This window comes from Oncorhynchus mykiss, chromosome 25, assembly GCF_057628025.1.
Source record: "Oncorhynchus mykiss isolate SJ-2025 chromosome 25, ASM5762802v1, whole genome shotgun sequence".
In the NCBI taxonomy this organism is placed as follows: domain Eukaryota; kingdom Metazoa; phylum Chordata; class Actinopteri; order Salmoniformes; family Salmonidae; genus Oncorhynchus; species Oncorhynchus mykiss.
In genome coordinates, this window is record NC_143046.1 from 777982 (window position 1) to 906832 (window position 128851).

Sequence of the window (128851 nt, forward strand, 5' to 3'; positions counted from 1 at the left end):
AAATTCTAACCAGGAAGTGGCTTCTATTTTGAAAACTCCATGTTCCATAACCTCCCATTGCTCCTTTTGAAGGGATATCAACCAGATTCCTTTTCCTATCGCTTCCTCAAGGTGTCGACAGTATTTCAGACATAGTTTCAGGCTTTCATTTTCAAAAATGAGCCAGAAAGATAGGTGGTCACATGAGTTTTGCTCTCGCAACAGAGTTCAGACAGCCATTTCCTTTCCCGTTCCTACTGAACAAGACCGTTGCGGTTGATATACAGTGGGGCAAAAAAGTATTTAGTCAGCCACCAATTGTGCAAGTTCTCCCAAGAAGATTGGGAGATGGTCAGATGAAACCAAAATATAACTTTTTGGTAAAAACTCTAACATCGTCGTGTTTGGAGGACAAAGAATGCTGAGTTGCATCCAAAGAACACCATACCTACTGTGAAGCATGGGGGTGGAAACATCATGCTTTGGGGTTGTCTTTCTGCAAAGGGACCAGGACGACTGATCCGAGTAAAGGAAAGAATGAATGGGGCCATGTATCGTGAGATTTTGAGTGAAAACCTCCTTCCATCAGCAAGGCATTGAAGATGAAACGTGGCTGGGTCTTTCAGCATGACATTGATCCCAAACACACCGCCCGGGCAACGAAGGAGTGGCTTCGTAAGAAGCATTTCAAGGTCCTGGAGTGGTCTAGCCAGTCTCCAGATCACAACCCCATAGAAAATCTTTGGAGGGAGTTGAAAGTCCGTGTTTCCCAGCAACAGCCCCAAAACATCACTGCTCTAGAGGAGTGGAGGAATGGGCCAAAATACCAGCAACAGTGTATGAAAACCTTGTGAAGACTTACAGAAAACGTTTGACCTCTGTCATTGCCAACAAAGGGTATATAACAAAGTATTGAGATAAACTTTTGTTATTGACCAAATACTTATTTTCCAACATAATTTGCAAATAAATTGATTTTCTGGATTTTTTTTCCCTCAATTTGTCTGTCATAGTTGAAGTGTACCTGTAATTACAGGCCTCTCTCATATTTTTAAGTGGGAGAACTTGCACAATTGGTGGCTGACTAAATACTTTTTTGCCCCACTGTATTATCGATTATATATTTGAAAAACAACCTGAGGATTGATTATAAAAAAAGGTTTTACATGTTTCTGTGGACATTACAGATATTATCAGTGTTGTCGTGACCGCTCTATCCTGTGGATTTCTAAACATAACGCGTCTAAAAACAGAGGTATTTTGGATATAAAAATAGTCTTTATGGAACAAAAGGAACATTTAATGTGTAACTGGGAGCCTCGTGAGAGAAAACGTCCGAAGATCATCAAAGGTAAACGATTAATTTGATTGCTTTTCTGATTTTCGTGACCAAGCTACCTGATGCTAAGTGTACTTAATGTTTTGTCATGTGATCGATAAATTTACAAACGATTGGATTGCTTTCGCTGTGAAGCATAATTTCAAAATCTGAGACTACAGAAGGATTAACAAAAGGCTAAGCTGTGTTTTGAAATATTGCACTTGTGATTTCATGAATATAAATATTTTTAGTAATATTATTTGACTGTGGCACTATGCTATTCAGCGGTTGCTGATGACAATTATCCCGCTTAAGGGATGGGTAGCGTCAACAAGTTTTAAGAACAGTCCATTAAATTAAGGAATCTCTAAATTAACTTTATTTAAAACTAAACAGCAGTAGACAAATCAGACTTGTCTGTGCTCATGGTTCTCACAGGTGAGGTAATCTGCTATCAACCCACTGAGGTGAGGTGCTCTGCTATCCACCCAGTGAGGTGTTCTGCTATCAACACACTGAGGTGCTCTGCTATCAACCCACTGAGGTGATCTGCTATCAAACCACTGAGGTGAGGTGCTCTGTTATCAACCCACTGAGGTGAGGTGCTCTGCTATCCACCCACTGAGGTGCTCTGCTATCAACCCACTGAGGTGAGGTGCTCTGCTATCAACCCACTGAGGTGCTCTGCTATCAACCCACTCAGGTGAGGTGCTCTGCTATCAACCCACTGAGGTGAGGTGCTCTGCTATCAACCCACTGAGGTGAGGTGCTCTGCTATCAACCCACTGAGGTGGTCTGCTATCAACCCACTGAGGTGGTCTGCTATCAACCCACTGAGGTAAGGTGCTCTGCTATCAACCCACTGAGGTGCTCTGCTATCAACCCACTCAGGTGAGGTGCTCTGCTATCAACCCAATGAGGTGAGGTGCTCTGCTATCAACCCACTGAGGTGAGGTGCTCTGCTATCAACCCACTGAGGTGCTCTGCTATCAACCCACTGAGGTGGTCTGCTATCAACCCACTGAGGTGGTCTGCTATCAACCCACTGAGGTAAGGTGCTCTGCTATCAACCCAGTGAGGTGCTCTGCTATCAACCCACTGAGGTGGGGTGCTCTGCTATCAACCCACTGAGTTGCTCTGCTATCAACCCACTGAGGTTCTCTGCTATGAACCCACTGAGGTGAGGTTCTCTGCTATAAACCCACTGAGGTGAGGTTTTCTGCTATCAACCCGTTGAGGTGAGATTCTCTGCTATCAACTCGCTGAGGTGCTCTGCTATAAACCCACTGAGGTGAGGTTCTCTGATATCAACCCGCTGAGGTGCTCTGCTATAAACCTGCTGAGGTGAGGTGCTCTGCTATCAACCTGCTGGGGTGAGTTGCTCTGCTATCTACCCACTGAGGTGAGGTGCTCTGCTATCAACCTGCTGAGGTGAGGTTCTATGCTATCAACCCACTGAGGTGAGGTTCTCTGCTATCAACCCGCTGAGGTGAGGTGCTCTGCTATCAACCAACTGAGGTGCTCTGCTATCAACCCACTGAGGTGCTCTGCTATCAACCCACTGAGGTGAGGTTCTCTGCTATAAACCTGCTGAGATGAGGTTCTCTGCTATCAACCCACTGAGGTGAGGTTCTCTGCTATCAACCCGCTGAGGTGAGGTGCTCTGCTATCAACCAATTGAGGTGCTCTGCTATCAACCAACTGCGGTGCTCTGCTATCAACCAACTGAGGTGCTCTGCTATCAACCCACTGAGGTGCTCTGCTATCAACCCACTGATGTGAGGTTCTCTGCTATCAACCCGCTGAGATGAGGTTCTCTGCTATCAACCCACTGAGGTGCTCTGCTGTCAACCCACAGTTGAGGTGGTCTGCTTTCAACCCATTGAGCTGAGGTTCTCTGCTATAAACCCACTGAGGTAAGGTGCTCTGCTATCAACCCACTTGAGGTGAGGTGCTCTGCTATCAACCAACTGAGATGAGGAGCTCTGCTGTCAACACACTGAGGTGAGGTGCTTTACTCTCAACCCACTGAGGTGAGGTGCTCTGCTATCAAACCACTGAGGTGATGTGCTCTGCTATCAACCCATTGTGGTGAGGAGCTCTGATATCTCCCCACTGCGGTGAGGTGCTGTCCTATAAACACAGTGAGGTGAGGTGCTCTGCTCTCAACCCACTGAGGTGAGGTGCTCTGCTATCAACCCACTGAGGTGAGGTGCTCTGCTATCTCCCCTCTACGGTGAGGTACTCTGCTATAAACCAACTGAGGTGCTCTGCTATCAACCCACTGAGGTGCACTGCTATCAACCAACTGAGGTGCTCTGCTATCAACCCACTGAAGTTCTCTGCTATCAACAAAATGAGGTGAGGTGCTCTGCTATCAACCCACTGAGGTGCTCTGCTGTCAACCCACTGAGGTGCTCTGCTATCAACCCACTGAGGTGAGGTGCTCTGCTATAAACCTACTGAGGTGCTCTGCTATCAACTCACTGAGGTTAGGTGCTCTGCTATCAACACACTTAGATTAGGTGCTCTGCTATCAACCCACTGAGGTGCTCTGCTATCAACCCACTGAGGTGAGGTGCTCTGCTATCAACCCACTGAGGTGAGGTTCTCTGCTATCAAACCACTGAGGTGAGGTTCTCTGCTATCAAACCACTGAGGTGAGGTTCTCTGCTATCAACCCGCTGAGGTTAGGTTCTCTGCTATCAAACCACAGAGGTGAGGTTCTCTGCTATCAACCCGCTTAGATGCTCTGCTCTCAACCCACTTAGGTGAGGTGGTCTGCTTTCAACCCATTGAGCTGAGTTTCTCTGTTATCAACCCGCTGAGGTGATGTTCTCTGCTGTCAACCCACTAAGGTGAGATGCTCTGCTGTCAACCCACTGAGGTGATGTACTGTCAACCCACTGAGGTGCTCTGCTATCTACCCACTTGAGGTGAGGTGCTCTGTTATCAACCAACTGAGGTGAGGTGCTCTGCTGTCAACCCACTGAGGTGTCCTGCTATCTACCCATTGAGGTGAGGTGCTCTACTATCTACCCACTGAGGTGAGGCGCTCTGCAATCAACCCACTGAGATGAGATTCTCTGCTATCATCCAACTGAGGTGAGGTGCTCTGCTGTCAACCCACTGAGGTGCTCTGCTGTCAACCCCCTGAGGTGCTCTGTTATCAACCAACTGAGGTGAGGTGCTCTGCTGTCAACTCACTGAGGTGCTCTGCTATCAACCAACTGAGGTGTGGTGCTCTGCTGTCAACCCACTGAGGTGCTCTGCTGTCTACCGACTGAGGTGAGGCGCTCTACTATCTACCCACTGAGGTGAGGTGCTCTGCTATCAACCCACTGAGGTGAGGTGCTCTGCTGTCAACCCACTGAGGTGAGATGCTCTGCTATCAACCCACTGAGGTGAGATGCTCCGCTATCAACACACTGAGGTGATGTGCTATCAACCCACTGAGGTGCTCTGCTATCTACCCACTTGAGGTGAGGTGCTCTGCTCTTAACCCACTGAGGTGCTCTGTTATCAACCAACTGAGGTGAGGTGCTCTGCTATCTACCCATTGAGGTGAGGCGCTCTACTATCTACCCACTGAGGTGAGGCGCTCTGCTATCAACCCACTGAGATGAGGTTCTCTGCTATCATCCAACTGAGGTGAGGTGCTCTGCTGTCAACCCACTGAGGTGCTCTGCTGTCAACCCACTGAGGTGCTCTGTTATCAACCAACTGAGGTGAGGTGCTCTGCTGTCAACTCACTGAGGTGCTCTGCTATCAACCAACTGAGGTGAGGTGCTCTGCTGTCAACCCACTGAGGTGCTCTGCTGTCTACCCACTGAGGTGAGGCGCTCTACTATCTACCCACTGAGGTGAGGCGCTCTGCTATCAACCCAGTGAGGTGAGGTTCTCTGCTATCAACCCGCTGAGATGAGGTTCTCTGCTATCAACCCACTGAGGTGAGGTGCTCTGCTGTCAACCCACTGAGGTGCTCTGCTGTCTACCGACTGAGGTGAGGCGCTCTACTATCTACCCACTGAGGTGAGGTGCTCTGCTATCAACCCACTGAGGTGAGGTGCTCTGCTGTCAACCCACTGAGGTGAGATGCTCTGCTATCAACCCACTGAGGTGAGATGCTCCGCTATCAACACACTGAGGTGATGTGCTATCAACCCACTGAGGTGCTCTGCTATCTACCCACTTGAGGTGAGGTGCTCTGCTCTTAACCCACTGAGGTGCTCTGTTATCAACCAACTGAGGTGAGGTGCTCTGCTATCTACCCATTGAGGTGAGGCGCTCTACTATCTACCCACTGAGGTGAGGCGCTCTGCTATCAACCCACTGAGATGAGGTTCTCTGCTATCATCCAACTGAGGTGAGGTGCTCTGCTGTCAACCCACTGAGGTGCTCTGCTGTCAACCCACTGAGGTGCTCTGTTATCAACCAACTGAGGTGAGGTGCTCTGCTGTCAACTCACTGAGGTGCTCTGCTATCAACCAACTGAGGTGAGGTGCTCTGCTGTCAACCCACTGAGGTGCTCTGCTGTCTACCCACTGAGGTGAGGCGCTCTACTATCTACCCACTGAGGTGAGGCGCTCTGCTATCAACCCAGTGAGGTGAGGTTCTCTGCTATCAACCCGCTGAGATGAGGTTCTCTGCTATCAACCCACTGAGGTGAGGTGCTCTGCTGTCAACCCACTGAGGTGCTCTGCTGTCAACCCACTGAGGTGCTCTGTTATCAACCAACTGAGGTGAGGTGCTCTGCTGTCAACTCACTGAGGTGTTCTGCTATCAACCAACTGAGGTGAGGTGCTCTGCTGTCAACCCACTGAGGTGCTCTGCTGTCTACCCACTGAGGTGAGGCGCTCTACTATCTACCCACTGAGGTGAGGCGCCCTGCTATCAACCCAGTGAGGTGAGGTTCTCTGCTATCAACCCGCTGAGATGAGGTTCTCTGCTATCAACCCACTGAGGTGCTCTGTTATCAACCAACTGAGGTGAGGTGCTCTGCTATCAACCCACTGAGGTGAGGTGCTCTGCTATCAACCCACTGAGGTGAGGTGCTCTGCTATCAACCCACTGAGGTGAGGTGCTCTGCTGTCAACCCACTTAGGTGATGTGCTATCAACCCACTGAGGTGCTCTGCTATCTACCCACTTGAGGTGAGGTGCTCTGCTATCAACCAACTGAGGTGAGGTGCTCTGCTATCAACCCACTGAGGTGCTCTGTTATCAACCAACTGAGTTGAGGTGCTCTGCTGTCAACCCACTGAGGTGCTCTGCTATCTACCCATTGAGGTGAGGCGCTCTACTATCTACCCACTGAGGTGAGGCGCTCTGCTATCAACCCACTGAGATGAGGTTCTCTGCTATCATCCAACTGAGGTGAGGTGCTCTGCTGTCAACCCACTGAGGTGCTCTGCTGTCAACCCACTGAGGTGCTCTGTTATCAACCAACTGAGGTGAGGTGCTCTGCTGTCAACTCACTAAGGTGCTCTGCTATCAACCAACTGAGGTGAGGTGCTCTGCTGTCAACCCACTGAGGTGCTCTGCTGTCTACCCACTGAGGTGAGGCGCTCTACTATATACCCACTGAGGTGACGCGCTCTGCTATCAACCCACTGAGGTGAGGTGTTCTGCTATCTACCCACTGAGGTGCTCTGCTATCAACCCACTGAGGTGAGGTGCTCTGCTATCAACCCACTGAGGTGAGGTGCTCTGCTGTCAACCAACTGAGGTGAGATGCTCTGCTATCAACCCACTGAGGTGATGTGCTATCAACCCACTGAGGTGCTCTGCTATCTACCCACTTGAGGTGAGGTGCTCTGCTATCAACCAACTGAGGTGAGGTGCTCTGCTGTCAACTCACTGAGGTGCTCTGCTATCAACCAACTGAGGTGAGGTGCTCTGCTGTCAACCCACTGAGGTGCTCTGCTGTCTACCCACTGAGGTGAGGCGCTCTGCTATCAACCCACTGAGGTGAGGTTCTCTGCTATCAACCCGCTGAGATGAGGTTCTCTGCTATCAACCCACTGAGTTGCTCTGCTGTCAACCCACTTAGGTGAGGTGGTCTGCTTTCAACCCATTGAGCTGAGGTTCTCTGCTATAAACCCACTGAGGTGAGGTGCTCTGCTATCAACCCATTTGAGGTGAGGTGCTCTGCTATCAACCCATTTGAGGTGAGGTGCTCTGCTGTCAACCCACTGAGGTGAGGTGCTCTGCTATCAACCCACTGAGGTGAGGTGCTCTGCTATCAACCCATTGAGGTGAGGTGCTCTGCTATGTCCCCATTGAGGTGAGGAAGTCTGCTATAAACACACTGAGGTGAGGTGCTCTGCTATCAACCCAATGAGGTGAGGTGCTCTGCTATCAACCCACTGATGTGAGGTTCTCTGCTATCAACCCGCTGAGATGAGGTTCTCTGCTATCAACCCACTGAGTTGCTCTGCTGTCAACCCACTTAGGTGAGGTGGTCTGCTTTCAACCCATTGAGCTGAGGTTCTCTGCTATAAACCCACTGAGGTAAGGTGCTCTGCTATCAACCCATTGAGGTGAGGTGCTCTGCTATGTCCCCATTGAGGTGAGGAAATCTGCTGTCAACTCACTGAGGTGTTCTGCTATCAACCAACTGAGGTGAGGTGCTCTGCTGTCAACCCACTGAGGTGCTCTGCTGTCTACTCACTGAGGTGAGGCGCTCTACTATCTACCCACTGAGGTGAGGTGCTCTGCTATCAACCCACTGAGGTGAGGTGTTCTGCTATCTACCCACTGAGGTACTCTGCTATCAACCCACTGATGTGAGGTGCTCTGCTATCAACCCACTGAGGTGAGGTGCTCTGCTGTCAACCAACTGAGGTGAGATGCTCTGCTATCAACCCACTGAGGTGATGTGCTATCAACCCACTGAGGTGCTCTGCTATCTACCCACTTGAGGCGAGGTACTCTGCTATCAACCAACTGAGGTGAGGTGCTCTGCTTTCAACTCACTGAGGTGCTCTGCTATCAACCAACTGAGGTGAGGTGCTCTGCTGTCAACCCACTGAGGTGCTCTGCTGTCTACCCACTGAGGTGAGGCGCTCTGCTATCAACCCACTGAGGTGAGGTTCTCTGCTATCAACCCGCTGAGATGAGGTTCTCTGCTATCAACCCACTGAGTTGCTCTGCTGTCAACCCACTTAGGTGAGGTGGTCTGCTTTCAACCCATTGAGCTGAGGTTCTCTGCTATAAACCCACTGAGGTGAGGTGCTCTGCTATCAACCCATTTGAGGTGAGGTGCTCTGCTGTCAACCCACTGAGGTGAGGTGCTCTGCTATCAACCCACTGAGGTGAGGCGCTCTGCTATCAACCCACTGAGGTGAGGTTCTCTGCTATCAACCCGCTGAGATGAGGTTCTCTGCTATCAACCCACTGAGTTGCTCTGCTGTCAACCCACTTAGGTGAGGTGGTCTGCTTTCAACCCATTGAGCTGAGGTTCTCTGCTATAAACCCACTGAGGTGAGGTACTCTGCTATCAACCCATTGAGGTGAGGTGCTCTGCTATGTTCCCATTGAGGTGAGGAAGTCTGCTATACACCAACTGAGGTGAGGTGCTCTGCTATCAACCCAATGAGGTGAGGTGCTCTGCTATCAACCCACTGATGTGAGGTTCTCTGCTATTAACCCGCTGAGATGAGGTTCTCTGCTATCAACCCACTGAGTTGCTCTGCTGTCAACCCACTTAGGTGAGGTGGTCTGCTTTCAACCCATTGAGCTGAGGTTCTCTGCTATAAACCCACTGAGGTGAGGTGCTCTGCTATCAACCCATTTGAGGTGAGGTGCTCTGCTGTCAACCCACTGAGGTGAGGTGCTCTGCTATCAACCCACTGAGGTGAGGTGCTCTGCTATGTCCCCATTGAGGTGAGGAAGTCTGCTATAAACACACTGAGGTGAGGTGCTCTGCTATCAACCCAATGAGGTGAGGTGCTCTGCTATCAACCCACTGAGGTGAGGTGCTCTGCTGTCTACCCCGTGACGTGAGGTGCTCTGCTGTCAACCCACTGAGGTGCTCTGCTATCAACCCACTGAGTTGAAATGCTCTGCTATCTACCCACTGAGGTGCTCTGCTATCAACCCACTGATATTTAGCTGCTCTGCTATCAACCCACTGAGTTCAGGTGCTCTGCTATCAACCCACTGAGGTGCTCTGCGATCTACCCACTGAGGTGCTCTGCTATCAACCCACTGATGTTAGCTGCTCTGCTGTCAACCCACTGAGGTGCTCTGTTATCAACCAACTGAGGTGAGGTGCTCTGCAATCAATCCACTGAGGTGAGTTGCTCAGCTATCAACCCACTGAGGTGCTCTACTATCAACCCATTGAGGTGAGGTGCTCTGCTGTCTGCCCACTGAGGTGAGGTGCTCTGCAATCAACCCACTGAGGTGAGGTGCTCTGCAATCAACCCACTGAGGTGAGGTGCTCTGCAATCACCCCACTGAGGTGAGGTGCTCTGCTATCAACCACCTGAGGTGAGGTACTCTGCTATCAACCCACTGAGGTGAGGTGTGCTGCTATCAACCCATTGAGGTGAGGTGCTCTGCTATCAAGCCACTGAGGTGAGGTGCTCTGCTGTCAACCCACTGAGGTGCTCTGCTATCAACCCACTGAGGTGAGTTGCTCTGCTATCAACCCACTGAGGTGAGGTACTCTGCTATCAACCCACTGCGATAATCTGCTATCTACCCACTGAATTGCTCTGCTATACACCCACTGAGCTGGTGCTCTGCTATCTACCCACGGAGGTGCTCTGCTATCAACCCACTGAGGATAGGTGTTCTGCTATCTACCCACTGAGGTGAGGTGCTCTGATATCAACCCACTGAGGTGCTCTGCTATCAACCCACTGAGGTGAGGTGCTCTGCAATCAATCCACTGAGGTGAGTTGCTCAGCTATCAACCCACTGAGGTGCTCTACTATCAACCCATTGAGGTGAGGTGCTCTGCTGTCTGCCCACTGAGGTGAGGTGCTCTGCAATCAACCCACTGAGGTGAGGTCCTCTGCAATCAACCCACTGAGGTGAGGTGCTCTGCAATCACCCCACTGAGGTGAGGTGCTCTGCTCTCAACCAACTGAGGTGAGGTACTCTGCTATCAACCCACTGAGGTGAGGTGCGCTGCTATCAACCCATTGAGGTGAGGTGCTCTGCTATCAAGCCACTGAGGTGAGGTGCTCTGCTGTCAACCCACTGAGGTGCTCTGCTATCAACCCACTGAGGTGAGTTGCTCTGCTATCAACCCACTGAGGTGAGGTACTCTGCTATCAACCCACTGCGATAATCTGCTTTCTACCCACTGAAGTGCTCTGCTATACACCCACTGAGCTGGTGCTCTGCTATCTACCCACGGAGGTGCTCTGCTATCAACCCACTGAGGTGAGGTGCTCTGCAATCACCCCACTGAGGTGAGGTGCTCTGCTCTCAACCAACTGAGGTGAGGTACTCTGCTATCAACCCACTGAGGTGAGGTGCGCTGCTTTCAACCCATTGAGGTGAGGTGCTCTGCTATCAAGCCACTGAGGTGAGGTGCTCTGCTGTCAACCCACTGAGGTGCTCTGCTATCAACCCACTGAGGTGAGTTGCTCTGCTATCAACCCACTGAGGTGAGGTACTCTGCTATCAACCCACTGCGATAATCTGCTATCTACCCACTGAAGTGCTCTGCTATACACCCACTGAGCTGGTGCTCTGCTATCTACCCACGGAGGTGCTCTGCTATCAACCCACTGAGGATAGGTGTTCTGCTATCTACCCACTGAGGTGAGGTGCTCTGATATCAACCCACTGAGGTGCTCTGCTATCAACCCACTGAGGTGAGGTGCTCTGCTATCTACCCACTGAGGTGCTCTGCTATCAACCCACTGAGTTGAGGTGCTCTGCTATCAACCCACTGAGGTGAGGTGCTCTCCTGTCAACCCACTGAGGTGAGGTGCTCTGCTATCTACCCACTTAGGTGAGGTGCTCTGCTATCTCCACTCTATATATCTCCAACAACCCTCTGGGCAACATCCTGTTTAATCAATGCCATTTACAAGTCATTGCAAACCAATATTCAAAGCTATGATTTTGAATTTACGTTCAAATCTAATCGGATTGGCAAAAAGTCATCAACATAAGGACATTTCATATTTTTGCACCGAACTTTTAACCTAAATCCAATGACATGGTGAATTTGTCTTTTGATTTCATGTTGATTTCACAGAAGTTGAAAACTCAACCAAATTTAAATCAAAACTATATGTTGAACTTTCGTCTGGTCCCAATGGTACATGAACTAAGTTTGTTTTAGTGACTCAATGGAGATAGACAGGTAGACAGGTAGACCGAGTGGAGATAGACAGGTAGACAGCACTCTGTGGAGTGACAGGTAACAACGCTCTGTGTAGTGACAGGTAAAGATGCTCTGTGGAGTGACAGGTAATAATGCTCTGTGGAGTGACAGGTAATAATGCTCTGTGGAGTGACAAGTAATAATGCTCCTTGGAGTGACAGGTAATAATGCTCTGTGGAGTGACAAGTAATAATGCTCCTTGGAGTGAAAGGTAATAATGCTCTGTGGAGTGACAGGTAATAATGCTCTGTGGAGTGAAAGGTAATGATGCTCTGTGGAGTGACAGGTAATGATGCTCTGTGGAGTGACAGGTAATAATGCGCTGTGGAGTGACAGGTAATAATGCTCTGTGGAGTGATAGGTAATATTGCTCTGTGGAGTGACAGGTAATAATGCTCTGTGGAGTGACAGGTAATAATGCTCTGTGGAGTGACAAGTAATAATGCTCCTTGGAGTGACAGGTAATGATGCTCTGTGGAGTGACAGGTAATAATGCTCTGTGGAGTGACAGTTAATGATGCTCTGTGGAGTGACAGGTACTAATGCTCTGTGGAGTGACAGGTAATGATGCTCTGTGGGGTGACAGGTAATGATGCTCTGTGGAGTGACAGGTAATAATGCTCTGTGGAGTGACAGGTAATAATGCTCTGTGGAGTGACAGGTAATAATGCTCTGTGGAGTGACAGTTAATAATGCTCTGTGGTGTGACAGGTAATAATGCTCTGTGGAGTGACAGGTAACAACGCTCTGTGGAGTGACAGGTAAATATGCTCTGTGGAGTGACAAGTAATAATGCTCTGTGGAGTGACAGGTAACAACGCTCTGTGGAGTGACACGTAACGATGCTCTGTGGAGTGACTGGTAACAACACTCTGTGGAGTGACAGGTAACGATGCTCTGTGAGGTGACAAGTAACAACGGTCTGTGGAGTGACAGGTAATAATGCTCTGTGGAGTGACAGGTAATAATGCTCTGTGGAGTGACAGGTAATAATGCTCTGTGGAGTGACAAGTAATAATGCTCTGTAGAGTGACAGGTAAAGATGCTCTGTGGAGTGACAGGTAAAGATGCTCTGTGGATGACAGGTAATAATGCTCTGCGGAGTGACAAGTAATAATGCTCTGTGGAGTGACAGGTAAAGATGCTCTGTGGAGTGACAAGTAACAATGCTCTGTGGAGTGACTGGCAATGATACTCTGTGACGTGAATGGAAATTATGTTTTGTGGAGTGACAGCTAACAACGCTCTGTGGAGTGGCTGGTAACGATGCTCTGTGGAGTGACAGATACAGATGCTCTGTGAGGTCACAGGTAATAATGCTCTGTGAGGTGACAGGAAACAAAGCTCTGTGGAGTGACAGGTAATAATGCTCCTTGGAGTGACAGGTAATAATGCTCTGTGGGGTGACAAGAAACAAAGCTCTGTGGAGTGACAGGTAATAATGCTCCTTGGAGTGACAGGTAATAATGCTCCTTGGAGTGACAGGTAATAATGGTCTGTGTGGTGACAGGTAAAGACGCTTTGTGGAGTGACAGGTAATAATGCTCTGTGAGGTCACAGGTAACAAAGCTCTGTGGAGTGACAGGTAATGATGCTCCTTGGAGTGACAGGTAATAATGCTCTGTGGAGTGACAGGAAACAAAGCTCTGTGGAGTGACAGGTAATGATGCTCTGTGGAGTGACAGTAACAACGCTCTGTGGATTGACAGGTAACAATGCTATATAGTGACAGGTAATAATGCTCTGTGAGGTGACAGGAAACAAAGCTCTGTGGAGTGACAGGTAATAATGCTCTGTGGAGTGACAGTAACAACGCTCTGTGGATTGACAGGTAACAATGCTAATTAGTGACAGGTAATAATGCTCTGTGAGTTGACAGGAAACAAAGCTCTGTGGAGTGACAGGTAATAATGCTCTGTGGAGTGACAGGTAATGATACTCTGTGGAGTGACAGGTAATAATGCTCTGTGGAGTGACAGTTAATAATGCTCTGTGGTGTGACAGGTAATAATGCTCTGTGGAGTGACAGGTAACAACGCTCTGTGGAGTGACAGGTAAAGATGCTCTGTGGAGTGACAGGTAAAGATGCTCTGTGGAGTGACAAGTAATAATGCTCTGTGGAGTGACAGGTAACAACGCTCTGTGGAGTGACACGTAACGATGCTCTGTGGAGTGACTGGTAACAACACTCTGTGGAGTGACAGGTAACGATGCTCTGTGAGGTGACAAGTAACAACGGTCTGTGGAGTGACAGGTAATAATGCTCTGTGGAGTGACAGGTAATAATGCTCTGTAGAGTGACAGGTAATAATGCTCTGTGGAGTGACAAGTAATAATGCTCTGTGGAGTGACAGGTAATAATGCTCTGTGGAGTGACAAGTAATAATGCTCTGTAGAGTGACAGGTAAAGATGCTCTGTGGAGTGACAGGTAAAGATGCTCTGTGGATGACAGGTAATAATGCTCTGCGGAGTGACAAGTAATAATGCTCTGTGGAGTGACAGGTAAAGATGCTCTGTGGAGTGACAAGTAACAATGCTCTGTGGAGTGACTGGCAATGATACTCTGTGACGTGAATGGAAATTATGTTTTGTGGAGTGACAGCTAACAACACTCTGTGGAGTGGCTGGTAACGATGCTCTGTGGAGTGACAGATACAGATGCTCTGTGAGGTGACAGGTAATAATGCTCTGTGATGTGACAGGAAACAAAGCTCTGTGGAGTGACAGGTAATAATGCTCCTTGGAGTGACAGGTAATAATGCTCTGTGGAGTGACAAGAAACAAAGCTCTGTGGAGTGACAGGTAATAATGCTCCTTGGAGTGACAGGTAATAATGCTCCTTGGAGTGACAGGTAATAATGGTCTGTGTGGTGACAGGTAAAGACGCTTTGTGGAGTGACAGGTAATAATGCTCTGTGAGGTCACAGGTAACATAGCTCTGTGGAGTGACAGGTAATGATGCTCCTTGGAGTGACAGGTAATAATGCTCTGTGGAGTGACAGGAAACAAAGCTCTGTGGAGTGACAGGTAATGATGCTCTGTGGAGTGACAGTAACAACGCTCTGTGGATTGACAGGTAACAATGCTATATAGTGACAGGTAATAATGCTCTGTGAAGTGACAGGAAACAAAGCTCTGTGGAGTGACAGGTAATAATGCTCCTTGGAGTGAAAGGTAATAATGCTCTGTGGAGTGACAGGTAAAGATGCTCTGTGGAGTGACAAGTAACAATGCTCTGTGGAGTGACTGGCAATGATACTCTGTGACGTGAATGGAAATTATGTTTTGTGGAATGACAGCTAACAACGCTCTGTGGAGTGGCTGGTAACGATGCTCTGTGGAGTGACAGATACAGATGCTCTGTGAGGTGACAGGTAATAATGCTCTGTGAGGTGACAGGAAACAAAGCTCTGTGGAGTGACAGGTAATAATGCTCCTTGGAGTGACAGGTAATAATGCTCTGTGGGGTGACAAGAAACAAAGCTCTGTGGAGTGACAGGTAATAATGCTCCTTGGAGTGACAGGTAATAATGCTCCTTGGAGTGACAGGTAATAATGGTCTGTGTGGTGACAGGTAAAGACGCTTTGTGGAGTGACAGGTAATAATGCTCTGTGAGGTCACAGGTAACAAAGCTCTGTGGAGTGACAGGTAATGATGCTCCTTGGAGTGACAGGTAATAATGCTCTGTGGAGTGACAGGAAACAAAGCTCTGTGGAGTGACAGGTAATGATGCTCTGTGGAGAGACAGTAACAACGCTCTGTGGATTGACAGGTAACAATGCTATATAGTGACAGGTAATAATTCTCTGTGAAGTGACAGGAAACAAAGCTCTGTGGAGTGACAGGTAATAATGCTCCTTGGAGTGACAGGTAATAATGCTCTGTGGAGTGACATGTAACAATGTTCTGTGGAGTGACAGGTAATGATACTCTGTGGAGTGATAGGTAACAATGCTATATAGTGACAGGTAATAATGATCTGTAAGGTGACAAGTAACGATGCTCTGTGGAGTGACAGGCAAAAATGCTCTGTGGAGTGACAGTAACAATGCTCTGTGGAGTGACATGTTACAATGTTCTGTGGAGTGACAGGTAATGATACTCTGTGGAGTGATAGGTAACAATGCTCTGTGGAGTGATAGGTAACGATGCTCTGTGGAGTGACATGTAACAATGTTCTGTGGAGTGACAGTTAATGATGCTCTGTGGAGTGACAGGTAATAATGCTCTGTGGAGTGACAGTTAATGATGCTCTGTGGAGTGACAGGTACTAATGCTCTGTGGAGTGACAGGTAATGATGCTCTGTGGGGTGACAGGTAATGATGCTCTGTGGAGTGACAGGTAATAATGCTCTGTGGAGTGACAGGTAATAATGCTCTGTGGAGTGACAGGTAATAATGCTCTGTGGAGTGACAGTTAATAATGCTCTGTGGTGTGACAGGTAATAATGCTCTGTGGAGTGACAGGTAACAACGCTCTGTGGAGTGACAGGTAAAGATGCTCTGTGGAGTGACAAGTAATAATGCTCTGTGGAGTGACAGGTAACAACGCTCTGTGGAGTGACACGTAACGATGCTCTGTGGAGTGACTGGTAACAACACTCTGTGGAGTGACAGGTAACGATGCTCTGTGAGGTGACAAGTAACAACGGTCTGTGGAGTGACAGGTAATAATGCTCTGTGGAGTGACATGTAATAATGCTCTGTGGAGTGACAGGTAATAATGCTCTGTGGAGTGACAAGTAATAATGCTCTGTAGAGTGACAGGTAAAGATGCTCTGTGGAGTGACAGGTAAAGATGCTCTGTGGATGACAGGTAATAATGCTCTGCGGAGTGACAAGTAATAATGCTCTGTGGAGTGACAGGTAAAGATGCTCTGTGGAGTGACAAGTAACAATGCTCTGTGGAGTGACTGGCAATGATACTCTGTGACGTGAATGGAAATTATGTTTTGTGGAGTGACAGCTAACAACGCTCTGTGGAGTGGCTGGTAACGATGCTCTGTGGAGTGACAGATACAGATGCTCTGTGAGGTCACAGGTAATAATGCTCTGTGAGGTGACAGGAAACAAAGCTCTGTGGAGTGACAGGTAATAATGCTCCTTGGAGTGACAGGTAATAATGCTCTGTGGGGTGACAAGAAACAAAGCTCTGTGGAGTGACAGGTAATAATGCTCCTTGGAGTGACAGGTAATAATGCTCCTTGGAGTGACAGGTAATAATGGTCTGTGTGGTGACAGGTAAAGACGCTTTGTGGAGTGACAGGTAATAATGCTCTGTGAGGTCACAGGTAACAAAGCTCTGTGGAGTGACAGGTAATGATGCTCCTTGGAGTGACAGGTAATAATGCTCTGTGGAGTGACAGGAAACAAAGCTCTGTGGAGTGACAGTAACAACGCTCTGTGGATTGACAGGTAACAATGCTATATAGTGACAGGTAATAATGCTCTGTGAGGTGACAGGAAACAAAGCTCTGTGGAGTGACAGGTAATAATGCTCTGTGGAGTGACAGTAACAACGCTCTGTGGATTGACAGGTAACAATGCTAATTAGTGACAGGTAATAATGCTCTGTGAGTTGACAGGAAACAAAGCTCTGTGGAGTGACAGGTAATAATGCTCTGTGGAGTGACAGGTAATGATACTCTGTGGAGTGACAGGTAATAATGCTCTGTGGAGTGACAGTTAATAATGCTCTGTGGTGTGACAGGTAATAATGCTCTGTGGAGTGACAGGTAACAACGCTCTGTGGAGTGACAGGTAAAGATGCTCTGTGGAGTGACAGGTAAAGATGCTCTGTGGAGTGACAAGTAATAATGCTCTGTGGAGTGACAGGTAACAACGCTCTGTGGAGTGACACGTAACGATGCTCTGTGGAGTGACTGGTAACAACACTCTGTGGAGTGACAGGTAACGATGCTCTGTGAGGTGACAAGTAACAACGGTCTGTGGAGTGACAGGTAATAATGCTCTGTGGAGTGACAGGTAATAATGCTCTGTAGAGTGACAGGTAATAATGCTCTGTGGAGTGACAAGTAATAATGCTCTGTGGAGTGACAGGTAATAATGCTCTGTGGAGTGACAAGTAATAATGCTCTGTAGAGTGACAGGTAAAGATGCTCTGTGGAGTGACAGGTAAAGATGCTCTGTGGATGACAGGTAATAATGCTCTGCGGAGTGACAAGTAATAATGCTCTGTGGAGTGACAGGTAAAGATGCTCTGTGGAGTGACAAGTAACAATGCTCTGTGGAGTGACTGGCAATGATACTCTGTGACGTGAATGGAAATTATGTTTTGTGGAGTGACAGCTAACAACACTCTGTGGAGTGGCTGGTAACGATGCTCTGTGGAGTGACAGATACAGATGCTCTGTGAGGTGACAGGTAATAATGCTCTGTGATGTGACAGGAAACAAAGCTCTGTGGAGTGACAGGTAATAATGCTCCTTGGAGTGACAGGTAATAATGCTCTGTGGAGTGACAAGAAACAAAGCTCTGTGGAGTGACAGGTAATAATGCTCCTTGGAGTGACAGGTAATAATGCTCCTTGGAGTGACAGGTAATAATGGTCTGTGTGGTGACAGGTAAAGACGCTTTGTGGAGTGACAGGTAATAATGCTCTGTGAGGTCACAGGTAACATAGCTCTGTGGAGTGACAGGTAATGATGCTCCTTGGAGTGACAGGTAATAATGCTCTGTGGAGTGACAGGAAACAAAGCTCTGTGGAGTGACAGGTAATGATGCTCTGTGGAGTGACAGTAACAACGCTCTGTGGATTGACAGGTAACAATGCTATATAGTGAGAGGTAATAATGCTCTGTGAAGTGACAGGAAACAAAGCTCTGTGGAGTGACAGGTAATAATGCTCCTTGGAGTGAAAGGTAATAATGCTCTGTGGAGTGACAGGTAAAGATGCTCTGTGGAGTGACAAGTAACAATGCTCTGTGGAGTGACTGGCAATGATACTCTGTGACGTGAATGGAAATTATGTTTTGTGGAGTGACAGCTAACAACGCTCTGTGGAGTGGCTGGTAACGATGCTCTGTGGAGTGACAGATACAGATGCTCTGTGAGGTGACAGGTAATAATGCTCTGTGAGGTGACAGGAAACAAAGCTCTGTGGAGTGACAGGTAATAATGCTCCTTGGAGTGACAGGTAATAATGCTCTGTGGGGTGACAAGAAACAAAGCTCTGTGGAGTGACAGGTAATAATGCTCCTTGGAGTGACAGGTAATAATGCTCCTTGGAGTGACAGGTAATAATGGTCTGTGTGGTGACAGGTAAAGACGCTTTGTGGAGTGACAGGTAATAATGCTCTGTGAGGTCACAGGTAACAAAGCTCTGTGGAGTGACAGGTAATGATGCTCCTTGGAGTGACAGGTAATAATGCTCTGTGGAGTGACAGGAAACAAAGCTCTGTGGAGTGACAGGTAATGATGCTCTGTGGAGAGACAGTAACAACGCTCTGTGGATTGACAGATAACAATGCTATATAGTGACAGGTAATAATTCTCTGTGAAGTGACAGGAAACAAAGCTCTGTGGAGTGACAGGTAATAATGCTCCTTGGAGTGACAGGTAATAATGCTCTGTGGAGTGACATGTAACAATGTTCTGTGGAGTGACAGGTAATGATACTCTGTGGAGTGATAGGTAACAATGCTATATAGTGACAGGTAATAATGATCTGTAAGGTGACAAGTAACGATGCTCTGTGGAGTGACAGGCAAAAATGCTCTGTGGAGTGACAGTAACAATGCTCTGTGGAGTGACATGTTACAATGTTCTGTGGAGTGACAGGTAATGATACTCTGTGGAGTGATAGGTAACAATGCTCTGTGGAGTGATAGGTAACGATGCTCTGTGGAGTGACATGTAACAATGTTCTGTGGAGTGACAGTTAATGATGCTCTGTTGAGTGACAAGTAACAATGCTCTGTGGAGTGACTGGCAATGATACTCCGTGACGTGAATGGAAATAATATTTTGTGAAGTGACAGCTAACAACGCTCTGTGGAGTGACAGTAACAACGCTCTGTGGAGTGACATGTTACAATGTTCTGTGGAGTGACAGGTAATGATACTCTGTGGAGTGATAGGTAATAATGCTCCTTGGGGTGACAGGTAATAATGCTCTGTGAGGTGACAGGTAACAACACTCTGTGGAGTGATGGTAACAACGCTCTGTTGAGTGACAAGAAACAATGCTCTGTGGATTGACAGGTAACAATGCTATATAGTGACAGGTAATAATGCTCTGTGGAGTGACAGTAACAACGCTCTGTGGAGTGACATGTAACAATGTTCTGTGGAGTGACAGGTAACAATGCTCTGTGGAGTGACAGGTAATAATGCTCTCTGGAGTGACATGTAACAATGTTCTGTGGAGTGACAGGTAATGATACTCTGTGGAGTGATAGGTAACAATGCTATATAGTGACAGGTAATAATGATCTGTAAGGTGACAAGTAACGATGCTCTGTGGAGTGACAGGCAAAAATGCTCTGTGGAGTGACAGTAACAATGCTCTGTGGAGTGACATGTTACAATGTTCTGTGGAGTGACAGGTAACAATGCTCTGTGGAGTGACAGGAAACAATGCTCTGTGGTGTGACAGGTAACGGTGCTCTGTGGAGTGACAGGTAATAATGCTCTGCAGAGTGATAGGTAACAATGCTCTGTGGAGTGACAGGAAACAATGCTCTGTGGAGTGACAGGTAATGATGCTCTGTGGAGTGATAGGTAACAATGCTTTGTGGAGTGACAGGTAACAAGGCTCTGTGGATTGACAGGCAATAATGCTATATAGTGACAGGTAACGATGCTCTGTGGAGTGATAGGTAACAATGTTCTGTGGAGTGACAGGTAACAATGCTATATAGTGACAGGTAACGATGCTCTGTGGAGTGACAGGTAATAATGCTCTGTAGTGTGATAGGTAACAATGCTCTGTGGAGTGACAGGAAACAATGCTATGTGGAGTGACAGGTAAAAATGCTCTGTAGAGTGATAGGTAACAATGCTCTGTGGAGTGACAGAAAACAATGCTATGTGGAGTGACTGGCAATGATACTCTGTGACGTGAATGGAAATTATGCTTTGTGGAGTGACAGCTAACAACGCTCTATGGAGTGACTGGTAACGATGCTCTGTGGAGTGACAGGTAATAATGCTCTGTGGAGTGACAGGAAACAAAGCTCTGTAGAGTGACAGATAATAATGATCTGTGGAGTGACAGGAAACAAAGCTCTGTAGAGTGACAGGTAATAATGTTCTTTGGAGTGACAGGTAATAAAGTTCTGTGGAGTGACAGGTAATAATGCTCTGTGGAGTGACAGTTACAATGCTCTGTGGAGTGACAGGTACAACGCTCTATGGAGTGAAAGGAAATTATGCTTTGTGGAGTGACAGGTAACAGCGCTCTGTGGAGTGACAGGAAATTATGCTTTGTGGAGTGACAGGTAACAGCGCTCTGTGGAGTGACAGGTAACAGCGCTCTGTGGAGTGATAAGTACGATGCTCTGTGGAGTGACAGGTAACAGCGCTCTGTGGAGTGACAAGTATGATGCTCTGTGAAGTGACAGGTATCTGAGCTCTGTGGAGTGACAGGAAATTATGCTTTGTGGAGTGACAGGTAACAGCGCTCTGTGGAGTGACAAGTACCGATGCTCTGTGGAGTGACAGGTAATAATGCTCTGTGGAGTGACAAGTACGATGCTCTGTGGAGTGACAGGTAATGATGCTCTGTGGAGTTACAAGCAACGATGCTCTGTGGATTGACAGGAAAATAGGCTCTGTGGAGTGACAGGTAATGATGCTCTGTGGAGTGACAGGCAATAATGCTCTGTGGAGTGACAGGTAATGATGCTCTGAGGAGTGACAGGTAATGATGCTCTGTGGAGTGACAGGCAATAATGCTCTGTGGAGTGACAGGTAAGGATATTTCGTGGGTGATTGTTTAGAGGGTCCCTGTCTTGAAAGCATGATGCCCATCAGATCCAGGTACTAGCACTCCAGTAAAATAAAATAGCATGACGCCCATTATATCCAGGTACTAGCACTCCAGTAAAATAAAATAGCATGACGCCCATTATATCCAGGTACTAGCACTCCAGTAAAATAAAATAGCATGATGCCCATTATATCCAGGTACTAGCACTCCAGTAAAATAAAATAGCATGACGCCCATTATATCCAGGTACTAGCACTCCAGTAAAATAAAATAGCATGATGCCCATTATATCCAGGTACTAGCACTCCAGTAAAATAAAATAGCATGATGCCCATTAGATCCAGGTACTAGCACTCCAGTAAAATAAAATAGCATGATGCCCATTATATCCAGGTACTAGCACTCCAGTAAAATAAAATAGCATGATGCCCATTATATCCAGGTACTAGCACTCCAGTAAAATAAAATAGCATGATGCCCATTAGATCCAGGTACTAGCACTCCAGTAAATTAAAATAGCACGACGCCCATTAGATCCAGGTACTAGCACTCCAGTAAAATAAAATAGCATGATGCCCATTAGATCCAGGTACTAGCACTCCAGTAAAATAAAATAGCACGATGCCCATTAGATCCATGTACTAGCACTCCAGTAAAATAAAATAGCACAACGCCCATTAGATCCAGGTACTAGCACTCCAGTAAAATAAAATAGCACGACGCCCATTAGATCCAGGTACTAGCACTCCAGTAAATTAAAATAGCATGATGCCCATTAGGTCCAGGTACTAGCACTCCAGTAAAATAAAATAGCACAACGCCCATTAGATCCAGGTACTAGCACTCCAGTAAATTAAAATAGCACGACGCCCATTAGATCCAGGTACTAGCACTCCAGTAAAATAAAATAGCACGACGCCCATTAGATCCAGGTACTAGCACTCCAGTAAAATAAAATAGCTTGACGCCCATTAGATCCAGGTACTAGCACTCCAGTAAAATAAAATAGCACAACGCCCATTAGATCCAGGTACTAGCACTCCAGTAAAATAAAATAGCACAACGCCCATTAGATCCAGGTACTAGCACTCCAGTAAAATAAAATAGCACGACGCCCATTAGATCCAGGTACTAGCACTCCAGTAAAATAAAATAGCACAACGCCCATTAGATCCAGGTACTAGCACTCCAGTAAAATAAAATAGCACAACGCCCATTAGATCCAGGTACTAGCACTCCAGTAAAATAAAATAGCATGATGCCCATTAGATCCAGGTACTAGCACTCCTGTAAAATAAAATAGCACAACGCCCATTAGATCCAGGTACTAGCACTCCAGTAAAATAAAATAGCACGACGCCCATTAGATCCAGGTACTAGCACTCCAGTAAATTAAAATAGCATGATGCCCATTAGATCCAGGTACTAGCACTCCAGTAAAATAAAATAGCACAACGCCCATTAGATCCAGGTACTAGCACTCCAGTAAATTAAAATAGCACGACGCCCATTAGATCCAGGTACTAGCACTCCAGTAAAATAAAATAGCACGACGCCCATTAGATCCAGGTACTAGCACTCCAGTAAAATAAAATAGCATGACGCCCATTAGATCCAGGTACTAGCACTCCAGTAAAATAAAATAGCACAACGCCCATTAGATCCAGGTACTAGCACTCCAGTAAAATAAAATAGCACAACGCCCATTAGATCCAGGTACTAGCACTCCAGTAAAATAAAATAGCATGATGCCCATTAGATCCAGGTACTAGCACTCCAGTAAAATAAAATAGCATGACGCCCATTAGATCCAGGTACTAGCACGCCAGTAAAATAAAATAGCACAACGCCCATTAGATCCAGGTACTAGCACTCCAGTAAAATAAAATAGCACAACGCCCATTAGATCCAGGTACTAGCACTCCAGTAAATTAAAATAGCATGATGCCCATTAGATCCAGGTACTAGCACTCCAGTAAAATAAAATAGCATGACGCCCATTATATCCAGGTACTAGCACTCCAGTAAAATAAAATAGCACGACGCCCATCAAATGAGAGAATGATTCAGGCATTCAGGCCAACGTGTTCCATCTTGGTTTCATCAGACCAGAGAACCTTGTTTCTCATGGTCTGAGAGTCTTTTAGGTTCCTTTTGTCAAACTCCAAGCGTAGAAGTCCGTCACTGGCCGCTGGCAGCATTTGGTACTTTAATGCACGCACACATTCATCACTCCTCCCTGCTCCTTTATAAGATAACAACGTGGGTCGACATACAAATTAACTCTGTCTTAGTACATACATTTCACACTTATGTCAGTAACCGGTTATGGTATAAAGAAATAAACAGACAAATGTTCATATTTAATATAAGCAATATTTTTTATAGTTATCAATGTTGTGGATGAGCGCGTTGTTTGTTTGTTCTGTTCCTCTCTCTCTCCATCTCTGTAGATTCCGGGTATGCTGGATAAGGACCCAGGCAAAGGGAATTGGGCGGACTTTGTAGTCCCTGTTCAGGAATCACTATGTTAATAAACACCCTGAAGCACAGAAGAACTTTTGCGGCTCCGCCATCTTTTTATTTTGATAGAGGTCAGGTTTTCCAGTACCTTCTGGCCTACTCTACGTGATAGAGGTTAGGTTTTCCAGTTTAGCCTTCTGGCCTACTCTACGTGATAGAGGTCAGGTTTTCCAGTTTAGTCTTCTGGCCTACTCTACGTGATAGAGGTTAGGTTTTCCAGTTTAGTCTTCTGGCCTACTCTACGTGATAGAGGTTAGGTTTTCCAGTATAGCCTTCTGGCCTACTCTACGTGATAGAGGTTATGTTTTCCAGTACCTTCTGGCCTACTCGACGTGATAGAGGTTAGGTTTTCCAGTACCTTCTGGCCTACTCTACGTGATAGATGTTAGGTTTTCCAGTACCTTCTGGCCTACTCTACGTGAAAGAGGTTAGGTTTTCCAGTTTAGTCTTCTGGCCTACTCTACGTGATAGAGGTTAGGTTTTCCAGTATAGCCTTCTGGCCTACTCTACGTGATAGAGGTTAGGTTTTCCAGTCTTGATGGTTCCAAACTTTTTCCATTTAAGAATGATGGAGGCCATTGTGTTCTTGGGGACCTTCAATGCTGCAGACATTCTTTGGTACCCTTCCCCAGATCTGTGCCTCAACGCAATCCTGTCTCGGAGCTCTACTGACAATTTCTTCAACCTCATGGCTCGAATTTTGCTCTGACATGCATTGTCAACTGTGGGACCTTATGTAGACAGGTGTGTCGACTCAAGGGCATGTCGACAGACCAAGGCCAAAAATGGGGACTCAAACCCTTTAAGACCCCCCAACGGTTCTCCAAGAGCTGTCCCTCAACCACCCGAGACCCCTCTCACCCCAAGAAAAAGAGAAAAATATATATAAATTACCCCCCCAGTGCACCAACAACCAAGAAAATGAACTAAAGAGAAAAAAGAAAAAGACAAAGAAAAACAGAAAAACAACAAAGGACATCAAGGATAACTAAAATCATAACAGCAAGGCCAACTGTATATGTTTGAATGCAAGTCTGGCACTATTTACATGTGTGTGTGTGTATGTGCATGTGAATGAGAGTGTGTGTACAGTGGGGCAAAAAAGTATTTAGTCAGCCACCAATTGTGCAAGTTCTCCCACTTAAAAAGGTACACTTCAACTATGACAGACAAAATGAGAAGAAAAAAATCCAGAAAATCACATTGTAGGATTTTTAATGAATTTATTTGCAAATTATGGTGGAAATAAGTATTTGGTCATTTACAAACAAGCAAGAATTCTGGCTCTCACAGACCTTTAACTTCTTCTTTAAGAGGCTCCTCTGTCCTCCACTCGTTTCCTGTATTAATGGCACCTGTTTGAACTTGTTATCAGTATAAAATACACCTGTTCACAACCTCAAACAGTCACACTCCAAACTCCACTATGGCCAAGACCAAAGAGCTGTCAAAGGGCACCAGAAACAAAATTGTAGGCCTGCACCAGGCTGGGAAGACTGAATCTGCAATAGGTAAGCAGCTTGGTTTGAAGAAATCAACTGTGGGAGCAATTATTAGGAAATGGAAGACATACAAGACCACTGATAATTTCCCTCGATCTGGGGCTCCACGCAAGATCTCACCTCGTGGGGTCAAAATGATCACAAGCACGGTGAGCAAAAATCCCAGAACCACACGGGGGGACCTAGTGAATGACCTGCAGAGAACTGGGACCAAAGTAACAAGTACCATCAGTAACACACTACGCCGCCAGGGACTCAAATCCTGCAGTGCCAGACGTGTCCCCTGCTTAAGCCAGTACATGTCCAGGCCCGTCTGAAGTTTGCTAGAGAGCATTTGGATGATCCAGAAGAAGATTGGGAGAATGTCATATGGTCAGATGAAACCAAAATATAACTTTTTGGTAAAAACTCAACTCATCGTGTTTGGAGGACAAAGAATGCTGAGTTGCATCCAAAGAACACCATACCTACTGTGAAGCATGGGGGTGGAAACATCATGCTTTGGGGCTGTTTTTCTGCAAAGGGACCAGGACGACTGATTCATGTAAAGGAAAGAATGAATGGGGCCATGTATCGTGAGATTTTGAGGGAAAACCTCCTTCCATCAGCAAGGGCATTGAAGATGAAACGTGGCTGGGTCTTTCAGCATGACAATGATCCCAAACCCACCGCCCGGGCAACGAAGGAGTGGCTTCGTAAGAAGCATTTCAAGGTCCTGGAGTGGCCTAGCCAGTCTCCAGATCTCAACCCCATAGAAAATCTTTGGAGGGAGTTGAAAGTCCGTGTTTCCCAGCAACAGCCCCAAAACATCACTGCTCTAGAGGAGATCTGCATGGAGGAATGGGCCAAAATACCAGCAACAGTGTGTGAAAACCTTGTGAAGACCTACAGAAAACGTTTGACCTCTATCATTGCCAACAAAGGGTATATAACAAAGTATTGAGATAAACTTTTGTTATTGACCAAATACTTATTTTCCACCATAATTTACAAATAAATTAATTAAAAATCCTACAATGTGATTTTCTGGATTTTTTTTCTCATTTTGTCTGTCATAGTTGAAGTGTACCTATGATGAAAATTACAGGCCTCTCTCATCTTTTTAAGTGGGAGAACTTGCACAATTGGTGGCTGACTAAATACTTTTTTGCCCCACTGTATATGCATGTGTACAAACACCTGCACGGCATCAGCCTCAGACAAACAAGAATTAGCTGTAAAAACACTGCCCCTCAGTGTCATTCAAACTTGCTTTTTATTATGCTTTATTTTGACCTTGTTTTTTTAATACTTTTATCTTTCATCTTTAACCAACCATCCCCGGCCTGCAACTCCACTCCCTCTTGTCTCTAATTCCACATACCAACCCTCAGCCCATCCTATCTATCTCTGCTGGCCACCTCTTCGGATTTCTACACAACATATATCTTTCAACTATGCTGTAATGTTTAACGTACAGTTACAATCTAATCTAATAGAATTCACAGATTGCGAGTTGAAGATAAATACTATTACTAAGAGCATTAGTGTGTATATTAATAATTGGCTGACCCGGTCTCTCCAGATCTCCAATCAATACTATTTCCACTGTCAATTTTAGATCAATGTTATGCATTTTCAGCTATTCCTGAACCTGAGACGAGAAACAGACTCCCTGAGGGCAATACCAAAATAAATGGTCTATTGATTCTGTATCCTCGCAACAAAATCTGCAGAGCTTTGTTGATTTTATGCCCCAAATATTCAACATTTTGTTGGTAACAAGAATTCTATATAATCATTTTAGCTGAAAAGTACAGTCTTGAATCTATATCAACTCATTCACCCTGTACCATGGAATCGGTACATCAAAAATCTCTTCCCAACTATTTTGCAATCTGTATGGCACAGTTATCAACATCCTGGTCCTCAAATGAAACTGCTATACCTTTCTATTTATGCTATATTTAGTTTTGATCCTTTATATTGGGCAGACAGACCAGTTCCCTACCTCCCGCTGCCACCTGCCTCCTCCATTTTGGGGTAATGCTGTAATCAATTGGTTGTACTCTTGGATTGAGCAGACCTTCCCGTATAATTCTGATAACTACATGAAAGACATAACGCTACCATTCCAATTTACAATCTAATTTAAGAACAAAATACCATTTTCAAACATCTTTCCCATAAATTGTGGGTATTTTATCAACCAGCACATTTGAGTCTAGCCATAATATGTGTTGTAATATTTGTTCTATATTTTCAGGGGGATAAAATTGAAATTATAGCTAGCTCTGCAATGCTTGTTTGAAAAAGAGAGATACTTTGAAAAAAGTATAATCTTCAATTCATTGAAAGGCTAAAAGGCCATTTTTAAACAATGGATGAGGTTTTCTTTGTAATCTACTTGAGAACCATTTAGGGTTCAAGTAAAACTTTTGAATAAGTGAAGCTTTTAGAGAGAGGTTTAGTGCTTTTATATTTAATCATCTCAACCCAATTCATTATATAGATAAGCATGCTTTATTTTGTCTGGTGTAGCATCCCAGATAAAGCTAAATATGTTTTGCTCATATGATTTGAAAAACAAATAGGCAGTGCCTTAAGTGAGTAGGCAGTGCCTTAAGTGAGTAAACTGAGATATGACTAAGGAGTTAATCAGGGCAATTTTTCCATAAATATACAGGTATTTACCTCTTTTGCAGGATCTTGTCTATTTTTACAAGTTTCTATTGAAATTCATTGTGGAGAGCTCATTTATATCTTTATGACATGAATACCAAGTATGTCTACTTCACCGTCAGCCCATTTTATAGGTAAACTGCAGGGTAATGTAAAAGTTGTATTTTTTAAAGATCCAATACGTAATATTGTACACTTATCATAATTTGGTTTTAGTCCAGAGTCCAGAAAAGTTATCTAGATCTTTAATGAGACATTGCAGGGATCTAGCTTGCAGACTTAATATAAAACTTGAGTCATACATGAACTCCTTTGTTTTTAAGCCTTGGATTTCTAATCCTATAATGTTGTAACTGGATCTGATTTTAATAGCTAGCATTTCGTTGACCATAACGAATAGCTATGTTGACAGCGGACACCCTTGTTTAACTCCTCTTGACAATTCAAAACTCTGAGAAGTAGCTGCTATTTACTATTTTACACCTGGGGTTGCTATACATTACTTTTATCCATTTTATAAGAGATTCATCGATATAAAAGAAATCCAGGCATTTATAAATACAATCCAGTCTTACTTTATCAAATGCCTTTTCATAATCCACTACACCAGGCCTGGCTTCTTAGATGTTTCATGATGTTCTATTATTTCTAGTAGTTGTCGTATATCATCTCCAATGTATCGTCCATGTAAAAAACCTGTCTGATCAGGATGAACAACAATAGGTAAAACTATTTTAATTCTGAGTGCTATGCATTTCGCTTGTATTTTTGCATCACAACATTGAAGGGGCCTCAGTTTTTTTTACATAGACTTGGTCTTTATATTTGCCATCTGGGTCTTGTTTTAAAACTTGAGTCATCGTCATACATGGACACCTTTGTTTTTAAGCCTTGGATTTCTAATCCTATAATGTTGTAACTGGATCTGATTTTAATAGCTAGCATTTTGTCCTGCTGAGTACCTGACAGACTACCATTTCTTTTTGTATGAGTAGTTAAAACAATCTAACAATGGAGCTTTAAGTATATAAAAAAAGGCTTCATATACCTCTACCGGTATGCCATCACCCCTGGGGGTTTTCCAGACTGAAAGTTCAAGTTCTTTTTGTTTTCCCTGTAACATATTTTGTATCTCTGTAGTATCGTATGTATTGCTATCTACCTGTACTATTAGTTCATGTATTTCCCTTGTCAGTCTTCTTCTCTTTCTCTCTGCTTTTTAATTATTGATTAATATTGAATTGAATGACCTCGGAAGGTACATTTAAAGGTATCCCAAACATTAACAGGATTTGATGAAACTATATTAGACTGGAAAAATAGTTTGGGTCACCTAGCAGGACAAATTCAGACTTAGTATAAGGGGCCAGGAGAGAACTTAGGGCAGGTAGGGTACAGGCCAGTGCTGATGGAGGGTGATAGCACCCAGCAACAGTTAACCTGTCTAGGACAGGTTAGCGGAACCCTTCGCCAACAGCCAATGAAATTGCAGGGCGCCAAATACAAATCAACAGAAATATCATAAATCTAATTTCTCAAACATACAAGTATTATGCCCCATTTTAAAGAAAAAAAGCTCGTTAATCCAGCCACAGTGTCTGATTTAAAAAATGCTTTACAGCAAAAGCTCCACAAACGATTATGTTAGGTCACCACCAACTCACAGAAAAACCCAGCAATTTTTCCAGCCAAAGAGAGGAGTCACAAAAAGCACAAATAGAGATAAAATGAATCACTAACCTTTGATGATCTTCATCAGATGACACTCATAGGACTTCATGTTACACAATACATGTATGTTTTGTTCGGTGAAGTTCATATTTATATCCAAAAATCTTATTTTACATTGGTGTGTTATGTTCAGTAGTTCCAAAACATGCAGAGATATTGCAGAGAGCCACATGAATTCACAGAAATACTAATTATAAATGTTGATGAAAATTCAAGTGTTATGCATGGAACTTTAGATAAACTTCTCCTTAATGCAACCGCTGTCAGATTTCAAAAGAACTTTACGGAAAAAGCATAATCTGAGAACGCTCAGAGCCCAAACCAGCCAAAAGAAATATCTGCCATGTTGCGCAGTCAACATTAGTCATAAATAGCATTCTAAATATTCACTTACCTTTGATGATCTTCATCAGAATGCACTCCCAGGAATCGCAGTTCCACAATAAATGTTTTTTTGTTCGATAATGTCCATCATTTATGTCCATTTATGTCCAAATAGCTTCTTTTGTTAGCGCGTTTGGTAAACAAATCCAAAAGTGTGTTCAGGTCAAGTGAGACGAAAAGTTCAAAACGTTATATTACAGGTCGAAAAAACTTGTCAAACTAAGTATAGAATCAATCTTTAGGATGTTTTTATCATAAATGTTCAATAATGTTCCAACCAGGGAATTCCATTGTCTGTAGAAAAGCAATGGAACGAGAGATACCTCTCATGTGAAATGCGGTTGACTGAGAACGAGGCTGCTGGCTGACCCCTTAGTCAAACAGTTCTCATCCGGCCCCCCTTCACAGCAGAAGCCTGAAACAACATTCTAAAGACAGTTGACATCTAGTGGAAGCCTTAGAAAGTGCAAAATAACACATCCCACTGTGAATTTGATAGGGGCTGAGTTCAAAAACTACAAACCTCAGATTTACCACTTCCTGTTTGGATTTTTTCTCTGGTTTCTGCCTTCCATATGAGTTGTTATACTCACATACATCATTCAAACAGTTTTAAATACTTCAGTGTTTTCTATCCAATACTAATAATAATATGCATATATTAGCATCTGGGACTGAGTAGGGGGCAGTTTACTCTGGGCACCTTATTCATCCAAGCTACTCTATACTGCCCCCAAGCCATAAGAAGTTAACCAAGAGCTGCAGTTAGTTTCGGAATTGGTAGTAAGGAATAAGTTAGTCCTAAATATTTCCTTTTCAGAGTAGCTTTACCAACTCTACCAACTAGTAATTATATGTATATGGTTTCCTCATTCTAACTCACCCGCGTCAGTGTGGGTGCAGTGTGGGTACAACTAATATATTCCTCATTGATGAACATGATTTGATGATTAGTTGAATCAGGTGTCATTGCTTGTTTGGCCTGCTGCCACACTAATTCTTAGCCCTCTGCAGAGAAGACTGGCACTGTTCTCACAGCTAGCTGTTACAGGACAATGCTGACACCTAGTGATCATAAACATAACTACACTCTTCACAAACAAGAGACAAAATGGAGCCTGTTCTTCAAATAATCGTTTACAATGCAATACTTCCTTCAGTTTCTTCTTCCTTCCCTCTTTGTATTTATTTTGTCAAAGGTATCACTTGGTAGATTTATCTCAGAGGTAAAGTATTCATGTTAAAAATGCGTTGAGCCTGCGACCCAGGCTTTTCTGTGTCTATACACTGCCATAGAGCATTTTAACTAACAGAGCAGCTGTGAGGAAAAATGGGGTTAACATTAACACTGTCGGGCCTAGTCCTGGACTAAACAGCATGATCAATGGAGAATCCAAGAGTAGGATTAATGTATTTCCTGCCGGACTGGTCAGGAGCTGAAGCCACAACAGAACTACAATATAACTAAAACATAACTGCAACAGCCTTCACACATAATAAAAACTAGAATTAAGACCCAACTAGACCGGGGGATGTAATAATGACAACAAAGTTTTGAGGAAAATTCACAGGACTTGTTTTATTGGAGAATTCCAGAACATCAGACACGTCAGAGAACCGCTCATCTAAAAAAAAAAACATGTGTTTAAAAAACCAGCAAGATGGAGAGCTGTCACACACTACTGCGGTCGCCTAGGAGGGTCGCCTAGGAGACACATGCATGTCACTGTTACAGGGTCGCCTAGGAGACACACACGTCACTCTGTCCAGAATGTTTCTCATGATCCTCTTCCTCTTTCTTATTGGACAACACACTTTCAACAAGCTTAGAACATGTTTCATGTAAAAACAGGAACATTTAGACAAAGCAAGGGAACGCCAGGGAGAACCGTTAATAAACCAGGACTAAAGGTAGAACCCTAGGAGAACCAACTGTGGAGGAGGGTGGGCACAGGAACACAACTCACTATGGGACGGGACGCGCTTTGCTTCCTACACAATCATGAAATGCTGTTTAATTAAAAAAGATTTTAGTGTGTTCATCTTGCCTGCAGACACTTTGTTGATATGACCACTGCAGATCTGCATTATATTACTCAGCTTTGCTTTGTGCTAAAAATCTGTACGGATAGTAGATAGTATACTTATAAAATCACTGATAAAAATATTCCTCTGTTAACAATATGCCTTGGAGGGGGACCACGAACACTGGGGCAGGCTGGGGGGGGGGGTCGGAGGTCAGGGGTCGGCAGTGTTGCTACTCAGACTTGGCTTCCTCCTTCTCCGCCTCGGGAGCATCCTCCATCTGCAGGGTCAGAGGTTAGAGGTCAGTAGAACAACCTGACATTCCTGTTGGTAGTTTCTCATCCTAAAACAGGAGCTTATCTCTGCCATCAAGCTGACCAATGTCTTCTAATGTCCCTTTATGACCAGCCTCATGTCCTCTACAGTCCATGATGTCTTTATGACCAGCCTCATGTCCTCTACAGTCCATTATGTCTTTATGACCAGCCTCATGTCCTCTACAGTCCATGATATCTTTATGACCAGCCTCATGTCCTCTACAGTCCATGATGTCTTTCTAGTTCCTCCTAGTAGTGTACATAAGCAATAAGGCCCGAGGGGGTGTGATGTACGGCCAATATACCACAGCTAAGGGCTGTTTGTACGCACAAGGCATCGCAGAGTGCCTGGATACTGCCCTTAGCCGTGGTATATTGGCCATATATCACAAACCCCAGAGGTGCCTTATTGCTGTTATAAACTGGTTACCAACATAATTAGAGTATAAATAAATGTTCTCATACCCGTGGTATAGGTCTGATATACCACGGATGTCAGCCAATCAGCATTCAAATGTCAAAACACCCAGTTTATAAAGTAGTGTATAGTAATGTATAGTATAGCAGTGTAAAGATGTGAATAGTACAGCAGAGTATAGCAGCGTGTAGTATAGTAGTGCATATAATAGAAGTGTATAGTAGTGATTAGCATAGAGGTTTGTAGTTTAGTAGTGATTAGCATAGAGGTTTGTAGTTTAGTAGTGTATGGTTTAGTAGTGATTAGCATAGAGATTTATAGTTTAGTAGTGTATAGAAGTGTACAGTATAGAAGTGTATAGTAAATTAGAGCAGTGTATAGTATAGGAGTGTATAGTATACAGTAGCGTATAGTAGTGTGTACTATACAGTAGCGTATAGTATAGTCGCGTATAGTATTGAAGTGTATAGTTTAGTAGTGTATGGTATAGGAGTGTATTGTATCGGTGTCTATAGTATAGTAGTGTATAGTATAGTAGTGTATAGTATAGGAGTGTATTGTATCGGTGTGTATAGTATAGAAGTGTATACTTTGGTAGTGTATAATATAGAAGTGTATAGTATAGTAGTGTATAGTATAGTAGTGTATAGTATAGGAGTGTATAGTATAGTAGTGTATAGTATAGGAGTGTATAGCATACAGTGGCATATAGTATAGTAGTGTATAGCATAGAAGTGTATAGTAGTGTATAGTATAGGAGTGTATAGTATAGAAGTGTATAGTAGTGTATAGTATAGGAGTGTATAATATAGTAGTGTATAGTATAGAAGTGTATAGTAGTGTATAGTATAGGAGTGTATAATATAGAAGTGTATAGCATACAGTGGCATATAGTATAGTAGTGTATAGTATAGAAGTGTATAGTAGTGTATAGTATAGAAGTGTATAGTATAGAAGTGTATAGTATAGAAGTGTATAGTAGTGTATAGTATAGTAGTGTATAGTATAGAAGTGTATAGTAGTGTATAGTATAGAAGTGTATAGTAGTGTATAGTATAGAAGTGTATAGTATAGAAGTGTATAGGAGTGTATAATATAGTGGTGTATAGTATAGAAGTGTATAGTATAGGAGTGTATAATATAGTAATGTATAGTATAGGAGTGTATAGCATACCATGGCATATAGTATAGTAGTGTATAGTATAGAAGTGTATAGTAGAGGAGTGTATAATATAGTAGTGTATAGTATAGAAGTGTATAGTAGTGTATAGTATAGGGGTGTATAATATAGTAGTACGGTATAGTATACCGTAGCATATAGAATAGAAGCGTATATTATAGTAGTGTATAGTATAATAGTGTATAGTATAGGAGTGTATAGTATAGTAATGTATAGTATTGGAGTGTATAATATCGCATAGTATAATAGTGTATAGTATAGTAGTGTATAGTATAGTAGTGTATATTAGTGTACAGTATAATAGTGTACAATATAGTAGTGTATAGTAGTGTACAGTATAGAAGTGTATAGCATAGCAGTGTACATTATAGTAGTGTAAAGTATAGAGGTCGACCGATTAATCGGAATGGCCGATTAATTAGGGCCGATTTCAAGTTTTAATAACAATCGGAAATCTGTATTTTTGGACACCGATCTGGATGTTTTTTTTTTACAACTTTATTTAACTAGGCAAGTCAGTTAAGAATACATTCTTATTTACAATGACGGCCTAGGAACGGTGGGTTAACTGCCTTGTTCAGGGGCAGAACAACAGATTTTTACCTTGTCAGCTCGGGATTCAATCTGGCAACCTTACAGTTAACTAGTCCAACGCTCTAACCACCTGCCTCCCATTGCACTCCACGAGGAGCCTGCCTGTTATGCGAATGCAGTAAGAAGCCAAGGTAAGTTGCTAGCTAGCATTAAACTTATCTTAGAAAAAATCAATCAATCATAATCACTAGTTAACATGGTTGATGATATTACTAGTTTATCCAGCGTGTCCTGCGTTGCATATAATCGATGCAGTGCTCATTCGTGAAAAAGGACTGTCGTTGCTCCAACGTGTACCTAACCATAAACATCAATGCCTTTCTTAAAATCAATACACAAGTATATATTTTAAAACCTGCATATTTAGCTAAAAGAATTCCAGGTTAGCAGGCAATATTAACCAGGTGAAATTGTGTCACCTCTTGCGTTCATTGCACGCAGAGTCAGGGTATATTCAACAGCCTGGCTCGTTGTGAACAAATTTGCCAGAATTGTACGTAATTATGACATAACATTGAAGGTTGTACAATGTAACAGCAATATTTAGACTTATGAATGCCACCCGTTAGATAAAATACGAAACGGTTCCGTATTTCACTGAAAGAATAAATGTTTTGTTTTCGAAATGATAGTTTCCGGATTCGACCATATGAATGACCAAAGGCTCGTATTTCTGTGTGTTATTATGTTATCATTAAGTCTCTGATTTGATAGAGCAGTCTAACTGAGCGATGGTAGGCACCAGCAGGCTTGTAAGCATTCATTCAAACAGCACTTTAGTGCCGGATTGAAGTGGCCCCCATTGCTTTAAGACACGGTCAGTCAATCCAGAAAATTTCAGAAACTTGAAAGTTTCTTCAAATGCAGTCACGAAAACCATCAAGCGCTATGATGAAACTGGCTCTCATGAGGACAGCGACAGGAAAGGAAGACCCAGAGTTACCTCTGCTGCAGAGGATAAGTTCATTAAAGTTACCAGCCAGAAGTTGCAACCCAAATAAATGCTTCACAGAGTTCAAGTAGCAGACACATCTCAACATCGACTGTTCAGAGGAGACGTGAATCAGGCCTTCATGGTTGAATTGCTGAAAATAAGCCACTACTAAAGGACACCAATAAGAAGAAGAGACTTGCTCGGACCAAGACACACGAGCGAAGGACATTAGATCGGTCTAAATCTGTCCTTCGGTCTGATGAGTCCAAATTTGAGATTTTTGGTTCCAGCCGCCGTGTCTTTGTAAGACGCAGAGGTGAACGGATGATCTCCGTGTGTGTGGTTCCCACCATGAAGCATGGAGGTGTGATAGTGCTTTGCTGGTGACACTGTCTGAGATATATTTACAATTCAAGGCACACTTAACCAGCATGGCTACCACAGCATTCTGCAGTGATACGCCATCCCATCTGGTTTGGGCTTAGTGGGACTACAATTAGTTTTTCAACAGGACAATGACCCAACACACCTCCATGCTGTGTAAGGGCAATTTGATCATGAAGGAGAGTGATGGAGTGCTGCATCACATGACCTGGCCTCCACAATCACCCAACCTCAACCCAAATGTGATGGTTTGGGATGAGTTGGACCGCAGGTGGCTACTTAAACAAATCAACATATATTTTAGATTCTTCTAACACTCTTTTGGTTACTACATGATTGCTTATGTGTTATTTAATAGTTTATGTCTTTACTATTATTCTACAATGTAGAAAATAATTAAAAGAAAGAAAAACCCTTGAATGATTAGGTGTCCAAACTTTAGTGTACAGTACAGTATGGCAGTGTACAGTATATAGTACAGTAGTATGCAGTACAGTATGGCAGTGTACAGAATATAGTACAGTAGTGTACAGTATAGTAATGTATATTACCTGGTTGGTCTTGGCATCTCCGTTCTCAGAGTGGTTCTCCTCAGCAGCCTCTGAGTTCTCCTTCGCTGCTGCCTTCTTAGTTTTCTTCTCCTCCTTCTTGTCGTTCACAGCCTTCTCTTTCTGGATGGGGGGATGACAGACATTATCCTTCACATTATCCTCATCTATACTGGGCTCCCGAGTGGCACAGCGGTCTAAGGCACTGTATCTCAGTGCTTGAGGCGTCACTACAGACCCAGGATCGATTCCAGTCTGTATCACAACTGGCCGTGATTGGGAGTCCCATAGGGCGGCGCATAATTGATCCAGTGTCGTCCAGGTTTGGCCGGTGTAGGCCGTCATTGTAAATGAGAAATTGTTCTTAACTGACTTGCCTAGTTAAACAAAGGTTACACTTAAATATATACCATGCCTGCTCTTTCTAGAGAGTGGGCTTATAGTTCTGTTTTTTTGTGATGCTTCTGGGATTTGTAGTTCTGTAATGTGATTGCTCTAGAGTTCTATACTGAACAAAAATATAAACACAACATGTAAAGTGTTGGTCCCATGTTTCATGAGCTGAAATAAAAGATCCCAGAAATGTTCCACACACAAAACGTTTTTTTTTCTCTCAAAACAGCATGATAATTACACAGGTGAGCCTTGTGCTTGTGACAATAAAGGCAACCTTTTTATTTTGGTCACACAACAATGTCACAGATGTCTCAAGTTGAGGGAGCGTGCAAATGGCATGCTGACTCCAGGAATGTCCAACAGAGTTGTTGCCAGAGAATTGAATGAGAATTTCTCTACCATAAGCCGCCTCCAAAGTCACTTTAGAGAATTTGGCAGTACGCCCAACCGGCCTCACAACCACATGTAACCACATCAGCCCAGGACCTCCACATCCGGCTTCGTCACCTGCGGGATCATCTGAGGAGTGGAACGGGGTACTGAGGAGTATTTCTGTCTGTAATAAAGACCTTTTGGGGGAAAAACAAATTCTGATTGGCTGGGCCTGACTCCCGAGTGGGTGGACCTAGCTCCCAAGTGGGTGGGCATATGCTCTCCCAGGCCCACCCACAGCTGCGCCACTGCCCAGTCATGTGAAATCAATAGATTAGGGCATAATGAATTTATTTCAATTGACTGATTTCCTTCTATGAACTAGAACTGTAAAATCTTTGAAATTGTTGCATGTTGTGTTTATATTTTGGTTCAGTACATTATGTACAACCCTGGAGTTTGAAGTTCTGTAATGTGACTGCTCTAGCGTTTGAAGTTCTATTATGCGCAACCCTGGGGTTTGTAGTTCTGTTCTCTTGCCTTTGCTGGTTTCTCCTTCTTGGCCTTGGGTTCAGTCTTGGCTGGGGCTGGTTTCTGGAGACAGAGAGAACAAACATCAGCCTCATGTGTTCTACAACCACTGATCATTCCTAGTTCTACTGCCCAATAGGCGCTAGGGCTTCAGATCTACTGACCAGTAGGAGCTAGGGCTTCAGTGGGGCTTTACTGAGATGTATCAACTGGTTCAGAGTTCTGTAACCTGCTAAATATGTAATACATGTGGAATTAGCAGTCATGTCCAAAAAAAATTGTTCGTCACATGCGCCGAATACAACAGGTGTAGGTAGACCTTACAGTGAAATGCTTACTAACCAACAACGCTTTAAGAAGTTAAGAAAAAATAGAAAATAAAAGTAAGAAATAATTCAACAGCAGCAGTAAAATAACAATAGCGAGCCTATACACAGGGGGTACCGGTACAGAGTCAATGTGGAGGCTATATGCAGGGGGTACACGTTAGTGAGGTTAGTTGAGGTAATATGTACAGTGCCTTCCGAAAGTATTCGGCCCCCTTGAACTTTGCGACCTTTTGCCACATTTCAGGCTTCAAACATAAAGATATAAAACTGTATGTTTTTGTGAAGAATCAACAACAAGTGGGACACAATCATGAAGTGGAACGACATTTATTGGATATTTCAAACTTTTTTAACAAATCAAAAACTGAAAGATTGGGCGTGCAAAATTATTCAGCCCCTTTACTTTCAGTGCAGCAAACTGTCTCCAGAAGTTCAGTGAGGATCTCTGAATGATCCAATGTTGACCTAAATGACTAATGATGATAAATACAATCCACCTGTGTGTAATCAAGTCTCCGTATAAATGCACCTGCACTGTGATAGTCTCAGAGGTCTGTTAAAAGCGCAGAGAGCATCATGAAGAACAAGGAACACACCAGGCAGGTCCGAGATACTGTTGTGAAGAAGTTTAAAGCCGGATTTGGATACAAAAAGATTTCCCAAGCTTTAAACATCCCAAGGAGCACTGTGCAAGCGATAATATTGAAATGGAAGGAGTATCAGACCACTGCAAATCTACCAAGACCTGGCCGTCCCTCTAAACTTTCAGCTCATACAAGGAGAAGACTGATCAGAGATGCAGCCAAGAGGCCCATGGTCACTCTGGATGAACTGCAGAGATCTACAGCTGAGGTGGGAGACTCTGTCCATAGGACAACAATCAGTCGCATATTGCACAAATCTGGCCTTTATGGAAGAGTGGCAAGAAGAAAGCCATTTCTTAAAGATATCCATAAAAAGTGTCGTTTAAAGTTTGCCACAAACCACCTGGGAGACACACCAAACATGTGGAAGAAGGTGCTCTGGTCAGATGAAACCAAAATTGAACTTGGCATCATGGTTTGGGCCTGCTTTTCTTCAGCAGGGACAGGGAAGATGGTTAAAATTGATGGGAAGATGGATGGAGCCAAATACAGGACCATTCTGGAAGAAAACCTAATGGAGTCTGCAAAAGATATGAGACTGGGACGGAGATTTGTCTTCCAACAAGACAATGATCCAAAACATAAAGCAAAATCTACAATGGAATGGTTCAAAAATAAACATATCCAGGTGTTAGAATGGCCAAGTCAAAGTCCAGACCTGAATCCAATCGAGAATCTGTGGAAAGAACTGAAAACTGCTGTTCACAAATGCTCTCCATCCAACCTCACTGAGCTCGAGCTGTTTTGCATGGAGGAATGGGAAAACATTTCAGTCTCTCGATGTGCAAAACTGATAGAGACATACCCCAAGCAACTTACAGCTGTAATCGCAGCAAAAGGTGGCGCTACAAAGTATTAACTTAAAGGGGCTGAATAATTTTGCACACCCAATTTTTCAGTTTTTGATTTGTTAAAAAAGTTTGAAATATCCAATAAATGTCGTTCCACTTCATGATTGTGACCCACTTGTTGTTGATTCTTCACAAAAAAATACAGTTTTATATCTTTATGTTTGAAGCCTGAAATGTGGCAAAAGGTCGCAAAGTTCAAGGGGGCCGAATACTTTCGCAAGGCACTGTACATGTAGGTAGAGTTAAAGTGGCTATGCATAGATAATAAACAGAGAGTAGCAGCAGCGTAAAAGAGGGGTCTGGGTAGCCATTTGATTAGCTGTTCAGGAGTCTTGTAACCTGAAGCTGTTTAGAAACCTCTTGGTCCTAGACTTGGCGCTCCGGTACTGCTTGCCGTGCGTTAGCAGAGAGAACAGTCTATGACTGGGGTGGCTGGAGCCTTTGAAAGTTTTAGGGCTCTGACACCGCCTGGTATAGAGGTCCTGGATGGCAGGAAGCTTGGCCCCAGTGATGTACTGGGCCGTACGCACTACCCTCTGTGCCTTGAGAACGGAGGCCGAGCAGTTGCCATACCAGGCAGCGATGCAACCAGTCAGGATGCTCTTGATGGTGCAGCTGTAGAACCTATTGAGGATCTGAGGACCCATGCCAAATCTTTTCATTCTCCTGAGGGAGAATAGGCTTTGTCGTGCCCTCTTCATGACTGTCTTAGTGTGTTTGGACCATGATAGTTTGTTGGTGATGTGGACACCAAGGAAAATGAAGCTCTCAATCTGCTCCACAGCAGCCACATCGTGGACTCCTTTTCCTGTAGTCCACAATCATCTCCTTTGTATTGCTCACATTGAGGGAGAAGTTGTCCTTGCACTATACGATCAGGTCTCCGACCTCCTCCCTATAGGCTGTCTCATCATTGTCGGTGATCAGGCCTCCACTGTTGTGTCATCGGCAAACTTAATGATGGTGTTGTAGTCGTGTCTGGCCATGCAGTCATGAGTGAACAGGGAGTACAGGAGGGGACTGAGCACACACCTCTGAGGGGCCCCTGTGTTGAGGATCAGCATGGCGGATGTGTTGTTTCTGAGTTTCCCTATATTAAAGTCCCCGGCCACTAGGAGCGCCACCTCTGGATGAGAGTTTCCCTGTATTAAAGTCCCCGGCCACTAGGAGCGCCACCTCTGGATGAGAGTTTCCCTGTATTAAAGTCCCCAGGCACTAGGAGCGCCTTACACAGATCATGAAGCAGGTCTACAGTGGTAGAGGAGGTCTACATTATGTGGTTTAGTGATTGTAGCATAGATTATTACGGTTTAATAAAATGGATATTAGCTGGTTGTAGCTGAATTTGGTTTATATTGATAGATGTTATGAAGTTATACATGTGTAATACCAGGGTGTAGTATAGTATCAGGTTATAAAGGTTATAAGCTAGTACATGGCAAATAGATGCATAATAAGTTATCAGTATATCATAACCCGGGGTATAGTTATTAAACATGTGTAATACCCCGGGGTATAGTTATTAAACATGTGTAATACCCCGGGGTATAGTTATTAAACATGGCTAATACCCCGGGGTATAGTTATTAAACATGTGTAATAATATGGTATAGTTATTAAACATGTGTAATACCCCAGGGTATAGTTATTAAACATGTGTAATACCCCGGGGTATAGTTATTAAACATGGCTAATACCCCGGGGTATAGTTATTAAACATGTGTAATAATATGGTATAGTTATTAAACATGTGTAATACCCCAGGGTATAGTTATTAAACATGTGTAATACCCCGGGGTATAGTTATTAAACATGTCTAATACCCCGGGGTATAGTTATTAAACATGTCTAATACCCCGGGGTATAGTTATTAAACATGTGTAATACCCCGGGGTATAGTTATTAAACATGTGTAATACCCCGGGGTATAGTTATTAAACATGTCTAATACCCCGGGGTATAGTTATTAAACATGTGTAATACCCCGGGGTATAGTTATTAAACATGTGTAATACCCCGGGGTATAGTTATTAAACATGTGTAATACCCCGGGGTATAGTTATTAAACATGTGTAATACCCCGGGGTATAGTTATTAAACATGGCTAATACCCCGGGGTATAGTTATTAAACATGTGTAATAATATGGTATAGTTATTAAACATGTGTAATACCCCAGGGTATAGTTATTAAACATGTGTAATACCCCGGGGTATAGTTATTAAACATGTCTAATACCCCGGGGTATAGTTATTAAACATGTCTAATACCCCGGGGTATAGTTATTAAACATGTGTAATACCCCGGGGTATAGTTATTAAACATGTGTAATACCCCGGGGTATAGTTATTAAACATGTCTAATACCCCGGGGTATAGTTATTAAACATGTGTAATACCCCGGGGTATAGTTATTAAACATGTGTAATACCCCGGGGTATAGTTATTAAACATGTGTAATACCCCGGGGTATAGTTATTAAACATGTGTAATACCCCGGGGTATAGTTATTAAACATGGCTAATACCCCGGGGTATAGTTATTAAACATGTGTAATAATATGGTATAGTTATTAAACATGTGTAATACCCCAGGGTATAGTTATTAAACATGTCTAATACCCTGGGGTATAGTTATTAAACATGTGTAATAATATGGTATAGTTATTAAACATGTGTAATACCCCGGGGTATAGTTATTAAACATGGCTAATACCCCGGGGTATAGTTATTAAACATGTCTAATACCCCGGGGTATAGTTATTAAACATGTGTAATTCCCCGGGGTATAGTTATTAAACATGTGTAATACCCCGGGGTATAGTTATTAAACATGTCTAATACCCCGGGGTATAGTTATTAAACATGTGTAATTCCCCGGGGTATAGTTATTAAACATGTGTAATACCCTGGGGTATAGTTATTAAACATGTGTAATAATATGGTCTAGTTATTAAACATGTGTAATAATATGGTATAGTTATTAAACATGTCTAATACCCTGGGGTATAGTTATTAAACATGTGTAATACCCCGGGGTATAGTTATTAAACATGTGTAATAATATGGTCTAGTTATTAAACATGTGTAATACCCTGGGGTATAGTTATTAAACATGTGTAATACCCCGGGGTAGAGTTATTAAACATGTGTAATACCCTGGGGTATAGTTATTAAACATGTGTAATAATATGGTAGAGTTATTAAACATGTGTAATACCCCAGGGTATAGTTATTAAACATGTGTAATAATATGGTCTAGTTATTAAACATGTATAATAATATGGTCTAGTTATTAAACATGTGTAATACCCTGGGGTATAGTTATTAAACATGTGTAATACCCCGGGGTATAGTTATTAAACATGTGTAATACCCCAGGGTATAGTTATTAAACATGTGTAATAATATGGTCTAGTTATTAAACATGTGTAATACCCCGGGGTATAGTTATTAAACATGTGTAATACCCCGGGGTATAGTTATTAAACATGTGTAATACCCTGGGGTATAGTTATTAAACATGTGTAATACCCCAGGGTATAGTTATTAAACATGTGTAATACCCTGGGGTATAGTTATTAAACATGTGTAATAATATGGTCTAGTTATTAAACATGTATAATACCCTGGGGTATAGTTATTAAACATGTGTAATACCCCGGGGTATAGTTATTAAACATGTGTAATAATATGGTATAGTTATTAAACATGTGTAATAATATGGTCTAGTTATTAAACATGTGTAATAATATGGTCTAGTTATTAAACATGTGTAATAATATGGTCTAGTTATTAAACATGTGTAATACCCCAGGGTATAGTTATTAAACATGTGTAATACCCCGGGGTATAGTTATTAAACATGTGTAATAATATGGTATAGTTATTAAACATGTGTAATACCCTGGGGTATAGTTATTAAACATGTGTAATAATATGGTATAGTTATTAAACATGTGTAATACCCCGGGGTATAGTTATTAAACATGTGTAATACCCCGGGGTATAGTTATTAAACATGTGTAATAATATGGTATAGTTATTAAACATGTGTAATACCCCGGGGTATAGTTATTAAACATGTGTAATACCCCAGGGTATAGTTATTAAACATGTGTAATACCCCAGGGTATAGTTATTAAACATGTGTAATACCCTGGGGTATAGTTATTAAACATGTGTAATAATATGGTATAGTTATTAAACATGTGTAATACCCCGGGGTATAGTTATTAAACATGTGTAATACCCTGGGGTATAGTTATTAAACATGTGTAATAATATGGTATAGTTATTAAACATGTGTAATACCCCGGGGTATAGTTATTAAACATGTGTAATACCCTGGGGTATAGTTATTAAACATGTGTAATAATATGGTATAGTTATTAAACATGTGTAATACCCCGGGGTATAGTTATTAAACATGTGTAATACCCTGGGGTATAGTTATTAAACATGTGTAATAATATGGTATAGTTATTAAACATGTGTAATACCCCGGGGTATAGTTATTAAACATGTGTAATACCCTGGGGTATAGTTATTAAACATGTGTAATAATATGGTATAGTTATTAAACATGTGTAATACCCCGGGGTATAGTTATTAAACATGTGTAATACCCTGGGGTATAGTTATTAAACATGTGTAATAATATGGTATAGTTATTAAACATGTCTAATACCCCGGGGTATAGTTATTAAACATGTGTAATAATATGGTATAGTTATTAAACATGTGTAATACCCCGGGGTATAGTTATTAAACATGTGTAATACCCTGGGGTATAGTTATTAAACATGTGTAATAATATGGTCTAGTTATTAAACATGTGTAATAATATGGTCTAGTTATTAAACATGTGTAATACCCTGGGGTATAGTTATTAAACATGTGTAATAATATGGTATAGTTATTAAACATGTGTAATACCCCGGGGTATAGTTATTAAACATGTGTAATACCCCGGGGTATAGTTATTAAACATGTCTAATACCCCGGGGTATAGTTATTAAACATGTGTAATACCCCGGGGTATAGTTATTAAACATGTGTAATACCCTGGGGTATAGTTATTAAACATGTGTAATAATATGGTCTAGTTATTAAACATGTGTAATAATATGGTCTAGTTATTAAACATGTGTAATACCCTGGGGTATAGTTATTACACATGTGTAATACCCCGGGGTATAGTTATTAAACATGTGTAATACCCTGGGGTATAGTTATTAAACATGTGTAATAATATGGTATAGTTATTAAACATGTCTAATACCCCGGGGTATAGTTATTAAACATGTGTAATACCCCGGGGTATAGTTATTAAACACGTGTAATACCCCGGGGTATAGTTATTAAACATGTGTAATACCCTGGGGTATAGTTATTAAACATGTGTAATACCCTGGGGTATAGTTATTAAACATGTGTAATAATATGGTCTAGTTATTAAACATGTGTAATACCCCGGGGTATAGTTATTAAACATGTGTAATACCCTGGGGTATAGTTATTAAACATGTGTAATAATATGGTCTAGTTATTAAACATGTGTAATACCCCGGGGTATAGTTATTAAACATGTGTAATAATATGGTCTAGTTATTAAACATGTGTAATACCCTGGGGTATAGTTATTAAACATGTCTAATACCCCGGGGTATAGTTATTAAACATGTGTAATACCCTGGGGTATAGTTATTAAACATGTGTAATAATATGGTCTAGTTATTAAACATGTGTAATACCCCGGGGTATAGTTATTAAACATGTGTAATAATATGGTCTAGTTATTAAACATGTGTAATACCCTGGGGTATAGTTATTAAACATGTCTAATACCCCGGGGTATAGTTATTAAACATGTCTAATACCCCGGGGTAGAGTTATTAAACATGTGTAATACCCTGGGGTATAGTTATTAAACATGTGTAATAATATGGTATAGTTATTCAACATGTGTAATACCCCGGGGTATAGTTATTAAACATGTGTAATACCCCAGGGTATAGTTATTAAACATGTGTAATAATATGGTAGAGTTATTAAACATGTGTAATACCCTGGGGTATAGTTATTAAACATGTGTAATACCCTGGGGTATAGTTATTAAACATGTGTAATACCCTGGGGTATAGTTATTAAACATGTGTAATACCCCGGGGTATAGTTATTAAACATGTCTAATACCCTGGGGTATAGTTATTAAACATGTGTAATAATATGGTATAGTTATTAAACATGTGTAATACCCTGGGGTATAGTTATTAAACATGTGTAATACCCTGGGGTATAGTTATTAAACATGTGTAATAATATGGTATAGTTATTAAACATGTGTAATAATATGGTCTAGTTATTAAACATGTGTAATACCCTGGGGTATAGTTATTAAACATGTGTAATACCCTGGGGTATAGTTATTAAACATGTGTAATACCCCGGGGTATAGTTATTAAACATGTCTAATACCCTGGGGTATAGTTATTAAACATGTGTAATAATATGGTATAGTTATTAAACATGTGTAATAATATGGTCTAGTTATTAAACATGTGTAATACCCTGGGGTATAGTTATTAAACATGTCTAATACCCCGGGGTATAGTTATTAAACATGTCTAATACCCTGGGGTATAGTTATTAAACATGTGTAATAATATGGTATAGTTATTAAACATGTGTAATAATATGGTCTAGTTATTAAACATGTGTAATACCCTGGGGTATAGTTATTAAACATGTCTAATACCCCGGGGTATAGTTATTAAACATGTCTAATACCCTGGGGTATAGTTATTAAACATGTCTAATACCCCGGGGTATAGTTATTAAACATGTCTAATACCCTGGGGTATAGTTATTAAACATGTCTAATACCCTGGGGTATAGTTATTAAACATGTGTAATAATATGGTATAGTTATTAAACATGTGTAATACCCTGGGGTATAGTTATTAAACACGTGTAATACCCCGGGGTATAGTTATTAAACATGTGTAATACCCTGGGGTATAGTTATTAAACATGTCTAATACCCCGGGGTATAGTTATTAAACATGTGTAATAATATGGTCTAGTTATTAAACATGTGTAATAATATGGTCTAGTTATTAAACATGTGTAATACCCTGGGGTATAGTTATTAAACATGTGTAATACCCCAGGGTATAGTTATTAAACATGTGTAATAATATGGTCTAGTTATTAAACATGTGTAATACCCTGGGGTATAGTTATTAAACATGTGTAATACCCTGGGGTATAGTTATTAAACATGTGTAATAATATGGTATAGTTATTAAACATGTGTAATACCCCGGGGTATAGTTATTAAACATGTCTAATACCCTGGGGTATAGTTATTAAACATGTGTAATAATATGGTCTAGTTATTAAACATGTCTAATACCCCGGGGTATAGTTATTAAACATGTGTAATAATATGGTCTAGTTATTAAACATGTGTAATAATATGGTCTAGTTATTAAACATGTGTAATAATATGGTATAGTTATTAAACATGTGTAATAATATGGTATAGTTATTAAACATGTCTAATACCCCAGGGTATAGTTATTAAACATGTGTAATAATATGGTATAGTTATTAAACATGTGTAATACCCCGGGGTATAGTTATTAAACATGTGTAATACCCCGGGGTATAGTTATTAAACATGTGTAATACCCTGGGGTATAGTTATTAAACATGTGTAATACCCCAGGGTATAGTTATTAAACATGTGTAATACCCCGGGGTATAGTTATTAAACATGTCTAATACCCCAGGGTATAGTTATTAAACATGTGTAATAATATGGTATAGTTATTAAACATGTGTAATACCCCGGGGTATAGTTATTAAACATGTGTAATAATATGGTATAGTTATTAAACATGTGTAATACCCCAGGGTATAGTTATTAAACATGTGTAATAATATGGAATAGTTATTAAACATGTGTAATACCCCGGGGTATAGTTATTAAACATGTGTAATACCCTGGGGTATAGTTATTAAACATGTGTAATAATATGGTCTAGTTATTAAACATGTGTAATACCCTGGGGTATAGTTATTAAACATGTGTAATACCCCAGGGTAGAGTTATTAAACATGTCTAATACCCTGGGGTATAGTTATTAAACATGTGTAATAATATGGTCTAGTTATTAAACATGTGTAATACCCCGGGGTATAGTTATTAAACATGTGTAATACCCTGGGGTATAGTTATTAAACATGTGTAATACCCCAGGGTAGAGTTATTAAACATGGCTAATACCCCGGGGTATAGTTATTAAACATGTGTAATAATATGGTATAGTTATTAAACATGTGTAATAATATGGTCTAGTTATTAAACATGTGTAATACCCCGGGGTATAGTTATTAAACATGTGTAATACCCCGGGGTATAGTTATTAAACATGTGTAATACCCTGGGGTATAGTTATTAAACATGTATAATACCCCGGGGTATAGTTATTAAACATGTGTAATACCCCGGGGTATAGTTATTAAACATGTGTAATACCCTGGGGTATAGTTATTAAACATGTGTAATACCCCAGGGTATAGTTATTAAACATGTGTAATACCCTGGGGTATAGTTATTAAACATGTGTAATAATATGGTCTAGTTATTAAACATGTGTAATACCCCGGGGTATAGTTATTAAACATGTGTAATACCCTGGGGTATAGTTATTAAACACGTGTAATACCCCGGGGTATAGTTATTAAACATGTGTAATACCCTGGGGTATAGTTATTAAACATGTGTAATACCCCGGGGTCTAGTTATTAAACATGTGTAATAATATGGTCTAGTTATTAAACATGTGTAATACCCCAGGGTATAGTTATTAAACATGTGTAATACCCTGGGGTATAGTTATTAAACATGTGTAATACCCTGGGGTATAGTTATTAAACATGTGTAATACCCTGGGGTATAGTTATTAAACATGTGTAATACCCCAGGGTATAGTTATTAAACATGTGTAATACCCCGGGGTATAGGTATTAAACATGTCTAATAGTATGGTCTAGTTATTGTAGCAGATATTATTCAGGTGTACATGCTGTTGGAGCTGAGTTTAATTTAGCATGTGCAATTACCTGCTATATAGTGGCCTCCAACTGCTCTTAAATGCTAGTAAAACCAAATGCATGCTTTTCAACCGTTCGCTGCCCGCACCCGCCCACCCATCTAGCATCACCACCCTGGACGGTTCCGACCTAGAATATGTGGACTATAAACTATAAATACCAAGGTGTCTGGCTAGACTGTAAACTCTCCTTCCAGACTCATATTAAACATCTCCAATCCAAAATCAAATCTAGAATAGGCTTTTCTATTTCGCAACAAAGCCTCCTTCACTCATGCTGCCAAACATACCCTCGTAAAACTGACTATCCTACCGATCCTCGACTTCGGCGATGTCATCTACAAAATTGCTTCCAACACTCTACTCAGCAAACTGGATGCAGTTTATCACAGTGCCATCCGTTTTGTTACCAAATCACCTTATACCACCCACCACTGCGACCTGTATGCTCTAGTCGGCTGGCCCTCGCTACATATTCGTCGCCAGACCCACTGGCTCCAGGTCATCTATAAGTCTTTGTTAGGTAAAGCTCCGCAATATATCAGTTCACTGGTCACGATAACAACACCCACCCGTAGCACACGCTCCAGCAGGTATATCTCACTGACCATCCCCAAAGCCAACACCTCATTTGGCCGCCTTTCCTTCCAGTTCTCTGCTGCCTGTGACTGGAACGAATTGCAAAAATCGCTGAAGTTGGAGACTTTTATCTCCCTCACCAACTTGAAACATCTGCTATCTGAGCAGCTAACCGATCGCTGCAGCTGTACATAGTCCATCGGTAAATAGCCCACCCAATTTACCTACCTCATCCCCATACTGTTTTTATTTTATTTATTTTCTGCTCTTTTTCACACCAATATTTCTACTTGCACATCATCTGCTCATTTATTACACCAGTGTTAATCTGCTATATTGTAATTATTCGCTCCTATGGCCTATTTATTGCCTACCTCCTCATGCCTTTTGCACACACTGTATATATACTTTATTTTCTCTACTGTGTCATTGACTTGTTTATTGTGTTATTGGCTTGTTTATTGTTTACTCCATGTGTAACTCTGTGTTGTTGTCTGTCACAATGCTTTGCTTTATCTTGGCCAGGTCACAGTTGTAAATGAGAACTTGTTCTCAACTAGCCTACCTGGTTAAATAAAGGTGTTCTCAACTAGCCTACCTGGTTAAATAAAGGTGTTCTCGACTAGCCTACCTGGTTAAATAAAGGTGTTCTCAACTAGCCTACCTGGTTAGATAAAGGTGTTCTCGACTAGCCTACCTGGTTAAATAAAGGTGTTCTCGACTAGCCTACCTGGTTAAATAAAGGTGTTCTCAACTAGCCTACCTGGTTAGATAAAGGTGTTCTCAACTAGCCTACCTGGTTAGATAAAGGTGTTCTCAACTAGCCTACCTGGTTAAATAAAGGTGTTCTCAACTAGCCTACCTGGTTAGATAAAGGTGTTCTCAACTAGCCTACCTGGTTAGATAAAGGTGTTCTCAACTAGCCTACCTGGTTAGATAAAGGTGTTCTCAACTAGCCTACCTGGTTAAATAAAGGTGTTCTCGACTAGCCTACCTGGTTAAATAAAGGTGTTCTCGACTAGCCTACCTGGTTAGATAAAGGTGTTCTCAACTAGCCTACCTGGTTAGATAAAGGTGTTCTCAACTAGCCTACCTGGTTAGATAAAGGTGTTCTCAACTAGCCTACCTGGTTAGATAAAGGTGTTCTCAACTAGCCTACCTGGTTAGATAAAGGTGTTCTCAACTAGCCTACCTGGTTAAATAAAGGTGTTCTCAACTAGCCTACCTGGTTAAATAAAGGTGTTCTTAACTAGCCTACCTGGTTAGATAAAGGTGTTCTCAACTAGCCTACCTGGTTAAATAAAGGTGTTCTCAACTAGCCTACCTGGTTAAATAAAGGTGTTCTCGACTAGCCTACCTGGTTAAATAAAGGTGTTCTCAACTAGCCTACCTGGTTAGATAAAGGTGTTCTCAACTAGCCTACCTGGTTAAATAAAGGTGTTCTCAACTAGCCTACCTGGTTAGATAAAGGTCAATTAATAAAATAAAAAATAGTAATACATGTGTAATTACCCGGTAGAGACCATACATGTGTAATTACCCGGTAGAGACCATACATGTGTAATTACCCGGTAGAGACCATACATGTGTAATTACCCGGTAGAGACCATACATGTGTAATTACCCGGTAGAGACCATACATGTGTAATTACACGGTAGAGACCATACATGTGTAATTACCCGGTAGAGACCATACATGTGTAATTACCCGGTAGAGACCATACATGTGTAATTACCCGGTAGAGACCATACATGTGTAATTACCCGGTAGAGACCATACATGTGTAATTACCCGGTAGAGACCATACATGTGTAATTACCCGGTAGAGACCATACATGTGTAATTACCCGGTAGAGACCATACATGTGTAATTACCCGGTAGAGACCATACATGTGTAATTACCCGGTAGAGACCATACATGTGTAATTACCCGGTAGAGACCATACATGTGTAATTACCCGGTAGAGACCATACATGTGTAATTACCCGGTAGAGACCATACATGTGTAATTACCCGGTAGAGACCATACATGTGTAATTACCCGGTAGAGACCATACATGTGTAATTACCCGGTAGAGACCATACATGTGTAATTACCCGGTAGAGACCATACATGTGTAATTACCCGGTAGAGACCATACATGTGTAATTACCCGGTAGAGACCATACATGTGTAATTACCCGGTAGAGACCATACATGTGTAATTACCCGGTAGAGACCATACATGTGTAATTACCCGGTAGAGACCATACATGTGTAATTACACGGTAGAGACCATACATGTGTAATTACCCGGTAGAGACCATACATGTGTAATTACCCGGTAGAGACCATACATGTGTAATTACCCGGTAGAGACCATACATGTGTAATTACCCGGTAGAGACCATACATGTGTAATTACCCGGTAGAGACCATACATGTGTAATTACCCGGTAGAGACCATACATGTGTAATTACCCGGTAGAGACCATACATGTGTAATTACCCGGTAGAGACCATACATGTGTAATTACCCGGTAGAGACCATACATGTGTAATTACCCGGTAGAGACCATACATGTGTAATTACCCGGTAGAGACCATACATGTGTAATTACCCGGTAGAGACCATACATGTGTAATTACCCGGTAGAGACCATACATGTGTAATTACCCGGTAGAGACCATACATGTGTAATTACCCGGTAGAGACCATACATGTGTAATTACCCGGTAGAGACCATACATGTGTAATTACCCGGTAGAGACCATACATGTGTAATTACCCGGTAGAGACCATACATGTGTAATTACACGGTAGAGACCATACATGTGTAATTACCCGGTAGAGACCATACATGTGTAATTACACGGTAGAGACCATACATGTGTAATTACCTGCTGTATATATACAGACAACACGTGTAATTTTACCTGCTGTATATATACAGACAACACATGTAATTAATTACCTGCTGTACCTGTGTCATAAGGTAGTACAGGTTATATGACGCGTCATAAGGTAGTGTACAGGTTATATGACGCGGCATAAGGTAGTGTACAGGTTATATGACGCGGCATAAGGTAGTGTACAGGTTATATGACGCGTCATAAGGTAGTGTACAGGTTATATGACGCGGCATAAGGTAGTGTACAGGTTATATGACGCGTCATAAGGTAGTGTACAGGTTATATGACGCGTCATAAGGTAGTGTACAGGTTATATGACGCGTCATAAGGTAGTGTACAGGTTATATGACGCGTCATAAGGTAGTGTACAGGTTATATGACGCGTCATAAGGTAGTACAGGTTATATGACGCGTCATAAGGTAGTGTACAGGTTATATGACGCGTCATAAGGTAGTGTACAGGTTATATGACGCGTCATAAGGTAGTGTACAGGTTATATGACGCGTAATAAGGTAGTGTACAGGTTATATGACGCGTCATAAGGTAGTGTAAAGGTTATATGACGCGTCATAAGGTAGTACAGGTTATATGACGCGTCATAAGGTAGTGTACAGGTTATATGACGCGTCATAAGGTAGTGTACAGGTTATATGACGCGTCATAAGGTAGTGTACAGGTTATATGACGCGTCATAAGGTAGTACAGGTTATATGACGTGTCATAAGGTAGTACAGGTTATATGACGTGTCATAAGGTAGTACAGGTTATATGACGTGTCATAAGGTAGTACAGGTTATATGACGTGTCATAAGGTAGTATATAATGTCTGTATCGTAGCTGGTCTCACCGCTGATAACCGGGCGGATCTCCTCTGGGGCTGCAACAGGAAGAGAAAACATGTCACCACAGAAAAACATACACGCTGTCAGAGATCAACTATGATGAAACTGAGCTGACAATATGAGTTCATTTATTGAATATTAATTATAGGGGATGAGTTGTAGTCGAGGATCTCGGTCTTACCTCCTCCTTAGTGTCCCCAGCGGCTCCCTGCTGAGGGCAAACACAAACAACGACAAATAAACAACTTTTATCACAACAACAACACTTTATTGGCCTTTATAAGAGCAGGCAACAGTCTACGGAGGCTCAAATTACATATTTCTTCACTGTCAGGGAAGACCCCAGATAACTTTTCAATTTCAAGAAAAAAGTAAAAATGTCATAGATAATGTAAAAATAAAGGTGTTTTTAGACCCATTAGATGGAAGTGTAATGTAATACTTGAGTTTTGTTAACAGTTTATATGTTTTGGGACCAGTAACACTGAAAGTTGGGGTCCTAAAGTATCTGTCTCTCTTTCTCCACTCTCTCCATCTCTCTCTTCTTTCTATGAGCTCAGGCAGGATTTGAAAACTCGCGCGGGACGGAATAAGCAAGAGGGAGGAGCAGAGTTAAGCCTCCGCAGCGCCGCCCGGCGGTAGAGACACGACACTGCAGCCACCTGGGACCATGAACAAAGACAAAAAATATACATTTTTATCGAAATACGACGACGATTGCATCTTTTAACGATCAGAATTTAAACTAGAGATACGAACGAATATTCTCGGGGTCATTTTGGGCGGATTGAGGGGAAAATGTCTGTAACTGAAGCGTTTCTGTTCGGTAGGTCGAAGAAGAGAGGAAGACTTGGGCTGCAAAGCATGGCTGCTGGTTGTGCTTTAACTACATGGAGACAGACTTCTGGCTTCCCAAAGGACAGCGACTGCCGGGGGGAAAGCAGCCTTTTAAGCCCACAAGCAATCAGAAAAAATATTCATTTAAAACACACAAAAAAATACATATTTTTAGAAAATACCCTCCAAATAAATACCATAAATTCTCAAAAGAAATAGGTTTATAATTAACTAATCGTTGGAGAAGCGATGGCTCTCTACATTCATTTGCACGCTATCAATAGCTACCTGCTTTTCTTATTTCACAATCCTCTCTAAATAGTCACCAAACTACGTACCTTTCTCTTGGGCATGTTGGATTATTGGAGATTCTCTTTCAAATGGAACTATAAAGTGTTTAGCTAGCTAGCTGTTGTGAGTTAGGTGCATGTGAAGCCAAGTGTCTGCTGCTGCCTGGTCCGTGTAGTAAACACACAGGAACAGCCACCAGACTGGCTGAATGGGGGGAGGGGTGCGGCTAAACGCAGGATTGATGTGCTCTCCGCCAATTACGGAGCGCTATTCGCAGCTGCAGAACACGGAGAATTTGGGAACCGGTGATGTTCTTTACGCGCGAAGTGCTTCTAGCAAAGCGAGGGAAGAAAAGCCTTGCTAAAATCAAGAACATCTCCATGAAATAATAGAGAGCGCATGATTAGTACGTGCCCCTGCGAACAGAGAACATGATTTGATAGAGGTTGTGTTTAATTTATGTCTTATTTCAATGGAACTCAAAGAAAATAATCTCCCTCTATTCCAAGCATCATAGAACGACTGTCTTTTAAATATATTTTATTTTTATTTAACCTTTATTTACCTAGGCAAGTCACCATCTACTACACAATTTTAACTTCTGCCCAAAATAAGACGAAAAATACATCAACATTTGGCTTCGTGCTTGTGGCCAACATGGCGCCCTTCTTGCTCGACACATTTTTGTTTGTCGGCTTTTCTAAATGAATCTGAGGAGAGGGAACGTTTACGTCGCATCGTCCGGGCGCCTGTAGGTGGCTTCAGCTACAAAGCCCAGTGTGAATGAATGAGCAGTTCTCCCTGCACCCCTGGCGGCCGAGGACAGACGGCACACCTCACCAAAACATCCTCAGTCTTCCTCTCTTATCTAGTCAGACACACCGAATAGAGATAGAAAGGGCGGAATATGAATGATCACCTTCAAATGTGACCAACTAGTACTTCTATTAGCTATTGTAATTCATAGCCATTAATTTACTGGACTAAAATCCCCCAAAAGGCCGGATGTACCGGTATTGTAGTGGGGATGCAGTGTTTCATGTATGCCACTGGGGGGCGCTCTGAGACGCCCTTTAACCGCAACCTGGTGCGACATTGTAACCAACTGTAACTGGGTTCGATTATGACGTCATTCTAATGGATGCTACTTCTCGATACATTGTTGCATTCAGACACAAAGTGGAGCTAATGAGGGAATTCAATCAGAAGGTGAAAATAGACATAACATTGACTGGACAGACTAGAACTAGAAGGTTATATTTATTCTTGAAAGTTACAGTTCCTTCCTGACTCTTTACGTCCAGGCATTTAGGCTGTTGGCCGAATTTTTGCCACTGATCAAGTCACGGTGACATGATTCAACGAGAAACGGACGGTGTGAAATAATAGAAAGAGAAGAGGGGCGGATCGTTCAGACCAGGACTGGAGGAAGTTGTTTTGTGAGTCATCGCTGTGAAACTCACATTATTACTATTGGAACAGAGCAGAGCAAAGCATCAATCTGCCTGACTGGAGCCTCGGCGACAACGCACTCTAACATGGTGATCAAGGTCTATATAGCAACCTCTTCCGGTTCCACCTCGGTAAGAACTGAACGACTTTTACACTTTTCATACGATTTGCAGGGGTCGGGGGTTCTGGTGATGATGGTTTACTACATGTCGGGGGTCTGGTATAGAGAAGGTAGGCTGCCACAGCTGTAGCTCCTAGCTGGGCTGTTTCTTTACCAGGCAGAGCTACTGTATATAATAACGATGTGCAGATACAGTGTGTATTTCTAATCAGCAATAAGACAATATTCTCTGACGAGCCTCAGTTGGTCACCCACCCAGTTTGAACTGACACACTGGAGAGCTGGAGACATGACTCCATTCAAATGTGTTTTAGCCAATAGCAGCCAGTACAGTAGAAGAGTGTAGGCCATACCAGACAGTTATATGTAGGCCATACCAGAAAGTTATATGTAGGCTATATGTAGGATATATGTAGGCCATACCAGACAGTTATATGTAGGCTATATGTAGGATATATGTAGGCCATACCAGACAGTTATATGTAGGCTATACCAGACAGTTATATGTAGGCCATACCAGAAAGTTATATGTAGGCTATACCAGACAGTTATATGTAGGCTATACCAGACAGTTTTTATGTAGGCTATACCAGAACAGGCTGTATGTAGGCTATATGTAGGCTATATGTAGGCTATAGCAGACTGTTATTTGTAGGCCATACCAGAAAGTTACATGTAGACCATAGCAGACAGTTTTATATGTAGGCTATATGTAGGCTATATGTAGGATTTATGTAGGCCATACCAGACAGTTATATGTAGGCTATACCAGACAGTTATATGTAGGCTATACAAGACAGTTATATGTAGGCTATACCAGACAGTTATATGTAGGCTATACCAGACAGTTTTTATGTAGGCTATACCAGAACAGGCTGTATGTAGGCTATATGTAGGCTATATGTAGGCTATAGCAGACAGTTATTTGTAGGCCATACCAGACAGTTAAATGTAGGCCATACCAGACAGTTATATGTAGGCTATATGTAGGCTATACCAGGCAGTTATATGGAGGCTATATGTAGGCTATACCAGACAGTTATATGTAGGCTATACCAGACAGTTATATGTAGGCTATACCAGACAGTTATATGTAGGCTATACCAGACAGTTATATGTAGGCTATACCAGACAGTTATATGTAGGCTATATGTAGGCTATATGTAGGCTATACCATAGAGAGTTATATGTAGGCTATATGTAGGCTATACCAGACAGTTTTTATGTAGGCTATACCAGACAGTTATATGTAGGCTATACCAGACAGTTATATGTAGGCTATATGTAGGCTATATGTAGGCTATACCATAGAGAGTTATATGTAGGCTATATGTAGGCTATACCAGACAGTTTTTATGTAGGCTATACCAGACAGTTATATGTAGGCCATACCAGACAGTTATTTGTAGGCCATACCAGACAGTTATATGTAGGCTATACCAGACAGTTTTTATGTAGGCTATACCAGACAGTTATATGTAGGCTATACCAGACATTTATATGTAGACCATACCAGAAAGTTATATGTAGGCTATATGTAGTCTACACCAGACAGTTATATGTAGACCATACCAGACAGTTATATGTAGGCTATATGTAGGCTATATGTAGGCTATACCAGACAGTTATATGTAGGCTATACCAGACAGTTTTTATGTAGGCTATACCAGACAGTTTTTATGTAGGCTATACCAGACAGTTATATGTAGACCATACCAGACAGTTATATGTAGGCTATATGTAGGCCATACCAGACAGTTTTTATGTAGGCTATACCAGACACTTATATGTAGGCTATATGTAGGCTATACCAGACATTTATATGTAGGCTATATGTAGGCTATATGTAGGCCATACCAGACACTTATATGTAGGCTATATGTAGGCCATACCAGTCAGTTATATGTAGGCTATACCAGACAGTTATATGTAGGCTATATGTAGGCTATATGTAGGCTATACCAGACAGTTATATGTAGGCTATATGTAGGCCATACCAGACACTTATATGTAGGCTATATGTAGGCCATACCAGACAGTTATATGTAGGCTATACCAGACAGTTATATGTAGGCTATATGTAGGCTATATGTAGGCTATACCAGACAGTTATATGTAGGCTATATGTAGGCTATACCAGACAGTTATATGTAGGCTATATGTAGGCTATACCAGACAGTTATACGTAGACCATACCAGACAGTTATATGTAGGCTATATGTAGGCTATACCTGACAGTTATATGTAGGCTATATGTAGGCTATACCAGACAGTTATACGTAGACCATACCAGACAGTTATATGTAGGCTATATGTAGGCTATACCTGACAGTTATATGTAGGCTATATGTAGGCTATACCAGACAGTTATATATAGGCTATACCAGACAGTTATATGTAGGCTATATGTAGGCTATACCAGGCATTTATATGTAGGCTATACCAGACAGTTATACGTAGACCATACCAGACAGTTATATGTAGGCTATATGTAGGCTATACCAGACAGTTATATGTAGGCTATATGTAGGCTAAATGTAGGCTATACCTGACAGTTATATGTAGGCTATACCAGACAGTTATATGTAGGCTATATGTAGGCCATACCCGACAGTTATATGTAGACCATACCAGACAGTTATATGTAGGCTATATGTAGGCTATACCAGACAGTTATATGTAGGCTATATGTAGGCTATACCAGACAGTTATATGTAGGCTATATGTAGGCTATACCAGACAGTTATATGTAGGCTATATGTAGGCTATACCAGACAGTTATATGTAGGCTATATGTAGGCCATACCAGACAGTTATATATAGGCTATACCAGACAGTTATATGTAGGCTATATGTAGGCTATACCAGACAGTTATATGTAGGCTATACCAGACAGTTTTTATGTAGGCCATACCCGACAGTTATATGTAGGCCATACCAGATAGTTATATGTAGGCTATATGTAGGCTATACCAGACAGTTATATGTAGGCAATATGTAGGCTATACCAGACAGTTATATGTAGGCTATACCAGACAGTTATATGTAGGCCATACCAGACAGTTATATGTAGGCCATACCAGACAGTTAAATGTAGGATATACCAGACAGTTATATGTAGGCTATATGTAGGCCATACCAGACAGTTATATTTAGGCTATATGTAGGACATACCAGACAGTTATATGTAGGCTATATGTAGGCTATACCAGACAGTTATATGTAGGCTATATGTAGGCTATACCAGACAGTTATATGTAGGCTATATGTAGGCCATACCAGACAGTTATATATAGGCTATATGTAGGCTATACCAGACAGTTATATGTAGGCTATACCAGACAGTTTTTATGTAGGCTATACCAGACAGTTATATGTAGGCTATATGTAGGCTATACCAGACAGTTATATGTAGGCTATACCAGACAGTTTTTATGTAGGCCATACCCGACAGTTATATGTAGGCCATACCAGATAGTTATATGTAGGCTATATGTAGGCTATACCAGACAGTTATATGTAGGCAATATGTAGGCTATACCAGACAGTTATATGTAGGCTATACCAGACAGTTATATGTAGGCCATACCCGACAGTTATATGTAGGCCATACCAGACAGTTAAATGTAGGATATACCAGACAGTTATATGTAGGCTATATGTAGGCCATACCAGACAGTTATATTTAGGCTATATGTAGGACATACCAGACAGTTATATGTAGGCTATATGTAGGCTATACCAGACAGTTATATGTAGGCTATATGTAGGCTATACCAGACAGTTATATGTAGGCTATATGTAGGCCATACCAGACAGTTATATATAGGCCATACCAGACAGTTACATATTGGCCATACCAGACAGTTATATTTAGGCTATGTGTAGAACATACCAGACAGTTATATGTAGGCTATATGTAGGCTATTCCAGACAGTTATATGTAGGCTATATGTAGGCTATTCCAGACAGTTATATGTAGGCTATATGTAGGCTATTCCAGACAGTTATATATAGGCCATACCAGACAGTTACATATTGGCCATACCAGACAGTTATATGTAGGCCATACCAGACAGTTATATGTAGGCTATATGTAGGCTATACCAGACAGTTATATGTAGGCTATATGTAGGCTATACCAGACAGTTATATGTAGGCTATATGTAGGCTATACCAGACAGTTATATGTAGGCCATACCAGACAGTTATATGTAGGCTATATGTAGGCTATACATATGTCAATAGAGTTTTAGTTGAGTTTTAGTAGTGTCAGTACAGTTTTTGTTGAGTGTCAGTAGAGTTTTTGTTTAGTTTTAGTATAGTGTCAGTAGAGTTTTAGTTGAGGTTTAGTAGAGTGTCAGTAGAGTTTTTGTAGAGTGTCAGTTGAGTTTTAGTTGAGTGTCAGCAGTGTCAGTAGTGTCAGTAGAGTGTTAGTAGACTGTCAGCAGAGTGTCAGCAGTGTCAGTAGTGTCAGTAGAGTTTTAGTTGAGTTTTAGTATAGTGTCAGTAGAGTTTTAGGAGAGTGTCAGTTGAGTTTTAGTTGAGTGTCAGCAGTGTCAGTAGAGTTTTAGTAGAATGTCAGTAGAATGTCAGTAGAGTGTCAGTAGAATGTCAGTAGAGTGTCAGTAGAGTGTCAGTAGAATGTTAGTAGAGTGTCAGCAGAGTGTCAGTAGAATGTTAGTAGAGTGTCAGCAGAGTGTCATTAGAATGTTAGTGTCAGTTGAGTTTTAGTAGTGTCAGCAGAGTATCAGTAGAGTGTCAGTAGAGTTTTAGTTGAGTTTTAGTAGTGTCAGCAGTATCAGCAGAGTGTCAGTAGTGTCAGTAGAGTTTTAATGGTATCAGTAGAGTCAGTAGAGTGTTAGTAGAGTTTTAATAGTGTTAGTAGAGTGTCAGTAGAGTGTCAGCAGAGTGTCAGCAGAGTGCCAGGAGAGTGTCAGTTTAGTGTCAGCAGAGTGTCAGTAGAGTGTCAGCAGAGTGTCAGCAGAGTGTCAGTAGACTGTCGGTAGAGTGTCAGTAGAGTGTCAGTAAGTAGAGTTTTAGTAGAGTGTCAGTAGAGTGTCAGTAAGTAGAGTTTTAGTAGAGTGTCAGTAGAGTGTCAGTAAGTAGAGTTTTAGTAGAATGTCAGTAGAGTGTCAGCAGAGTGTCAGTAAGTAGAGTTTTAGTAGAATGTCAGTAGAGTGTCAGTAGAGTGTCAGTAAGTAGAGTTTTAGTAGAATGTCAGTAGAGTGTCAGCAGAGTGTCAGTAGACTGTCGGTAGAGTGTCAGTAGAGTGTCAGTAAGTAGAGTTTTAGTAGAGTGTCAGTAGAGTGTCAGTAAGTAGAGTTTTAGTAGAGTGTCAGTAAGTAGAGTTTTAGTAGAGTGTCAGTAGAGTGTCAGCAGAGTGTCAGTGGAGTGTTTGTTGCGTCAGTTTAGTGTTAGCTGAGTCTCAAAGCAGTGTTGTTAACAGAGTGTCCCTATACTGCTGACTGACTGAAGAGAGGAGGAGAGCCTGAGAGGAACTGACATAGAGTCACTGCAGCATGCAGGAACCCACCATGAGAACTATCTGGCAAGAGTAGAGAGAGAGAGAACACTATTGTAAATACAACCCATATATTTTTTATGTTGATTTATTTCCCCTTTTGTACTTTAACTATTTGCACATTGTTACAACACTGTATATAGCCATAATACAACATTTGAAATGGCTCTATTCCTTTGGAACTTTTGTGAGTGTAATCTTTACTGTTATTTTTTGTTTATTTAAAAAATATATATTATCTTCTTCACTTGCTTTGACAATGTTTCCTATGCCAATAAAGCCCTTTGAATTTAATTGAATTAATTTGAGAGCGAGAGAGAACAGAGCGACTGAGAAAGAGAGCGAGGGAACAGAGAACAGACTGACTCCATTATTTAGAGTTACTTCCTCTAGTACAGTTCCTCTTTCTATAACTGACTGGTATAATACTGAGAGAGAGGGGGGGGGGGGGGGGGTGCTCACAGTTACATTATGGAGTTATAAGACTAATGGACTGAATAGATTAGAGACCCACATTAGATGTTTGCACTCTTTTCTGTAATGTATACAGTCCACACACCTCCCCTATCTCCTTCCTCCCTCTCTCCACTCCACATCTCACCTTCCTCCACTACTCTCCTCCACTCCATACCTCACCTCCCTCCACTCCTCCCCTCCCCTCCCTCCCTCCCTCCCTCCCTCCCTCCCTCCCTCCCTCCCTCCCTCCCTCTCTCCCTCCCTCCACTCCTCTCTCCACACCTCTCCACTCCTCTCCACACCTCTACTCCCTCCACTCTAGTCCTCTCCACACCTCTCCCCCTTCAGTCCCTACACACCTCTACTCCCTCCACTCCTCTCCAGTCTTCTCCACACATCTCCCTCCACTCCTCTGCACAATTCTCCTCCCTCCACTCCTCTTTTCCCTCCTTTCTCCACTCCTCTCCTATCTCTAACCCTCCTTCCACACCTCTCCTCCACTCCTCTTCTCCTCTCTCTTCCCCTTCCTCCACTCCTCTCCTCTCCGCTGCTCCACTTCTCTTGCCTCCCTCCACTCTTCTCCTATCTCCACACCTCCCCCCTTCACTCCCTCCACACCTCTCCTCCACTCCTCTCCTCTCTCCACACCTCTCCACACCCTCCACTCTAGTCCTCTCCACTCCTCTCCACACCTCTACTCCCTCCACTCCTCTCCAGTCCTCTCCACACATCTCCCTCCACTCCTCTGCATAATTCTCCTCCCTCCACTCCTCTTCTCCCTCCTTTCTCCACTCCTCTCCTATCTCTTCCCCTCCCTCCACTCCTCTCCCTCCACTCCTCTCCGCTGCTCCACTCCTCTCACCCTCCACTCTTCTCCTATCTCCTCTCCTCCCTCCACACCTCTCCTCTCCTCCACTCTTCTGGTCTTCTCATCTCTCCACTTCACTGAGCAGGTAGCCTAGTGGTTAGAGCGTTGGGCCAGTAACCGAAAGGATCCTGGATCGAATCCCTGAGGTGGCAAGGTAAAAATCTGCCGTTCTGCCCCTGAACATGGCAGTTAACCCACTGTTCCCCGGTAGGCCGTCATTGTAAATAAGAATTTGTTCTTAACTGACTTGCCTTGTTAAATAAAGGCTAAATAAAAAATGCACTCCTCTCTTCTCCTCTGTCCACTCTTATCTCTCCTTCCTCCCATCTAGTTGGGGAAGACCACCCCCCCCCCTTTCTACTGTTTAGCTGACTGGCTGACTGGCTGACTGACTGACTGTTTAGCTGACCGGCTGACTGGCTGACTGACTGTTTAGCTGACCGGCTGACTGACTGCCTGACGGACTAGGCTTGGGCAGTATACCGTAAATACTGTGTACTGGGGTATTTTGAAATACAGCCGATATGATGATTTACTCACAAAAATATAATTGATCCAGTCACATGGTAAGTTTATTTAAAAAGAGCACATGGAGCAAACAGAAGATCTACTGTTGAGCAGCACAAGAGAGGTTATCAAGTTACACTTGAAATGTACTACTAATGTTTTCCAGCTAAATATTCTATAACTATAAGTTAACTATTTAATGTGCCAAATACATTTTCTCCAGCTTTTGGTTTGCTAACTTGCTAGCTATAGGTGGCTAGCTTTCAATATCAAATCAAAATCAAATCTATTTATATAGCCCTTCGTACATCAGCTGATATCTCAAAGTGCTGTACAGAAACCCAGCCTAAAACCCCAAACAGCAAGCAATGCAGGTGTAGAAGCACGGTGGCTAGGAAAAACTCCCTAGCAAGAACAAAACCTAGGAAGAAACCTAGAGAGGAACCAGGCTATGAGGGGTGGGCCAGTCCTCCTCTGGCTGTGCCGGGTGGAGATTATAACAGAACATGGCCAAGATGTTCAAATGTTCATAAATGACCAGCATGGTCAAATAATAATAATCACAGGCAGAACAGTTGAAACTGGAGCAGCAGCACGGCCAGATGGACTGGGGACAGCAAGGAGTCATCATGCCAGGTAGTCCTGAGGCATGGTCCTAGGGCACAGGTCCTCCGAGAGAGAGAAAGAAAGAGAGAAAGAGAGAATTAGAGAGAGCATACTTAAATTCACCCAGGACACCGGATAGGACAGGAGAAGTACTCCAGATATAACAAACTGACCCTAGCCCCCGACACATAAACTACTCCAGCATAAATACTGGAGGCTGAGACAGGAGGCGTCAGGAGACACTGTGGCTCCATCCGATGATACCCCCGGACAGGGCCAAACAGGAAGGATATAAGGCCGAGTATAGCCCACAAAGATCTCCGCCACGGCACAACCCGAGGGGGGGCGCCAATCAAGTTCCCTTGTTTACAGCAGAGACAATTAATGCCCTCCAGGATCAAGTTCCCTTGTTTACAGCAAAGACAATCAATGCCCTCCGGGATCAAGTTCCCTTGTTTACAGCAGAGACAATCAATCCCCTCTGGGATCAAGTTCCCTTGTTTACAGCAGAGACAATCAATCCCCTCCGGGATCAAGTTCCCTTGTTTACAGCAGAGACAATCAATCCCCTCCGGGATCAAGTTCTCTTGTTTACAGCAGAGACAATCAATCCCCTCCGGGATCAAGCTCCCTTGTTTACAGCAGAGACAATCAATCCCCTCCGGGATCAAGCTCCCTTGTTTACAGCAGAGACAATCAATCCCCTCCGGGATCAAGCTCCCTTGTTTACAGCAGAGACAATCAATCCCCTCCGGGATCAAGCTCCCTTGTTTACAGCAGAGACAATCAATCCCCTCCGGGATCAAGCTCCCTTGTTTACAGCAGAGACAATCAATCCCCTCCGGGATCAAGTTCTCTTGTTTACAGCAGAGACAATCAATCCTCCGGGATCAAGCTCCCTTGTTTACAGCAGAGACAATCAATCCCCTCCTGGATCAAGTATGACTAGCCTTTTGAGATTGTTGTATAACTTTATGAGCTGGGTTGTCTGTCCTTGCGTTTAGTTTATTTTCACTTGCCTTGATATTACTTAGCCAGCATCCACTATGGCTGACTGGCTGGCTGTCTGACTGACCGGCTGACTGGCTGGCAGGCTGACTGACTGGCTGGCTGGCTGACTGGCTGGCTGACTGACCGGCTGGCTGGCTGACTGACTGGCTGGCTGACCGGCTGACTGGGTGGCTGACTGAACGGCTGGCTGGCTGACTGGCTGGCTGATTGGCTGACCGGCTGGCTGGCTGACTGGCCATCTGGCTGGCTGACTGACCGGCTTGCTGGCTGACTGACCGGCTGGCTGGCTGACTGACTGACTGACTGGCAGGCTGACTGGCTGGCTGACTGACTGGCTGACCGGCTGGCTGGCTGACTGGCAGGCTGGCTGGCTGACTGAATGGCTGGCTGGCTGGCTGGCTGTCTGGCTGGCTGGCTGACTGACCGGCTGGCTGACTGACCGGCTGGCTGGCTGACTGACTGGCTGGCTGACTGGCCATCTGGCTGGCTGACTGACCGGCTTGCTGGCTGACTGACCGGCTGGCTGGCTGACTGACTGACTGACTAACTGACTGGCTGGCTGACTGGCAGGCTGGCCAGCTGGCTGACCGGCTGGCTGGCTGACTGACTGGCTGACTGACCGGCTGGCTGGCTGACTGACTAACTGACTGGCTGGCTGACTGGCAGGCTGACCGGCTGGCTGGATGACCGGCTGACTGGCTGGCTGACTGACCGGCTGACTGGCTGGCTGACTGGCTGGCTGACTGGCCTAACCCTAATCCTATCAGGAGTATCATGTCATCTATAATACCCTGGTAACTAACCCTAACTCCAACCTGCCCTAACCCAAACCTGCCCTAACCCTAACCTTAACCCTAACTTTCCCTAATCTGCCCTAACACTAACCTGTCCTAACCCTAACCCCAACCTGCCCTAACCTTCCCTAACCCTAACCTGCCCTAACCCTAACCTAACCTGCTGTAACCCTAACCCTAACCTCACCTGCCCTAACTAACCCTAACCCTATCAGGACTATTATGTAATCTATGATAACCTGGTAACTAACCCTAACCTAACCTGCCATAACCTTCCCTAACCCTAACCTGCCCTAACCCTAATCTAACCTGCCCTAACATTCCCTAACCCTAACCTGCCCTAACCCTAATCTAACCTGCCCTAACCTTCCCTAACCCTAACCTGCCCTAACCCTAACCTAACCTGCTAACTTTAACCCGCCCTAACCCTAACCTGCCCTAACCCTAACCTGCCCTATCCCTAACCCACCCTAACCCTATTCCTCACTTGCCCTAACCCTAACCTGCCCTAACCGTAACCCTAACCTGCCCTAACCCTAACCTGCCCTAACCCTAACCTGCCCTAACCATAACCCTAACCTGCCCTTACCCTAACCTGCCCTAACCCTAACCTGCCCTAACCGTAACCCTAACCTACCCAAACCCGCCCTAACCCTAACCTACCCTAACCCTATTCCTCACCTGTCCTAACCCTAACCTGCCCTAACCGTAACCCTAACATGACCTAACCCTAACCTGCCCTAACCGTAACCCAACCTGCCCTAACCTGCCCTAACCCAACCTGCCCTAACCTGCCTTAACCCAACCTGCCCTAACCTGCCCTAATCCTAACCTAACCTGCCCTAACCGTAACCCAACCTGCCCTAACCTTCCCTAACCCTAACCTGCCCTAACCGTAACCCTAACCTACCCTAACCTGCCCTAACCCTACCCTGCCCTAACCTGCCCTAACCCTAACCTGCCCTAACCGTAACCCAACCTGCCCTAACCTGCCCTAACGGTAACCCAACCTGCCCTAACCCTAACCTGCCCTAACCCTAACCTACCCTAACCGTAACCCAACCTGCCCTAACCGTAACCCAACCTGCCCTAACCTGCCCTAACCCTACCAGGACTATAATATAATCTACTGGATAATATGACATTCTGCAGAGAGAGAGAGAAGGGGGGTGGTAAAAAAAAAATAGAGCAGAAAAAGAGTGAATGTTCAGTCTTCTCTCCCCAGGGCTCTGAACAGGAAGCTTACCCCAGGGCTCTGAACAGGAAGTGATCACAAGTCTTCAAGTTTTAGGGAGAGAGTGGGAGAGGAGGGGCAGAGAGAAGGGAGTGAAAGGAAAGAAGGAGAACGGTGAGGGAGAGCGAGAGAGAGGAAGGGAGGGAGGGAGAGAGGGTTTATAAATATGCCCGATTGAAGTAAAAGTTTGTTGACAGTTGAGTTGGCCAGTGGAGTGCTGCTTCAGATGAAACTGTCAACTCAACGGACCCAGCAACCCACCAGGACAACAGAACAGCGTTGCAACAGGGTTTATAGCTGGAATATCAACCCACTAGATACTATAGGACCTCACACTCAACCCCCTGATCTCTCACCTCTGAACTCTGACCCCTCTCCTCTAACCTCAAGAGGAGCTAGAGAGCAGTCTGGTGGAGTGATGTTATCTGTCTCTTTAGGTGTTGTTCTGGTGTGTCCTCTCCTCTGTCTCCAGAGACCTGACTACTACTACAGCTGACGATGATGTCATCAGACAGGGACACACCTCAGGAAAATGAACCTGCCTTCCACTATGCCCGTTAGGCACCTGTTCTATAGGTTGTTTTCAATAAACAAGACAGCGAGACCCACAGCGCCGCTAAAACCATTGACAACTGATTGTTAAATACATCTGAACTATTTGGCTGTAGAATCATCACCCCTTGAAGAGCATAGTGACACCTACACCATTATTCCATGTAAAACAATAGCACACATTTAGCTTTATCATCAGAGGTATACAGACTCATTGCTGTATAAGACTCATGGGATTTGTAGTCTAACGTTTTGAATCAAACCTTTAGCTCATCAGGCTTCTATCCTCCTGCTGCCTTTTCCTTCATTAGATTACTCTGGCAGTGTTAGACAGTCAGCAAAAGCAATAAAACTGGCCTTCTTTAGACTAGTTGAGTATCTGGAGCATCAGCATTTGTAGGTTCGATTATAGGAACAAAATGGCCAGAAACAAAGAACTTTCTTCTGAAACTCGTCATTCTATACTTCTATACTTATGCTGTGTACTACTCCCTTCACAGAACAGCGCAAACTGGCTCTACCCAGAATAGAAAGAGGAGTGGGAGGCCCTGGTGCACAACTGAGAAAGAGGACAAGTACATTACTGTCTAGTTTGAGAAACAGACGCCTCACAAGTCCTCAACTGGCAGCTTCATTAAATAGTACCCGCAAAACACCATATCTCAGAATGGCCAATAAAAAGAAAAGATTAAGATGGGCAAAAGAAAGACACTGGACAGAGGAAGATTGGAGAAAAGTGTTATGGAGAGACAAATCTAAGTTTGAGGTGTTCGGATCAGAAAGAAGAACATTCGTGAGATGCAGAAAAAATTGAAAAGATGCCGAAGGAGTCCTTGACGTCATCTGTCAAGCATGGTGGAGGCAATGTGATGGTCTGGGGGTGCTTTGGTGGTGGTAAAGTGGGAGATTTGTACAGGGTAAAAGGAGATGGTCTGGGGGTGCTTTGGTGGTGGTAAAGTGGGAGATTTGTACAGGGTAAAAGGAGATGGTCTGGGGGTGCTTTGGTGGTGGTAAAGTGGGAGATTTGTACAGGGTAAAAGGAGATGGTCTGGGGGTGCTTTGGTGGTGGTAAAGTGGGAGATTTGTACAGGGTAAAAGGAGATGGTCTGGGGGTGCTTTGGTGGTGGTAAAGTGGGAGATTTGTACAGGGTAAAAGGAGATGGTCTGGGGGTGCTTTGGTGGTGGTAAAGTGGGAGATTTGTACAGGGTAAAAGGAGATGGTCTGGGGGTGCTTTGGTGGTGGTAAAGTGGGAGATTTGTACAGGGTAAAAGGAGATGGTCTGGGGGTGCTTTGGTGGTGGTAAAGTGGGAGATTTGTACAGGGTAAAAGGAGATGGTCTGGGGGTGCTTTGGTGGTGGTAAAGTGGGAGATTTGTACAGGGTAAAAGGAGATGGTCTGGGGGTGCTTTGGTGGTGGTAAAGTGGGAGATTTGTACAGGGTAAAAGGAGATGGTCTGGGGGTGCTTTGGTGGTGGTAAAGTGGGAGATTTGTACAGGGTAAAAGGAGATGGTCTGGGGGTGCTTTGGTGGTGGTAAAGTGGGAGATTTGTACAGGGTAAAAGGAGATGGTCTGGGGGTGCTTTGGTGGTGGTAAAGTGGGAGATTTGTACAGGGTAAAAGGAGATGGTCTGGGGGTGCTTTGGTGGTGGTAAAGTGGGAGATTTGTACAGGGTAAAAGGAGATGGTCTGGGGGTGCTTTGGTGGTGGTAAAGTGGGAGATTTGTACAGGGTAAAAGGAGATGGTCTGGGGGTGCTTTGGTGGTGGTAAAGTGGGAGATTTGTACAGGGTAAAAGGAGATGGTCTGGGGGTGCTTTGGTGGTGGTAAAGTGGGAGATTTGTACAGGGTAAAAGGGATCTTGAAGATGAAATGCTAATACTCCATTTTGTAACGCCATGCCATACCCTGTGGACGGTCCTTAATTGGAGACAATTTCCTCATACAGGACAATGACCCAAAGCACTGCTCCAAACTAGTCAGCTGGTATTCTGTCTATAATGGAGTGGCCAGCACAGTCACCGGATCTCAACCCTATTGAGCTGTTGTGGGAGCAGCTTGACCATATGGTATGTAAGAATTGCCCATCAAGCCAATCCAACTTGTGGGAGGTGCTTCAGGAAGCATGGGGTGAAATCTCTTCAGATTACCTCAAATTGACAACTAATTGACAACTAGAATGCCAAAGGTCAACAAGGCTGTAATTTCTGCAAATGGAGGATTCTTTGACGAATGTAAAGTTTGAAGGACACAATTATTATTTCAATTAAAAGTCATTATTTATAACCTTGTCAACGTCTTGACTATATTTCCTATTCATTTTGCAACTCATTTCATGTATGTTTTCATGGAAAACAAGGACATTTCTAAGTGACCCCAAACTTTTGAACGGTAGTTTAGTTATTAAAGTGACAATGCATAGGTAACAACAAAGAGAAGCAGCAGCGTAAAAGGGGTGGGGGGAAATGTGAATAGTCTGGGTAGCCATTTGATTAGATGTTCAGGAGTCTTATGGCTTGGGGGGTAGAAGCTGTTTAGAAACCTCTTGGTCCTAGACTTGGCGCTCCGGTACTGCTTGCCGTGCGGTAGCAGAGAGAACAGTCTATGACTGGGGTGGCTGGAGTCTTTGACAATTTTTAGGACCTTTCTCTGACACCGCCTGATATAGAGGTCCTGGATGGCAGGAAGCTTGGCCCCAGTGATGTACTGGGCCGTACGTACTACACTCTGTAATGCCTTGAGGACAGAGGCCTAGCAGTTGCCATACCAAGCAGCGATGCAACCCGTCAGGAGGCTCTCGATGGTGCAGCTGAGGATCTGAGGACCCATGGCAAAATGTTATGTCTCCTGAGGGGCATAGGTTTTGTCGTGCCCTCTTCACGACTGTCTTGGTGTGCTTGGACCATGTTAATTTGTTGGTGATGTGGACGCCAAGGAACATGAAGCTCTCAACCTGCTCCACTACATCGATGAGAATGGGGGCGTGCTCAGTCCTCCTTTTCCTGTAGTCCACAATCATCTCCTTTGTCTTGGTTACGTTGAGGGAGAAGTTGTTCTTCTGGCACCACCCGGCCAGGTCTCTGACCTCCTCTCTATAGGCTGTCTCGTCGTCGTCGGTGATCAGGCCTACTACTGTTGTGTCGTCGGAAAACTTAATGATGGTGTTGGAGTCGTGTCTGGCCATGCAGTCATGAGTGAACAGGGAGTACAGGAGGGGACTGAGCACGCACCCCTGAGGGGTCCCCGTGTTGAGGATCAGCATGGCGGATGTGTTGTTTCCTACCCTTACCACCTGGGGGCGACCCGTCAGGAAGTCCAGGAAGTCCTTAGCTTATTGGTGAGTTTTGAGCGCACTATGGTGGTGTTGAATGCTGAGCTGTAGTCAATGAATAGTATTCTTACATAGGTGTTCCTTTTATCCAGGTAGGAAACGGCAGTGTGGAGTGCAATAGAGTTCGCATCATCTGTAGATCTGTTGGGGCGGTATGCAAATTGGAGTCGGTCTAGGGTTTCTGGGATAATGGTGTTGATGTGAGCCATGACCAGCCTTTCAAAGCACTTCATGGTTACAGACGTCTTACGTAGTCATTTAGGCAGGTTACCTTATTGTTCTTGAGCACAGGGACTATTGTGGTCTGCTTGAAACATGTTGGTATTACAGACTCAGTCAGGGAGAGGTTGAAAATGTCAGTGAAGACACTTGCCAGTTGGTCAGCGCATGCTCGCAGTACACATCCTGGTAATCCAGTGCATGCTTCTGAAGCTAAGCAGGGTTGGTCCTGGTTGGTCCCTGGATGGGAGACCAGATGCTGCTGGAAGTGGTGTTGGAGGGCCAGTAGGAGGCACTCTTTCCTCTGGCCTAAAAAAATATTCCAATGCCCCAGGGCAGTGATTGGGGACATTGCTTTGTGTAGGGCGCCGTCTTTCAGATGGGACGTTAAACGGGTGTCCTGACTCTCTGAGGTTATTAAAGATCCCATGGCACTTATCGCAAGAGTAGGGGTGTTAACCCCGGTGTCCTGGCTAAATTCCCAAGCTGTCCCTCATACTATCATGGTCACCTAATCATCCCCAGCTTACAATATGCTCATTCATCCCCCTCCTCTCCCCTGTAACTATTCCCCAGGCCGTTGCTGTAAATGAGAACGTGTTCTCAGTCAACTGACCTGGTAAAATAACAGTAAAAGAAAAAAGAAAATTTCTAAAATTTCTTCCCCCTCTCTCCCTCTCTCACTCTCTCTGAGAGAGAGAGAGAGAGGAGGGAGAGAAAGAGAGAGAGGAAGAAAGACAGGGACAGTGAGAGGGAGAGGAAGAGAGAGAGGGGAATAGGGAGAAATGGAGAGGAGAGAGTGAGGGAGGAAGAGGGAGATAGGGAGAGGAAGTGGGAGAGATCAGAAAAGAGAGTGGAGAAAGAGAGAGAGAGGAAGAGGAACCTGAGAGAGAAAGGGAGAGAGGGAGGAAGAGGGAGAGAGAGAGGGAGGGAAAGGAAGAGGGAGAAAGAGAGGGATGGAAAGAGGGAGAAAGAGAGGGAAAGAGAGAGAGAGATGGAGAGGAAGAGAGAGAGATGGGGAGGGAGGAAGAGGGAGAGGGAGGAAGAGGGACAGAGAGAGAGGGAGGGATAGGAAGAGGGAGAGAGTAAGAGTGAAAGGGAAAAAGAGGAATAGGGAGAAAGAGAGGTAGAACGAGGAAAAGCTAGAGAGGGAGGGATAGGAAGAGAGAGAGAGAGGAAGGAATAGGGAGAGAGAAGGAGAGAGGTAGGAGAGAGGGAGGAAAAGGGACAGAGAGAGTGGGAGGGATAGGAAGAGGGAGAGAGTGAACGGGAAGGAGAGGAAGAGGGAGAAAGAGGAAGAGAGAGAGAGGGAGGGATAGGAAGAGAGAGAGAGGAAGGAATAGGGAGATAGAGGGAGAGAGGAAGAGGACGAGAGACAGGTAGGAAGTGGGAAAGCAAGAGATGGAGGGAGGTAGAGGGAGAGAGAGGGATATAGAGCGGGAGAAAGGGAAAGCGAGAAGGAGAGAGAGGGGAGAGGTGTGGTTGGTAATGGAATAATGAACCTATGGAGAAAGAGTACGTCATCTTGGTAACCACGACAACCAGCCTGTGAAAATATGGGACAAAGTCCTTCACAACATCACTACTTTACTGCCTCATTTACCTATAATAAAATGTGTGTCTGTGTTAAGGGAGGGGTTATGTGTTTGTCTGAGTCAGCTCTAAGGCTGCTATTTGGTCTGACAATCTGTTCAGTATACTGGTCCTGTGTTTAGAAGAGACCATGTGTGTATCTCTGTGTGTGTTATGGGTTTTAAGAGATACGGTTAAAACAAACAAGTGTCCACCACTCGGATTGAACCCACGACCTTCCCCTAACCCTTGAATGACTAGTATGGTGAGTCCCACGACCTTCCCCTAACCCTTGAATAACTAGTACTGTGAGTCCCACGACCTTCCTCTAACCCTTGAATAACTAGTATAGTGAGTCCCACGACCTTCCCCTAACCCTTGAATAACTAGTATGGTGAGTCCCACGACCTTCCCCTAACCCTTGAATAACTAGTATGGTGAGTCCCACGACCTTCCCCTAACCCTTGAATAACTAGTACTGTGAGTCCCACGACCTTCCCCTAACCCTTGAATAACTAGTATGGTGAGTCCCACGACCTTCCCCTAACCCTTGAATAACTAGTACTGTGAGTCCCACGACCTTCCCCTAACCCTTGAATAACTAGTATGGTGAGTCCCACAACCTTCCCCTAACCCTTGAATAACTAGTACGGTGAGTCCCACGACCTTCCCCTAACCCTTGAATAACTAGTACTGTGAGTCCCACGACCTTCCCCTAACCCTTGAATAACTAGTATGGTGAGTCCCACGACCTTCCCCTAACCCTTGAATAACTAGTATGGGGAGTCCCACGACCTTCCTCTAATCCTTGAATAACTAGTATGGTGAGTCCCACGACCTTCCCCTAACCCTTGATCACAGGAGTCATGAAGAGAGTCAGTCTGCTAGAGAGAGTTGAGTGTTGTGGAGTCATGAAACCTTTGCCTCTACCCACTACTGTTACAGCAGCATGATCATGTCAAGGCAGGCTACAGCTCCAGGAGTTGAGAAAATGTGTGAGAAAAGGCAGCTCTTCAGAGAAAATGTGTGAGAAAATAAATGAATGTATTTATAAAGCCCTTTTTACATCAGCCGATGTCACAAAGTGCTGTACAGAAACCCAGCCTAAAACACCCAAACAGCAAGCAACGCAGATGTAGAAGTACGGTGGCTAGGAAAAACTCCCGAGAAAGGCCAAAACCTAGGAAGAAACCTAGAGAGGAACCAGGCTATGAGGGGTGGCCAGTCTTCTTCTGGCTGTACTGGTGGAGATTATAACAGAACATGGCCAAGATGTTCAAATGTTCATAAATGACCAGCATGGTCAAATAATAATAATCACAGTAGTTGTCGAGGGTGCAGCAAGTCAGCACCTCAGGAGTAAATGTCAGTTGGCTTTTCATAGCCGATCATTAAGAGTATCTCTACCGCTCCTGCTGTCTCTAGAGAGTTGAAAACAGCAGGTAGCACTGCTGGGACAGGTAGCACGTCCGGTGAACAGGTCAGGGTTCCATAGCCGCAGGCAGAACAGTTGAAACTGGGGCAGCAGCACGACCAGGTGGACTGGGGACAAGGCCAGGCCAGGTAGTCACCAGGCCAGGTAGTCCTGAAGCATGGTCCGAGGGCTCAGGTCCTCTGAGAGAAGAGAGAGAGAAAGTGAGAGAATTAGGAGGGGTCTGGAGACACTGTGGCCCCTTCTGACGATACCCCCGGACAAGGCCAACTAGGCAGGATATAACCCGACCCACTTTGCCAAAGCAAAGTCCCCACACCACTAGAGGGATATCTTCAACCACCAACGTAGTGCCCTGAGTCAAGGCTGAGTATAGCCCACAAAGATCTCCGCCAAGGCACGAACCCGAGGGGGGCGCCTACCCGGACTGGAAGATCACATCAGTGACTCAACCCACTCAAGTGACGCACCCCTCCTAGGGACGGTATGAAAGAGCCCTAGTAAGCCAGTGACTCAACCCCCGTAATAGGCTTAGAGGCCAGTGGAGAGAGGGGAACCTGCCAGGCAGAGACAGCAAGGGTGGTTTGTTGCTCCAGAGCCTTTCCGTTCACCAAGCCCATGTAACGCTTTGTAGTTTAGCAGTAAAACCTTGAAATCAGCCCTTGCCTTAAAACCTCTAGTGACTCCCCATCCCGCATGCGGGAGTGTAATCATCGACTGACACTAATTAGCATAACACAACGGACATAAATATTCCTAGAAAATATTCCTATTCATGAAAATCACAAGTGAAATATATTGATACACAGCTTAGCCTTTTGTTAATCACCCTGTCATCTCAGATTTTCAAAATATGCTTTACAGCCAAAGCTAGACAAGCATTTGTGTAAGTTTATTGATAGCCTAGCATAGCATTTTGTCCAGCTAGCAGCAGGTAACTTGGTCACGGAAATCAGAAAAGCAATCAAATTAAATTGTTTACCTTTGATGAGCTTCGGATGTTTTCACTCACGAGACTCCCAGTTAGATAGCCAATGTTCCTTTTTTCCAAAAATATAATTTTTGTAGGCAAAATAGCTCCGTTTGTTCTTCACGTTTGGCTGAGAAATCGCCCGGAAATTGCAGTCACGAAAACTCCGAAAAATATTCCAAATTAGCTCCATAATATCTACAGAAACATGGCAAACGTTGTTTATAATCAATCCTCAAGGTGTTTTTCAAATATCTATTCGATAATATATCCACCAGGACAATTGGTTATCAGTAGGACCGATTGGAATAATGGCTACCTCTGTATTTTACGCGAGAATCACTCTGGGAGCCATCAGGTGACCAGTTGCGCAATATAGCCGCTTACGGGTATTCTTCAACATAAATGCGTAAAACTACGTCACAATGCTGTAGACACCTTGGGGAATACGTAGAAAAAGTAATCTGGTTGATAGCCCATTCACTGCTCAATAGGGACGCATTGGAACGCAGAGCTTTCAAAAGATGAGTCACTTCCGGATTGGATTTTCTCAGGCTTTTGCCTGCAATATCAGTTCTGTTATACTCACAGACAATATTTTTACAGTTTGGGAAACTTTAGAGTGTTTTCTATAATAAGCTGTCAATTATATGCATATTCTAGCATCTTGTCCTGGCAAAATATCCCGTTTACTATGGGAACGTTATTTTTCCAAAAATGAAAATACTGCCCTTTAGTCAATACTGCCCCCTAGTTATTAATTAACAGGAAGCCATTGTAGAAAGGCTAGCACTGGAGCAATATGATAAAATGTTTTGGTTCTAGTCAGGTTTCTAGCAGCTGTATTTTGCACTAACTGAAGTTTGTTTAGTGCTTTATCCGGGTAGCCGGAAAGTAGAGCATTGCAGTATTCTAACCTAGAAGTGACAAAAGCATGGATTCATTTTTCTGCATCATTTTTGGACAGAAAGCTTCAGATTTTTGCAATGTTACATAGATGGAAAAAATATGTCCTTGAAACAGTCTTGATATGTTCATCAAAAGAGAAATCAGGGTCCAGAGTAACGCCGAGATCTTTGGTTACAGGACATACATTACCCTTCTGTTACAGTCTGGTTACAGGACATACATTACCCTTCTGTTACAGTCTGGTTACAGGAAATACCCTAGACCTTACCCTTCTGTTACAGTCTGGTGACAGGAAATACCCTAGACCTTACCCTTCTGTTACAGTCTGGTTACAGGAAATACCCTAGACCTTACCCTTCTGTTACAGTCTGGTTACAGGAAATACATTACCCTTCTGTTACTGTCTGGTTACAGGAAATACCCCAGACCTTACCCCTCTGTTACAGTCTGGTTACAGGAAATACATTACCCTTCTGTTACAGTCTGGTTACAGGAAATACCCCAGACCTTACCCTTCTGTTACAGTCTGGTTACAGGACATACATTACCCTTCTGTTACAGTCTGGTGACAGGACAAACATTACCCTTCTGTTACAGTCTGGTTACAGGACATACATTACCCTTCTATTACAGTCTGGTTACAGGAAATACCCCAGACCTTACCCTTCTGTTACAGTCTGGTGACAGGACATACATTACCCTTCTATTACAGTCTGGTTACAGGAAATACCCCAGACCTTACCCTTCTGTTACAGTCTGGTGACAGGAAATACATTACCCCTCTGTTACAGTCTGGTTACAGGAAATACATTACCCTTCTGTTACAGTCTGGTTACAGGAAATACCCCAGACCTTACCCTTCTGTTACAGTCTGGTTACAGGAAATACCCCAGACCTTACCCTTCTGTTACAGTCTGGTTACAGGACATACATTACCCTTCTGTTACAGTCTGGTTACAGGAAATACCCTAGACCTTACCCTTCTGTTACAGTCTGGTGACAGGAAATACCCCAGACCTTACCCTTCTGTTACAGTCTGGTGACAGGACATACATTACCCTTCTGTTACAGTCTGGTTACAGGAAATACATGACCCTTCTGTTACAGTCTGGTTACAGGACATACATTACTCTTCTGTTACAGTCTGGTGACAGGATATACATTACCCTTCTGTTACAGTCTGGTTACAGGAAATACCCTAGACCTTACCCTTCCGTTACAGTCTGGTGACAGGACAAACATTACCCTTCTGTTACAGTCTGGTTACAGGACATACATTACTCTTCTGTTACAGTCTGGTTACAGGAAATACCCTAGACCTTACCCTTCTGTTACAGTCTGGTGACAGGACAAACATTACCCTTCTGTTACAGTCTGGTGACAGGAAATACCCCAGACCTTACCCTTCTGTTACAGTCTGGTGACAGGAAATACATGACCCTTCTGTTACAGTCCGGTGACAGGACATACATTACTCTTCTGTTACAGTCTGGTTACAGGAAATACCCCAGACCTTACCCCTCTGTTACAGTCTGGTGACAGGACATACATTACCCTTCTGTTACTGTCTGGTTACAGGAAATACCCCAGACCTTACCCTTCTGTTACAGTCTGGTTACAGGACATACATTACTCTTCTGTTACAGTCTGGTTACAGGAAATACCCCAGACCTTACCCTTCTTTTACAGTCTGGTGACAGGACATACATTACTCTTCTGTTACAGTCTGGTTACAGGAAATACCCCAGACCTTACCCTTCTGTTACAGTCTGGTTACAGGACATACATTACCCTTCTATTACAGTCTGGTTACAGGAAATACCCCAGACCTTACCCTTCTGTTACAGTCTGGTGACAGGAAATACATTACCCTTCTGTTACAGTCTGGTTACAGGAAATACATTACCCTTCTGTTACAGTCTGGTTACAGGAAATACCCCAGACCTTACCCTTCTGTTACAGTCTGGTGACAGGAAATACCCCAGACCTTACCCTTCTGTTACAGTCTGGTTACAGGACATACATTACCCTTCTGTTACAGTCTGGTTACAGGAAATACATGACCCTTCTGTTACAGTCTGGTTACAGGACATACATTACTCTTCTGTTACAGTCTGGTGACAGGATATACATTACCCTTCTGTTACAGTCTGGTTACAGGAAATACCCTAGACCTTACCCTTCCGTTACAGTCTGGTGACAGGACAAACATTACCCTTCTGTTACAGTCTGGTTACAGGACATACATTACTCTTCTGTTACAGTCTGGTTACAGGAAATACCCTAGACCTTACCCTTCTGTTACAGTCTGGTGACAGGACAAACATTACCCTTCTGTTACAGTCTGGTGACAGGAAATACCCCAGACCTTACCCTTCTGTTACAGTCTGGTGACAGGAAATACATGACCCTTCTGTTACAGTCCGGTGACAGGACATACATTACTCTTCTGTTACAGTCTGGTTACAGGAAATACCCCAGACCTTACCCCTCTGTTACAGTCTGGTGACAGGACATACATTACCCTTCTGTTACTGTCTGGTTACAGGAAATACCCCAGACCTTACCCTTCTGTTACAGTCTGGTGACAGGACATACATTACCCTTCTGTTACTGTCTGGTTACAGGAAATACCCCAGACCTTACCCTTCTGTTACAGTCTGGTTACAGGACATACATTACCCTTCTATTACAGTCTGGTTAAAGGACATTACTCTTCTGTTAAAGTCTGGTTAGAGTCTATTTAAAAGCACACCCAGAGAAAATGGTTTTGTGTAAAGTTGCTGACTAGTGGCAAATAAACAGTAATCTATAAAATAAATAAAAAAAGATTGTTGCACGCTGTGTATAAATAAATATATTACGTTACTGTATGGTTACAGCGAGAATGTTCCAGTTGTAGTTGTGTAATTAGTGTAGTGGAGCAGATGGAGACTGGAGATCTCATCTAACTTAATTTTGTTTGTCGTCTGCACAATAGAGCTTTGTTAACATTGAGAGGAGAGAAGAGAGGGAAGAGGAGAGGAGAAGGAGAGGAAAAAAGAAAGAAAGAAAGGGTAGAAAGGGTGGGAGTTTGTTACTGCTGTGCAGGTTTTCCCAGCATACTCTCTGGTTGTGGAGGTTGTTCCACATGACTGCTACTTCTCTCTCTCTCTCTCTCTCTCTCTCTCTTCCCCTGTCACCCCTCTCTCTCTCTCTCTCTCTCTCTCTCTCTCTCTCTCTCTCTCTCTCTCTCTCTCTCTCTTCCCTCCCTCCCTCCCTCCCTCCCTCCGGTCACACACCCTGTCCTCCATCTCCCCTCCCTCCCTCCCTCTCCCTCGGCCTTCCCTCAACTCTCTCCCCCTGTCCTCCCTCACCCTGTCCTCCCTCCATCTCCCCTCCCTCTGCCCTCCCTCGACTCTCTCTCTCCCCCTGTCCTCCCTCACCCTGTCCTCCCTCCATCTCCCCTCCCTCAACTCTCTCTCTCCCCCTGTCCTCCCTCACCCTGTCCTCCCTCCATCTCCCCTCCCTCAACTATCTCTCTCCCCCTGTCCTCCCTCACCCTGTCCTCCCTCCATCTCCCCTCCCTCTCCCTCAACTCTCTCTCTTCCCCTGGATTGGCTTTGGCCCAATAATACGAACAATCATGTAATGATTAAAACAGCAGAACTGTTCATTTAGAACTCACTCAGCTGAACCAATACTGGATGGAGGGACATTAGCTGTTATTCTCCTGGTGTGTGGTTTGCGTGTGTATGTGTGTGTGGGTGTGTGTGCATGCCTGTTTTTTTTTGTGTGCATGTGTGTGTTGCAGTAGAGTATCAGTGTGTAACAGCTGTACCAGGCCATATATGGTGTGTGTCTGACCGACAAACTGGTTCCTCTAAAGCCCTTAGCTTCCTGACTCCTTATAGGGCCATCCTTTCTCCCTAGCCCCACCGACACCACCCAGGGCTGCTCTGATAGGACCACAGCCTCAGGACCAGCCACTAACCACACCCCCAAACACACACGTGTTTCTCAGTCTGGGATGTTGAAGTGTGGCTTGAGGTCAGTTGCAGTCTAACACAGGGAATACAGCACAAAAACGAACCCAGTCAATACAGCACTAACCCAGTCAATACAGTACTAACCCAGTCAATACAGTACTAACCCAGTCAATACAGCACTAACCCAGTCAATACAGTACTAACCCAGTCAATACAGTACTAACCCAGTCAATACAGCACTAACACAGTCAATACAGTACTAACCCAGTCAATACAGTACTAACCCAGTCAATACAGCACTAACACAGTCAATACAGTACTAACCCAGTCAATACAGTACTAACCCAGTCAAAGCAGCACTAACCCAGTCAATACAGTACTAACCCAGTCAATACAGTACTAACCCAGTCAATACAGTACTAACCCAGTCAATACAGTACTAACCCAGTCAATACAGTACTAACACTAACCCAGTCAATACAGCACTAACCCAGTCAATACAGTACTAACCCAGTCAATACAGTTCTAACCCAGTCAATACAGTACTAACCTAGTCAATACAGCACTAACACTAACCCAGTCAATAAGGCACTAACCCAGTCAATACAGTACTAACACTAACCCAGTCAATACTGCACTAACACTAACCCAGTCAATACAGTACTAACCCAGTCAATACAGCACTAACATTAACCCAGTCAATACAGCACTAACCCAGTCAATACAGCACTAACACTAACCCAGTCAATACTGCACTAACACTAACCCAGTCAATACAGTACTAATCCAGTCAATACAGTACTAACCCAGTCAATACAGCACTAACCCAGTCAATACAGTACATACACTAACCCAGTCAATACAGTACTAACCCAGTCAATACAGTACTAACCCAGTCAATACAGTACTAACACTAACCCAGTCAATACAGCATTAACACTAACCCAGTCAATACAGTACTAACCCAGTCAATACAGTTCTAACCCAGTCAATACAGTACTAACCAAGTCAATAAAGTACTAACCCAGTCAATACAGCACTAACACTAACCCAGTCAAAACAGCACTAACACTAAACCAGTCAATACAGTACTAACCCAGTCAATACAGCACTAACATTAACCCAGTCAATACAGCACTAACCCAGTCAATACAGCACTAACACTAACCCAGTCAATACTGCACTAACACTAACCCAGTCAATACAGTACTAACCCAGTCAATACAGTACTAACCCAGTCAATACAGCACTAACACTAACCCAGTCAATACTGCACTAACACTAACCCAGTCAATACAGTACTAACCCAGTCAATACAGTACTAACACTAACCCAGTCAATACAGTACTAACCCAGTCAATACAGTACTAACCCATTCAATACAGCACTAACCCAGTCAATACAGTACATACACTAACCCAGTCAATACAGTACTAACCCAGTCAATACAGTACTAACACTAACCCAGTCAATACAGCATTAACACTAACCCAGTCAATACAGTACTAACCCAGTCAATACAGTACTAACCCAGTCAATACAGTTCTAACCCAGTCAATACAGTACTAACCCAGTCAATACAGTACTAACCCAGTCAATACAGCACTAACACAGTCAATACAGTACTAACCCAGTCAATACAGTACTAACCCAGTCAAAGCAGCACTAACCCAGTCAATACAGTACTAACCCAGTCAATACAGTACTAACCCAGTCAATACAGTACTAACCCAGTCAATACAGTACTAACCCAGTCAATACAGTACTAACACTAACCCAGTCAATACAGCACTAACCCAGTCAATACAGTACTAACCCAGTCAATACAGTTCTAACCCAGTCAATACAGTACTAACCTAGTCAATACAGCACTAACACTAACCCAGTCAATAAGGCACTAACCCAGTCAATACAGTACTAACACTAACCCAGTCAATACTGCACTAACACTAACCCAGTCAATACAGTACTAACCCAGTCAATACAGCACTAACATTAACCCAGTCAATACAGCACTAACCCAGTCAATACAGCACTAACACTAACCCAGTCAATACTGCACTAACACTAACCCAGTCAATACAGTACTAATCCAGTCAATACAGTACTAACCCAGTCAATACAGCACTAACCCAGTCAATACAGTACTAACCCAGTCAATACAGTACTAACCCAGTCAATACAGTACTAACACTAACCCAGTCAATACAGCATTAACACTAACCCAGTCAATACAGTACTAACCCAGTCAATACAGTTCTAACCCAGTCAATACAGTACTAACCAAGTCAATACAGTACTAACCCAGTCAATACAGCACTAACACTAACCCAGTCAAAACAGCACTAACACTAAACCAGTCAATACAGTACTAACCCAGTCAATACAGCACTAACATTAACCCAGTCAATACAGCACTAACCCAGTCAATACAGCACTAACACTAACCCAGTCAATACTGCACTAACACTAACCCAGTCAATACAGTACTAACCCAGTCAATACAGCACTAACACTAACCCAGTCAATACTGCACTAACACTAACCCAGTCAATACAGTACTAACCCAGTCAATACAGTACTAACACTAACCCAGTCAATACAGTACTAACCCAGTCAATACAGTACTAACCCAGTCAATACAGCACTAACCCAGTCAATACAGTACATACACTAACCCAGTCAATACAGTACTAACCCAGTCAATACAGTACTAACACTAACCCAGTCAATACAGCATTAACACTAACCCAGTCAATACAGTACTAACCCAGTCAATACAGTACTAACCCAGTCAATACAGTTCTAACCCAGTCAATACAGTACTAACCCAGTCAATACAGTACTAACCCAGTCAATACAGCACTAACACTAACCCAGTCAAAACAACACTAACACTAACCCAGTCAATACAGTACTAACACTAACCCAGTCAATACAGCATTAACACTACCCCAGTCAATACAGTACTAACCAGTCAATACAGCACTAACACTAACCCAGTCAATACAGCATTAACACTAACCCAGTCAATACAGTACTAACAATAACCCAGTCAATACAGCACTAACCCAGTTAATACAGTACTAACCCAGTCAATACAGTACTAACCCAGTCAATACAGCACTAACCCAGTCAATACAGTACTAACACTAACCCAGTCAATACAGTACTAACCCAGTCAATACAGTACTAACCCAGTCAATACAGTTCTAACCCAGTCAATACAGTACTAACCTAGTCAATACAGCACTAACACTAACCCAGTCAATAAGGCACTAACCCAGTCAATACAGTACTAACACTAACCCAGTCAATACTGCACTAACACTAACCCAGTCAATACAGTACTAACCCAGTCAATACAGCACTAACATTAACCCAGTCAATACAGCACTAACCCAGTCAATACAGCACTAACACTAACCCAGTCAATACTGCACTAACACTAACCCAGTCAATACAGTACTAATCCAGTCAATACAGTACTAACCCAGTCAATACAGCACTAACCCAGTCAATACAGTACATACACTAACCCAGTCAATACAGTACTAACCCAGTCAATACAGTACTAACCCAGTCAATACAGTACTAACACTAACCCAGTCAATACAGCATTAACACTAACCCAGTCAATACAGTACTAACCCAGTCAATACAGTACTAACCCAGTCAATACAGTTCTAACCCAGTCAATACAGTACTAACCAAGTCAATACAGTACTAACCCAGTCAATACAGCACTAACACTAACCCAGTCAAAACAGCACTAACACTAAACCAGTCAATACAGTACTAACCCAGTCAATACAGCACTAACATTAACCCAGTCAATACAGCACTAACCCAGTCAATACAGCACTAACACTAACCCAGTCAATACTGCACTAACACTAACCCAGTCAATACAGTACTAACCCAGTCAATACAGTACTAACCCAGTCAATACAGCACTAACACTAACCCAGTCAATACTGCACTAACACTAACCCAGTCAATACAGTACTAACCCAGTCAATACAGTACTAACACTAACCCAGTCAATACAGTACTAACCCAGTCAATACAGTACTAACCCAGTCAATACAGCACTAACCCAGTCAATACAGTACATACACTAACCCAGTCAATACAGTACTAACCCAGTCAATACAGTACTAACACTAACCCAGTCAATACAGCATTAACACTAACCCAGTCAATACAGTACTAACCCAGTCAATACAGTACTAACCCAGTCAATACAGTTCTAACCCAGTCAATACAGTACTAACCCAGTCAATACAGTACTAACCCAGTCAATACAGCACTAACACTAACCCAGTCAAAACAACACTAACACTAACCCAGTCAATACAGTACTAACACTAACCCAGTCAATACAGCATTAACACTACCCCAGTCAATACAGTACTAACCAGTCAATACAGCACTAACACTAACCCAGTCAATACAGCATTAACACTAACCCAGTCAATACAGTACTAACAATAACCCAGTCAATACAGCACTAACCCAGTTAATACAGTACTAACCCAGTCAATACAGTACTAACCCAGTCAATACAGCACTAACCCAGTCAATACAGTACTAACACTAACCCAGTCAATACAGCACTAACACTAACCCAGTCAATACAGTACTAACCCAGTCAATACAGTACTAACCCAGTCAATACAGCACTAACACTAACCCAGTCAATACAGCACTAACACTAACCCAGTCAATACAGCACTAACACTAACCCAGTCAATACAGCACTAACCCAGTCAATACAGTATTAACACTAACCCAGTCAATACAGTACTAACCCAGTCAATACAGCACTAACCCAGTCAATACAGTACTAACCCAGTCAATACAGCACTAACCCAGTCAATACAGTACTAACACTAACCCAGTCAATGCAGTACTAACACTAACCCAGTCAATACAGTACTAACAATAACCCAGTCAATACAGCACTAACCCAGTCAATACAGTACTAACACTAACCCAGTCAATACAGTACTAACCCAGTCAATACAGTACTAACCCAGTCAATACAGCACTAACACTACCCCAGTCAATACAGTACTAACCCAGTCAATACAGTACTAACCCAGTCAATACAGTTCTAACCCAGTCAATACAGTACTAACCCAGTCAATACAGTACTAACCCAGTCAATACAGCACTAACACTAACCCAGTCAAAACAGCACTAACACTAACCCAGTCAATACAGTACTAACACTAACCCAGTCAATACAGCATTAACACTAACCCAGTCAATACAGTACTAACCAGTCAATACAGCACTAACACTAACCCAGTCAATACAGCATTAACACTAACCCAGTCAATACAGTACTAACAATAACCCAGTCAATACAGCACTAACACAGTCAATACAGTACTAACCCAGTCAATACAGTACTAACCCAGTCAATACAGCACTAACCCAGTCAATACAGTACTAACACTAACCCTGTCAATACAGCACTAACACTAACCCAGTCAATACAGTACTAACCCAGTCAATACAGTACTAACCCAGTCAATACAGCACTAACACTAACCCAGTCAATAGAGCACTAACACTAACCCAGTCAATACAGCACTAACACTAACCCAGTCAATACAGCACTAACCAGTCAATACAGTACTAACCCAGTCAATACAGCACTAACACTAACCCAGTCAATACAGCACTAACACTAACCCAGTCAATACAGCACTAACCCAGTCAATACAGTATTAACACTAACCCAGTCAATACAGTACTAACCCAGTCAATACAGCACTAACCCAGTCAATACAGTACTAACCCAGTCAATACAGCACTAACCCAGTCAATACAGTACTAACACTAACCCAGTCAATGCAGTACTAACACTAACCCAGTCAATACAGTACTAACACTAACCCAGTCAATACAGCACTAACCCAGTCAATACAGTACTAACACTAACCCAGTCAATACAGTACTAACCCAGTCAATACAGTACTAACCCAGTCAATACAGTACTAACCCAGTCAATACAGCACTAACACTAACCCAGTCAATACAGCACTAACACTAACCCAGTCAATACAGTACTAACCCAGTCAATACAGTACTAACCCAGTCAATACAGCACTAACACTAACCCAGTCAATACAGCACTAACACTAACCCAGTCAATACAGCACTAACACTAACCCAGTCAATACAGCCTTAACCCAGTCAATACAGTATTAACACTAACCCAGTCAATACAGTACTAACCCAGTCAATACAGCACTAACCCAGTCAATACAGTACTAACCCAGTCAATACAGCACTAACCCAGTCAATACAGTACTAACACTAACCCAGTCAATGCAGTACTAACACTAACCCAGTCAATACAGTACTAACACTAACCCAGTCAATACAGCACTAACCCAGTCAATACAGTGCTAACACTAACCCAGTCAATACAGTACTAAACCAGTCAATACAGTACTAACCCAGTCAATACAGCACTAACACTAACCCAGTCAATACAGCACTAACACTAACCCAGTCAATACAACACTAACACTAACCCAGTCAATACAGCACTAACCCAGTCAATACAGTATTAACACTAACCCAGTCAATACAGTACTAACCCAGTCAATACAGCACTAACCCAGTCAATACAGTACTAACCCAGTCAATACAGCACTAACCCAGTCAATATAGTACTAACACTAACCCAGTCAATACAGTATTAACACTAACTCAGTCAATACAGTACTAACACTAACCCAGTCAATACAGTACTAACCCAGTCAATATAGTACTAAACCAGTCAATACAGCACTAACCCAGTCAATACAGTACTAACACTAACCCAGTCAATACAGCACTAACACTAACCCAGTCAATACAGTACTAACACTAACCCAGTCAATGCAGTACTAACACTAACCCAGTCAATACAGCACTAACCCAGTCAATACAGTACTAACCCAGTCAATACAGCACTAACCCAGTCAATACAGTACTAACACTAACCCAGTCAATACAGTTCTAACACTAACCCAGTCAATACAGTACTAACACTAACCCAGTCAATACAGCACTAACACTAACCCAGTCAATACAGTACTAACCCAGTCAATACAGTACTAACACTAACCCAGTCAATACAGCACTAACAGTAACCCAGTCAATACAGCACTAACCCAGTCAATACAGTACTAACACTAACCCAGTCAATGCAGTACTAACACTAACCCAGTCAATACAGTACTAACACTAACCCAGTCAATACAGCACTAACCCAGTCAATACAGTACTAACACTAACCCAGTCAATACAGTACTAACCCAGTCAATACAGTACTAACACTAACCCAGTCAATACAGCACTAACACTAACCCAGTCAATACATTACTAACACTAACCCAGTCAATACAGCACTAACACAGTCAATACTGCACTAACACTAACCCAGTCAATGCAGTACTAACCCTAACCCAGTCAATACAGTACTAACACTAACCCAGTCAATACAGTACTAAACCAGTCAATACAGTACTAACCCAGTCAATACAGCACTAACACTAACCCAGTCAATACAGCACTAACACTAACCCAGTCAATACAACACTAACACTAACCCAGTCAATACAGCACTAACCCAGTCAATACAGTATTAACACTAACCCAGTCAATACAGTACTAACCCAGTCAATACAGCACTAACCCAGTCAATACAGTACTAACCCAGTCAATACAGCACTAACCCAGTCAATACAGTACTAACACTAACCCAGTCAATGCAGTACTAACACTAACCCAGTCAATACAGTATTAACACTAACTCAGTCAATACAGTACTAACACTAACCCAGTCAATACAGTACTAACCCAGTCAATATAGTACTAAACCAGTCAATACAGCACTAACCCAGTCAATACAGTACTAACACTAACCCAGTCAATACAGCACTAACACTAACCCAGTCAATACAGTACTAACACTAACCCAGTCAATGCAGTACTAACACTAACCCAGTCAATACAGCACTAACCCAGTCAATACAGTACTAACCCAGTCAATACAGCACTAACCCAGTCAATACAGTACTAACACTAACCCAGTCAATACAGTTCTAACACTAACCCAGTCAATACAGTACTAACACTAACCCAGTCAATACAGCACTAACACTAACCCAGTCAATACAGTACTAACCCAGTCAATACAGTACTAACACTAACCCAGTCAATACAGCACTAACAGTAACCCAGTCAATACAGCACTAACCCAGTCAATACAGTACTAACACTAACCCAGTCAATGCAGTACTAACACTAACCCAGTCAATACAGTACTAACACTAACCCAGTCAATACAGCACTAACCCAGTCAATACAGTACTAACACTAACCCAGTCAATACAGTACTATCCCAGTCAATACAGTACTAACACTAACCCAGTCAATACAGCACTAACACTAACCCAGTCAATACATTACTAACACTAACCCAGTCAATACAGCATGAACACTAACCCAGTCAATACTGCACTAACACTAACCCAGTCAGTACAGTACTAACCCTAACCCAGTCAATACAGTACTAACCCAGTCAATACAGCACTAACCCAGTCAATACAGTACTAACCCAGTCAATACATTACTAACACTAACCCAGTCAATACATTACTAACACTAATCCAGTCAATACAGTACTAACCCAGTCAATACAGTACTAACACTAACCCAGTCAATTCAGTACTAACCCAGTCAATACAGCACTAACCCAGTCAATACAGTACTAACACTAACTCAGTCAATACAGTACTAACCCAGTCAATACAGCACTAACCCAGTCAATACAGTACTAACCCAGTCAATACAGTACTAACCCAGTCAATACAGCACTAACCCAGTCAATACAGTACTAACACTAATCCAGTCAATACAGTATTAACCCAGTCAATACAGCACTAACCCAGTCAATACAGCACTAACACTAACCCAGTCAATACAGCACTAACACTAACCCAGTCAATACAGCACTAACCCAGTCAATACAGTACTAACACTAACCCAGTCAATACAGTACTAACCCAGTCAATACAGCACAAACCCAGTCAATACAGTACTAACCCGGTCAATACAGCACTAACCCAGTCAATACAGTACTAGCACTAACCCAGTCAATACAATACTAACACTAACCCAGTCAATACAGCACTAACCCAGTCAATACAGCACTAACACTAACCCAGTCAATACAGCACTAACACTAACCCAGTCAATACAGTACTAACCCAGTCAATACAGTACTAACCCAGTCAATACAGTTCTAACCCAGTCAATACAGTACTAACCCAGTCAATACAGTACTAACCCAGTCAATACAGCACTAACACTAACCCAGTCATTACAGCACTAACACTAACCCAGTCAATACAGTACTAACACTAACCCAGTCAATACAGCATTAACACTAACCCAGTCAATACAGTACTAACCCAGTCAATACAGCACTAACACTAACCCAGTCAATACAGCACTAACCCAGTCAATACAGTACTAACCCAGTCAATACAGCACTAACACTAACCCAGTCAATACAGCACTAACCCAGTCAATACAGTACTAACCCAGTCAATACAGTACTAACACTAACCCAGACAATACAGCACTAACCCAGTCAATACAGTACTAACACTAACCCAGTCAATACAGCACTAACACTAACCCAGTCAATACAGTACTAACCCAGTCAATACAGTACTAACACTAACCCAGTCAATACAGTACTAACACTAACCCAGTCAATACAGCATTGACACTAACCCAGTCAATACAGTACTAACCCAGTCAATACAGCACTAACACTAACCCAGTCAATACAGCATTAACACTAACCCAGTCAATACAGTACTAACACTAACCCAGTCAATACAGCACTAACCCAGTCAATACACTACTAACCCAGTCAATACAGTACTAACCCAGTCAATACAGCACTAAACCAGTCAATACAGTACTAACACTAACCCAGTCAATACAGCACTAACACTAACCCAGTCAATACAGTACTAACCCAGTCAATACAGCACTAACACTAACCCAGTCAATACAGCACTAACACTAACCCAGTCAATACAGCACTAACCCAGTCAATACAGTACTAACACTAACCCAGTCAACACAGTACTAACACTAACCCAGTCAATACAGCACTAACCCAGTCAATACAGCACCAACCCAGTCAATACAGTACTAACACTAACCCAGTCAATACAGCACTAACACTAACCCAGTCAATACAGCACTAACACTAACCCAGTCAATACAGCACTAACCCAGTCAATACACTACTAACCCAGTCAATACACTACTAACCCAGTCAATACAGTACTAACCCAGTCAATACAGCACTAACCCAGTCAATACAGTACTAGCACTAACCCAGTCAATACAGCACTAACACTAACCCAGCCAATACAGTACTAACCCAGTCAATACTGTACTAACCCAGTCAATACAGTACTAACCCAGTCAATACAGTACTAACCCAGCCAATACAGTACTAACCCAGTCAATACAGTACTAACCCAGTCAATACAGTACTAACCCAGTCAATACAGTACTAACCCAGTCAATACAGTACTAACACTAACCCAGTCAATACAGTACTAACCCAGTCAATATAGTATTCTCTCTCTCCTAATTAAATTCAAAAGGTTTTATTGGCATGCGAAAGATTTTGAAGTAGATAATTAACAAATGTAATATTATGTATATATACAGTGTTATAACCATAACCAGGGACATTTAGTAAACATAAATATGGGTTATATTTACAATGGTGTTTGTTCTTCACTGGTTGCCCTTTTCTTGTGCGAACAGGTCACACATCTTGCTGCTGTGATGTCACACTGTGTTATTTCACCCAGTACATATGAGAGTTTATCATAATTGTATTTGTTTTCAAATTCTTTGTGGATCTGTGTAATCTGAGGGAAATATGTTTCTCTAATATGGTCATACATTTGGCAGGAGGTTAGGAAGTGCATGTCAGTTCCCACCTCATTTTGTGGGCAGTGAGCACATAGCCTGTCTTCTCTTGAGAGCCAGGTCTGCCTATGGCAGCCTTTCTCAATAGCAAGGCTATGCTCACTGAGTCTGTACATAGTCAAATCTTTCCTTAAGTTTGGGTCGGTCACAGTGGTCAGGTATTCTGCCACTGTTTACTCTCTGTTTAGGGCCAAATAGCATTCTAGTTCGCTCAGTTTTTTTGTTAATTCTTTCTTATGTGTCAGGCAATTATCATTTTGTTTTCTCATGATTTGGTTGGGTCTAATTGTGTTGCTGTCCTGGTGCTCTGTGGGGTCTGTTTGTGAACAGAGCCCCAGGACCAGCTTGCTTAGGGGACTCTTCTCCAGGTTCATCTCTCTGTAGGTGATGGCTTTGTTATGGAAGGTTTGGGAATCACTTATTTTTAGGTGGTTGTAGAATTTAGCGGTTCTTTTCTGGATTTTGATAATTAGTGGGTATCGGCCTAATTCTGCTCTGCATGTATTATTTATTGTTTTACGTTTTGCACAGAGGATATTTTTTAAAGAGTTCTGCATGCAGAGTCTCAATTTGGTGTTTGTACCGTTTTGTGAATTCTTGGTTGGTGAGCGGACCCCAGACCTCACAACCATAAAGGTCAATGGGTTCTATAACTGATACACGTATTTTTAGCCAGATCCTAATTGGTATGTTGAATTTTATGTTCCTTTTTATATCGTAGAAGGCCCTTCTTGCCTTGTCTCTCAGGTCGTTCTCAGCTTTGTGGAAGGTACCTGTGGTGCTGATGTTTCGGCCGTGGTATGTATAGTTTGGTGTGCTCCAGGGCAACGGTCTCTAGATGGAGTTTGTATTTGTTGTCTTGACAATTGGAAACCATTATCTTCGTCTTCCTGAGATCTCCTTCCAGGAGGAAATGGCCCTTGAATATTTTGTTACAGCTGTTGGAGGGCATATCTTAGTCGACACCCGTTCAGCATCGTTCACACCCTGAGAGGGTTTAACCCGTCTCTTTAAGGATTCACATGTGATGCCATGTGATAAACACACACTATGTCAAATCAAATGTAAGTTTATTTGTCACATGCACAGGATACGGAAGGTGTACACGGTACACTGAAATGGTTACTATAGTAGCAATATCAAAAACAGAAAGTGTTTGATTTATTTTTTATTATATTTTATGATTATCAGATTACGCTTACCCGAAACACTTGTCTAAATTGAAGGAAATGCTATAACCACCAGACACATCTAGCTAACTCTCTATTGTCTAGACATGTTCACATGTTCATGAAATACAATAGATGTACATAATCACCCCCAGACACACCTGGCTAACTTGATGGGTCATGTAATCATCTGGTGAAGTGAAGTCTTTTGTTTAGACATGTAGCTAGCTAGCTAACATTAGGCTAAAACTAGCAATGCAAATGGATTTCTGATTAGAATAATAATCCTACACAGATCATACACGTGACGTTATCTAGCGAACCAGCAAGCTGACATTTGCTAGCTAACTAACAGTACGCTTTAACTTGAAATAAAAAAGAATTTCTGACAAAATTAGAAATGTATATCAGAAAATGTAGCTAGACTCCAACTCATATACATGGATGAACGCTTCACGGCAGACTGGAACTATTTAACGACCTTCTGTTTGTAGCTACATCTTGTTTGGTCAGTGTTGTGTCAAGTCACTCCAGTTCACACTGTGTCAAGTCACTCCAGTTCACACTGTGTCAAGTCACTCCAATTCACACTGTGTCAAGTCACTCCAGTTCACACTGTGTCAAGTCACTCCAGTTCACACTGTGTCAAGTCACTCCAGTTCACACTGTGTCAAGTCACTCCAGTTCACACTGTGTCAAGTCACTCCAGTTCACACTGTGTCAAGTCACTCCAGTTCACACTGTGTCAAGTCACTCCAGTTCACACTGTGTCAAGTCACTCCAGTTCACACTGTGTCAAGTCACTCCAGTTGACACTGTGTCAAGTCACTCCAGTTCACACTGTGTCAAGTCACTCCAGTTCACACTGACCGTGGCAGTAGACCATCAGTTTTTCCAACTCATCTGTTGATAGCACCTGATAAATTCAGGGTATCAATGTTGTTGAGAAAAGTAGAAAACTTTTGTAGTTGTCAATGGCTAATGTTATAACTTTAAAAAATGGTACTGTAGAAAGAACTATCAACACATATATATTTGGATAAAAAAACAAGTCACATGTACTGTATATTATGAAGAGGGTGGGGCTCAAGCTGTATCCCTGTCTCACCCCATGACCCTGTGGAAATAAATGTGTTTTTTTTGCCAATTTTAACTGCACACTTGTTGTTTGTGTACATGGATTTTATAGCTTCATATATTTTTCCCCCAACACCGCTTTCCATCAATTTGTATAGCAGACCCTCGTGCCAAATTGAGTCAAAAGCTTTTTGAAATCAACAATGCATGAGAACACTTTTCCTTTGTTTTGGTGTGTTTGTCAATTAGGGTGTGCAGAGGGTGGCAGGTAGCCTAGTGGTTAGAGCATTGGGAGAGAGAGATAAAACCCTTATAAACCCTATAGCGGCAGGTAACCTAGTGGTTAGAGCGTTGGGCCAGTAACCTACTTAATGTAGTGACAGTGTGGGGCGGCAGGTAACCTAGTGGTTAGAGCGTTGGGCCAGTAACCTACTTAATGTAGTGACAGTGTGGGGCAGCAGGTAACCTAGTGGTTAGAGCGTTGGGCCAGTAACCTACTTAATGTAGTGACAGTGTGGGGCGGCAGGTAGCCTAGTGGTTAGAGCGTTGGGCCAGTAACCTACTTAATGTAGTGACAGTGTGGGGCGGCAGGTAACCTAGTGGTTAGAGCGTTGGGCCAGTAACCTACTTAATGTAGTGACAGTGTGGGGCGGCAGGTAACCTAGTGGTTAGAGCGTTGGGCCAGTAACCTACTTAATGTAGTGACAGTGTGGGGCAGCAGGTAGCCTAGTGGTTAGAGCGTTGGGCCAGTAACCTACTTAATGTAGTGACAGTGTGGGGCAGCAGGTAGCCTAGTGGTTAGAGCGTTGGGCCAGTAACCTACTTAATGTAGTGACAGTGTGGGGCAGCAGGTAACCTAGTGGTTAGAGCGTTGGGCCAGTAACCTACTTAATGTAGTGACAGTGTGGGGCAGCAGGTAACCTAGTGGTTAGAGCGTTGGGCCAGTAACCTACTTAATGTAGTGACAGTGTGGGGCAGCAGGTAACCTAGTGGTTAGAGCGTTGGGCCAGTAACCTACTTAATGTAGTGACAGTGTGGGGCGGCAGGTAGCCTAGTGGTTAGAGCGTTGGGCCAGTAACCTACTTAATGTAGTGACAGTGTGGGGCGGAAGGTAGCCTAGTGGTTAGAGCGTTGGGCCAGTAACCTACTTAATGTAGTGACAGTGTGGGGCGGCAGGTAACCTAGTGGTTAGAGCGTTGGGCCAGTAACCTACTTAATGTAGTGACAGTGTGGGGCGGCAGGTAGCCTAGTGGTTAGAGCGTTGGGCCAGTAACCTACTTAATGTAGTGACAGTGTGGGGCAGCAGGTAGCCTAGTGGTTAGAGCGTTGGGCCAGTAACCTACTTAATGTAGTGACAGTGTGGGGCGGCAGGTAGCCTAGTGGTTAGAGCGTTGGGCCAGTAACCTACTTAATGTAGTGACAGTGTGGGGCGGCAGGTAACCTAGTGGTTAGAGCGTTGGGCCAGTAACCTACTTAATGTAGTGACAGTGTGGGGCAGCAGGTAGCCTAGTGGTTAGAGCGTTGGGCCAGTAACCTACTTAATGTAGTGACAGTGTGGGGCAGCAGGTAGCCTAGTGGTTAGAGCGTTGGGCCAGTAACCTACTTAATGTAGTGACAGTGTGGGGCAGCAGGTAGCCTAGTGGTTAGAGCGTTGGGCCAGTAACCTACTTAATGTAGTGACAGTGTGGGGCAGCAGGTAGCCTAGTGGTTAGAGCATTGGGCCAGTAACCTACTTAATGTAGTGACAGTGTGGGGCGGCAGGTAGCCTAGTGGTTAGAGCGTTGGGCCAGTAACCTACTTAATGTAGTGACAGTGTGGGGCGGCAGGTAGCCTAGTGGTTAGAGCGTTGGGCCAGTAACCTACTTAATGTAGTGACAGTGTGGGGCGGCAGGTAGCCTAGTGGTTAGAGCGTTGGGCCAGTAACCTACTTAATGTAGTGACAGTGTGGGGCGGCAGGTAGCCTAGTGGTTAGAGCGTTGGGCCAGTAACCTACTTAATGTAGTGACAGTGTGGGGCAGCAGGTAGCCTAGTGGTTAGAGCGTTGGGCCAGTAACCTACTTAATGTAGTGACAGTGTGGGGCGGCAGGTAGCCTAGTGGTTAGAGCGTTGGGCCAGTAACCTACTTAATGTAGTGACAGTGTGGGGCGGCAGGTAGCCTAGTGGTTAGAGCGTTGGGCCAGTAACCTACTTAATGTAGTGACAGTGTGGGGCAGCAGGTAGCCTAGTGGTTAGAGCGTTGGGCCAGTAACCTACTTAATGTAGTGACAGTGTGGGGCGGCAGGTAGCCTAGTGGTTAGAGCGTTGGGCCAGTAACCTACTTAATGTAGTGACAGTGTGGGGCGGCAGGTAACCTAGTGGTTAGAGCGTTGGGCCAGTAACCTACTTAATGTAGTGACAGTGTGGGGCAGCAGGTAACCTAGTGGTTAGAGCGTTGGGCCAGTAACCTACTTAATGTAGTGACAGTGTGGGGCGGCAGGTAGCCTAGTGGTTAGAGCGTTGGGCCAGTAACCTACTTAATGTAGTGACAGTGTGGGGCAGCAGGTAGCCTAGTGGTTAGAGCGTTGGGCCAGTAACCTACTTAATGTAGTGACAGTGTGGGGCAGCAGGTAACCTAGTGGTTAGAGCGTTGGGCCAGTAACCTACTTAATGTAGTGACAGTGTGGGGCAGCAGGTAGCCTAGTGGTTAGAGCGTTGGGCCAGTAACCTACTTAATGTAGTGACAGTGTGGGGCGGCAGGTAGCCTAGTGGTTAGAGCGTTGGGCCAGTAACCTACTTAATGTAGTGACAGTGTGGGGCGGCAGGTAGCCTAGTGGTTAGAGCGTTGGGCCAGTAACCTACTTAATGTAGTGACAGTGTGGGGCGGCAGGTAGCCTAGTGGTTAGAGCGTTGGGCCAGTAACCTACTTAATGTAGTGACAGTGTGGGGCAGCAGGTAGCCTAGTGGTTAGAGCGTTGGGCCAGTAACCTACTTAATGTAGTGACAGTGTGGGGCGGCAGGTAGCCTAGTGGTTAGAGCGTTGGGCCAGTAACCTACTTAATGTAGTGACAGTGTGGGGCGGCAGGTAGCCTAGTGGTTAGAGCATTGGGCCAGTAACCTACTTAATGTAGTGACAGTGTGGGGCGGAAGGTAGCCTAGTGGTTAGAGCGTTGGGCCAGTAACCTACTTAATGTAGTGACAGTGTGGGGCAGCAGGTAGCCTAGTGGTTAGAGCGTTGGGCCAGTAACCTACTTAATGTAGTGACAGTGTGGGGCAGCAGGTAGCCTAGTGGTTAGAGCGTTGGGCCAGTAACCTACTTAATGTAGTGACAGTGTGGGGCGGCAGGTAGCCTAGTGGTTAGAGCGTTGGGCCAGTAACCTACTTAATGTAGTGACAGTGTGGGGCGGCAGGTAGCCTAGTGGTTAGAGCGTTGGGCCAGTAACCTACTTAATGTAGTGACAGTGTGGGGCGGCAGGTAACCTAGTGGTTAGAGCGTTGGGCCAGTAACCTACTTAATGTAGTGACAGTGTGGGGCAGCAGGTAGCCTAGTGGTTAGAGCGTTGGGCCAGTAACCTACTTAATGTAGTGACAGTGTGGGGCGGCAGGTAGCCTAGTGGTTAGAGCGTTGGGCCAGTAACCTACTTAATGTAGTGACAGTGTGGGGCAGCAGGTAACCTAGTGGTTAGAGCGTTGGGCCAGTAACCTACTTAATGTAGTGACAGTGTGGGGCAGCAGGTAGCCTAGTGGTTAGAGCGTTGGGCCAGTAACCTACTTAATGTAGTGACAGTGTGGGGCGGCAGGTAGCCTAGTGGTTAGAGCGTTGGGCCAGTAACCTACTTAATGTAGTGACAGTGTGGGGCAGCAGGTAGCCTAGTGGTTAGAGCGTTGGGCCAGTAACCTACTTAATGTAGTGACAGTGTGGGGCAGCAGGTAGCCTAGTGGTTAGAGCGTTGGGCCAGTAACCTACTTAATGTAGTGACAGTGTGGGGCAGCAGGTAGCCTAGTGGTTAGAGCGTTGGGCCAGTAACCTACTTAATGTAGTGACAGTGTGGGGCAGCAGGTAGCCTAGTGGTTAGAGCGTTGGGCCAGTAACCTACTTAATGTAGTGACAGTGTGGGGCAGCAGGTAGCCTAGTGGTTAGAGCGTTGGGCCAGTAACCTACTTAATGTAGTGACAGTGTGGGGCGGCAGGTAGCCTAGTGGTTAGAGCGTTGGGCCAGTAACCTACTTAATGTAGTGACAGTGTGGGGCAGCAGGTAGCCTAGTGGTTAGAGCGTTGGGCCAGTAACCTACTTAATGTAGTGACAGTGTGGGGCAGCAGGTAGCCTAGTGGTTAGAGCGTTGGGCCAGTAACCTACTTAATGTAGTGACAGTGTGGGGCGGCAGGTAGCCTAGTGGTTAGAGCGTTGGGCCAGTAACCTACTTAATGTAGTGACAGTGTGGGGCAGCAGGTAGCCTAGTGGTTAGAGCGTTGGGCCAGTAACCTACTTAATGTAGTGACAGTGTGGGGCGGCAGGTAGCCTAGTGGTTAGAGCGTTGGGCCAGTAACCTACTTAATGTAGTGACAGTGTGGGGCGGAAGGTAGCCTAGTGGTTAGAGCATTGGGCCAGTAACCTACTTAATGTAGTGACAGTGTGGGGCAGCAGGTAACCTAGTGGTTAGAGCGTTGGGCCAGTAACCTACTTAATGTAGTGACAGTGTGGGGCGGCAGGTAACCTAGTGGTTAGAGCGTTGGGCCAGTAACCTACTTAATGTAGTGACAGTGTGGGGCAGCAGGTAGCCTAGTGGTTAGAGCGTTGGGCCAGTAACCTACTTAATGTAGTGACAGTGTGGGGCGGCAGGTAACCTAGTGGTTAGAGCGTTGGGCCAGTAACCTACTTAATGTAGTGACAGTGTGGGGCAGCAGGTAGCCTAGTGGTTAGAGCGTTGGGCCAGTAACCTACTTAATGTAGTGACAGTGTGGGGCGGCAGGTAGCCTAGTGGTTAGAGCATTGGGCCAGTAACCTACTTAATGTAGTGACAGTGTGGGGCGGCAGGTAACCTAGTGGTTAGAGCGTTGGGCCAGTAACCTACTTAATGTAGTGACAGTGTGGGGCAGCAGGTAGCCTAGTGGTTAGAGCGTTGGGCCAGTAACCTACTTAATGTAGTGACAGTGTGGGGCAGCAGGTAGCCTAGTGGTTAGAGCGTTGGGCCAGTAACCTACTTAATGTAGTGACAGTGTGGGGCGGCAGGTAGCCTAGTGGTTAGAGCGTTGGGCCAGTAACCTACTTAATGTAGTGACAGTGTGGGGCGGCAGGTAGCCTAGTGGTTAGAGCGTTGGGCCAGTAACCTACTTAATGTAGTGACAGTGTGGGGCGGCAGGTAGCCTAGTGGTTAGAGCATTGGGCCAGTAACCTACTTAATGTAGTGACAGTGTGGGGCGGCAGGTAGCCTAGTGGTTAGAGCATTGGGCCAGTAACCTACTTAATGTAGTGACAGTGTGGGGCGGCAGGTAGCCTAGTGGTTAGAGCGTTGGGCCAGTAACCTACTTAATGTAGTGACAGTGTGGGGCAGCAGGTAGCCTAGTGGTTAGAGCGTTGGGCCAGTAACCTACTTAATGTAGTGACAGTGTGGGGCAGCAGGTAGCCTAGTGGTTAGAGCGTTGGGCCAGTAACCTACTTAATGTAGTGACAGTGTGGGGCAGCAGGTAGCCTAGTGGTTAGAGCGTTGGGCCAGTAACCTACTTAATGTAGTGACAGTGTGGGGCGGCAGGTAACCTAGTGGTTAGAGCGTTGGGCCAGTAACCTACTTAATGTAGTGACAGTGTGGGGCAGCAGGTAGCCTAGTGGTTAGAGCGTTGGGCCAGTAACCTACTTAATGTAGTGACAGTGTGGGGCAGCAGGTAGCCTAGTGGTTAGAGCGTTGGGCCAGTAACCTACTTAATGTAGTGACAGTGTGGGGCAGCAGGTAACCTAGTGGTTAGAGCGTTGGGCCAGTAACCTACTTAATGTAGTGACAGTGTGGGGCAGCAGGTAACCTAGTGGTTAGAGCGTTGGGCCAGTAACCTACTTAATGTAGTGACAGTGTGGGGCGGCAGGTAGCCTAGTGGTTAGAGCGTTGGGCCAGTAACCTACTTAATGTAGTGACAGTGTGGGGCAGCAGGTAACCTAGTGGTTAGAGCGTTGGGCCAGTAACCTACTTAATGTAGTGACAGTGTGGGGCAGCAGGTAGCCTAGTGGTTAGAGCGTTGGGCCAGTAACCTACTTAATGTAGTGACAGTGTGGGGCAGCAGGTAACCTAGTGGTTAGAGCGTTGGGCCAGTAACCTACTTAATGTAGTGACAGTGTGGGGCGGCAGGTAGCCTAGTGGTTAGAGCGTTGGGCCAGTAACCTACTTAATGTAGTGACAGTGTGGGGCAGCAGGTAGCCTAGTGGTTAGAGCGTTGGGCCAGTAACCTACTTAATGTAGTGACAGTGTGGGGCAGCAGGTAGCCTAGTGGTTAGAGCGTTGGGCCAGTAACCTACTTAATGTAGTGACAGTGTGGGGCAGCAGGTAGCCTAGTGGTTAGAGCGTTGGGCCAGTAACCTACTTAATGTAGTGACAGTGTGGGGCAGCAGGTAGCCTAGTGGTTAGAGCGTTGGGCCAGTAACCTACTTAATGTAGTGACAGTGTGGGGCAGCAGGTAGCCTAGTGGTTAGAGCGTTGGGCCAGTAACCTACTTAATGTAGTGACAGTGTGGGGCGGCAGGTAGCCTAGTGGTTAGAGCGTTGGGCCAGTAACCTACTTAATGTAGTGACAGTGTGGGGCAGCAGGTAGCCTAGTGGTTAGAGCGTTGGGCCAGTAACCTACTTAATGTAGTGACAGTGTGGGGCAGCAGGTAGCCTAGTGGTTAGAGCGTTGGGCCAGTAACCTACTTAATGTAGTGACAGTGTGGGGCGGCAGGTAGCCTAGTGGTTAGAGCGTTGGGCCAGTAACCTACTTAATGTAGTGACAGTGTGGGGCAGCAGGTAGCCTAGTGGTTAGAGCGTTGGGCCAGTAACCTACTTAATGTAGTGACAGTGTGGGGCGGCAGGTAGCCTAGTGGTTAGAGCGTTGGGCCAGTAACCTACTTAATGTAGTGACAGTGTGGGGCGGAAGGTAGCCTAGTGGTTAGAGCATTGGGCCAGTAACCTACTTAATGTAGTGACAGTGTGGGGCAGCAGGTAACCTAGTGGTTAGAGCGTTGGGCCAGTAACCTACTTAATGTAGTGACAGTGTGGGGCGGCAGGTAACCTAGTGGTTAGAGCGTTGGGCCAGTAACCTACTTAATGTAGTGACAGTGTGGGGCAGCAGGTAGCCTAGTGGTTAGAGCGTTGGGCCAGTAACCTACTTAATGTAGTGACAGTGTGGGGCGGCAGGTAACCTAGTGGTTAGAGCGTTGGGCCAGTAACCTACTTAATGTAGTGACAGTGTGGGGCAGCAGGTAGCCTAGTGGTTAGAGCGTTGGGCCAGTAACCTACTTAATGTAGTGACAGTGTGGGGCGGCAGGTAGCCTAGTGGTTAGAGCATTGGGCCAGTAACCTACTTAATGTAGTGACAGTGTGGGGCGGCAGGTAACCTAGTGGTTAGAGCGTTGGGCCAGTAACCTACTTAATGTAGTGACAGTGTGGGGCAGCAGGTAGCCTAGTGGTTAGAGCGTTGGGCCAGTAACCTACTTAATGTAGTGACAGTGTGGGGCAGCAGGTAGCCTAGTGGTTAGAGCGTTGGGCCAGTAACCTACTTAATGTAGTGACAGTGTGGGGCGGCAGGTAGCCTAGTGGTTAGAGCGTTGGGCCAGTAACCTACTTAATGTAGTGACAGTGTGGGGCGGCAGGTAGCCTAGTGGTTAGAGCGTTGGGCCAGTAACCTACTTAATGTAGTGACAGTGTGGGGCGGCAGGTAGCCTAGTGGTTAGAGCATTGGGCCAGTAACCTACTTAATGTAGTGACAGTGTGGGGCGGCAGGTAGCCTAGTGGTTAGAGCATTGGGCCAGTAACCTACTTAATGTAGTGACAGTGTGGGGCGGCAGGTAGCCTAGTGGTTAGAGCGTTGGGCCAGTAACCTACTTAATGTAGTGACAGTGTGGGGCAGCAGGTAGCCTAGTGGTTAGAGCGTTGGGCCAGTAACCTACTTAATGTAGTGACAGTGTGGGGCAGCAGGTAGCCTAGTGGTTAGAGCGTTGGGCCAGTAACCTACTTAATGTAGTGACAGTGTGGGGCAGCAGGTAGCCTAGTGGTTAGAGCGTTGGGCCAGTAACCTACTTAATGTAGTGACAGTGTGGGGCGGCAGGTAACCTAGTGGTTAGAGCGTTGGGCCAGTAACCTACTTAATGTAGTGACAGTGTGGGGCAGCAGGTAGCCTAGTGGTTAGAGCGTTGGGCCAGTAACCTACTTAATGTAGTGACAGTGTGGGGCAGCAGGTAGCCTAGTGGTTAGAGCGTTGGGCCAGTAACCTACTTAATGTAGTGACAGTGTGGGGCAGCAGGTAACCTAGTGGTTAGAGCGTTGGGCCAGTAACCTACTTAATGTAGTGACAGTGTGGGGCAGCAGGTAACCTAGTGGTTAGAGCGTTGGGCCAGTAACCTACTTAATGTAGTGACAGTGTGGGGCGGCAGGTAGCCTAGTGGTTAGAGCGTTGGGCCAGTAACCTACTTAATGTAGTGACAGTGTGGGGCAGCAGGTAACCTAGTGGTTAGAGCGTTGGGCCAGTAACCTACTTAATGTAGTGACAGTGTGGGGCAGCAGGTAGCCTAGTGGTTAGAGCGTTGGGCCAGTAACCTACTTAATGTAGTGACAGTGTGGGGCAGCAGGTAACCTAGTGGTTAGAGCGTTGGGCCAGTAACCTACTTAATGTAGTGACAGTGTGGGGCGGCAGGTAGCCTAGTGGTTAGAGCGTTGGGCCAGTAACCTACTTAATGTAGTGACAGTGTGGGGCGGCAGGTAACCTAGTGGTTAGAGCGTTGGGCCAGTAACCTACTTAATGTAGTGACAGTGTGGGGCAGCAGGTAGCCTAGTGGTTAGAGCGTTGGGCCAGTAACCTACTTAATGTAGTGACAGTGTGGGGCAGCAGGTAGCCTAGTGGTTAGAGCGTTGGGCCAGTAACCTACTTAATGTAGTGACAGTGTGGGGCGGCAGGTAGCCTAGTGGTTAGAGCGTTGGGCCAGTAACCTACTTAATGTAGTGACAGTGTGGGGCGGCAGGTAGCCTAGTGGTTAGAGCGTTGGGCCAGTAACCTACTTAATGTAGTGACAGTGTGGGGCAGCAGGTAGCCTAGTGGTTAGAGCGTTGGGCCAGTAACCTACTTAATGTAGTGACAGTGTGGGGCGGAAGGTAGCCAAGTGGTTAGAGCGTTGGGCCAGGTTGCTAGATCGAATCCCTGAGCTGACAAGGTAAAAATCTGTCGTTCTGCCCCTGAACAAGGCAGTTCCTAGGCCTTCATTGTAAATAAGAATCTGTTCTTAACTGACTTGCCTAGTTAAATAAAATGAATACGTGGTCTGTTGTACGGTAATTTGTTATAAAGCCAATTTGACATTTGCTCAGTACATTGTTTTCACTGAGGAAATGTTCGAGTCTGCTGTTAATTATAATGCAGAGGATTTTCCCAAGGTTGCTGTTGACACATATGCCATGGTACAGTAGTTATTGGGGTCAAATTTCCCTCCACTTTTGTGGATTGGAGTTGGTTCCAAATATTGGGGAAGATGCCCAAGCTGAGGATGATGTTAAAGAGTTTAAGAATAGCCAATTTGAATTTGTGGTCTGTATATTTTATCATTTTGTGTAGGATGGCATCAACACCACAGGCCTTTTTGGGTTAGAGGGTTTGTATTTTGGCCTGAAGTTCATTCAATGTAATTGGAGAATCCAGTGGGTTTCTGTTCTTTAATAGTTGATTCTAAGATTTGTATTTGATCATGTTTTTGTCTGTTCTCAGTACAGCTGACTCTACACATCTCTCAGTACAGCTGACTCTACACAGCTCTCAGTACAGCTGACTCTACACAGCTCTCAGTACAGCTGACTCTACACAGTTCTCAGTACAGCTGACTCTACACAGCTCTCAGTACAGCTGACTCTACACAGTTCTCAGTACAGCTGACTCTACACAGTTCTCAGTACAGCTGACTCTACACAGTTCTCAGTACAGCTGACTCTACACAGCTCTCAGTACAGCTGACTCTACACTGTTCTCAGTACAGCTGACTCTACACTGTTCTCAGTACAGCTGACTCTACACAGTTCTCAGTACAGCTGACTCTACACAGTTCTCAGTACAGCTGACTCTAGACAGCTCTCAGTACAGCTGACTCTAGACAGCTCTCAGTACAGCTGACTCTACACAGTTCTCAGTACAGCTGACTCTAGACAGTTCTCAGTACAGCTGACTCTACACAGCTCTCAGTACAGCTGACTCTACACAGTTCTCAGTACAGCTGACTCTACACAGCTCTCAGTACAGCTGACTCTACACTGTTCTCAGTACAGCTGACTCTACACAGCTCTCAGTACAGCTGACTCTAGACAGTTCTCAGTACAGCTGACTCTACACAGCTCTCAGTACAGCTGACTCTACACAGTTCTCAGTACAGCTGACTCTACACTGTTCTCAGTACAGCTGACTCTTTTTTTATTTTTTTTTATTTCACCTTTATTTAACCAGGTAGGCTAGTTGAGAACAAGTTCTCATTTGCAACTGCGACCTGGCCAAGATAAGGCATAGCAGTGTGAACAGACAACACAGAGTTACACATGGAGTAAACAATTAACAAGTCAATAACACAGTAGAAAAAAAGGGGAGTCTATATATACATTGTGTGCAAAAGGCATGAGGTAGGCAAATAATTACAATTATGCAGATTAACACTGGAGTGATAAGTGATCAGATGGTTATGTACAGGTAGAGATATTGGTGTGCAAAAGAGCAGAAAAATAAAAATAAATAAATAAAAACAGTATGGGGGTGAGGTAGGTGAAAATGGGTGGGCTATTTACCAATAGACTATGTACAGCTGCAGCGATCGGTTAGCTGCTCAGATAGCAGATGTTTGAAGTTGGTGAGGGAGATAAAAGTCTCCAACTTCAGCGATTTCTACACAGTTCTCAGTACAGCTGACTCTAGACAGCTCTCAGTACAGCTGACTCTAGACAGTTCTCAGTACAGCTGACTCTACACAGTTCTCAGTACAGCTGACTCTAGACAGCTCTCAGTACAGCTGACTCTAGACAGTTCTCAGTACAGCTGACTCTACACAGTTCTCAGTACAGCTGACTCTAGACAGCTCTCAGTACAGCTGACTCTACACAGCTCTCAGTACAGCTGACTCTACACAGTTCTCAGTACAGCTGACTCTACACAGTTCTCAGTACAGCTGACTCTACACAGTTCTCAGTACAGCTGACTCTAGACAGTTCTCAGTACAGCTGACTCTAGACAGTTCTCAGTACAGCTGACTCTACACAGCTCTCAGTACAGCTGACTCAAGACAGCTCTCAGTACAGCTGACTCTACACAGTTCTCAGTACAGCTGACTCTACACTGTTCTCAGTACAGCTGACTCTACACAGTTCTCAGTACAGCTGACTCTAGACAGCTCTCAGTACAGCTGACTCTAGACAGTTCTCAGTACAGCTGACTCTACACAGTTCTCAGTACAGCTGACTCTAGACAGCTCTCAGTACAGCTGACTCTAGACAGTTCTCAGTACAGCTGACTCTACACAGTTCTCAGTACAGCTGACTCTAGACAGCTCTCAGTACAGCTGACTCTAGACAGCTCTCAGTACAGCTGACTCTACACAGTTCTCAGTACAGCTGACTCTACACTGCTCTCAGTACAGCTGACTCTACACTGCTCTCAGTACAGCTGACTCTACACAGTTCTCAGTACAGCTGACTCTACACAGTTCTCAGTACAGCTGACTCTACACAGTTCTCAGTACAGCTGACTCTACACTGTTCTCAGTACAGCTGACTCTAGACAGCTCTCAGTACAGCTGACTCTACACTGCTCTCAGTACAGCTGACTCTAGACAGCTCTCAGTACAGCTGACTCTACACTGCTCTCAGTACAGCTGACTCTACACTGTTCTCAGTACAGCTGACTCTAGACAGCTCTCAGTACAGCTGACTCTACACTGCTCTCAGTACAGCTGACTCTAGACAGCTCTCAGTACAGCTGACTTCAGTTCCTCACAGAAGAGATAACAAAAAGAAAGACAATATGAATATGAAATGAACACATCCCTCCTCCCCTTCTTACAGATAAAGAAACAGCAGCAGGATGTGATGGGCTTCCTGTCAGCCAATAAGATTGAGTTTGAGGAGTGTGACATCGCTGCCAATGAGGACAACAGGAAGTGGATGAGAGAGAATGTTCCGGAGGAGGCTCGACCCGCTGCAGGGAACCCTCTACCTCCACAGATCTTCAACCAGGACAGATACTGCGGGGTGGGTGCAGGATAATGAGCGATAGTGAATTCTAATGGATTGGTATCATGCATTGACTCACTCAGCAGGTGTACGAGCATCATTCTGTTTCTATGTTAGTCTGTAACAGCCCTACTAGAGTTTTCATTAGATTGACCCAGTTTTTCTGTCCAGGTTTAGAGAGTTGAATGTGGGTTCAGCTCAGTCAGTCAGGCATCATGTTGACTAATAGGATGTAGTAGAGGGGTGATGAGGTTATGGTATAAATGACCATAACCTCATCACCTCATCAGTAGAGGGGTGATGAGGTTTTGGTATAAAGGACTAATAGAGGATGTAGTAGAGGGGTGATGAGGTTATGGTATAAAGGAATAATAGAGGATGTAGTAGAGGGGTGATGAGGTTATAGTATAAAGGACTAATAGAGGATGTAGTAGAGGGGTGATGAGGTTATAGTATAAAGGACTAATAGAGGATGTAGTAGAGGGGTGATGAGGTTATGGTATAAAGGACTAATAGAGGATGTAGTAGAGGGGTGATGAGGTTATGGTATAAAGGACTAATAGAGGATGTAGTAGAGGGGTGATGAGGTTTTGGTATAAAGGACTAATAGAGGATGTAGTAGAGGGGTGATGAGGTTTTGGTATAAAGGACTAATAGAGGATGTAGTAGAGGGGTGATGAGGTTATGGTATAAAGGACTAATAGAGGATGTAGTAGAGGGGTGATGAGGTTATGGTATAAAGGACTAATAGAGGATGTAGTAGAGGGGTGATGAGGTTATGGTATAAAGGGCTAATAGAGGATGTAGTAGAGGGGTGATGAGGTTATGGTATAAAGGAATAATAGAGGATGTAGTAGAGGGGTGATGAGGTTATGGTATAAAGGACTAATAGAGGATGTAGTAGAGGGGTGATGAGGTTATAGTATAAAGGACTAATAGAGGATGTAGTAGAGGGGTGATGAGGTTTTGGTATAAAGGACTAATAGAGGATGTAGTAGAGGGGTGATGAGGTTTTGGTATAAAGGGCTAATAGAGGATGTAGTAGAGGGGTGATGAGGTTTTGGTATAAAGGACTAATAGAGGATGTAGTAGAGGGGTGATGAGGTTATAGTATAAAGGACTAATAGAGGATGTAGTAGAGGGGTGATGAGGTTATGGTATAAAGGAATAATAGAGGATGTAGTAGAGGGGTGATGAGGTTATGGTATAAAGGAATAATAGAGGATGTAGTAGAGGGGTGATGAGGTTTTGGTATAAAGGACTAATAGAGGATGTAGTAGAGGGGTGATGAGGTTTTGGTATAAAGGACTAATAGAGGATGTAGTAGAGGGGTGATGAGGTTATGGTATAAAGGACTAATAGAGGATGTAGTAGAGGGGTGATGAGGTTATGGTATAAAGGACTAATAGAGGATGTAGTAGAGGGGTGATGAGGTTATGGTATAAAGGAATAATAGAGGATGTAGTAGAGGGGTGATGAGGTTTTGGTATAAAGGACTAATAGAGGATGTAGTAGAGGGGTGATGAGGTTATGGTATAAAGGAATAATAGAGGATGTAGTAGAGGGGTGATGAGGTTTTGGTATAAAGGACTAATAGAGGATGTAGTAGAGGGGTGATGAGGTTTTGGTATAAAGGACTAATAGAGGATGTAGTAGAGGGGTGATGAGGTTATGGTATAAAGGACTAATAGAGGATGTAGTAGAGGGGTGATGAGGTTATGGTATAAAGGACTAATAGAGGATGTAGTAGAGGGGTGATGAGGTTTTGGTATAAAGGACTAATAGAGGATGTAGTAGAGGGGTGATGAGGTTATGGTATAAAGGAATAATAGAGGATGTAGTAGAGGGGTGATGAGGTTATAGTATAAAGGACTAATAGAGGATGTAGTAGAGGGGTGATGAGGTTATGGTATAAAGGACTAATAGAGGATGTAGTAGAGGGGTGATGAGGTTATGGTATAAAGGACTAATAGAGGATGTAGTAGAGGGGTGATGAGATTATGGTATAAAGGACTAATAGAGGATGTAGTAGAGGGGTGATGAGGTTTTGGTATAAAGGACTAATAGAGGATGTAGTAGAGGGGTGATGAGGTTATGGTATAAAGGACTAATAGAGGATGTAGTAGAGGGGTGATGAGGTTATGGTATAAAGGACTAATAGAGGATGTAGTAGAGGGGTGATGAGGTTATGGTATAAAGGACTAATAGAGGATGTAGTAGAGGGGTGATGAGGTTATGGTATAAAGGACTAATAGAGGATGTAGTAGAGGGGTGATGAGGTTATGGTATAAAGGACTAATAGAGGATGTAGTAGAGGGGTGATGAGGTTATGGTATAAAGGACTAATAGAGGATGTAGTAGAGGGTTCAATAACACATAAGACAGAGGAGATGACATGAAGCTTCAGTAAAGTTTGTGCTCTGTAGTAAAGTGTGTGTGTGTGTGTGTGTGTGTGTGTGTGTGTGTGTGTTGTAACGTAACTGTTTTTGCTGTTGGGTGTGAAGCCAGCTTGTCCTGTGAGATAATAAAATAAGCTGGACTTGCTATTATTGAATAGCTCCTGTTAACCTTCTCTCTCTCCTTCAGAACTACGAGGCTGTAGGGTTTATAAGGGGTTTATCTCTCTCTCCTTCAGAACTACATGGCTGTAGGGTTTATAAGGGATTTATCTCTCTCTCCTTCAGAACTACGAGGCTGTAGGGTTTATAAGGGGTTTATCTCTCTCTCCTTCAGAACTACATGGCTGTAGGGTTTATAAGGGGTTTATCTCTCTCTCCTTCAGAACTACGAGGCTGTAGGGTTTATAAGGGGGTTATCTCTCTCTCCTTCAGAACTACATGGCTGTAGGGTTTATAAGGGGTTTATCTCTCTCTCCTTCAGAACTACGAGGCTGTAGGGTTTATAAGGGGGTTATCTCTCTCTCCTTCAGAACTACATGGCTGTAGGGTTTATAAGGGGTTTATCTCTCTCTCCTTCAGAACTACATGGCTGTAGGGTTTATAGGGGGTTTATCTCTCTCTCCTTCAGAGCTACGAGGCTGTAGGGTTTATAAGGGATTTATCTCTCTCTCCTTCAGAACTACATGGCTGTAGGGTTTATAAGGGATTTATCTCTCTCTCCTTCAGAACTACATGGCTGTAGGGTTTCTAAGGGATTTATCTCTCTCTCCTTCAGAACTACGAGGCTGTAGGGTTTATAAGGGGTTTATCTCTCTCTCCTTCAGAACTACATGGCTGTAGGGTTTATAAGGGGTTTATCTCTCTCTCCTTCAGAACTACATGGCTGTAGGGTTTATAAGGGGGTTATCTCTCTCTCCTTCTGAACTACGAGGCTGTAGGGTTTATCTCTCTCTCCTTCAGAACTACATGGCTGTAGGGTTTATAAGGGGTTTATCTCTCTCTCCTTCAGAACTACATGGCTGTAGGGTTTATAAGGGGTTTATCTCTCTCTCCTTCAGAAACTACGAGGCTGTAGGGTTTATAAGGGATTTATCTCTCTCTCCTTCAGAACTACGAGGCTGTAGGGTTTATAAGGGGTTTATCTCTCTCTCCTTCAGAACTACATGGCTGTAGGGTTTATAAGGGATTTATCTCTCTCTCCTTCAGAACTACATGGCTGTAGGGTTTATAAGGGGTTTATCTCTCTCGCCTTCAGAACTACGAGGCTGTAGGGTTTATAAGGGGTTTATCTCTCTCCTTCAGAACTACATGACTGTAGGGTTTATAAGGGGTTTATCTCTCTCTCCTTCAGAACTACGAGGCTGTAGGGTTTATAAGGGGTTTATCTCTCTCTCCTTCAGAACTACATGGCTGTAGGGTTTATAAGGGATTTATCTCTCTCTCCTTCAGAACTACATGGCTGTAGGGTTTATAAGGGGTTTATCTCTCTCCTTCAGAACTACATGGCTGTAGGGTTTATAAGGGATTTATCTCTCTCTCCTTCAGAACTACATGGCTGTAGGGTTTATAAGGGGTTTATCTCTCTCTCCTTCAGAACTACATGGCTGTAGGGTTTATAAGGGATTTATCTCTCTCTCCTTCAGAACTACATGGCTGTAGGGTTTATAAGGGGTTTATCTCTCTCTCCTTCAGAACTACATGGCTGTAGGGTTTATAAGGGATGTATCTCTCTCTCCTTCAGAACTACGAGGCTGTAGGGTTTATAAGGGATTTATCTCTCTCTCCTTCAGAACTACGAGGCGTTCTTTGATGCCAGAGAAGACAATATTGTCTACGCTTTCCTGGGTCTCACCGCTCCCCCTGGATCTAAGGTACCCTAACCTCTACACCCAAATCCCTAACTCTTCCTGGGTCTGGTAGAGGCAGAATCAGATAACCCACTCGCCGCCCAATTCTTGCAAGGCACCTTGATCTCCGCCCCCTGTAGTTCCTTATGTTCTTCATGTGAATGATGGGGATTTGGGACTTGTCTGGGAGCAACGTTATATCCTTCTTGTCAGACTCATTAAAGAAATAATCAACATTATGTACAAAATAAGTTACAAACAATGCGAAAAAACACAAAAAATAGTGCAATTGGTTAGGAGCCTGTAAAATGTCAGCCATTCCCTCCGGTGCCATTCTGTATCATTTTACTGCAAGACATTATTATTATATTAGGCTACATGAGCATTCTAGGCCTACAGTCAGTTACTATAGGAGGCTAAAACCTCAGAGGGTTGGAAGTCCCACCCACATCCTCTGTCTGAGGCTGATGAGCACCCCACCAGGCTCTAAGGTAACACACTCTAACTTTAGTCATCAACTTTAGTCCAAGGTACACTATCAACAAGGCAGGTCCTACAGGCCCTAGTTTCTACCTTCTTAACAACACTATCAACAAGGCAGGTCCTACAGGCCCTAGTTTCTACCTTCTAAACAACACTATCAACAAGGCAGGTCCTACAGGCCCTAGTTTCTACCTTCTTAACAACACTATCAACAAGGCAGGTCCTACAGGCCCTAGTTTCTACCTTCTTAACAACACTATCAACAAGGCAGGTCCTACAGGCCCTAGTTTCTACCTTCTTAACAACACTATCAACAAGGCAGGTCCTACAGGCCCTAGTTTCTACCTTCTTAACAACACTATCAACAAGGTAGGTCCTACAGGCCCTAGTTTCTACCTTCTTAACAACACTATCAACAAGGCAGGTCCTACAGGCCCTAGTTTCTACCTTCTTAACAACACTATCAACAAGGCAGGTCCTACAGGCCCTAGTTTCTACCTTCTTAACAACACTATCAACAAGGCAGATCCTACAGGTCCTAGTTTCTACCTTCTTAACAACACTATCAACAAGGCAGGTCCTACAGGCCCTAGTTTCTACCTTCTTAACAGCACTATCAACAAGGCAGGTCCTACAGGCCCTAGTTTCTACCTTCTTAACAGCACTATCAACAAGGCAGGTCCTACAGGCCCTAGTTTCTACCTTCTTAACAACACTATCAACAAGGCAGATCCTACAGGCCCTAGTTTCTACCTTCTTAACAACACTATCAACAAGGCAGATCCTACAGGCCCTAGTTTCTACCTTCTTAACAACACTATCAACAAGGCAGGTCCTACAGGCCCTAGTTTCTACCTTCTTAACAACACTATCAACAAGGCAGGTCCTACAGGCCCTAGTTTCTAACTTCTTAACAACACTATCAACAAGGCAGATCCTACAGGTCCTAGTTTCTACCTTCTTAACAACACTATCAACAAGGCAGGTCCTACAGGCCCTAGTTTCTACCTTCTTAACAACACTATCAACAAGGCAGATCCTACAGGCCCTAGTTTTGACGTACCTGGACTACTGTTCAGTCGTCTGGTCAAGTGCCACAATGAGGTGCCACAACTGGCTCAGAACAGGGCAGCATAGTAATCAAACTGCCTTACTGTGTTTGTGAACTGTACTAAAAGAATAGCCTCTTTTTACCTTGGATGTACACAGAGAGCTAATATTAATAATATGCATGTCAATCTCTCCTGGCTCAAAGTGGAAGAGAGATTGACTTCATCACAACTTGTATTTGTCAGAGTTATTGACATGTTGAATGCACCGAGCTGTCTGTCTAAAATACTGGCACACAGCTCGGACACCCATGCATACCCCACAATACATGCCACAAAGGGTCTCTTCACAATCCAGAACTAGACTATGGGAGGCTCAAGGTACTACATAGAGCCATGACTACATGGACCTCTATTCCACAGTACTACATAGAGCCATGACTACATGGAACTCTATTCCACAGTACTACATAGAGCCATGACTACATGGACCTCTATTCCACAGTACTACATAGAGCCATGACTACATGGACCTCTATTCCACAGTACTACATAGAGCCATGACTACATGGAACTCTATTCCACATCAGGTAACTGATGCAGCAGGAGAATTAGATTAAAAAACAGATACAAATACACTTTATGGAAGCGAGGACTGTGAAGCAACACAAACATACGCACAGACACATGCATACACACACACACGATAACATATGCACTATACACACACGTACACATGGATTTTGTGTTGTAGATATGTGGCAGTAGAGTAGGGGCCTGAGGGCACAAATGTAATGTGTTGTGAAATCTGTTCTGAATGTATGTGTGTTGCTGGACCCCAGGAAGTGTAGCTGCTGCCTTGACAGGAACTAATGGGGATCCATAATAAACCCCAGGAAGAGTAGCTGCTGCCTTGACAGGAACTAATGGGGATCCATAATAAACCCCAGGAAGTGTAGCTGCTACCTTAACAGGAACTAATGGGGATCCATAATAAACCCCAGGAAGAGTACCTGCTGCCTTGGCAGGAACTAATGGGGATCCATAATAAACCCCAGGAAGAGTAGCTGCTACCTTGACAGGAACTAATGGGGATCCATAATAAATGCAAATACCTAACACTTAACCATAACCACACCTGTCACATTCTGTCTTCTATCAGTTACACATATTACCAAACCCAACTTCATCCTGTATATACATACCCCTTTGTCTGTCTGTCTCTGCACCCTGGCTCCCCCTCTCTGCCACTCAGGGAACTTCAGGGAGGTGTGTCTATCACCATGGAGATACAGGGGCTTTCTTTGGTCACACTGAAGCTGTTAAAACCAACAGACCTTACTACTAAAATTCACCACACCTCTTTCCCCCTCCCCACTCTCCCTCTCTCTCCCGCCCCACTCTCTCTCTCTCCCCTTTTCCACTCTACACCTCTCTCTCTCCCCTTCCCCATTCTCTTTACCTCTCTCTCTCTCCCCCTCCCTCTTCCTCTCTCTCGCTCTCCCCCCTCCCAATCTCACTCTCCCTTTTCCCACCTCTCTCTCTCCCTCCCGCTCTCTCTTCATATTTCTCTCTGTAGGAGGCTGAGGCCCTAGCCAAGAGAGAGCAGCAATAGTTCCACAGTGCTCCTTCCTCCAACCACAGACCAGACCAGACCATGACCAAGCCAGAGCCTGCTGGGCAGACCATACCATATTATTCTCACTCTGTTAGAGGTCAGGGGGTTCTTTCCAGATGTTTAGTTTAGTTTTGTTGTTGTTGTGTCTCATGCTTCAGCTGTGCCTTATCAGCTGGGTGTGAGGAGGTACTGAAGCAGAGCATGCTGGGTACCCATGAGTCCCTCCGCTGGCCTTAAAGCCTGTTGTCTGAATGTCTCCACACCTGATGTCATGATGTCCCAGTCAGTCTGAATGCATGTCCTCTAGAAGACAGGATGTACTATCAGAGTAGCACTTCTCTCTAATGTTAAACACAAAATGTTGCCTTCCTCCTCTCTCCAAATGTCCCAGCTGTCCTCCTGTCTACTTCTTCCCCTCCCTCCACTATTCTCAGCAATCTGACCATCTTCTGTTCTACAGAGAACACGGCACCTAGATGCTAGTTGTTTTATGCCTGAGGCCCTGTGACTTAATGTTTTGATCTGCTTGTTTTGATAGAGATGAAATGTGATAAAGATAACATGAAGTAATACAAATATAACATGCCAAAATATACATCTGTAACGGAAGCAGAGAGGTGATGTATTATTGTAAACATGTCTGTATACCGCTAACTACTCAATTCAGATTCACACATATACTGGTCAGAATGTTTGTTCAGCTTGGTGCCATAGTATAATATGATCCATATAATCTCTCCTCTCTTCTCTGCCTCGCCATAATAGTCTTATTTTTGTGTACAATAAAGATCTGAGAGTTGTTTTACTGGTTATAACAGCGTTGTGCATTGATGTTATCACACATTGACTGTCTAGAAACTGTATAGGCTAGTGGCAAGGCCTCTACATTTCTTTTTAGATAACCTTACCCGAGGTGGAACAAAACACAACCATGTCTTTTCACATCTCTAATGTCTCCTCCCATTTGTCAAATGGATGGTTGAATGATGTTGTGACAGAAACTCATGGAACCCAATATTGCAAGTGCTGATATTGCAAAAATGTGGAATACAAGTAATCTGCTGTCTTACATACGTTTAATGCATCTTGTAAATATAGACCTGTAAACACATTTACAATAGGCGTAAATATCAACTATGAATTTTTATGATGAATTTAAGTTTTACTTTTTGGTAGCTGATTAATAGATAAGTAAAATGTTCTCTCATTCAGTGCTGTATGGTCCTGTCTGACAACAATACACACAGTTACACATGTCTTTTGGTGTAGTGGCTATTGTAATCATCTCTAAGGAAAACAAGTCTGCTCAGAGATCGAAATTACATTTTTGGGGGGCCAAGGCTCCTTTTGGGGTCCATACAGGCTGGTCCAGCATAGGAGCTGGTTTGGCTGGTGACCAGCCTTAGCAGTGTTTTCGCGGTGCCTTAGCAGCGTTTTCGTGGTGCCTTAGCAGCGTTTTCGTGGTGCCTTAGCAGCGTTTTCGTGGTGCCTTAACAGTGTTTTCGCGGTGCCTTAGCAGCGTTTTCGTGGTGCCTTAGCAGCGTTTTCGTGGTGCCTTAGCAGCGTTTTCGTGGTGCCTTAGCAGTGTTTTCGTGGTGCCGTAGCAGCGTTTTCGTGGTGCCTTAGCAGCGTTTTCGTGGTGCCTTAGCAGTGTTTTCGCGGTGCCTTAGCAGCGTTTTCGCGGTGCCTTAGCAGCGTTTTCGCGGTGCCTTAGCAGTGTTTTCGCGGTGCCTTAGCAGTGTTTTCATGGTGCCTTAGCAGTGTTTTCGCGGTGCCTTAGCAGCGTTTTCGTGGTGCCTTAGCAGTGTTTTCATGGTGCCTTAGCAGCGTTTCGTGGTGCCTTAGCAGTGTTTTCATGGTGCCTTAGCAGCGTTTTCGTGGTGCCTTAGCAGTGTTTTCATGGTGCCTTAGCAGTGTTTTCATGGTGCCTTAGCAGTGTTTTCGTGGTGCCTTAGCAGCGTTTCGTGGTGCCTTAGCAGCGTTTCGTGGTGCCTTAGCAGCGTTTTCGCGGTGCCTTAGCAGCGTTTTCGCGGTGCCTTAGCAGTGTTTTCGCGGTGCCTTAGCAGTGTTTTCATGGTGCCTTAACAGTGTTTTCATGGTGCCTTAGCAGTGTTTTAGCAGTCAGAAAGATTAATAAATTAGATGACCTAAACCATCTACACTGGAACAACCATTTCAGTAATGGATGCAATAGTTGAGAAAAATGTATATTATGTATCTTTCGCCTCTAGATTTGTCTTTGTGTTGCATAAGATTCATTAATCAGTCAATGCAAAAACACTAACAAAAAAAGATATTGAAACAATTACAATAGAGCATTCTGGGAAATATAATAATGATGGGCGTGGTAAGACCAGTTTGACCAGCATGGACCAGTTTGGTCACCATTATACCAGCATCCCCAATATGGACCAGTTTGGTCACCATCATACCAGCATCCCCAATATGGACCAGTTTGGTCACCATACCAGCATCCCCAATATGGACCGTTTGGTCACCATCATACCAGCATCCCCAATATGGACCAGTTTGGTCACCATCATACCAGCATCCACAATATGGACCAGTTTGGTCACTATCATACCAGCATCCACAACACGCACCAGTTTGGTCACTATCCTACCAGCATCCCCAACACGCACCCGTTTGGTCACCATCATACCAGCATCCCCAACACGCACCTGTTTGGTCACCATCATACCAGCATCCCCAATATGGACCAGTTTGGTCACTATCATACCAGCATCCCCAATATGGACCAGTTTGGTCACTATCATACCAGCATCCCCAACACGCACCAGTTTGGTCACCATCATACCAGCATCCCCAATATGGACCAGTTTGGTCACTATCATACCAGCATTCCCAATATGGACCAGTTTGGTCACCATCATACCAGCAACCCCAATATGGACCAGTTTGGTCACCATCATACCAGCATCCCCAATATGGACCAGTTTGGTCACCATCATACCAGCATCCCCAATATGGACCAGTTTGGTCACTATCATACCAGCATCCCCAATATGGACCAGTTTGGTCACCATCATACCAGCATCCCCAATATGGACCAGTTTGGTCACCATCATACCAGCATCCCCAATATGGACCAGTTTGGTCACCATACCAGCATCCCCAATATGGACCGTTTGGTCACCATCATACCAGCATCCCCAATATGGACCAGTTTGGTCACCATCATACCAGCAACCCCAATATGGACCAGTTTGGTCACCATCATACCAGCATCCACAATATGGACCAGTTTGGTCACTATCATACCAGCATCCACAACACGCACCAGTTTGGTCACTATCCTACCAGCATCCCCAACACGCACCCGTTTGGTCACCATCATACCAGCATCCCCAACACGCACCTGTTTGGTCACCATCATACCAGCATCCCCAATATGGACCAGTTTGGTCACTATCATACCAGCATCCCCAATATGGACCAGTTTGGTCACTATCATACCAGCATCCCCAACACGCACCAGTTTGGTCACCATCATACCAGCATCCCCAATATGGACCAGTTTGGTCACTATCATACCAGCATTCCCAATATGGACCAGTTTGGTCACCATCATACCAGCAACCCCAATATGGACCAGTTTGGTCACCATCATACCAGCATCCCCAATATGGACCAGTTTGGTCACTATCATACCAGCATTCCCAATATGGACCAGTTTGGTCACCATCATACCAGCAACCCCAATATGGACCAGTTTGGTCACCATCATACCAGCATCCCCAATATGGACCAGTTTGGTCACCATCATACCAGCATCCCCAATATGGACCAGTTTGGTCACCATCATACCAGCAACCCCAATATGGACCAGTTTGGTCACCATCATACCAGCATCCCCAATATGGACCAGTTTGGTCACCATCATACCAGCATCCCCAATATGGACCAGTTTGGTCACTATCATACCAGCATCCCCAATATGGACCAGTTTGGTCACCATCATACCAGCATCCCCAATATGGACCAGTTTGGTCACCATCATACCAGCATCCCCAATATGGACCAGTTTGGTCACTATCATACCAGCATCCCCAACATGGACCCGTTTGGTCACTATCATACCAGCATCCCCAACATGGACCAGTTTGGTCACCATCATACCAGCATCCCCAATATGGACCAGTTTGGTCACCATCATACAAGCATCCCCAATATGGACCAGTTTGGTCACCATCATACCAGCATCCCCAACATGGACCAGTTTGGTCACCATCATACCAGCATCCCCAATATGGACCAGTTTGGTCACTATCATACCAGCATCCCCAACATGGACCAGTTTGGTCACCATCATACCAGCATTCCCAACACGCACCCGTTTGGTCACTATCATACCAGCATCCCCAACATGGACCAGTTTGGTCACCATCATACCAGCATCCCCAATATGGACCAGTTTGGTCACCATCATACCAGCATCCCCAATATGGACCAGTTTGGTCACCATCATACCAGCATCCCCAATATGGACCAGTTTGGTCACCATCATACCAGCAACCCCAACATGGACCAGTTTGGTCACCATCATACCAGCATCCCCAATATGGACCAGTTTAGTCACTATCATACCAGCATCCCCAACATGGACCAGTTTGGTCACCATCATACCAGCATCCCCAATATGGACCAGTTTGGTCACCATCATACCAGCATCCCCAATATGGACCAGTTTGGTCACCATCATACCAGCATCCCCAACATGACGCTTGCCATTCAAAGTCAAAGAGTTGAATCTTGCTTTTATCTGAGAGTCTTTATGTGCCTTTAGGTGCCTTTTGCCAAACTCCAAGCAGGCTGTCATGTGCCTTTTACTGAGGAGTGGCTTCCGTCTGGCCACTCTACCATAAAGGCCTGATTGATGGAGTGCTGCAGAGACCTCCTTGACCAAGGCTCTTCTCCCCGATTGCTCAGTTTGGCTGGGCAGCCAGCTCTAGGAAGAGTGTTGGTGGTTCCAAACTTCTTCCATTTAAGAATGATGGAGGCCACTGTTCTTGGGGACCTTCAATGCTGCAGACATTTTTTGGTACCCTTCTTAGATCTGTGCCTCCACACAATCCTGTCTCGGAGCTCTACGGACAATTCCTTTGACCTCGTGGCTTGATTTCTGCTCTGACATACACTGTCAACTGTGGGACCTTATATAGACAGGTGTGTGCCTTTCCAAATCATGTCCAATCAATTTAATTTACCGCAGGTGGACTCCAATCAACCTGTAGAAACATCTCAATGATGATCAATGGAAACAGGATGCACCTGAGCTCAATTTCAAATCTCATAGTAAAGTGTCTGAATACTTATGTAAATAAGGTATCTGTTTTTTTATTTTTAATGCATTTGCAAACATTTCTAAAAACCTGTTTTCGCTTTGTCATTATGGGGTATTGTGCGTAGATTTGTATTTATTTAATCCATTTTAGAATAAGGCTGTAACGTAACAACATGTGAAAAAAGTCAAGGGGTCTGAATACTTTCTGAATGCAAAGTATGCCAATATCCATGCAAACAGAGGAAAAAACTAAATCTGAAAGTTCTAGGGCTCGATTCAATCACATTAGCGTTGACACCGTATGGCGGTTGTTTTGTCGGAAGTGGATCTGCATTAGAGCTGTCAAATCCACAAGCAACCTTGTGTAACCTTATCGCCTACACTACCTTTGAATGCAACGAAACCCAGCAGCTTTATATCTGACAAATCCCATGCAACCGCATTAGAAGTCCATGCAGCCACGTCAGAAGTTCATGCAGCCGAGTTAGAAGTTCACGCAGCCGCGTTAGAAGTTCACGCAGCCGCGTTAGAAGTTCACGCAGCCGCGTTAGAAGTTCATGCAGCCGCGTTAGAAGTTCATGCAGCCGTGTTAGAAGTTCATGCAGCCGTGTTAGAAGTTCATGCAGCGGCGATAGAAGTTCATGCAGCGGCGATAGAAGGTCATGCAGCGGCGATAGAAGGTCATGCAGCGGCGATAGAAGGTCATGCAGCGGCGATAGAAGGTCATGCAGCCGTGTTAGAAGTTCATGCAGCGGCGACAGAAGTTCATGCAGCGGCGATAGAAGTTCACGCAGCGGCGATAGAAGTTCATGCAGCGGCGATAGAAGTTCATGCAGCCGTGTTAGAAGTTCATGCAGCCGCGTTAGAAGTTCATGCAGCCGTGTTAGAAGGTCATGCAGCGGCGATAGAAGGTCATGCAGCGGCGATAGAAGGTCATGCAGCGGCGATAGAAGTTCATGCAGCGGCGATAGAAGTTCATGCAGCCGAGTTAGAAGTTCATGCAGCGGCGATAGAAGTTCATGCAGCGGCGATAGAAGTTCATGCAGCCGCGTTAGAAGTTCATGCAGCCGTGTTAGAAGTTCATGCAGCGGCGATAGAAGTTCATGCAGCGGCGATAGAAGGTCATGCAGCGGCGATAGAAGGTCATGCAGCGGCGATAGAAGTTCATGCAGCGGCGATAGAAGTTCATGCAGCGGCGATAGAAGGTCATGCAGCGGCGATAGAAGGTCATGCAGCGGCGATAGAAGTTCATGCAGCCGAGTTAGAAGTTAATGCAGCGGCGATAGAAGTTCATGCAGCGGCGATAGAAGGTCATGCAGCGGCGATAGAAGGTCATGCAGCGGCGATAGAAGTTCATGCAGCGGCGATAGAAGTTCATGCAGCGGCGATAGAAGTTCATGCAGCGGCGATAGAAGTTCATGCAGCGGCGATAGAAGGTCATGCAGCGGCGATAGAAGTTCATGCAGCGGCGATAGAAGTTCATGCAGCGGCAATAGAAGGTCATGCAGCGGCGATAGAAGTTCATGCAGCGGCGATAGAAGGTCATGCAGCGGCGATAGAAGTTCATGCAGCGGCGATAGAAGTTCATGCAGCGGCGATAGAAGTTCATGCAGCGGCGATAGAAGTTCATGCAGCGGCGATAGAAGGTCATGCAGCGGCGATAGAAGTTCATGCAGCGGCGATAGAAGGTCATGCAGCGGCGATAGAAGGTCATGCAGCGGCGATAGAAGTTCATGCAGCGGCGATAGAAGTTCATGCAGCGGCGATAGAAGGTCATGCAGCCACGTCAGAAGTTGAATGCATGATGCTCTATTGTAGGGTATAGGCCCCACCCCTACAGTGAGCAGCACTACAATAGGCCCCACTCCTAACCCCAACCCTAACCCCACCCCTACAGTGAGTATAACTACCATAGGCCCCACCCCTAAACCCGCCCCTACAATGAGCGGCACTACCACCAGTCAGGGATTTAGGGTCAGCTGATGTTAACAGTAACCCTAAATCCCTCTACATATCGAAAGAGGGTAGAACGGGAGTTGAACCAGCACCTACAGCCAATAACTCCAAATGGCCTGAATGAGAAGTTCTAGAAAATGGATTTTAACAGACAGGACGATGGAATAGAACATGGTTTTATTATATTTGATATATCATGTTTTATTTTGCCTTTCCTTTGCTCTCCTTTTTAACATAATAAAACAATAAAACAAAGTCAATGCATAATGTTGGTTTATTATTCATATCATCAAACAACACTATGGTTGAATATACAGTCTCTTACCATATCTGATCCTGTACTGGGTTAGGGTTAGACTAAGCCGGCGAACAAAAACAACGATGCCGTAAAAGGGGCAGACGAAGCGGTCTTCGTCTCCGGAGACGGGCACATCGCGCACCACTCCCTAGCATACTACTCGCCAATGTCCAGTCTCTTGACAACAAGGTTGATGAAACCCGAGCAAGGGTAGCATTCCAGAGAGACATCATAGACTGTAACGTTCTTTGCTTCAAGGAAACATGGCTCACTCGAGACACGCTATTGGAATCGATACAGCCAGCTGGTTTCTTCACGCATCGCACCGACAGAAACAAACATCTTTCTGGTAAGAAGAGGGGCGGGGGGGTATGCCTTATGATTAACGAGACGTGGTGTGATCATAACAACATACAGTAACTCCAGTCCTTCTGTTCACCTGATTTAGAATTCCTCACAATCAAATGTCGATCACATTATCTACCAAGAGAATTCTCTTTGATTATAATCACAGCCGCATATATTCCCCCCCCAAGCAGACACATCGATGGCTCTGAACGAACTTTATTTGACTCTATGTAAACTGGAAACCACATATCCTGAGGTTGCATTCATTGTAGCTGGGGATTTTAACAAGGCTAATCTGAAAACAAGACTCCCTAAATTCTATCAGCATAGAATTTATCAGCATTGTGCTACCAGGGCTGGTAAAACCCTGGATCATTGTTATTCTAACTTCCGCGATGCATATAAGGAGCTCCCCCACCCTCCTTTCGGAAAAGCTGACCACGACTCCATTTGGTTGCTTCCAGCCTATAGGCAGAAACTAAAACAGGAAGCTCCCGCTCTCAGGTCTGTTCAACGCTGGTCCGACCAATCTGATTCCACGCTTCAAGATTGCTTCGATCATGTGGATTGGGATATGTTCCGCATTGCGTCAAACAATAACATTGACGAATACGCTGATTCGGTGAGCGAGTTCATTAGCAAGTGCATTGGCGATGTCGTACCCACAGTAACTATTAAAACATTCCCCAACCAGAAACCGTGGACTGATGGCAGCATTCGCGCGAAACTGAAAGCACAAACCACTGCTTTTCACCAGGGCAAGGTGACCGGAAACATGAGCGAATACAAACAGTGTAGCTATTCCCTCCGCAAGGCAATCAAACAAGCTAAGCGTCAGGATAGAGACAAAGTAGAGTCGCAATTCAACGGCTCAGAAACAAGAGGCATGTGGCAGGGTCTAGAGTCAATCACTGATTACAAAAAGAAAACCAGCCCTGTCGTGGACCAAGATGTCTTGATCCCAGACAGACTAAACAACTTCTTTGCTCGCATTGAGGACAATACAGTGCCACTGACACAGCCCGCTACCAAAACCTGCGGACTCTCCTTCACTGCAGCCGACGTGAGTAAAACATTTAAATGTGTTCACCCTCGCAAGGCTGCAGGCCCAGACGGCATCCCCAGCCGCGTCCTCAGAGCATGCGCAGACCAGCTGGCTGGTGTGTTTACGGACATATTCAATCCATCCCTATCCCAGTCTGCTGTTCCCACATGCTTCAAGAGGGCCACCATTGTTCCTGTTCCCAAGAAAGCTAAGATAACTGAGCAAAACGACTACCGCCCCGTAGAACTCACTTCCGTCATCATGAAGTGCTTTGAGAGACTAGTCAAGGACTATATCACCTCCACCCTACCTGACACCCTAGACCCACTCCAATATGCTTACCGCCCTAATAGGTCCACTCTGGGTCTCGACCCCGCCCTGTGCAACTGGGTACTGGACTTCCTGATGGGCCGCCCCCAGGTGGTGAGGGTAGGTAACAACATCTCCACCCCGCTGATCCTCAACACTGGGTCCCCACAAGGGTTCGTTCTGAGCCCTCTCCTGTACTCCCTGTTCACCCACAACTGCGTGGCCATGCACGCTTCCAACTCAATCATCAAGTTTGCGGACGACACTACAGTGGTAGGCTTGATTACCAACAACGACGAGACAGCCTACAGGGAGGAAGTGAGGGCCCTCGGAGTGTGGTGTCAGGAAAATAACCTCACACTCAACGTCAACAAAACAAAGGAGATGATCGTGGATTTCAGGAAACAGCAGAGGGAGCCACTGCCTGTTCACCTCCGCTATCATCCAGAAGGCGAGGTCAGTACAGGTGCATCAAAGCAGGGACCGAGAGACTGAACAACAGCTTCTATCTCAAGGCCATCAGACTGTTAAACAGCCATCACTAACATTGAGTGGCTGCTGCCATACATGTAAAAAAAATTGCATCACTAGCCACTTTAAACAATGCCACTTAATATAATGTTTACATACCCTACATTACTCATCTCATATGTATATACTGTACTCGATACCATCTACTGCATCTTGCCTATGCCGTTCTGTACCATCACTCATTCATATATCTTTATGTACATATTCTTCATCCCTTTACACTTGTGTGTATAAGGTAGCTGTTGTGAAATTGTTAGGTTAGATTACTCGTTGGTTATTACTGCATTGTCGGAACTAGAAGCACAAGCATTTCGCTACAGTCGCATTAACATCTGCTAACCATGTGTATGTGACAAATAAAATTGGTTTTGATTTGATTTGTTGATGTGAACACCAAGGAATTTGAAGCTCTCAACCTGCTCCACTACAGCCTCGTCGATGAGAATGGGGACGTGCTCAGTGCTCCTTTTCCTGTAGTCCACAATCAGCTCCTTAGTCTTGGTTACGTTGAGGGATAGGTTGTTATTCTGGCACCACCCGACCAGGTCTCTGATCTCCTCCCTATAGGCTGTCTCGTCGTTGTCGGTGATCAGGCCTATCACTGTTGTGTCGTCAGCAAACTTAATGATGGTGTTGGAGTCGTGCCTCAGTCGTGGGTGAACAGGGAGTACAGGAGGGGACTGAGCACGCACCCCTGGGGAGCTCCAGTGTTGAGGATCAGCGTGGCAGATGTTTTGCTACCTAACCTCACCACCTGCGGGTGGCCTGTCAGGAAGTCCAGGATCCAGTTGCAGATGGAGGTGTTTAGTCCCAGGATCCTTAGCTTGGAGATGAGCTTTGAGGGCTCTATGGTGTTGAACGCTGAGCTATAGTCAATGAACAGCATTCTCACATAGGTGTTCCTTTCGTCCAGGTGGGAAAGGGCAGTGTGGAGTGCAATAGAGATTGCATCATCTGTGGATATGTTGGGGCGGTATGCAAATTGGAGTGGGTCTAGGGTTTCTGGGATAATGGTGTTGATGTGAGCCATTACCAGCCTTTCAAAGCACTTCATGGCTACGGACGTGAGTGCTATGGGTCTGTAGTCATTTAGGCAGGTTACCTTTGTGTTCTTGGGCACAGGGACTATGGTGGTCTGCTTGAAGCATGTTGGTATTACAGACTCAATCAGGGACATGTTGAAAATGTTAGTGAAGACACCTGCCAGTTGGTCAGCACATGCCCGGAGCACACGTCCTGGTAATCCGTCTGGCTCCGCAGCCTTGTGTATGTTGACCTGTTTAAAGGGCTTACTCACGTCGGCTACGTAGAGCGTGATCACACAGTCGTCCAGAACAGCTGATGCTCTCATGCATGCCTCAGTGTTGCTTGCCTCGAAGCGAGCATAGAAGTGATTTAGCTCGTCTGGTAGGCTCGTGTCACTGGGCAGCTCACGGCTGTGCTTCCCTTTGTACTCTGTAATAGTTTGCAAGCCCTGCCACATCCGACGAGCGTCGGAGCCGGTGTAGTATGATTCAATCTTAGCCCTGTATTGACGCTTTGCCTGTTTGATGGTTCGTCGCAGGGCATAGCGGTATTTCTTGTAAGCTTCCGGGTTAGAGTCCCGCATCTTGAAAGCGGAAGCTCTACCCTTTATCTCAGTGCGAATGTTGCCTGAAATCCATGGCTTCTGGTTGGGGTATGTACGCACAGTCACTGTGGGGACGACGTCCTCAATGCACAAATTGATAAAGCCAGGGACTGATATGGTGTACTCCTCAATGACATCGGAAGAATCCCGGAACATGTTCCAGTCTGTGATAGCAAAACAGTCCTGTAGTTTAGCATCTGCTTCATCTGACCACTTTTTTATAGACCGAGTCACTGGTGCTTCCTGCTTTAATTTTAGCTTGTAAGCAGGAATCAAGAGGATAGAGTTGTGGTCGGATTTACCAAATGGAGGGAAGGGGGAGAGCTTTGTATGCGTCTCTGTGTGTGGAGTACAGGTGATCTAGATTTTTTTTCCCTCTGGTTGCACATTTAACATGTTGATAGAGATTTGGTAGAACTGATTTAAGTTTCCCTGCATTAAAGTCTCCGGCCACTAGGAGCACCGCCTCTGGGTGAATGGTTTCCTGCTTGCTTATTTCCTAAAACAGCTGACGGAGTGCGGTCTTAGTGCCAGCATCTGTCTGTGGTGGTAAATAAACAGCCACTAAAAGTATAGCTGAGAACTCTCTAGGCAAGTAGTGTGGCCTGCAATTTAACACAATATACTCTACTTCAGGCGAGCAAAATCTAGAGACTTCCTTAGATTTTGTGCACCAGCTGTTGTTTACAAATATGCACAGACCGCCCCCCCTCGTCTTACCGGAGTGTGCTGTTCTATCCTGCCCATGCAGCGTGTATCCCGCTAACTGAATATCCATGTCGTCATTCAGCCACGATTCCGTGAAACATAGGACATTACAGTTTTTGATGTCCCGTTGGTAGGATATTCGTGATCTTACCTCGTCTAGTTTATTGTCCAATGATTGCACGTTGGCGATTAATATTGACGGTAACGGCAGCTTTCCTAGTTGTCTTCTGCCGGTCCGGACGAGGCATCCAACTCTTCTTCTTCTGCGTCGCTTCCTTTTACGAATAATTGGGATGTCTGCCCTGTGGGGTGTTTGGAGAATATCGTGTGAGTCCTGCTTGTTGTTGTTGTTGTTGAAGAAATCTTCGTCTAATCCGAGGTGAGTGATCCCTGTCCTGATATCCAAAAGCTATTTTCTTCTGTAAGATACGGTTGCAGAAACATTATGTACAAAATAATTTACAAATATCGCAAAAAAACAAACACATGATAGCACAATTGGTTAGGAGACCGTAAAACGGTGGCCATCTCCTTCGGCGCCATTTACCACCCTTACCTTGTCACGACACAATTGATTGGCTCAAATTTATTAAATTAACTTTTAACAAGGTACACATGTTAATTGAAATGCATTCTAGGTGACTACCTCATGAAACTGGTTGAGAGGAATGCGAAGAGTGAGCAAAGCTGTGTCCTGTGTGAATGTAAGTATGCTCTCTCTCTCTCTCCCCTCCCGGAGGACCTGAGCCCTATGACCATGTCTCCTTGCTGTCCCCAGTCCACCTGGCTGTGCTGCTGCTCCAGTTTCAACTATTCTGCCTGCGGCTATGGAACCCTGACCTGTTCATCGGTCATGCTACCTGTCCCAGACCTGCTGTTTTTGACTCTCTCTCTCTACCGCACCTGCTATCTCTGACTCTGAATGATCGGCTATGAAAAGCCAACTGACATTTACTCCTGAGATGCTGACCTTGATGTGCTGACCTTGCAACCTACAACCACTGTGATTATTATTGTTAGTTAACCCTGCTGGTCATCTATGAACGTTTGAACATCTTGGCCATGTACTGTTATAATCTCCACCCGGCACAGCCAGAAGAGGACTGGCCACCCCACATAGCCTGGTTCCTCTCTAGGTTTCTTCCTAGGTTTTGGCCTTTCTAGGGAGTTTTTCCTAGCCACCGTGCTTCTACATCTGCATTGCTTACTGTTTAGGGTTTAAGGCTGGGTTTCTGTATAGCACTTTGTGACGTTGTTTAATGTAAAAAGGGCTTTATAAATACATTTGATTGATTAATGCAAAGGGTGGCTACTTTGAAGAATCTCAAATATAAAATATATTTAGATTTTTGTAACACTTTTTTGGTTACTACATGATTCCATGTTTTATTTCATAGTTTAATGTTTTCACTATTATTCTACAATGTATAAAATAGTAAAAATAAAGAAAAAACCCAGAATTAGTAGGTGTGTCCAAACTTTTGACTGGTACTGTATCTTATGTCCAATGGGCACTGTCCATCAGCACAATTTTGACAATGGACACTGTCCAATTGCAGTAGAACATGTTAATACTGGGAATGTCTTATGTGTAATGGACACTGGCCATTAGCAATATATTACAATGGGCATTTACCATCACGAATTGGACATGTTGTTACATTGCTGAAAGGCCCAATTGTCTGGCTTGTTGAACTCAGGACTGCCTAGCAGTGATAGTGGTTCCTAATCACTCGCTCGTTAGTGTTGATTTCAGCCTGTCCATTTGGTAATGGTAAATCACTACCTAAATATATTGGAAATGGACAGTGTCCATTGGCCATATGATATACTGCCAGTGCCAATATTTGCAGTATGAAATGTTGGCACAGGGAATATATCATATGGACACTGTCCATTGGCAAAATATTACAATGGGCATTTACCATCACGAATTGGACATGCAGTTAAAGGGTTTAAACTAACAAAGTCCACTACTGGAACACTACTGTACAAATACAACTCAAATGTGCTGTCCTATAACTGTTTATAATGATTTTAAGCAATGAGATGGCTGACTTGATTCCTGTCCAAATGCCATATCTTACAATGGCATTGGCCATATGATATATTGTAAGTTCATACATCCCTTTAAAGGCCCTTCTTACTCTCATAATATCGATATATTGAGGGGTACCGGTGGCCCTGCACACGAGGCAAAAGGAATTTTGCAAATCGCATGCCTGAAACCAATGTTATCCTTTGGGAGCAACTCGGATGTCAAACTACATGAACAGCCGCACACAGCTAGAAAAACTTTGTGGCTGATCCACCCCAACCTCCCCATGAACTATCCCACCACATAACTCTCCTATAGAACTCTCCAATAACATACAACAGAGAGTAACAGACATTCTGGATGGCAACAGAGAGTAACAGACATTCTGGATGGTAACAGACAGTAACAGACATTCTGAATGGCAACAGAGAGTAACAGGCATTCTGGATGGCAACAGAGAGTAACAGACATTCTGGATGGTAACAGACAGTAACAGACATTCTGGATGGTAACAGACAGTAACAGACATTCTGGATGGTAACAGTCAATAGAGTAACAGACATTCTGGATGTTAACAGACAGTAACAGACATTCTGGATGGTAACAGAGAGTAACAGACATTCTGGATGGCAACAGACAGTAACAGACATTCTGGATGGTAACAGACAGTCACAGACATTCTGGATGGTAACAGAGAGTAACAGAGATTCTGGATGGTAACAGAGAGTAACAGACATTCTGGATGGCAACAGAGAGTAACAGACATTCTGGATGGCAACAGAGAGTAACAGACATTCTGGATGGTAACAGACAGTAACAGACATTCTGGATGGTAACAGACAGTCAATAGAGTAACAGACATTCTGGATGGTAACAGAGAGTAACAGACATTCTGGATGGTAACAGAGAGTAACAGACATTCTGGATGGTAACAGACAGTCAATAGAGTAACAGACATTCTGGATGTTAACAGACAGTAACAGACATTCTGGATGGTAACAGAGAGTAACAGACATTCTGGATGGCAACAGACAGTAACAGACATTCTGGATGGTAACAGACAGTCACAGACATTCTGGCTGGTAACAGACAGTCAATAGAGTAACAGACATTCTGGATGGTAACAGACAGCCAACAGAGTAACAGACATTCTGGATGGTAACAGACAGTCAATAGAGTAACAGACATTCTGGATGGTAACAGACAGCCAACAGAGCAACATACATTCTGGATGGTACCAGACAGCCAACAGAGCAACAGACATTCTGGATGGTAACAGACAGTCAATAGAGTAACAGACATTCTGGCTGGTAACAGACAGTCAATAGAGTAACAGACATTCTGGATGGTAACAGACAGCCAACAGAGTAACAGACATTCTGGATGGTAACAGACAGTCAATAGAGTAACAGACATTCTGGATGGTAACAGACAGCCAACAGAGCAACAGACATTCTGGATGGTACCAGACAGCCAACAGAGCAACAGACATTCTGGATGGTAACAGACAGTAACAGACATTCTGGATGGTAACAGACAGTCAACAGAGTAACAGACATTCTGGATGGTAACAGACAGCC

General features: G+C 44.0%; 2 protein-coding genes across 4 annotated transcripts; one reads left to right on the top strand and one right to left on the bottom strand.

Moving 5' to 3' along the window:
- Positions 1-31960: 31960 nt before the first annotated feature.
- On the bottom strand, positions 31961-54701 carry LOC110504458 (non-histone chromosomal protein HMG-14A). Of its 2 annotated transcripts, none has more exons than XM_036969550.2 (6): positions 54547-54701; positions 53553-53582; positions 53377-53406; positions 38117-38170; positions 36812-36931; positions 31961-32713 (listed from the first exon to the last, which is right to left on the bottom strand). In XM_036969550.2, exons 1-6 carry the CDS (start codon positions 54559-54561, stop codon positions 32666-32668), a joined length of 297 nt encoding a protein of 98 aa, XP_036825445.1. In that variant the 5' UTR covers positions 54562-54701; the 3' UTR covers positions 31961-32665. The 2 variants fall into 2 exon arrangements, with proteins under 2 accessions (XP_036825445.1, XP_036825446.1); XM_036969551.2 differs by having other exon boundaries at positions 53553-53579; positions 54547-54687.
- Positions 54702-54749: 48 nt separating this feature from the next.
- sh3bgrl (SH3 domain binding glutamate-rich protein like) lies at positions 54750-113915 on the top strand. Of its 2 annotated transcripts, XM_021583212.3 has the most exons (4): positions 54750-56082; positions 105540-105725; positions 109897-109977; positions 113065-113915. In XM_021583212.3, exons 1-4 carry the CDS (start codon positions 56038-56040, stop codon positions 113098-113100), a joined length of 348 nt encoding a protein of 115 aa, XP_021438887.1. In that variant the 5' UTR covers positions 54750-56037; the 3' UTR covers positions 113101-113915. The 2 variants fall into 2 exon arrangements, with proteins under 2 accessions (XP_021438887.1, XP_090077277.1); XM_090221151.1 differs by lacking the exons at positions 109897-109977; positions 113065-113915 and adding an exon at positions 108294-108422.
- The last annotated feature ends 14936 nt before the right edge of the window (positions 113916-128851 follow it).

Excerpts from the sequence above, each read along its gene's own strand:
- LOC110504458 (XM_036969550.2), bottom strand. Across the intron at positions 38,171-53,376 it reads GATCCGCCCGGTTATCAGCG|AAACCAGCCCCAGCCAAGAC; the intron begins GTGAGACCAGCT and ends CTCTGTCTCCAG. Across the intron at positions 36,932-38,116 it reads AGAAGGAGAAACCAGCAAAG|AAAGAGAAGGCTGTGAACGA; the intron begins GCAAGAGAACAG and ends CCCCCCATCCAG.
- sh3bgrl (XM_021583212.3), top strand. The coding sequence starts at position 56,038 with ATGGTGATCAAGGTCTATATAGCAACCTCTTCCGGTTCCACCTCG. Across the intron at positions 56,083-105,539 it reads CCTCTTCCGGTTCCACCTCG|ATAAAGAAACAGCAGCAGGA; the intron begins GTAAGAACTGAA and ends CCCTTCTTACAG. Across the intron at positions 109,978-113,064 it reads CCGCTCCCCCTGGATCTAAG|GAGGCTGAGGCCCTAGCCAA; the intron begins GTACCCTAACCT and ends TTCTCTCTGTAG.